General features: G+C 35.8%; 1 protein-coding gene and 1 pseudogene across 2 annotated transcripts; both read left to right on the plus strand.

The window, feature by feature from the left end:
- The first annotated feature begins 12015 nt into the window (after positions 1-12015).
- Positions 12016-12537, plus strand: LOC114106054 (M-phase phosphoprotein 6 pseudogene; annotated as a pseudogene).
- Positions 12538-25294: 12757 nt separating this feature from the next.
- Sdhaf3 (succinate dehydrogenase complex assembly factor 3) lies at positions 25295-97934 on the plus strand. Of its 2 annotated transcripts, XM_071612503.1 has the most exons (3): positions 25295-25518; positions 90491-90693; positions 97918-97934. In XM_071612503.1, coding segments are annotated over exons 1-3 (378 nt in total). In that variant the 5' UTR covers positions 25295-25344; the 3' UTR covers positions 97919-97934. The 2 variants fall into 2 exon arrangements, with proteins under 2 accessions (XP_071468604.1, XP_027808609.1); XM_027952808.2 differs by lacking the exon at positions 97918-97934 and having other exon boundaries at positions 90491-92723.
- The last annotated feature ends 46245 nt before the right edge of the window (positions 97935-144179 follow it).

Consider the following 144179-nt stretch of genomic DNA (forward strand, 5'->3'; position numbering starts at 1 on the left):
TGTAAACCAATGGTACAGAATAGAGGACCTAGCGACAAACCCAAATAAATACAGTTATCTTATACTAGATGAAGGTGCCAAAAACATATTTTGGAAAAAAGATAACCTCTTCAACAAATGGTGCTGGGAAAACTGGAAATCTATATTCAGCAAAATGAAATTAAGCCCTATCTCTCATTATGCACAAAACTCAGTTCAAAGTGGATCAAGGACCTAGGAATTAGACCAGAGACCCTGTGCCTAATAGAGGAAAAAGTAGGTCCAAATCTTCATCATGTGGGGTTAGGCCCTCTATTACCTTGACAAGATTCCTATAGCACAAGAATTAAAATCAATAAATGGGATGGATTCAAACTAAAAAGCTTCTTCTTAACAAAAGAAACAATCAGTGAGATGAATTGAGAGCCTACAGAATGGGAGCAAATTTTTGCCACATGCACACCGGATAGAGCACTAATCTCTAGGATATATAAAGTACCCCAAAAACTTAACACCAAAAAGACAAATAACCCCAACAATAAATGGGCCAAAGAACTGAATAGACACTTCTCAGAAGATGATATATAATCAATCAACAAATATACAAAAAAAGATCAACATCTCTAGCAATTAGAGAAATGCAAATCAAAACTACTCTAAGATTTCATCTCACTCCAGTCAGAATGGCAGCTATTAAGAACACAAACAACAATAAGTGTTGGCGATGAAGTGGGGGAAAAGGCACACTCATACATTGCTGGCGGGACTGCAAATTGGTGCAACCAATCTGGAAAGCAGTATGGATATTCTTTGGAAAACTTGGAATGGAACCACCACTTGACCCTGCTATCCCACTCTTTGGTTTATAACCAAAGGTATTAAAAACAGCATACTATAATGGATGTGTAACTGATGTGATTCTGCAATCTGTATATGGGGTAAAAATGGGAGCTCATAACCCACTTGAATCAAATTGTGAAATATGATATATCAAGAACTATGTAATGTTTTGAACAGCCAACAATAAAAAAAAAATAAATAAACAAATAAAATAAATGCATGCTCTCCAAAAAAAAAAAAAAAAAAAAAACAGCATACTATGGTGATGCAGCCACATCAATGTTTATAGCAGCACAATTCATAATAGCTAAATTGTGGAACCAACCTAGATGCCCTTCAACAGATGAATGGATAAAGAAACTGTGATATATATACACAATGAAATATTACTCAGCATTAAAAGAGAATAAAATCATGGCATTTGCAGGTAAATGAATGGAGTTGGAGAATATTGTGCTAAGCGAAGTAAGCCAATCCCAAAAACTAAAGGCCAAATGTTTTCTCTAATATGTGAATGCTGATCCATAATGGGGAGGGGGGAGCATGGGAAGAATGGAGGAACTTTAAATAGGGAAGATGGGAGAGAGGGGAAGGGAGGGGGCACGGGGATGAAAAGATGGTGGAATGAGATGGATATCATTACCCTAAGTATAGGTATGAAGACACAAATGGTGTGACTCTACTCTATGTACAACCAGAGACATGGAAAATTGTGCTTTATATGTGTACTATGAATTGAAATGCATTCTGATATTATGTATAACAAATTAGAATAAATAAATTTTAAAAAAAGAAAAAAGAAATACCCATTTTTTGATACACTTATACATTGCAGGTGGGACAGCAAATTGGTGCAAACACTCTGGAAAGAAGTGTGGAGCTTCCTCAAAAAGGTAGGAATAGAACTACCATTTGATTTGGTTTTATTGCTCCTTGGTATATATATCCAAAGGAGTTAAAAAGAGCATACTATACTGACACAGCCACATCAATGTTTATAGCAGCTTAATTCACAACAGTTAAGCTATAGAACCAACCTAGATACCCCTTCAAAAGATGAATGGATAAAGAAAATATGGCATATACACACAATGAAATATTACTCAGTCATAAAAAGAATAACTTTATGACATTTACCAGTAAATGGATGGAACTGGGAACTACCATGCTAAGTGAAATAAGCCAATCCCCCAAAACAAAGATTGAATATTCTCTTTGATATGTGGATACTGACACAAAACAAGGGGGAGAGGTAAGGGGAAGAACAGAAGTTCAGTGGATTAGACAAAGGGAAATAAAGGGAAAGGAATAAGAAGGACCGTGGAATGAATGGGACAAAACTTTCCTGTGCTCACATATGAATATACCACAATGAATCTTCACATCATGTAAAACCCAAAGACTGGGATCATAATTAGAATAAGATGTACTCCATATTTGTATAAAATGTCAAAATATACTCTACTGTCATGTATAACTAAAGAGAAAAAAAATTAAAAAGAAATATCCCTTTTCCTTCATGTTCCAGGAAAAAATTGGGTAGTGGGTTACTTACTTTTGATAACTCTTCTGGTTATCTGTGCTGTGTAACAAACTACTCCAAAACTTAGTAGCTTAAAATAATATAGATCTTTTTTAAGCTTTTATGGTTTTTATGGATATATATATATATATATATATATATATATATATATATATATATATATATTTTTTTTTTTTTCTTTCTTTTTGTATCACAGATTTTATTGTGGTAAAATGTACATTTTGTTCATTTGTTCATCTATCAATGTTTGAGTTGCCACCTTTTGGATCTTGTGAACAATGGATGCAATTTAAGAAGGGCTCAGCTAGGCTGTTCTGGCTCTGGCATTTCTCATCTGATTATAGTCAGTGGTTAGATCTAGAATAGGAGGAGGCTAGAAGCGCAGGGAGCTGACCCGACATCTCTCTCTTTATTCAGGTATGGACCTTTTTATGTGGACACTCTGTGGGACTTCCTTTGGGCTTTGTTACAGCAAGTCAGACTCAGGGTGAGAGTTCTTTTTAAGGTGGCATCCTTGGGTTGTGCAGAAATGTTTCAGCAAACAGGTGGAAGTGTGCTGAGGCTGGAACCTCAAATATATGCAGCTTTGGCTTCACTGATTGGAAAGATTCTCTGCAGAATCCAGATAATCCCCTTCTACTCCCATTTTAAAAGACTTTATTCTTCAGAGTAGTTCTAGGTTCATAATAAAATAGAGGAGGAAATGCAGACAGTTCTCATATATTCTTCACTCCTATGCATATTTACTCTTCTCCCACCCCCAATCAAAATCCTAAACCATAGTGACAAATTTGCTATAATCAATGAACCAATATTGATACAACATTATCATTTAAAGTCCATTGTTTATATTGGGGCTCTCTCTTGGTGTTGTACATTCTGTGGGTTTTAACAAATGAATAATGACACATTTTCATCACTATTGTACCACACAGAGAGTTTCACGGCCCTAAATATCCTCTGTACTCCATTTAGGTTTCCTTTCCTCCCCTCCAACTCCTAGAAACTGCTGAATTTTTTTTTACTATCTCTACAGTTTTGCCTTCTCCAGAATGTCTTATAGCTGGGATCATACAGAATTTAGGCATTTCAGATTAGTTTCTTCCACTTAGTAGTCTGCGTTCACTTTTCTTACATTTATTTCCATGGTTGCATAGCTCATGTATTTTTATTTAAGCATTAAAAACAAATGTATTTGACAAACAATATATAAGATGTCATAATTACTTTAAATTATGTTTCTAAGTGGAAAAATAAAGAAATGACAATTTTCAAAAATTGAGAATGGATAACAATGTATAGCAAACGTTGCTTGACCATATCAACCAAAACAATATAAATACACAGCAGTTGCAATTTTGTTCACCTGACCAGGGGATAGCTCATTTTCTTTTTAGCACTAATTGATATTCCATTGTTTGGATATACCATGGTTTACTTATTCATTTATCTACTGAAGTACACATTGGTTTCTTCCAAGTTTTGGCAATTATAAATAAAAGCTTCTATGAGCATGCATGTGCATATTTTTAAAATTTAATTTTATTTTTTCTTTTTAAATATATACATGTATATTTTTATATGGAAATGAGCATTGAATTAATTTGGGTAAATATTAAGTATGCAGTTGTTGGATTGTAGGAATATATTTAATTTTATAAGAAACTACCTTACTGTCTTCCAAAGTGGCTATACCATTTTGTATTCCCACTAACCATAAATGAGATTTTCTGTTATTCCATATTCTTTCCCACAGTAGGTGTTGACAGTGTTCTGGATTTTGGCCATTCTAAATGGGTATGAAGTGATATATATCATTGTTATTTTAATTTGCATGGTCCTTAATGACATATTATGTGGATCATCTTTTCATATGCGTATTTGACATCTCTGTGTGTCTAGCTCCTCTGGAAATTTTAAAATTTGTTTAAAATTTGTTTTTTGTTGTTTTAAGAGTTTTTAAAAAAATATTTTGGGTAAGTCCTTTATCACATATGTCTTTTGCAAAAAATTTTCCCCTCTCTTATGACTTGTCTTTTCATTCCCTTGATAGTGTCTTTTCCAGAGCAGATATTTTAAATTGTAATGAAGTTCAGTTTATCAATTGTGTCTTTCAAAGATCACACCTTTTATGTTGTGGCCCAGGTTTTAGACATGATATGTTTTTGGAGAACATATCATATGGTAGACCAGTAAACAAAAATTGATGTCATCAGCTATTGGATCATTGGTGAAAAGCATAGAATATATGCATTCATCTGGAAAAAAGTGCCATTTATATCTGTGTTTGACAAAAATAAACACAAAGTATGAAAGGACAAAGTTTTGCAGTCAGTGCTTATCTTGTAGCAACTACAACTTGTAACTCAAACACTAGTTGGTCAGGGTGGTATTCCATGTCCATATTGTTAGTATATCCTTAAGCATTTACTGAAATAAATCCGACAGAAACCATGTCTGTTGCATATGCTTCCTGAAGAGAAAAGAATGTGATATAATCTAAGGTCAGAAATTGTGCTTCAGGAGTCTTTTTATTTTTAATATATTTATTTATTTATTTTTATGCGGCGCTGAGAATGGAACTCAGTGCCTCACATGTGTGAGGCAAGCACTCTACCACTGGACTACAGCCCCAGCGCCAGGAGTCTTATTTATCTATAAAATATCTGTATTAATTACAGGCTAAGTTACTTTCATAAATAAAGCTGAAAATGTGAGGGTTCAAATGGAATAGAATTTTTATCTTCCTCCTATAATAGTCCAGAATTAATGAATGATACAGACCATAAAGGTGGTTCTGCTACACAAAGTAATTCAGGGATTTGGGTTCCTTCTGTCTTGTTGCCATGTCATTTTCTAGGGTATTTTCATTTTTGAAGTTTTGTGGTGTGCTAATTTTGTGCTGTGCATTTGAATTTGGAACAAGGAAGAGGGGCGGGTGGGCAGGGGAGAGGGATAGAGGAGGTATAGAAAAAAAGTGCAAGTAAATTTCCCTTAAAAGGATTTGACGAAGAACTTTCACACTTTTATTCCTACTCCATTAGGTGGAATTTAGTGATATGTTTCTGCCTAGATACAGGGAAGGCTGGAAAATGTAGCCTCTAGCTTGGCAGCCATATATTGGATCTATAAGTAGAAGAAGTGATGATAGTAACAGTGGACAATAAATAGTCTTTGTCACAAAGCTACCATGGAGTTTCAGGTTCTACTTAGAATTATCGGTAGAGGGATGAAGCTGATGAAGTTGCCATGATTTCCTTGCTCTCCCTCTTCTCACATGAGCCATTGCAACCGCATCCGGTGTGGGTATCACTGGAGAACACCCAGAATATAGAAAGGGTCTGGCTGAGTGTCCAAAAGGGTAAGGAGCTGAAAAGCTGACCAGCTCCAGATACATATATAAAATATATATATATATATATATATATATATATATATATATATATATATATAAAATTTTGTTTTCTTTTGCTTGGAGCTACTTCTATGAAAACACTTCATTATTGTTAGGGTTGAATAAATATGAATCAATAAACACACATTTATTGAGCACCTAACATGTGCAAATCTTTGCCTTGCAAACTCTGAGGCATTAAAAAAAAAGTATAAAATGATCCTTGTTTCCAAAAAGCACAAAGCCAACTTTGGTACACTCAGTTATGAGAAGTTAAAGAGCAATGAGATCACAAAGTAATGACTTAACATTTAATTACCCATTATGTGCTCTGCAACATAAGAGGGCCCTATGTCCAATTACTTATTGAAGCTCTTTATTATATGGGCTGTCTTATGCAAAAGACAGAAGAGCCAAAGCAACAGTACTGAATGGCAAGGAGTCCTAAGAGCATACAGACTAGAGATTGATAACCCCAGTCAGTCCAAACCATTTACCTCTGAATACCCCCATTCACGGCCCAATGAGTTCTATAGAGAGTACAGTGGAGTTCAAAGATGGAGGACATTCTGGGGGTTGAAATCATTTTAGGGAGTTTTTGATGAAGTGAATTCCACCTGTCACTAAAGGATGGATAAAGTGGAGAAAAGATAGTAGGGATTAGTAGCAAGAGGGAAAAAAAAAAGGTATTTCCTAGGACTGACTACTTATGCCACATGGCTGAACTAAAAGGTTATGCAGGAATAAAATAGGAGGAACAAGGGCTGGGATCGAATCATAAAGGACTCTGAATACCCATCAAGAGACCTTCTGAATGTGCTGCCTATTGTGGGAAAGGACAGGGTGAACCTGGCTGCAAATGTTTCTAAATAACACACTATACCTAGACAATGAAGAAACACCATTTTACAACGTTAGAATTTAAATGTTAAATGGAAGTTGCTAATCACAGTGGTTTCTTCTAAAACCTGGGGCATCCACAAAAGTTCCATTTGAAGATCTATAGTTAGCTAGCTAAGCATTTTTATAGACTTTGGTCTTTTGAGTGTTTGATCAGTTTTTGTTTATTCTGTCTGATGAGGCTGGTCTCACACAGCCCTCCTTGGTGTCTTCAGAAGGGAAAGAGCCATTACTCATTGCTGCCTCCCCAGTCCTGTCCCTGCCTCAGAGGAGTGTGGGAGCTGCTCTACTAGTGCCGGTACTGGGAACAAAGTTCTGAAAAGATGGGCACAAAGCTTATATATTTATGTTTTTATGGCTGAAGGCAGTTGCCCCTAAGTTATTAGGTGACATTTCTTTCACTGAAGATCATAGCAAACTGATAAAAGTGCCTATTTAGAGCCAAGTGCTTGCCTGTAATCCCAGTAACTTGGGAGGCTGAGGTAGAAGGATCACCAGGTTGAAGCTAGCCTGAGCAACTTAGTGAGACTGCCTCAAAATTAGTTGGGGGTTGGTGGGGAAAGGGCTGGGGGTGTAGCACATTTGCCTAGCTCGTGCCAGGCCATGGATTCAAACCCCGGTACCACGAGAAACCTGCATTACTAGCACCCTTCCTTAGGTCAATAGAAAGCATTTAGTGAGATATTTGTTTAATAAAAACATGTGATGCATGTTAGCAGAACATTCCCAAGACCAAGCACAGTACTTGGTACAGAGATGATTCTTACTAAATTATGTCAAATGATTGAACTAAGTAATCTATGCAAAGTAGTTCTGAAACAAATGCCAACAAGAATAATCTTTAATATACTTCTGCTTATAATCTAGTCTTTTCATTTGTTTGAAAAGACTCAGAAAAATTGTAAGGGCTGAGGGTAAAAAGAAAAGTATAAAGAAAACATGAAAAAAACCCACATCCAATTTTACTTTCCAGTGAACATTTAAGTGTATTTCTTCCAATCGTTCTTTCTATTTCTGTCTTAGTTCATGCATGAATTTTAATGTATTTATACCAAGTACATAACTGGGAGAGTAAAAGCATAAATTAAAGAATGCTACATGGGTTTTCTGAGTTTTCTTCTCTGCTATATAGAGAGATGCAAATATATAACTATATCTTATGTGATTATGAGTTTAATTACACACATTGGGAGCTGGTTGTACCAACTCACATGCTTCATATTATGCATATACTCCTTTTGCTCTCAATTGAGCAGCATACAATTAAGATCTCATTAATACTAAACTAAAACAAAACAAAATCCAAAAGGTAGATAAAAACACAAATTTCTGAAACCATTTGGCGTCCTCATTTACACAGATGTATTTGCCACTTGTCAACCCTAGCTTTCTTCTCTGAGGCTTTCACAAAAGGAAGAGAAAAATTTAGGATTTATATGTTGCCTCTTGTTGGTTATTTTGCTAGCACAGGATTTCAGCAGCCACTGAAATTGGCTTATAGAGGAGCCTCCAGTCCAGAGATCTATGGTAAAGATAGCACTTGAGCCAGAAAAATATTTTAATACACTGGCATTATATAATTGGACACTATCCTTGTTTTTCATAAGCCTTGGAAAGCTGTCCACACACTTGGAGAAGTTGTTTAGAGTAACCCTCCACAACCTGTCAATGTTAGGTAAAATAATGGGCTTTTCTTCAACATGATATTAGGGGATTTGTATGAAGGGCCTCTATTGTGCAGTTGAGATGTTTTCCTCTTCTGTTTATTCTACTTTCCTATCTAGCTGCACAGGAGGTACAGTTAGGAGGAAAGGGGGAGGCTGGTATGTGTTCTGTCAACCCTTCACCACAAACCCAGCTGCCAAAGCTGAAGCAGCCACACAGAGAGCTAAGGAAACTTAAAAAACTTAATTAAGGGGAAAAAAGCAAACAAAATAATACTATAGTGAATTTACTCAGTGCTGTAGCTTTGCCAGGGAAACCACAGAGTCTGCATTTATATGTTTCTTATATAAGACATATCTAATTAAAACAGGAGACGGGACAACAAGCTTTCTTCTAAGTTCATTTAAATACATGTTTATGTTGTGTTTAAATTCCCTGTGGGGTAATGTAATGACAATCCAAAGGCATAAAAGCAATTTGATTAGGCAGCTAGACCCTTCAAGAATACTTTTAGCCTTAAGTACTTAAGATTCAATCACCCTGCTATACCCAATACAAAAGTTATCTCTCCAGGTTGAGCAAGCCCCCAGACCTGAAGACCTAGTTCCCAAGCCTGGGCTGATTGACTTTCACCTTTGCAGTCTCTTTTCTCTACTGCCTTAGTGTTGTAATTAAAAGACTATTCTTGAGCTTTATTTTTGGTCCACTCTTCAATGATTTTAAATGAAGCTTCAATGGGCAAAATTTTGGTTACTTAAAAATCACCTAAAACCTCCACATTATATACATATAAATAATATGAAGGTAAAGTTGGGGGAAGCAACATGTCACTCTGTTAGTTTATCTATGGATTATGTTTTAGAACTATCCTTATTAAAAAGTGATCTACAGTTCTGAAGTATCAGCATCACCTAGGAGCTGGTTAGAAATGCAGGATCTCAGGCCCCCTCCTGGACTAATTGAAGCTGCACTTGTATTTTAACAAGATAATCAGATGACTAGTGAGCTTGTTAAAACATCAATTTAGGATAAAGGCCTTCTGGACAAATCATTCTTCCATCAGGCCCATCTTAAGATATTCTGATATATTAAGATATTCCAATAGGAGCACTATGGGAATCATTCCATGTGCTCAGGTTAGTTTTTTTTCCCCCTTGGAATTCTGATTTCCCTTTATGATCTGATAAATACCTTAGGAGATTGGTAAGTAGAATAAAAACAATCACAGCATAAATTTTTAAGCCTCTTCTTTATGTCTAAGTTTAACTTATAATGGTTATGGACTATGACTAGGTATATTTAAAAGTGAGTTAATTTTATACTATGTACATATTTTATGTATTTAAATGGATATAAATGAACAAAAACTTTCTTTAATAATGTGTACCTTTACATGGCAACATAGATAGATTCTCTACAGAAAGTTTCTTCTGCCAGAGTAATTGAAAGGGTTGTAATTCCATTCTATGTTCATAAAGGAAGAATGCACCTGTCTTCTTCCCCACTTTTTTTTTTTTTTAACATAGATCCTATTTGACCTAACTTTGAAATGTATTTTCCATCACTGGCTGCATATGTTATGACATTCTTACATTTTAAAACAGTCTCAAAAAGAACTTTATTGTACTACCCACAAGTTCATTTCAAATCCAGTTAAATAAAATTATTAAATTAAAATTATTTTGTGATATTTTTCCCTAAAATTCAAAGACCTTATGTGCTAATATGTTTGTGAAGAAATCCTATAACCATTCATTGCCAGAGTCTTATTTATAGAGGGAGAATAAATACTTATTTGTTACTTTTAGTGCAGCCCTACAAATAATTTTTAAGAAGTTACTCTTTCAGAATAATGTAGTTTCTAGGCCTATTCAGGCCCTACTCTTTATTTCATAAGTAAATAATCTCCTTTTCTTATCATCTTGTCTACAGAATAGTACAGAGAAACTAAATACCATTTTTTTTCACTTGTCAGTCATATTCAGTCTAATTCAGTAGGAGTACTAGTAATTTAAAGGCTTTCACAGGACAAGTCCAAGACAAAAAAAGTTACATGATTGATGCTGGGAGTCTATCAGATACTACAGGATGTATCTTGAATCAGTAAGCTCAGCATGGATTTACAAGAGATTATTATTTTAAGAACAACTCTTGCTGGGCACATTGCCGCAGTCTGGCTGGGCACAATTCAGGAGCCACTTGTCAAAAGAAACGAACTTTATTTTTAGAACACACACACCACACCACACACCTCCTCAGGAAAAACCCTCAGAGCCCAACTGCCACCACCCGCTTCCCACAAGCCTCTCAACCTCCCCCACTCCTCCTGCTCTTGAGGCCGATTGGCTGGGTTGCCTGGGCAGAGCCAAAAAAAGTCACCCAATGAACAGCTCCCTGGTCTGAAAGGGCAGGGAAACAGCCCAATGAGCATCACCGCAGAGGAGCCAATCAGTTGGCAGCTAGAAGTTTGCTGGGGCCGCTGTGAGCCAATCATCAGCTGGCAGCTGGAAGTTTGCTGGCAGCTGGAAGTTTGCTGGGGCCCCTTCAGCTGTGGCTCTCAACAGCACATGCCTGTAATACCAATGACTTGGGAGGCTGAAGCAGGAGGATTAAAAGTTTAAAGCTAGCCCCAGCAATTTAGTGAGGCCCTAAGCAACATAGTAAAAACTTGTCTCAAAATAAAAGGGCTAAGATGTGGCTCAGTGGTTAAGCATCCCTTGGTTTAATCCCTGGTACATAACAAAAACAACAACAATAACAACAAAAATCCCCAACCAACCAACCAAACAAGCAAATAAACAAAAAACCTTTTCTTGTTACTCAAAGGGAAACCTTCATGCTTTTGTATAGTAGGGGGCTTGGGTATAATCTCTGACTTAAGAATATAGATAGTTAAGTGACATCAGTAACATGGTAGAATAGGAGCTTTCCATAGTCATCTCCCTGGAGAAGCATTAAAATTTAACAACTACTCATGAATGAAATTATCTTTGTTGGAATCTGGAATAGCAGAGAAGTTCCAGAACATTATTGAGGCAAAAACAAAAACAACAAAACAAACAACCCCCCCCCCCAACAAAATAAAAACAAGAATAGGCATAAAGAAAGAGTTAAAAGAACAGTTTCACTTTATCTATGTCACTTTGCCACCAAGGTGCCAATGCCTTGGTCCATGATTCCTCCCATAGAAGAAAGGGAGAGTACAAGAAGTACCCAGCTTCCCCAGCCATGTGGGATGCTGTCAAGGACCCACTTTTTTCTCACCATACTCAGAAAATTGAAGTGATAGGCACTGCTGAGTGGTTGGACAAGGCTGGAAATAGAAAAGAAAGACTGTGGATTCTACTAACCACTCTGTGGACTCCATTGCAAAGACTGCCAGTGAGCCACTGGGATGTTTTGTTTGTGGAACTTCCTCCCTAATTGGCCCATGGGTACCCCCCAAATGATCAATGCACCTTACTTTCTTCCAGTCTGGCTGCTGAACACCCCTCATAGATAGTGAGTGCAAGTACCCTGTAAGATAGCTAGTTCCACTCTGTGTGACTGGGAGAAGACACATGAACTTGAGCAGTTTAGGACACTGCCCTCAGGAAAGCAAGCAGAAGACTCTAAACACCTGGCCTGTCTTTGCAAGATCAAGAGAAGGCATACAATCTTAAGAATTCTCCCCAGGCTTGCGGCTGGAGCCAGCATGGTGGCTGAGCGCAAGACCAAGTTGTCCAAGAACCTGCTGCACATGAAGTTCATGCAGAGGGGACTGTACTCGGAAACCAAGAAAAAACTAGAAGAAGAAGAAAAGAAGATCATTAGTGAAGAGCACTGGTACTTGGATTTGCCAAAGCTCAAAGAGAAAGAGAGTGCCATAATAGAGGAGCAGAGCTTCTTGTTATGTGAAGATCTTCTGTATGGAAGAATGTAATTCAGAGGATTTAATTCTGAAGTTGAGAAATTGATGCTTCAGATGAATGCTAAGAACAAAGCAGAAGATGAAGATGAAGATGAAATAGTAGAGTTTCATGTGTCAGATGAGGAAATGGCTAGAAGATATGAGACCTTGGTGGGAACAACTGGAAAAAAGTTTGCCAAGAAAAGAGACTGTGCCAATTATGGAGAAGATGAAAATGGAGACATAAAACCAGTTAAAGCAAAGAAGATGTTCTTAAAGCCCACGATTAAAAATGATGCCTTAAAATATGTCTTGGGGTGGCCATAAAAACAGACTTTGGAGCCCATCCTAGTGGCATCTTTTAGCTATTAATACTTGATATTTATTTGTAAAGAGATGTGTAATTTTAGAAATAGACTGTGTTTGAAACAGATGTGTAATGGATGTTATACATCCTTTTCCGAATCAGATTCATCAAAAGCAGAAGTTGAGCCTGAATCTTACAGATGTACATAGGCACAACATAGCTTCCTAAAGATTTTACCTCAGTTCTTTTTATATAGCTCTCCAGTCACTGACCTTGAATGGACTCCTATATATTAATGCAAGTGTTTAAATTGCCTTTAAGATTATATTTTACTTTAAATTATTAGTCATATAATCATGTCCAGCCAATTCATACATTCATTTTGGAGTCAAATGTCATAGGAATTTATTATATGTACATTCACCAAGAGCAAACACGCCTCTCCAACCTGAATTATTTTCATGCTACCAAGTCTATCAATTTATGGTATTGTTTTTTATTTAAGGCATTTAATTTTTAAAAAATATTCTGTAATAAGCATCTGTTTACACACACACACACACACACACACACAATAAATAAATAAAAGAATTCTCCCCAGAAGAGAACAAGAGGTGTGGAGCAAGTACATACATAAAAAAGGTCTTAGAGAGCCTTAGAATTCCTAGTCAGGCTGTTTGGTGAAGACATTTCTGTCCCAAAGCAAATCAATAAGAACTGGTGTGGGTGACTGTTTCTTCAAATGTAAAAATATTAGACTACAAGGAACATGAAATATTAGAAATATTAGACTACAAAGAACATGAAAAGCCTGAAACATGAAACCCTGAAAAAAACACAATGATATTCAAGAACTTGACTTCAAATAAACAGAGATAAATTCATTATCTAAAAAAGAATTCAAAATAATTGTTTAAAGGATTCTCAGGAAGCTACAAGAGAACACAGATAACACAATGAAATCAGAAAAAAACAATACATAAACAAATTGTGAAGTACAATAAAGAGATAGGATAAAAAAGAACCAAACAAAAGTTCTATAGCTAAAGAATATGATGAATGAAATGAAAATGAACTAGAGATCACCAACAGAGGTTTGATCAAGCAGAAGAATCTGAAATTAAAGACAAGTCATTTTAAAATACCCTGTAAGAAAAAAAAAGTATAATGAAGATGAAAGAAGAAAGCCCACAGGAGTTTTGAGACACTATCAAGAGAGCTAATATTTGTTTTATGGGAATTCCAGAAGAGAGAAGGGAAGGCAAGGGACAGAGAGCTGATTTAGAAAAATAATGGCTGAAAACTTGCCAAAATTAAAGAGAGATATAAGCATGTAGGTACATAAAATTAAAAAATCTCTAATCAGGTTCAATCCAAAGAAAACTTTACCAAGACATATTATAATTAAACTGTCAAAAATCAAAGACAAAGAATTTTGAAAGTAGCAAGAGCAAAGAGGTTTATTGCACACCAGGCAATAAGGCCATCAACATGATTTCTCAGCAAATGCTGCAGTTTAGAAGACTGGGTTGATGTATTCAAATACTGGGGAAAAAAATAAATTGCTAACCAGGAATATTTATCAAGAAAAACTGTCCTTCAGAAATTACTTATAGAAATAAAATCTTTCCCAAAAGAAAAATGGAGGGAGTTCATTATCACTAGACTTGCCTTGCAAGAAATGATAAAGGGAGTTATTTAAACTGAAATGAAAGAATGTTAGTTAAAAACATGAAACCATATGAAAGCATAAAATTTAATGGTAAAGGTAAGTATGTAGTCAAATTATTCAACACTGGAATAAAGGTATATAAATTATTTATAAATCTTATAAAGGTTACAAGACAAAAATATTAAAAATAAATATAACAGAGTAATTTATTCTTAGTTATACAGTATAAAAAAGATGTAAATTGTGACCTCAAAAACATAAATTATGGGAATATAAAATTGTAGTTTTTTATATACAACCAAGGTGAAGTTGCTATTGATTTAAAATAGACCATTGTTATGGTTTGGACATGAAGTGTCCCCTCAAAGCTCATGTGTGAGACAATGCATGAAGGTTTGGAGGACAAATGATTGGGTTATAGCCTTAACCTAATCAGTGAATTAATCCCTGATGGGATGACTGGAGGCAGGTAGGATGTGGTTGGAAGAAGTGGCTCATTGGGGGCATGGCTATGGGGTATATATTTTGTATCTGGAGAATGGAGTCTTTCTCTCTCTGCTTTCTGATCTTAATGTGAGCTGCTTTCCTCTGCCACACTCTTCCACCATGATGTTCTGCCTCACCTCCAGGCCCAAGGAATGGAGCCAGCCTTCTGTGGGCTAAGACCTCTGAAACCATGAGCCTTCAAATAAACTTTTCTTCCCTAAAATTATTCTGGCCAGATATTATAGTCACAGCAGCAAAAAAAAGCTAACTAAAACAACCATTATAATTATAACATGTTTTACATAACATTAGGGTAACTATAAAGCAAAAACTTATAGCAAATACACAAAGATAAGGAGAAAGGAAGAAAAGCATACTACCATAAAAAATCATCAAATCACAAAGGTAGATAGCAAAGGAGGAAAGAAAAAATAAATCTATATAACAGCTAGAAAATAACAAAATGGCAATAGTAAGCCTTTGTCTACCAATCATTACCTTGAATTAAATGAATTGAGTTATCCAATAAAAAGACAGAGAGTAAATGGGTGGATAAAACCATAAGAACCAACTAGCTGCCTAGAGGAGGCTCACTTCAGCTTTAAATATGCATATGGGCAGAGAGGTGAAGGGATGGCAAGACATTCTATACTAATAGAAACAAAAGCTAGAAGAGGCAGATACACATGTAATCAGATAAAACAGACTTCAAGACAAACACTATAACAATAATCAAAGAAGGTGACTATGTAATAATAAAAGTGACAATTCATCAAGAGGATATAACAATTATAAATATATATGCACCCAATAACAGAGCACCTAAGTATATAAAGCAAGTATTAACCAAAGGGAGAAAAATACAGTGATACAACAATAAAGGAGACATTAATATCTCACTTTCAATAATAAATAGATCATTCAATAAAGAATTTTTTTTGCAGTATCAAGGATTGAACCCAGGGGCACTCTACCACTGATCTACAAATCCCAGTCCCTTTTATTTTTTATTTTGAGATAGGGTCTCACTATGTTGCTAAGGCTGGCCTTGAATTTAAGATTCTCATGCTTCATTCTCACAAGTAGCTGGGATTATAGGCACACACCATTCCATGCTAACAAAATATTGGTCTTGAATAACACTGTAGGACATAACAGACATAATGGAACATTCTATTTAGCAACAAGAGAATACATATTATTTAGGCTGGGGTTGTGGCTCAGTGTAGAATGCTTTCCTAGCATGTGTGAATCATCGGGTTCGAGCCTCAGCACGAATATAAATAAATTAAATAAAGGTATTGTGCCCATCTACAACTAAAAATATTTTTTTAAAAAGAATACATATTATTTGCAAGTACACATAGAACATTGTACAAGATAGATTATATATTAGGCCACAAAACAAGACTAACAAATTTATGAAAATTGAAATCATACCAGGGATCTTTTCTAACCACAATTTTTGAAACTTAAAATCAATAACAGAAGGAAAATTGGAAAATTCACAAATGTGTAGAAATTAAAATCACACTTCTGAACAGCCAATGGGTAATATAAAAATTTTAAAGGAAAATTAAAAAACATCTTCATACAAATAAAATTGGAAACAACATATCAAAACTTATGAGATATAGGAAAAGTACTTCTAAGAGAAAACTTTATATGGAGAAATAATTACATAAGAAAAAAAGATACATCTCAAATAAACAATCTAACTTTAGCTCCTAAGACAGTGGGAAAAGCAGAAAAAAATATTACTAACCCAAAGTGAGTAGAAATAAAATAAAAAAATAAAATAGAGAATAGAAAAACAATAGAAAAGATAAGATCACATGTTGTTCTTTTTTCTTTTACTTTTTCCTTTATTTTTGCAGTGCTGAGGATCAAAACCAGGTCTTCATGCATGGTAGACCAGTTTTCTACTACTGAGCTATACCCCAATGCAGAAGTCAGTTTTTGAAAGAAATAAAATTGACAAACACTTAGCTAGACAAACTAGGAAAAGTAAAGAAGTCTGAAATCAATAAAATCAGAAATGAAAGAGAAGACATTAGAACTGATATCACTGAAATACAAAAGCTCATGAGTAGATATTATAAATAATTACATGCCAAATATGGATAAACTAGAAGAAAGAGATAAATTCTTAGAACAAACTACCATCACTGAATCATGAAAAAATGGAAATCTGAACAGACCAATAATGAGCAGGGAGATCAAATCAGAAATACAAAACTTCCCAAGAAAGAAAAGCCCAAGACCTGATGGTTTCACTAATAAATTTTACCATCTAATGAAGAACTAATACCAGTATCTCTAAAATTCTCCCCCAAAAGTTGTAGATGAAGGAATGCTTCCCAATGTGTTGTATGAGGCCAACATTGCCTTGTACCTCAGCCAAACAAGAGTACCACCACATGAAAAGGAAACTATAGGCTGATATACATTTTTTAATATTTATTTTTTAGTTGTAGTTGGACATAATACCTTTATTTTATTTATTTGTTTTTATGTGGTGCTGAGGATTGAACCCAGGGCCTTGTATGTGCTAGGTGAGTGCTCTACTGCTGAGCCACAACCCCAGCCCCTCAAGCTGATATCTTTTATGATTATCGATGCAATTTTCCTCAACAAATGGATAGCAAAGTGAATTGAACAGCACATTAAAAGGGTCATACACCATGGTCAGATGAGATTTATTTTTTATATATGAAATCAATAAATGTGATTAACCACATTAATAGAATGGAGGATAAAATCATATGATCATCTCAATAGATTTAAAAAAGCATTTGACACAATTCAATATCCTTTTATGAAAAACTCAACGAATTATATAAGGAATGTATTTCAACACCATGATCACATGTGACATGTCCATAGTTAATGCCATTCTCAAGGATGAAAACTTGAAAACTTTTCTAAGATCAAAAGTAAGACAATGATGCCCATTCTTGCCATTTTTTAAAAAATTAAATACTAGAAGTTCTAGAAAGGGCACTCAGGCAAGATAAAGAAACAGAAGGCATCCAAATAGGAATGGAAAAAATAAAATTGTATGCAGGAGACATAATCTTACATCTTATAAACCCTAAAGTCTCCACAAAACAATCATTAGAACTAACAAACAAATTGAAAAAAGTCAAGATATAAAAACTAGTTGTGTTTTATGCACTAACAACAAACCATTCAAAAAAGGAAAATAACAAATAAAATTCTTAGGAATAAACTTTTGAGGAAATAAATAAATCTTATCCACTGAAAACTATAGAACACTGATCAGAAAATTGAAGAAGGCACGAATAAATGGAAAGATAACCTATATTAATTGATTAGAAGAATCACTATTGTTCATACTACCGAAAGCAATCTACAGGATCAATGTAATCCCTATCAAAATTCCAATGGCACTTTCCAAAGAGATAGAAAAAAATTTCTAAAATTTGTATGAAACCATAAAATACCATAACACCTCAAACAATCTTGAACAAAAAGAACAAAGCTGGAGACATCACACCTCCTGATTCAGATTATATTACACAGCTATGGTAATCAAAACAGTGTAGAACTGGAGTAAAAACAGACATACAGATTGATGGAACAGAACAGAAACCCAGAAATTAATTGAAACATATGGTCAGCTGATTCTGGAATATTTGCACTGTGGACACCATGTGGGAAAATTGGACATTGACATGAAAAGAGAAAGGAAGAAAAAAGGAAGGAAGGAAGGAGGGAAGAAAAGAAGGAAGATGGGCGTCTTTTCTTATACCACACACAAAAGTCAACTTAAATAGGTTGAAGATTCAAGAATGAGACCTGGCAGCATAACTACTGTCATGTGAAACTAGAAAAAGCTTCATGACCTTGGTCTTGACAATGATTTTTTGGATATGATATCAAAAGCACAGAAAACAAAACCAAAAATAAACAAATAGGACTATAGAAAACTAAAATATTCCCACACAGCCAAGGGAACAACCAACAAAATAAAAAGGCAACCTTCAAAATGGGGGGAAATATTTGCAAATCTTGTATCACGTAAGGCGTTATTATATCCACACTACCTAAGGAACTCATACAATTCAGTAGTAAACCACAATAAAGGTGGGGAAGGGAAGAAGATAAGTTCAGTAGATTAGACAACATGGAACAAAAGGAATAGAGTGGGGATAGGAATAGGAAAGACACTAGAATAAGTCTAACATGATTTTCTTATGTATACATATGAAAATACCTAAGTGAATCCCACCATTGTGCCCATCCACAAGAATAGTGTCCTAATTAGAATAAATTTTACCATAGATTTACAATAGATTATATATTAGGCCACATGCTTGTATAATTTTATCAAAATGGATTCTACTATCATGTGTAACTAAGAAGAACCAATAAAAAAAAGTATGGTTAATTGTCTATTATAGTAACTTGCTTCTGGGGAAGAAAAAATTGTGTGGGAAAGAAAATAGTTTCTTGGGATGATGTAAATATTCTGTGCTTAAAAGCAGTGAAGGTTTTTATGAGTGTATTTGTCAAAACTGTACAGTCAATATTTGTGCCATTCAATACATGTACATATGACCATACCAAAAAATAAATATGTAAGGAGTGGGGCTGGTCTAGGTTGGGAAATAGGTAGAAGCACAGAAGAAATAAAATGGCATGTAATAAGCAGATGTTGAATGTAGATAACTGGTATATTGTAATATTCACTTTACATACATTTACAATTATGTAATAAAACATTTGTATAAAAAACCCAGCCAAGTAAAAAATAGGCAAATGATCTAACTATACATTTTCCAAAGAAAATAAGCTGTTCAAAATCAAAACCCTAATGTTCGGATGGCTGTTATTAATAAAAGGCAAATGTCAAAAATTGTTGACAAGGATGTGGAAAAAAGGGAACCTTTGTACATTGTTGGTAGGAACGTAAATTAATATACCCATTATAGAACAGGATGAAGATGCTTCAAAAATTTGAAAATAGAACTACCATATGCTCTAGAAATTTTACTTATGGGCATATGTCTTTTAGTGTCATGTTGCTGTGACAAAGTATCTAAGAAAATCAACTTAGAGGATAACACATATTTTGGCTCACAATTTTAGAGTCTTCCGTCCATGGTCACTTGGCCTGGTGGCTTTTGGACCTATTGTGAGGCGATCTATTGTGGTAGAAGAAAGCTGCTCAGCTCTTGGTAACCAGGAAATAAAAGAGAGAGGAAGGGCCCAGGGACCCAACATACCATCAAAGGTTTACCTGGGGGACCTTCCTCCCACCTCCTAATTGTACCACATGTTGGCAACCAAGCCTTTAACACATGATCTTTGAGGGACATTTCAGATCCAAGCCATACCAATATTCAAAAGATATAAATCACTAACTTGGAAATACAGCTCCACTCCACGTCCATTGCGGTATTATACACAATAGCCAAGATATAAAAATAACCTGTGGCCTTTAACAGATGAATGGATAAGGAAAGTATACCATATAATTTTATGCATATATCAATTGAGAAATATTATTCAGCCCTAAAATGGAAATTCCTGCCACTTGTGCTAATATGGATGAATCTGGAGGATGTTATGCTAGTGAAATAGGATAGGTGAGGAAAGACAAATCCTTCACCATCTCACTTATATGTGGATTCTTCAAGTCAAACTCACAGAAACAAATAGTAGAAGAATGGTAACCAAAAGTCAGGGTGTGGAGGCAATGGGGAAAATCAGTCCAAGGATGCAAACTTTCGGTTATAAGTTCTGAAATTATATGGAACATGGTGATTGCAGTTAATAATAATGTCGTGTGTACGTGAAATTTTCTGAGAGTAGATACTTACCATTCTTAACACACACAAGTAATTATGTAAAATGATAGATATTTTAGTTTTGTTAATACTTTCATAATGTACACACCTACCAAAACCTCACATTGTACACCTTGAATATATATAATTTTTATTTGTGAACTGTACCTCAATAGAATTGGAAAAATGACCCTTAAAAATAAAAAGGATTTAAATTGTCTGATTCTATTACTTAAGTATCATAGATCTATTATTATGTTTTAAAGTGAGAATTAAGTTAAAAATCATATTTCTTAGAACAGAGTGCAGTTTCTACTATCAACTTACATTCTCTCCCCCTCCTTCTCCTCCTCTTCATCATCATAACTAATTCTAATTGTCACTTCTTGTGTTCCAGGCATCAACTAGTGTAAATACTTTTTTACATATTAAATTACTAAGTTGTATAAGAAGCTTTTGAGGTACATAATATCATTCTTATTTTAAGAGGAAAAAATTAAGGTCTGGAGTTGTCAAATGAGAAGTCACAGAGTTTAAAAGGGGGTTAAATGAAGAAAAAAAAAGCTGTCAGAGATGCCACCCATTTTTAAAAAAATATTTAGTTTTTAGTTATAGGTGGACACAATATCTTTATTTTACACTTATGTGGTGCTAAGGATTCAACCCAGTGCCTCACACATGCCAGGCGAGTGCACTACCTCTGAGCCACAACCCCAGCCCCTTCCACTTTTAAAAAATTTGTTCTAATTAGTTTTGTTGTTGTTGTTGTTGTTCTAATCAGCTAACATGCTTTGAATCTAGGTAGGTTGAATAATGGTGGAGGAAAAAGTCTTTGAAAAAAATAATGAATTTAGTTTGGATCAGGGATTCTGAAGGAATGACAGACCCTGGGATTTAGACTAATCCAATGGTTACAAAGGAAAGCTGAAACTGTGGAGAGATCAGAGGTGTGAAAGATCTGGAGGTATTCAGGGTTCAGTGAAGGCCTATGAAGTGATTAGGGTGGGCTTGGCCAGGTGGGGGCAGCAGAGCATCACCAATTGCTGAAGATGGCAGAGCACTGAGAGTCTCTTTAGGAGATAGAGGAAGTGGGCCCCTGGAGGTGGGACTACCCGCACAGCAGCAATGTATCCATGATGCAAAGGTTTCTAGAAAACCTTTGAGTTGGTAGGCATGTGCGCAGATGCAAGTAACTAGTGATTTTGGAAAAAAGTGATTTTAGAAGAGTAGCAATATCAGCATCAGATTAAAAGGATTAAATGGGGGAATGGGTATGGAGATAGGAAAAGTAGGAATATGTATTTTTGAATCTGCCAATGAAAAGAAGCAGAGTAATAGGATGGTAGTTTAAGGTGAAGGCAGACTAGATGGGGAGATTTTTTTGTAACTTGAAGTATTCTTATGAAAAGTTTATGAGATCACTGGAATAATATCATGAAGAGAGTAATTGAAGATGACAAAGAGGGAAAGATGCTTCTCATAATAGTTAGGATATAATCAAGGGTACTAGTAGGTGAAGTTTTCTGTTTGAGGAGAGCAGGAAGAGAGAAGATACAGACGATAGAGATTTTATGGATCTTTACTAAGAGTGCCAACCTTATATAATTAGGCTGTTTTCTAATAGTCATCAGTTATTTGGAAATCTTAAATCATTTTTCCATTATCTACTTTCCCTTACTATTGCATTTTAATAAATAGAAATTTCAGGTACCATGTAAAGATGTTTAAAAAATTCTTTGTTTCTTACATTGGTCACTTCAGTGCAGTCATGTACCTAAATTTTACGGTGGGAAATGAGGGACCATTTCTGATGTCTACTGGGATGAGTATAAGCAGTTATCATGAATGGATCAGGCTTGTTCATCTCTGTAGACCTCTAAGCAAGTGAAGGTTATTTGGATCAAAGATGTATCTTGTCCTAGAGTTTTCATTATTCACCATGATTTAGAATTTGAAATTCGAATGGGCTTAATTCACAACTGAGCCACTTGTGTAATCAAATCCAAGTCTGTGAATGCATTGCTTCCTAATCCAGTGACATAAAGAAGTTTCCAAATCTTTGACCACCAGCCTCTCCTAGCCCCCAATGCTTTTCACTTCTGTTGTAAAGGAAAATGCTCCAAGGTTATTTGCAAGTGACTTACTTTCCACAGTGTAAGGTGAAAACTAGATATAACACAAAGTAGCAGAATGTCATGCAGATGTTCTCCTTCTCCTTTCAGTTTATTTTTTCTTGTTCAGCATTGCTCTCTAACACTTTTGATCTGAAAATCTCTCTCTGCTTGTTAAAAACCTTCTCTAGCTGCCTCTACCATCTCTATGGATATGTGTGGTTCTTCTATTTTGTGTATAGTGAAGGGCTCCTGCAATGTATTCCTCATGCAGTCTTGTTTCTTCTTCAACAGAGACATTTTCAAAGTAATTATTTCAGAGTGGGTATGCGTCCTTTTTTACTTTACCAAAAAAAAAAAAAAAGATTTGGAGGAAATATGGGAGAAGTCACGATTAGTAAAGCTGGAAGAGAATTAGTGAGAATTAGCCAATCTCACATGTGACAAAATCAAAGCACAGAGGGGTTAAATGATTTGCTTGATAACACACAGAAAAAGAAACAGATGGAGGAAGAACAAAAAACCTGCATAAAGTGTAGTAATATGGATTAGTTGCCAAGAATTCAAACTCAGTGTTTGTTTTTTCAGTTTATGGCTATTTTGACCATGAGAGGAAAACTAAATTGGAAGGTTAGGGAAACAGAAAGTTTTGTCTTCAAAAGTTAACTAACTGTCCAGCCCATCTTAAGAAAAAAATATGGTTCATCTGTCATTTCCCTCACTGTTATTGCTTGATTCCTTTTCACAAGGCCTAACCACTTCACCATGTCTTGGATTCTTTCCGGCCCATCAACTCCATTTCTTAGCATTGATTTTTTTCAATGCTTTGCAGACCTTTTCTGTTCCCTTTAGACTGAATTAATTCTTTCATTTATTTTTTTATTAATTCATTGGCAGAATGTTTTTTCCACATTTTTATGAGAGCTTTGGCTCTGAAAGAAGTATTTATTATACATGTACTTTAACCCCAAAGGAAACCAGAAAAGAAGGAAACTGGAACAAGAAATTAATATTCAATTTATGGGGATATTAACAGATGAAATATGGTTAGAAAAAATTTCCTGAAATAAAATAACCACACTGCCCTTCAATCCTTGCCATCAGTGTGGTTTGTCACAATACCAAATTAAATCCATTTTTAAAAAATGTTCTGTTATTTTAAACAAATATTTTCCTTAAATTTAAGCAAAAGGAAAAACTCCATTCAGGCAATAAATATTGGAGTGCTTACTATTTGTAAAGCACTGTGGTGGGCCCTCAAGAGCATAGTGAAATAAGTAAGTCTCTGTGGGATACTTACTTTTTTTGAATTTCAAAAGCCTTTGCATAGATAGAAATCTGGGGTCTGTTAAAGAATCATACAAGTTTTCACACTCTTGTCTTTTTCCCACCAAGTCTATGCAGCACTTGACACCGCTGAACTTTTCCCATTGATTCAACAAATATTTACGGCATTCTTAATTATTGGTCTGGTGTAGGTCACTGATATATGGCAACAACGGTGAAAAGAATCACAAAATTCTTGCTCCTGCAGAATTTGTACTCTAGTGAGGGGAGAAACAGAATATATAACTAGGTAAAATATCACGTATAAGTACTATAGAGGGGGCTAAAAAAGCAGAGTAAGAGCATTGGAAGTTTTTGGACTGGTGATGTTGCAATTTCAAAGGTTTCCAACAGGGTTTCCAGGGAGGGTCTCATTAGGACTTTAAGGGGTAGGGAGACTTTGGGTTTTATTCTGATGAAAAGTTACTGGAGTATTTTCTTGGACAGATGATCTGATTTGTAATTTTGGTGGACCATGAATGAAATTGGTCATGTCCTGAAGCAGGAATATAGATAAGGGAATTACTATAAAACCCAGTAGAGAGATAATTGTAGTAGAGTGCGTGGAGGAAACTGGTAGATTTCTGCATATATTTTGTTGGTGGAATCAACAGAATCTGCTGAAGAACTAAAGATGAGATGGGGTAGAATGAGGACAAGGAGCTACCAGCTTTGGAAACTCAGTATCACCTTTGTAAAAGGTGGAACTTTTTAAACCTCTTGATTCCAGTTTTCACCCCAGATTCTTTAGCCAGAATCACCAGGACGTTGGAAACACTACCTTTAAAACTCCTCCCAAGATTCTTCCACAGCCAACTTGGGCTAACAAAACTTGCGGACTTAATATGTAACCTGTTGGTTACATGACGAGCTCAAGCACAGCACTGTGCAGTGCGCGTGGGCCGTTGGGCTAGTGGAGGAAAAGATTAATCCTACTTTAATTCAGGAATACCCTTAAGAAACCTTATGTGGGTTGGGTTAACCACGGTACGGGAGGGCTTTTTGGAGTAGCCTGATTTTACAAAGTTTTTCTCAGACCTTTAAAAAGAAGGAGAGAACAAACATGAAAGAAAAAAATAGTGGGGTGGTACGGAGAGAGAGGTGACAATTGCACACTCCAGATTCTGGTTCCTCGCCTCTCTCCGCGCGACACAACGCGGGAGAACTAACCCCGAAGCGCAGACGCCACTACAAGAAAGTTACGCCTCTACCAGAAAGGGGCCGGCCCGTTTTCCGGACGCAGCAAAGCTCGAGTTTCCGGAAGGACCGGATTCGGGAGCGGACCAAACCGGATGGAGGTCGCGCGCGCCCGCCTTTTCCCGCCCTCTTTCTGGTTCACCCAGAGGCAATTTCTCAGGGGGGCGGGGTCGCGACGACCTTTTGCGCAGGCGCAGTCGGCGGTCCACGCGTGGTGAAATGCCTGGAACGCACGTTTCTCGTGTCCGTAGCTTATATAGGCGGATCTTGCAACTACACCGGGTTCTGCCCCCGGACCTTAAATCTCTGGGTGACCAGTACGTGAAGGACGAATTTAGGAGACATAAGACCGTTGGTTCTGACGAGGCCCAGCGTTTCTTGCAGGAATGGGAGGCAAGTGACGCCCCCTTTTCTTCGCCTCAGAGGTTTGGGGTTTCTTTCAGTGGTGTTCCCGGTTTGTCCCTTTCAGAGTTCGCCTGTCCCAGCTCGTGCCCAGTAACCCATACAGATTAAACAGGGGCATTCTACACTTGATAAAGCTGCATCCTGAGTCCCTCAGTTTCTCCCACCAGGTCCTGGCTGGAGCAGATCCAGTGTGTCTAACTCAGTTCAGCCTTTTGAGCTCTTGCAGATACTAGTCGTCCAAGAGGTGAGGGTGGGGGTCACAAAATTGACTAAATCACTGTCAAACGCTCAGAGGGCTTGCCGGCTTCGGTCCGCTCCACTGCCTTTGCAGGTAGCAAACGCCTGTTAATAAGTTAATGGTTATTTCATAACAGTCTCCACACCTAGAGGTTTGTTTTCCTGATCTATTACTTTTTAAATCTCAGGGTCTTAGTGAATTTCTTACTCGATACAGAAATCAGATAAAGGACTGTTAAGGATTACTAGTGGTGAAGGAGGAAAATGCTGGTCGGAGTTAAGCAAGGTGGAAGTTGGTTTCTTTAGGCTCTGCAGTCACGAGTCACGTGGCTTTGTTACTTTACCCTTCGCTCTTGTGCCCAGTCTTGAGCAGACAAATGCATTAGGGATTAGTGACTTTATTTTTTGAACGAAGGAAAAAAAAATATTTACAATTTTTCGTGGGTTGTGGGCCCTGCAGGATTTCCTCTTCTTATTGGTAAATATTAAGAAATGAATGGATTTGTAGATTAGAGTACGTCACAGGTATTTGAAAGCATGGTAGAGGTGAGTTTTAATGTCTAAAAAGTTGATGGCTGAAGAGATGACTGAATTGGGCTTAAAAAAAAAAATCATAGAGGTTATACTAGGGTAAACCTGGAACTTCTTCACTGAATTCCAGAATTGATTGTTGAACCATTGAAGTTTTAAAGACAGACATTTAGAATAATGGTGACATTTAGAAAGTTCATAAAAATCATGGTGTAGTCGATATAATTTGCTTGCCTGAAACCAGGGAAGTTTAATATTTTAAGTGCAGACCACTTTCTTTTAATAAGGTAATTTGGTCTTGGAGCCAGAACTAGATTCAGATTCAGGCTTGGATATTATTAAAGGTCAGAACACTTAATTTTTCTAGTCTTTTATCCCTCACCTGTAAAGTAATAGTATTTATAGTATGCACCTGAAAATTAGTGTATGTTCCACTAAGAATGTATTCCACTAAGCTACATCCTACCCTTGTTGCAGACTTTTAATTATTTAAAAAGTATTTAAAAGCGCATAGAATATTATTAATTACATGGAAATTATTATATATTTAAGGTGTTTGTTAAGTGACCTCTTTTAAGTGAGTTCTGTTTGTGGATAGACAGGAGAGTTTGGTTCTGTGCTGGGAAGAAATGAGGTTACTTTTAGAAGTCATAGTTGGAAATTTTTAGGGAAAATGTAGGAAAAAGTGGGGACTTAGAATAAATTGTTACAAGCTGAGGGAAGAGAGGGTGTAAGAAAAGAACTAAGTAAATTGTTGAACAACCTAGGAAGCTTGGTAGGAATTTAGCTTTTTTGTTTTCAACTCTTTTGGAATAATTTTAAACGAGTTACAGAGATAGTAAGGAGTTCCCATACATCTGTACCCTGTTTCCTTTTCTGGTAACATATCACCAAGGTACGTTTATCAAAACTAAGAAATTTAACAGTATTATAATATTATTAACTATACATATTTTGCCAAGATTTCCATGAATGTTTTTATTCTGTCCAGGGTTCACTCTGGATCCATGTTGCATTTAGTCATCTTTTCTCCTTAATCTCATCCAATCTGTGACAGTTGATCATTTTTTCCCTATCTTTCACTACCTCAACACTCTTTTGAAAAAAGTACTAGCTTTTTACTTTGTAGAATGTTTCTCATTTTGGGTTTTTTTTTTTTTTTTTTTGATGTTTATTCATGATCATGGGATTGATGTTATCCATTATTGAGAATACTATAGGAATGAAGTATCCTCAACACTTAAGAAGGTACATATCAACATGACATTATTGATAACAGTGATTAACTTGGTTAAGGTGGTATCTGCCAGGTGTTCCGCTGTTAATACTGTGGTTTGGATAAGGTTTGAGTGTGTCCTCTAAAGGTTTATATGCTTAATGCTTGGTCCCCACTGTGGTGATGTGTAGAGGTTCTAGAACCTTGAAGAGGTGGGGCCTAGTGGGAAGTAATTAGCTCACTAGGAGCATCACCCTTGAAAATGATTAATATAGTTTTTTTTTTTTTTTTTGGTACTTGGATTAAACTCAGGGGCATTCAACTGCTGAGCCACATCCCCAACCCTATTTTTGTATTTTATTTAGAGACATGGTCTCACTGAGTTGCTAAGCACCTCGCCATTGCTGAGACTGGCTTTGAACTTGGGATCTTACTGACTCAGCCTCCTGAGCTGCTGGTATTACAGGTGTGCACCACCTTGCCCAGCTTCATTCATATTAATACAGTTCTTGTTAGGACACTGGCTAGTTCCTGTAAGAGTGGGTTGTTATACAAAGAGTGAACCTGGCTCTTAAATCTTTCTTGTGTCCTGTCTGCTTGTGATCTCACACATTCTTCCACTATGATGCTATCTGCCATGTTGTGATATAGTCAGAAGACCCTCACGAGGGCCAAGCAGATACCAGTACCATATTCTTGGACTTCCAAAACACTGAGCTAAATAAATCTCTTTTTTCTTTATACATTACCCAGCATTAGGTATTTTATTATAGTAACAAAAAATGGATTAAGACTGTTTGTATTTTTTTTTGTAATTAACACATAGTTTACGGCAGAGACTCGGAGACTGAGTTCTCCTTAAACTTGGCCAGCTATTTTTAGTGTTCATTGAAGAATTTTGCCTGTGTGTTTCACTAAGCTATGTCCTATCCCTGTTGCAGACTTTTAACTATGCTGTGTGTAATTTGGCCTCTAGGATTCTTTCATATACTTCTAAAATTAATTTTGGACCTGAATGAATTCTGAATTTGTTTTGTATCATGAGCAAAGTTTGGGTATGACTACCACTGGATAAAAGAAAAGGGGAAGGATCAAGAGTGCTAGAGAAGTTTTCTAATTCCCCTCGTTTGGGATCATGGAAAACAGGCATATCTCAGAAAGAATTCAGCTGGAGAAGTTTCTGTTTCAGGACCACTGGGAGGAAAGTGAAAGTATTTTATTTCATATTAAGAGTAAACATGTAAATGTGTATTTACAGATAAAATTCTGAATTTATATAATTTCTTAAGAGAAAAAAATTGCAAATTTAGGAAGAGATGTTTGTGATTTGTTAAGATAATGTTTGATAACTGGTTTATAAAATGTTCATTATAATCTTATTCCCAAGTCTTTTAGGAGGCAAGAAGTAGAATTGTGTTGGTAGATCAGGGTGTTATGGCATTTTAAAGTTCTGACTCTGTTCATTTTATGAAAAATAGCTGGTTTAGATAATGCTTTTAATTTTTCTGTCTACCACTTATTTTCTAGGGACTCAGAATAAGAGTTAAGATTAAATAGTAAATAAAATATGTTGGTGAGAGAATGTGAGACAGCAAAAAGTAGTGTGCTTTCTATAGCTATTCGAGAGCCATATGTTTAATTTTCCTTTTTCTACCCCATTTATTTATGCAGATTGCCTTCTTGCCTGGCTTCTCTTGCTTTTCCTAAATATTTGCCTTGCACAGTGTCTGGTGGGGAATGTTTATAAGTAGAAATTCTGTTTCTGGAAAAAAGTAAAAAGGCTTAAGCATTCTGCAAAAGTGTTAATCACTTTCTATCGCCAGGAATGTGGTAGGCATATTATGGGGCACAAAAATAAACAGTTAATATATTTTACTTTCACAGTGTTCAAAGTTTTGTAGTGTAGAATAGGCAGTTATAACACAGTATCAAAGAATGTCTGTTAAATGCTATGGGGGCAAGGAGGAATGAAGATGAAGGCAACATAGATGATTGAGCTGAGCACTGAGTCAAGAATAGGACTTTAATATTAGAGCTGGCTGCCATGCCTGTAATTTCAGAAGTCTGGGAGGTGGAGGCAGGAGGATTACAAAGGTTGAGGCCAGCCTGGAGAAACTTGGCCAGAACTTCAGGAAAAAGAAAAAAACAACAGGACTTTCTAGAAAAAGGAATAACATGTGAAGCATTGAAGTAAGAAGCAATGTGACTTTTCACAGCATTGCTATGTTTGGAATTTAGTTTCTTATGAAAGATTAGGAAGAGATAAAGCTGAGAAGAGACAAGATATTCTTCTAAAGATTTTAGGGTTTTATTTTGAATAGAAAGATTGTAAGCAGTGGTGGAAATGATTTAAATTATATTTTAGAAAGATCATTTTAGCAGCAGTATAGAAAGAGCCAGATTGAAGGTAGAGAGAATTATAGACGATGATACAGTAATCTCAAATATATACATGCCTGAACCAAGACAGAGGTGTTGAAAACGGAGGGTACAGATTTATGAGTTATTCTTTCAAGGCAAAATGGGACTTGACTTATGGTTTAGGTATGAGGGTAAAAGCTCCTGTTAGTATGCGGAGGTGAGATGATTAGATTATGAGACCTGCAAACCAATCTGTCCATCCTAGTTTGAATGGAATGGGTGGTAACTGTAGTCAGGTGGGGTGTGGCTGGAGGAGGTGGGTCACTGGGACATGCCCTGGAAAGATGCATCTTCCCTGTGGCTCCTTCCTCTTTCTCTTTGTCTACTTTCTGACCCCACTCAGAGTGAAGAAAGGCCCAGAGCAATCAAGTTGGCAATCTGTGGACTGAGATCTCTGAAACTATGAGCCCTAGATAAACTTTTCCTCCTCTAAGTTGTTCTTGTCAGATATTTTGGTCACAGTGATACAAAATACTGACTAAAACGGTGACCAACATAGGCTTAGCATGGGAGGAAGAAATAGAATGGATAACCGTCAGGTTTTAGAATAGGGTACTAATAAACACAATAGGTACATAGGAGGAACAGGTGGGAGAATAAGTTGAATTTGGTACATTTTGTGTTAATAATTCCAGTGGAACAGTTAAGTACAGATATTCTAAGACATGTATTGGTCTGATACTGAGTAGACAGATTATGCCTGGAGATAGAAATTTGGAATTCATTATCTGTAGTTGATGGTCCAGAAGTGTGGATGAAAGTGCCCAGATTAGGTGATCAAAGATAGACGACTAACATTTAGGGGAAGGTAGCTAACATTTAGGAGTCAGGAGAATGAGTAGATGGTAGTGTAGTGCTAGAACCATTCTCTTTTGTTTAAAATTGTATTTAATTGTTCCTAGTCACTTTGCAAAGAAACATTCTTCCTTATTATATCTAATTCTTCAGACTTGTGTGATAGTTTAGATATTGTAATATGGCATTTGCTTTTTCATTTGGTGCGTTTGTTTTAGAGATAAGGAAATGCTGCTGAGTCATGTAGCCATACATTTGTAACTCATTTGGGATATATTTTCTTATTTATGACTTTGAAGTGCATCGTTAGATAAAACGTGTGATTAAGTTGCATGTCACATATATTTAGAGTTTCTTTAACTTAGTATAATTAGAGTTGGATGGGTACTTTGCTAATTTTTGTAATTGTATACCTCTTATACCTAATTTGGGGACCTCATTTTGTTGATTTTGAACATTCTGATTTAAAGTTTGTATTTTAGCTTGTGGGATAAAAGGAATGAATTACCTCTCTGTTTAGTAAATTGATTCTATGTTTGGAGAATATATTTACTTAGCATGAGTGGGTCACTTGAGTACCTCTTAGTTGTATTGTTTATTCTGTATGTTACTTGCAGCTTTTTGTTTGTTTGTTTTAGTTTATTGAATGGTGATGGTTTATTGGATGGATCTGTCACACACATATTTTCCATATCAAAGTATGTCTTTAAAAAGTTTTTTGACCTATTGTGGTGCTTAATTAATGGCCTAAAAAGGAATAAAATGATAATAGGGAAGATATGAAATAGTATATTCTTGCAACATAAATGTGTTTTAGTCTTTTTGTTGTTATAATGAAATACCTAGGGGTGGGTAACTTTATAAAGAAAAGAGGTTTATCTAGATCAATGTACTATGCCAGCATTGACCGGTGTCTGGTAAGGACTTCATGGTGGATGAAATTACAGTGGTGGGAACATGTTTGGGAGGGAGAGATCACATCGATACAGGAAGCCAGAGAAGTCAGGGTTTGGAGTTACTCTCGTAACAACTAGCTCTTACAAGAACCAACTCAACTTCCAAGGGCAGTGCCCCCCAGTGACCTGAGAACCTTCCAGTAGGACTCATCTCTTAAAGGTCCTGCCACCTCTTATAGAAACATCTACATTTGTGTATGTATATATACAACATGCAGTCTTACACATTTGAAGTTTTTCTTCAGAATTTGTACAGAAGAATAATATTAATTTTACTTGTTCAACTATTTTATGTAACATAGTTTATGGCTGCTTAATGCGAATGAGAAATACACCGGAAGTTTTATATCAGAAATATTAGAATTGATTGAAAGGTAGGTTCATTTTACTCTGTTAAACTCTTTTTCTTTTTTTTTTTTTGTTTTTCAGTTTATATACACTTCAAATTTTTTTCTCCCTAGTACTGGAGATTTAACACAGAGCCTCATGCATACTAGGCAAGTTTTCTAATACTGAACTATATATATTTCCATTCCCATCAACTTTTTGTAAAAAATCAATAATTTGTGCATATGGTTTAAAAATTAGTGTAGAAGAGCTTATAATACAGAGCAGTATATTCTTTTCTGAATTTTAATTTATCTCTTGTAGGGACATTCTTTATTTTAGTCTTGTTTCAGATGTCTTGTGAATTTTGGTTATCTGTTCATATTTATTTTTTATTATTTGTTTTAATTAGTTACACATGACAGTACAATGACCTTGACATATCATACATTTGAGTCAGATGGGATATAATATCTCATTTTTCTGAGTTTACAGGTTGCAGAATCACATTGCTCATGCATTCACATATATACACACAGTAATAATAATGTCTGTTTCATTCTACTATCTTTCCTATCTTTCCAATCCCTCCCCTCCTCTCCTATCACTTCTCTCTACTTAGTCTAGAGTAACGCTATTCTTTTTTTTTCTTACATCTTCATACATGTATTTTGTATAACAACAAGGGTCTTCTTTTACCATCCATGCAATTCCATTTCTCCCTCCCTTTCCCTCCCACCCCTCTTCCCTATGTAGAGGTAATCTTCTTCCCATGCTCTTTCTCTCTTCTCCATTTTGTGTCACCCCCCTTATATAAGAGAAGACATTCGGCATTTGTTTTTTTGGGATTGGCTAACTTCACTTAGCATAATCTGCCGTAATGCCATCCATTTCTCTGCAAATGTCATGATCTTATTATTTTTTAGTGCTGAGTAATATTCCATTGTGGATGTATGCCACATTTTTTTTTTATCCATTCATCCATTGAAGGGCATCTAGGTTGGCTCCACAGTCTAGCTATTGTGAATTGTGCTGCTATAAACATTGATGTGGCTGTGTCCCTGTAGTATGCTGTAACAAAATGAAATTGAATCCCTATCTCTCACCATGCACAAAAGTTAACTCAAAATGGATCAAGGATCTAGGAATTAAAACAGAGACTCTGCGTCTAATAGAAGAAAAAGTAAGCCCTAATCTCCATCACGTGGGGCTAGGCCCCAATTTCCTTAATAAGACACCTATAGCACAAGAATTAAAACCAAAAATCAACAAATGGGATGAATTCAAACTAAAAAGTTTTTTTCTCAGCAAGAGAAATAAAATGTGAGGTGAATTGCCGCAGTCCGGCTGGCTGGGCAAAATAACCAGGGGGTGACGAATGACTTGTGTAGATTGATACAGCAGGAGTGGGAGCCGTTTATTGCAGGACAGGAGCAGTATTTATACATTCCACACAGCTTATCTAATTAACATAAACTAGATACAGCTGAAAGAATTCCCCACGCAAAGACACTTCGCCGGGAGAATTCCAATTTTATTGCAAAAAGCAGTGTGCTTATATAGAACTAAGGGGGAGATGGTAGGGTTTAGATAAATGGCAGGCAACCCGTTTATTGGCAAGTTCTTTCAGATATCAGCTCTGGAGCCCAGGAATTAGTTCTCATTGGGGCTAAGGTTCCCCGCCAGCGAGATTTGAAATTGGCGCCGGCGGGAGAGTTCACACAGGCGGGAACTTTTCGCGCCACTGCAGAAAAGAAGAAGGTAGGAAGAAGAGGTGCTTAGGCGCCATGTTGGGGTTTTTTCTCTGGGGTATGGCTGCCGTTTATGCTTTTCCCAACAACAGCAGTCAACCAATCAGGAATCTCCACACTTAATGGCTCGCTTTTGTTACTTCTCAAACCACTCCCTCTGGCATTTTGCCAGGCACCATCCAGACTTGTTTAGGAACTCTAACATTCCCCTGGCAAAATGCCAGGTGTTATTTTGACTTGTTTACAGACTCTAACAGTGAATAGGGAGCCTACATCCTAGGAACAAATTTTTACTCCTCACACATCAGATAGAGTTCTAATCTCTCAGGTATACAAAGAACTCAAAAAGCTAAACACCAAAAAAAACAAATAACCCAATCAACAAATGGGCCAAGGACCTGAACAGACACTTCTCAGAAGAGGATATACAATCAATCAACAAATATACGAAAAAATGCTCATCATCTCTAGCAATCAGAGAAATGCATATTAAAACTACTCTAAGATACCATCTTACTCCAGTCAGAATGGCAGCCATGATGAAGACAAACAACAACAAGTGCTGGCGAGGATGTGGGAAAAAGGTATACTCATACACTGCTGGTGGGACTGCAAATTGGTTCAGCCAATTTGGAAAGCAGTTTGGAGATTCCTTGGAAAGCTGTGAATGGAACCACCATTTGACTAGCTATTCCTCTTCTCAGACTAAACCCAAAAGACCTAAAAACATCTGTTCATATTTATGAATGCAGCAATAGGAAATGAAAACTCCCCACATAGGTAGGCGTGGTTGATTAGAAAGCTACTTTTGGGTTACATAATTTCAATTAACCTAATTTCTGTTTGCTTTTCTCTTCAGAGTCCCTTATTTATCTGGTGTTCCTTCAGTTGGTTCTGGTGGTTTGTCTTTCTCTTCAGCTATATTTTCCTTTATATCCTTGTGCTGTAGCTTCCTGTGTCTACCTGCTTCATTACTTATATTCTTTTGCCTGCTTTTTATCTTCAGAAATTTTCTGAAGTCTCTTAGCTGCTAATGGCCCTGTTCTTGTTTTTTTAGTCATTATGGATTACTCCTTTTAAAAATTCCTTCCCACCAGTGTAGTGGAGTTTTAGAAGAGAGAGCTGATAAGAAATAGACTCAATCACAGAATTTCTCCAGTCTGCCATTCTTTACCTAAAAACTCTAAGTTCTTTTAAAGTTGAAAAGTTCTATTGAAAAGAAGATGACGGTGGCTTATAGAAGTAAAATGACAGATAGCTTCTTAGGACAAAAAAGCTTGTGTTTCTACTTCATGATAGGCTACTTAAGATTTTGGAAATTAATGTTTCAAACAAACAAACTTTTGCAGTGTAAAATGATTGCATACTTTGTTTTGAATCTTGCTTCTTTACCAATTTGTCTATTTGATTCTTCATTTTTATAATTGTTCCTGAGGGAAAGGGAAGCTTCTTAATGGTCTTTTTAATTTTCTTTACTTCTAGTGTAGTGTCTTACAAACAATGTTTAAAAATTATTTTATGTTTATTAGCATAAGGTGCTACTTGCCTTTCATTTCTATTTCAAAGTTCTTTTTTTTTTCTAGCAACAAAAGGAGAATGGAAATTGCTGGGATATAACTGTTAGACTTTCATATTAATTAGGTACATATTTATTTTCTGTGTAATTTTCTGAAAGATTTTCTTGGGCTTTAGTTGTCTTAGTAGAGAAAATAATATATTGCCCCTGAAATTACAGATGGATCAAAAAAGTTTTTACCCCTAAGATATGATTACATTGTGAGATTGTTTAACCTGTTGAATCAAATGGCTTAACCTACTTTACACTTTTTATTGACACCCTGAGTTTCCCCTTTAATCTTTTCTGTTAGTTGTATGGGTATGTTAGTATAGCAATAGAATTGGTAAAAAATAAAAACAGTGTATTTCATTTGTCTTTGAAATATAGTCTTACATAATATAGCATTTACTACCTCCTGAATTTAAAAATAGTTAAAATATAAAGGCAAATGGAATATATTTGTGGCTAGTAGAATATATGATTGATAGCCTTAATAATATAAAGAGAGCTCATTTAGCTTGGTAGGGAAACACTAATAGCTTAAAAGAATGGACAAAAGGGCATCTACTAGGACTTTCTGTGATTTAGGTACAAAAATGTTAATTGCTATGCTGTGTGGATATAGTAAAAGTAAGAAAGTTAAACCACTGTAGATATCCATTTATCGAAGAATGAAATTATAACAAAACCATATAATGGACAGGTTGTAGGCAGCTATTGGAAGTGCTATTTTAGAAGAATGAATGACACATAACACTGCTCATGATATAATTAAATGTAAACACTATAAATCTTTGGGTGATAAGTTGAAGAATGATTTTAATTTTCTTCATTATAATTCAAGGTTTTCAGATTCTCTACAAAGATTACATGTTACTTTAGTAATTATAAGAAAGCCAGTAGAGTTATTTTTAAAATGCAGTTGGGCTAGGTTCAGTGGTATATATCTGTAATCCCAGCTACTTGGGAGGCTAAGGTAGGAGGATTGCTGGTTCAAGGCCAGCCTGGTCAACTTAGCCAGACTCTATTGCAAAAACAATAACAACAATAGCAGAAAACCAAAAAAACACAGAAAGGGCTGGGGATATATATAGTTCAGTGGCAGAATAACTATCTGTTTATTCCTTGGTACTGAAAAAAAAAATCACAGTTTTGTACACTCAGTATTTTTGTTGCCAGTCTTGTTTCACATAGAACTTGAAGCAGATACATTCAGAGCTAAATACTAGCACCTTATTAATATATACCATGGGAGGCTGAAGCAGGAGGATTGCAAGTTCAAGGTCAGCCTGGGCAATTTAGCCAGATCCTGTCTCAAAATAAAAAAAAAAGTAGAAAGGGCTGGGATTGTAGCTCAGTAACAGAGCACCCTTCTGTTCAATCCTTGGGACTGAAAAAAAAAATTGCAGTCGGATATACTGAATATTTTTGTCACCAGTCTTATCTCACAAAGGACTTAAGGGAAACATATTTAGAATCACATACCAGCAACCTTATTCATTTATTTCCTAATTTTCCCTTTACGTTTTATATTTTAGACTTGGTCTTTTGCATGTTTCATGAATGTTAGTGTCAGTTATATATTTTGTGTGCTCTTACTTAATTTTTTAAGTGAAAGGAAAGAAAATGAAAACATGTATAGGATCAAAGTTAAACTTTACCTTACCATTAGTAGAAACATTTAGAATCCTAAGGATTCTAAACTAAGATTAGAAGAGAACTATGGTCATCTGGTGTCATCAAGGTCATTTTTCTGGTATAAGGTCTTTTTAAGTAGTATGGGGAATCTTCTCATGTTTAGTTTCTCAGAGGTCATACACATTCAGTGATTCTCCACTAAATCAGTTTGATAAAGACTTAATTTAAATGCTACTTTATAATTTTATTCTATTCTACTGTAATTTATTTATTTTTTTCATTTAGTTTTTTACCTTTTCTAAGTTATTTTAGATTGAATGAGGATGACTGGTAGAATTGGTAGGGAAGATAAATTAATTGTTGGTTTATCTTCTAATAGGTTAGTTAGGGAGAATGGAAGACAAGTAAACAGGCTCCTTTTGTGGCTTGGAAACCAGGAGATTTAGGAAAGATTTGAGGTAGATATTTGCCATCCTGGATTCTGGTTACAAGGCCTGGTAATCTTGATTTTGTAAGTCTGCACTTGGACTAACCAACATACCCAAATATGGTCAGATTCTTGCCATAGGACTTATGCTAATTAAATTTATGTAATACTGAAATATAAATCATAATACAAGTTTGTTTTTTTCTTGCTGCTAGGGGAGAGGGAACTGATGAATAGAGCTGGCTTTCCTTTTCTAGCAATCAGATATTTACATTCACTTCCAGGGGCCCTTTTTTCAGATGTGACTCAGAATTCAGTATTTTTTAGATTTTTCCAAAGGTAATGGGTATGTAGTGAATTTTAAGAAACACTCCAGTGGGATCTAAGGTAGTATTCTGTAATTGTTAATATACCTTCAGAAAATATTTGACCATTCACAAGTGAAGATTTCATGTCCATGTAGGTCATGCTTTACTGCCAAGTTTATCTTATTGTAAAAGAGATTTTGCTTTTGAGAACTTTGCAAAACTGCAAATAGTGGTGCACACCTGTAATCCCAGCATCTTGGGAGGCTGAGACAGGAGGATCACGACTTCAAAGCCAGCCTCAGCAATGGTGAGGCGGTAAGCAACTCAGTAAGACCCTGTCTCTTAAAAAAAAAAAGAGATTGTGGATCTCTGTGAAGCTTTCCAGGAGACGGAGGAGTTAGTGCTTAGAAGTTTGCCTGGTAAACATGAGTTAGTGCTTAGAAGTTTGCCTGGTAAACATGGAATTAAAATAATGACAAGTGGGTGGGCTTGAGAAAGTTTTCTTTAGGCCTCCCTGTGTCTGCAGAAGAAAACATCCCTTTAGTAATCATTTTTGTAAGTCCTCTATGTTATTTTTTTTCTGGACAGTGCTGAGCACATATTAGCAAGTTTCTCCCCAATCCTTTATTTATGTTAACCACCTTCTTTCTCTTGAGACATCATCATCATCATCATCATCATTATTCCTGTTAATAGATTAAGCTAAATCTTCTGGGCCTAAGAGATTTCAGATTCATCTTATTGTGTACAAATTTAATTACCTTAATTCCCAAGGTAGGACTGTAATGCTTAATTTATATTTTTTTGCTCTTCTTGTATTCTATACCACTATAACTTGAAGCATTTCTAAAGTATGTTTGTTTTCTAAGCTCTAAAACACAAAAATATTCACACTTTATTTGAATAATTCTTAATGGTATGACTTATTTCCCTAAAAAACACTTCATCGTTATAAACATACAGAACAAAACCAGAATATGATGTTTAAATACCAAATGTTTCTGAGCTTTGATACAGTGACTTCACTTTGCTGTTGCTGAACAGGTCTGTATTTAAAAACCCATCTCACTTAACTAAAAAAAAAAGAAGGGCTCCCTGGAAGTGAATGTAAATATCTGACTTCTAGAAAAGGAAAACCAGCCCTCTTCATCAGTTCCCTCTCCCCTTATCCCTTGCTGAGGTGCTCAGGCTGACCAAACTTGTGATTCTTCTGCCTAACTTGTGATTCTTTCTGCCTAATCAAAAAAAAAAAAATCATATACCTTTTCATATGACCTTTCCAAAGCTAAGATTGGTGGTAGGTGGCATAGCAGATACACATATACAAAAACAGCAGGAATCACATGAATGAGACAGATACTATGGTCACAGCAGACACTGTGGACTGTGACTCCTACAGAAGGCATCATACTTACTGCTTCACACTTCACACTTCCAAACTTGGTCCTTGCGGTTTGTCTATGTTGCTTAATTTACTTTATAATTTATAGATACAGATATAAAATTAATAACTTTAGCTGGGAATATGGCTCAATTGGTAGAGTGATTGCCTTGCATGCACAAGGCCTTGTGTTCAATCCCCAGCACCAAAAATAAATAAAGAAAATTAATAACTTTAGGATTTCTGGCCAATAACCATAGTTACACCACTTTAAAAGAAAAATCTGAGATCTTTAAATGCCTTTATAAGACTAAATGAAAGATATGGAGTGAGAACTTATTATTATAGGATATCTAGAGTTATAGAAAACATTAATATAGTTTCAAGATGCCAAAACACCCTGGAATACCTCATGCAAATACCTGATATTTCTAGAGCACTTTTAGAAACTGCAGTATGATCATTCTGATTTTGTAATTCACTCTTTTTATTTATTTAGGTACTGAGGACTGAACCCAAGGGTGCTTTACCACTGAGCTACATCACCAGTGCTTTTTATTTTTTATTTTTTATTTTGAGACAGGGTCTCCCTAAATTGCTCAGGCTAGTGTTGAACCTATGATCCTCCTGTCTCAGGGTCTTAAGTCTTCAGGATTACAGGCATGTAGCACTGCACCAGCTTTAAGGAAATCTAACACCATCTCCTCAGAGATGTATTGTGGTATTTTCTCTACTTTGTGGAATTCACATGGCAACAGATGCTCAGTTTTATTTCTTCATTATATCTTCTTTTCCAAACTCCTCTTTCTCCTTCCTTCCTCCCCCTCCCTCTCCCCTCCTCCTCCACCTCCTCCTCCTCTTCTTTTTTCAGGCAACTTTTGCTATCCCTTTTGCACCATCAAGTTTTTGTGAAGTGGCTACATCTTTGTCATATTTCTTTCAGTGTTACCATGTTATTATTGTAAGGCTGTTTTTTGCTATCACTCACGTTACTCCACATCTCACCCAGTTTGGGGGTCTTCAGTTGAAATGCCAGTGTTTGTGAATTTGTTCTTTAGATGGCACTCTAAACAGAACAAGAAGAAGTGAACCAGTATTGGTAGTTTAGGGCATTAGGATCCTTCTACCTGCTTCTTTTAGCTTGTCTAAAAGCTTCATTTCTGGATCATCATATATGTATTTTCTTTTCCTAGGCATTGTCTTCCTCCTCACAGGGTTTTCTTAGAAAATTGCAACAAATGGGGAATCTCTGGATTTTAATTTTTCCTGTACTTCTTGCTTGCATGTACAAAGAAGGCAAAGTAGCTTAGATTTCTTGGAGTCACTTTTATTCATATTAACTCTATTGTTTTCCAGTCACTGAAAAATATTTTTAGGACCAGGGATTGAACCCAGAGGCACTCTGCTACTGAGCTACATCCCCAACATTAGTATATTATATTATATATTATATTATACTATATTATATTATTTTTGAGACAGGATCTTACTGAGGTGCTCAGGCTGACTGAACTTGTGATTCTTCTGCCTAAGTATCTGAGTAACTGGGATTATAGAAGTGAGCCACCACACCTACCTCCTGAATATATTTTAAAATAATTTAGTCGGTTGGTGATTATGAGAATAGTTATATTAAATATACATTTCAATGCCATTTTCAGCTATTGTATTTAATCCATCAGTTTGATTTATTATATTTGTTAAGATTTTAGGACAAAGACTAATAATAGGAATTCTTGGAAGATTGGTATCCTTTTAACTAACTTTATACTTGAGTATCTTTCTGAAAATTTGTTTATAAACTGATTTTTTAAAAAATGTAATTATGTTTTAAGCATACTGGCAAACTTACTATTTAAAGGAATTCTCTTTTGGATCCTTTGTAAAGTGAATAATCAGCCCATAATTTGTTTCTTTGTGTAAAACTGCATTTGCATACCTCAAATTTGTTTTAAATAGGCTATGTCTACAAATGTTGATGCATGTGTCTAAAAAGAAGAAAATTTAATTTCTGTTTGATGTGAAGTACAAATTCACTTTTGATAAGTGAGACATACCAGATTATTTTATCTTCATTCTTTTCAACTAAATGCCATCAAAATGTATTTAACACCCTAAATTAAAGGAGTGGCAAGACTTCGTATATTTAGATTGAGCCATGGTATATTTTTGTAATTTATCTTCTTAAATAGTAGCAGGGTTAGTGTGAAGTTATGAAAAGTTTGAAAAGTTATTTAGTGGTTTTATCTTTTCTTTTTAAAAGCATAACTGGAATTCCAAATGTTAATTGCCTTATTTTCTTTAAAAGTTTTGCTTTATCCTAGCCTGTGTATGTATGTGGTGCTTTTAAATAGGTTTGTTGGCTTACTTTTTGCAGTAGTTTGATTATACCCATCAGTTTATTGCTCTGTTTAATATTTGGAAGATACTAATGATAATTCATCCTCCTCTTAGTTTTAATACTAAAATGCTAACTAGAATTAACCAAAAACAGCTATTTAGTTCTTAATATAGTAAAACATGGTAGTTTTATAATGAAAAGATGAGATAAAAAATGATTGCCATTCTGAAGATTGTACTGCACTGTTGGTTAAATAGAGTTTTTTTTTTGTGTGTGCGTGTATGTGTGTGTGTGTTGTTGTTGTTGTTGTTTTGCTTTTGCAAGACTCTGTGGAAGCCTTGAACAAAACTTGGGGTTAAGAGAGTTTAGGAGAGTTCACAAGTACAGTAAGAAATCTGCGTATAACTTTTCAATCCTCCAAAACTTAATTACTAATAGTCTATTATTGACTGTAAGCCTTATAATATCATAATTAACACATTTGAGTATTATATGTATTGTGTAAGTGAAAAATAGAGGAGAAATGCCAAAGAGCACTTTTTGCTACAAACATTTTTACTGTTTCTTTTTCATGTGAAGATGGATGCTATCAATATGATCTCACTGTGATAGCAATAGGAGGTGGGTGTGAAATTATTACAGTCGTATATGTGTATTACAGTTAATTTTATGGAGTTAGAGTTTAATACTGCATCTTTACATTTATTTGCATTTTTCTTCCCTGCAAATGGTGTCATATATGTTCTATAAGTGTTGGTGTGTAAGTTTTGATAAATTTAATTTTTAAAATTTGTGTATATTTTATGGGAATAAACTGTATATTATCTAAATATATTTTATGCATTCACAACATTCTTTTCAATTTTCGATATTTCTAGGTTATTCATTTAATTTGAGAGTTTTTTCAAATGGTTGCTGATCTCAAAAATAGTCTGCATATAGTGGACTTGTGCAGTCAAACCCATGTTATTCAAAGGTTGTACAGGTTAAAGCTAAGAGCATTGGGAACTTGTACACATCTCTCAGATTTTCTACACAGCCAACTAGATTGTTTATCAAAAGAGAAGCCTTCTCACTATCAAACATGGATTCTGTTAGATTCCATGGAAAGTCAATTTCTGTTAGTGGGTCACAAAACTCTTGGTAATTAATTTCCTGGGATTTAGGAGAAATACTTCTAAAATGAGGCCATTTATCTTTGTCTGCTGCTTTAACAAGTTGAATGTCAGGAATTATCCATAGGGCATTATTAAGTTCAAAACTGAGAAGGAGACAAAGGATCAGGAGCAAAGGTTTTGAGATTGAGATCAGGGTGGGACATGGAGAAATTACTCAAAATGTTTGAACAATGTGAGGGTGTTGGTCACACAGTGCCATGAAGTCTAGACAGAAGCAGTCCAACAGAGTTCATGTGTTTACTCATTCACTCATTTCCTACTGTTTTTTAGGGGAGAGGTATATTAATATATAGTTAGTGACTTCAAGGAATTTATGCATCTGTTTATAAATCTGTATATGATAGAATGAAACTCATTGTACCTTTAAGAGTAGTGGTTGAGAATATTGGTTTTTTGATAGCAGGACAAACAGATTTGGAGTATGAGTACAGGAGGAAAACCTTCTTTTTCTTTTAGCCAGTAGATTTATGATTAGGCAATTCCCTTCCCAATATGTCTGCCCTGTATCTTGCCATTCCTACATATGGCTCCATTCCATTGTATTTTGAAGATCTTTCTGTCTTTTGAGTTTCTATTAAAAATATACTTAACCTTTGAGAGATTCCATTTTAAATTTATTGTCGGCTAATACATGAATAAGTATCTAACCATTTTGCCACTTACTGAGTGACGTTGGCTTATTTGATTAACTATCCCAAGCCTCAGTTTCCTTATCGGTAAACTGGGTATACCAGCAGTACTTAATTCTAAGATTAAGGATTAAATAAGATAGTGTATGCATAGTAGTTGCCCAAGAATCTTGCACATAGTAACTGTTCAATAAACATTAGCTATTTTAGCTCTAGTGTGGGGTAGGAAGGAGCTTAATAATGAGAAGGTGAAAATTTTTGGTGTTTTTTGAGGGTGCTAAAAACAAATTATGTAATTTTCATTTTAAAAAATGAACTTCTCTCTTATCCTCCACATACAATTAGTTGCCAAATCCTACTGATTTGATTTCCTTTTAGAGTATTAGAACGTTGATCTATCACTTCCATTCCAATTGTCATTACAGGTGTTTGTAATAACTTCATAAGTAATTTTTACCTTTAGTCTATTAGTTGTTGTCTTACAAGACACAAATTTGATTGTTTTATTACTTTTATGAAAATTCATCTGTTTTTCCATTAACTTCTCTTTAACAGAGTAAAAAAGTGTGCAAAATCTAAGCCAGGCACGGTAGCACACACCTGTAATCCAGCTGAGGTGGGAGGATTATGAGTTCAAAGCCAGCCTCAGCAACTTAGCAAGGTGCAAAGCAACAACTCAGTGAGACCCTCTCTCTTAAAAAAGAAAGAAAGAAAGAGAGAGAGAGAGAGAGAAAGAAAGAAAAGAAAAGAAAGAGTGTCTCTGAAAGTAGCCATTCATTTGGATAAATCTTTTTATTTTCCCACAAGGCCAAACCCTAAAATGTCTTTCAAAACAACACCAATCCTTTTCTCTTTTTCTTTTTTTTTTAACTTATATATGACAGAAGAATGCATTACAATTCATATTACACATATAGAACACAAATTTTTCATATATCTCTGGTTGTATACAAAGTATATTCACACCAATTTGTGTCTTCATATGTGTACTTTGGATAATGATGTCCATCACATTCCACCATCGTTTCTAACCCCATGCCCCCTCCTTCCCCTTCCTACCCCCTCTTCCCTATCCAGAGTTTGTCTATTCCTCCCATGCTCCCCTTTCCTACCCCACTATGAATCAGCCTCCTTATATTAGAGAAAACATTTGGCATTTGTTTTTTTGGGATTGGCTAACTTCACTTAGCATGATCTTCTCTACCCCATCCCTTTACCTGCAAATGCCATGATTTTATTGCATCTAGGTTGGTTCCACAGTTTAGCTATTATGAATTGTACTGCTATAAACATTGATGTGGCTGTGTCCCTGTAGTATCCTGTTTTTAAGTCCTTTGGTGTAGACTGAGGAGAGGAATAGCTGGGTCAAATGGTGGTTCCATTCCCAGTTTTCCATGGAATCTCCATACTGCTTTCCATATTGGCTGCACCAATTTGCAGTCCCACTGGCAGTATATGAGTGTACCTTTTCCCCCACATCCTCACCAACACTTATTGTTGTTTGTCTTCATAATAGCTGCCATTCTGACTTGAGTGAGATGGTATCTTAGAGTGGTTTTGATTTGCATTTCTCTAATTGCTAGAGATGATGAACATTTTTTCACGTATTTGTTGATTGATTGAACATCCTCTTCTGAGAAGTGTCTGTTCAGGTCCTTGGCCCATTGTAGATTGGGTTATTTGTTTTTTTGGTGTTTAGCTTTTTGAGTTCTTTACCTTTTCTCTCTTTCTTAATTAAGTCTTCCAGTGAAAAGCAAATCTCAATGTTTTCTAATTTTCCAAGACATTATTTTTCTATTTTTGTTTTGGTTCTTACTACTTTATTCATCATGTTATGAGTACATGCACCTTTTTTCCACTGGTACATGTAAATTCATTGAGGATAAAAATGATGTTTTACTTATTTTGGTGCACTTTAAAATTACTAAGACAGTATTTTATGTATAAAAGATGCTCAGTAAATCATCTCCCCCAAAGAAAAATGAGTGATTATGTTAATGTTTATATCTCAATAAAGAGTTAAACAAATTTGTGAACAGTAGTTGTCATAAAGATTAGTACTTTAAGCAAAGGCTTAAATTCTTAAAATTGTATTTCATTAGTACAAGAGAATTCATTGTTATAGTTCACTGGACACTTGGCTTATTCCAAGCACTCTACTTCATATTTTGGTCTAGATGTGTAGTTAATGGGCATGTGACTGTATGGATAGTTGGTTCAGTTTTTAATTATGAAACTAGTATCAGACCTCTTTGGTTCCAATTTATTCAGAACAAGTTAATGTAGCTTGATTCTGTTTCTTTTTTCTATTCAGTACAGTATTTTAAGTGACTGAGGTAGGGGAGAGTAAAGGAGACAGTCGTTAAAGGATTTAGGATCATGAACTGGAAGAAACCTAGAAGAAGTATAACTGGTACAGATCTTAGTAACAAATGTAGTAGTGTCTTCTATTCAGTTCCTTTATGGTGCAAGCAAACACCATTTTTTCTCAGGAAGAAGTGGAGCCTTGTGCACAAACATTTTCACTAAATTTTAGTAATAGTTAACTTCAAAGTTACAATTGGATTCATCTTTTCAAATGTGGGAAACTAGGGGTAAACTAATACTCTAGTGATACACAGTAGTTTTTTAAATGCATGTGTAATTTCAAAAATTTCCACATGATGGCAGAAGATCCTTGTGTCTAGAAAGATGGATAAAATTAAGGAAACTTTATATTTCAATTTCAGTCTGCAATATTTGTCTTTTCATATTCCAACTAACAATTTTCATGTTTGTATTATATAATATAAATATGCTGTTTCCATTTTTAATGTTTTAATTCACTGATTTTACAATGAAGTAAATAATTTTTCTATTTCTTATATACATCCATTTTTGAAGATTTCATGTATTCTCCTGAATAGCATTTTAAATTGAGTAATTATCTTTTTTATTAGTCAGTTTAGGAGAAATCGAGGGCAGATATTTACTCTTTAAAGGTAAAAATATCAGACCTAATATGTGAAATTTTATTTAACTCTACTTTAGAAATTAAGGAATTGATTTAATCTGTATTCTTCTATGTTAACCAAGAATTTTGAATGACAACTCATGGTATCTTTACTGTTTTGTTTCTTGCCTCATTCTCTGTCACTGTTTCTCTTAATTTTTCTTTCTTTCTTTTTTAATGGTGCTGAGAATAAACTTAGGGTCTAATGCATGCTGGGCAAGAGCTCCAACACGGAGCCACCACATCCTCAGCCCTTCTGGTCTTAATTTAAGAAATTCACTGATTCAGTACATTTTTATTAAATGCCTACCATATTTCAGAAACTGCCCTACTGGTGATTCATAGGTTAAAAGAAGAAGAGGAAGAAAAAAAACTCACACAAAAAAACCTTTGTTTTGCAAGGTAGATAGCCACCAAATACGTGCTGTGTTTTAGCTAATGTTTGTGATTCATAAGACAATAGATTTTTCATGAAATTTTAAACAATATACAGCTTTTTTACATGGGTACAGATTAATTGCCAAAGTGTGATTTTTTAATTATATGCTGTATTTTAAGTCCTTTGGGTATAGACCTAAGGAGTGGGATAGCTGGGTCAAATGGTGGTTCTAATCCCAGTTTTCCAAGGAATTTCCATACTGCTTTCCAGATTGCTTGCACCAATTTGCAGTCCCAGCAGCAATGTATGAGTGTGCCCTTTTCCCCACATCCAACATTTTTTGTTGTTTGTATTCTTAATAGCTGCTATTTTGACTGGAGTGAGATGAAATCTTAGAGTAGTTTTTATTTGCATTTCTCTAATTGCTAGAGATGTTGAACATTTTTCTATATGTTGATTGATTGTATATCCTCTTCTGAGAAGTGTCTGTTCAGTTCCTTGGCCCATTTATTGATTGGGTTATTTATCTTTTTGGTGTTAAGTTTTTGAGTACTTTATATATCCTAGAGAGTAGTGATCTATCTGATGTGTTTGTGGTAAATCTTTGCTTCCATTCTGTAGGCTCTCTATTCGCCTCACTGATTGTTTCTTTTGCTGAGAAGCTTTCAGTTTGAATCCATCCCATTTATTGATTCTTGGTTTTAATTCTTGAGCTCTAGGAGTCTTATTAAGAAAGTTGGGGCCTAATCTGACATGATGGAGATTTGGGCCTATTTTTTGTCTATTAGGTGCAAGCTCTCTGGTTTAATTCCTAGGTCCTTGATGTTACTAGATTTAATTTTTTTTTTATATAGAGCTTTTGGTATCACTGATATGAAGCTAATATTTAACTTTTTGCCACGTGGTTCTTTTGCTAACAGTTTAGCAACTATTGATTTACTTACATGTGCACAAAATATTTAGGATAAAAATGAGTGAAATTGATTTAGGTAAATAGCTATTTGATCTCACTAGAAATAATCATGGTTCTCAGCGTAATATGTAAATATACTATCTGTAGCTATATGTGTAGTCTTGTACAGTTTTAAAATAATTCAGAATTTTAAAGTAAATACTGATGCTGAGTAGATTGTATCTTGGTTTTTATATGGTCAGTGTAAAGGTCTGTGTGTTTAATGTTTATTTTGAGAAGTGGAAATTCCACACTGGCTTTTTTATTCATGATAAACATTTTTGTTAGTTGACTGGTGCCAAAAAGAGTTAGCAAGTAAATAGTTGTAGATTTGTACCACATATTAAATGACAAAAACAGTATTGTTGGAACAAACTCTATTGTATTTGCTCTCTATATTCTCTATTTCCCTTATGTATTTTACCTAAACTTTTATTATGGTTTGGATGAGTGGTTCCCCCCAAAAGTTCATGTGTGAGATAAAACAAGAATTTTCAGAGGTGAAATGGTTAGATTATGAGAGGTGTAAACTAATGAGTGGATTAATCCACTGGTAGGGATTAACTAGGTGGTAACCATAGTCAGGGTGTGGCTGGAGGAAGGTAAATCACTGGGGGCATGACTTTGGGGTTTATATCTTTTCGCTGATGAGTGGAACTTAGAGTGGAACTCTCTCTGCTTCCTGGTGGCCATGTCCTGAGCTGTTTTCCTCTACCATGCTCTCCCACCATGGTGTTCTGCCTCACTTTGGACCCATACTATGGAGTTGGCCATCTATGGACTGAACCTCTGAAACTGTGAGCCAAAATAAACTTTTCTTCCTCTATGTTGTTCTTGTCAGTTCTTTAGGTTGCAGCATGAAAAAGCTGACTAAATTCCTATGATTTTCTTGTCCCTACTCAGCTTGCTTAATGGAAGTTTTGTGTACTAGTCTGAAATATGGCCTAGTCTAAGTAGTTGGTAGGGCAATAGGGTCAAATACTTATGTGACTACTCTGTGCTATACCAGAGGAGGCACTTGTGTTTGAGTACATTAACTTTATTAACCAGATCTTCTGCACTGTCCATAAAAGAAAGGTGTTGTCACATTGAGTCAGAAAAGAATTGGGAAAGAGATGGGTTCATTGGGTATCTTCCAGATTTAATCATTTATTAAATCAAGAATTTGTTAGTTGCATCTTAAACAATGCTAGACTAGTCTGTGGTAGAATGTAAAAGTACAAAGTAGAAGGTATACCAATTCTAATGAAACCATTAATACTTTAGTAAAAATGAAAAAAATTCAGGAGGCTGGAGGTGTGGCTCAGTGATGGAGTGAGCTCTAGCATGTGTGAGAACCTGGGTTTGAACTGCAGCACTACCAAAAAAAAAAAAAAAGAAAGAAGACAAATTTCGGGCACAGTTTAAACTGTGTTATAAAAAAAAAAGTTTTTAAAAAAATATTTACTTTTCAGTTGCAGTTGGATACGATACCTTTATTTTATTTATTTATTTTTATGTGGTGCTGAGGATCGAATCCAGGGCCTTGCACATACTAGGTGAGTGCTCTACTGCTGAGCCACAACACCAGCCTGGCATGCTTTAGTTTTATAAATAAAATATTGGATTTAGTCCAGTTTTTCATCTTTGCAGTACTGGGGATGGAACCCATGGCCTTGTACATGCTAGGCAAGTATTCCACCACCGAACAAGAATCTAAGTCACCTAGTGGCTTGGGAGGCTGAGGCAGGAGGATTGCAAATTCAAAGCCAGCCTCAGCAATGGTCAGGCACTAAGCAACTGAGTGAGACCCTGTCTCTAAAAAAAATACAAAATAGGGCTGAGAATGTGGCTTAGTGGTTGAGTGTCCTTGAGTTTAATTCCCAGTACCTCACCCCTTCCAAAAACAAAAAAACCAAACTCTAAGCCATAACTGGTCACAATATAAACTCAGATCCTACTGAAAGTTTGTTAAATTTTTGTTTTTGTTGTTGTTGGATGTGTAATTCAGATTTCAGGTGACTGATTTTATTTTTTTAAGACGGTTTTTTAAAGGGTAGTTTTAAGATCACAGCAACTTTAAGAGTAAGGTATAGAGATATCTTTTGTATCCCCTGCTCCTACACATGCATAGCTTCCTGCATTTTCACCATTCTCCACCACAGTGGTATGCTTGTTGCCATTGATGGATCTACATTGACACATCATAATCACCCAGAGCCCTGTATCTTACATTAGGGTTTCCTCTTGGTGTTAAATTCTGTGGATTTAGATAAATAATGGCCTATATCTCAATATGGTATCATATAGAGTATTTTCATTGTCTTAAAAAAATCCTCTGTTCTCTATTAATCTTTCTCACCAACCTTTTGTAACCACTGTTCTTTTTACTGTCTCCATAGTTTTTTTTCTTTTCTAACATGTCATATAATTGAAATCATACAGAATGTAGCCTTTCAAATTGGTTTCTTCCTTTTTCCCCCCCCCTTTCTACTTTAGCAGTTCTGAGGAGCAAACCCATGCTTTGTGCATGCTTGACAGTCGTTTTTTTTTTTTCTTTGTCTTATACGCTTCACAGTTTGGTTGTAATGTGTCATGGTAAAAGTCTCTGGTTATGTCTATTTGGGGTCTTACGGGGTTTCTTTATATGGGTGTTTATATCTTCTTTAAGAGTGTGGATGTTTTTTTGCTGTATTATATGTTTTCTATGCACTTAACCTTTTTTTCCCCCTTCTCTTTGGGTTCTCCAAAAATGTGAATGTTTGTTTAATGGTATCCCACAGATATTGAACACTGTCTTCACTCTTTCTTATTTTTGCCTCTGGCCACTCCCCTGAATATTTTGAAAGACCCGTCCTCAAGGTCACTATAGTATAGTTTCCCTATAGCTTCTTTGGCTATAATTAATGACTTTGGGCACGATGGAGTCAGAGATACTGCTCTGACTTCACAGCTCTGTTTTTGTTTTCTGTTTTTGTTACTGGGGATTGAATTCAGGGACACTTGACCGCTGAGCCACATCCCCAGCCCAATTTTGTATTTTATTTAGAGACAGGGTCTCACGAATTGTTGAGTGCCTCCCTAAATTGCTGAGGTTGACTTTGAACTTGCTGTCCTCCTGCCTATGCCTCCCAAGCTGCTGGGATTACAGGCATGCACCACTTTGTTTTTGTGTTTTAAAGCACCAATTGCTGGTCCATTCCCCATATGTTACACAGCTACTTATCTATTCACCTACTGAAGAAAATCTTGGTTTCTTCCAGGTTTGGGCAATTTTGACTAAAACTCTTGTAAATCTTTGGACATAGATTTTTGTGTGGACATAAGTTTGCTACCCTTTGGGGCAAATACCAAATCATATGATTGTTGGATCTTACCATAAGTATGTTTATTTCTGTAAAAAACCACCAAACTGTTTTCTAGGGTGGCTGTTCCATTTTGAATTTTCCATTTGAAATGAGAATTCTTTTTTAAAATATTTTGTTTTAGTTGTAGTTGGACACATACCTTTATTTTATTTTTCTGTGGTGTTGAACGCAGTGCCCTGCACGTGCTAGGTGAGCGCTCTACTGCTGAGCCGCACAACCCCAGCCCCAAGAAATGAGAATTCCTTTAGCACATGTTCTTGCCAGTTCTTGGTGGTTTCCATGCTCTGGATCATTCTAATAGGTTTGTAATTTTATCTTATTGTGTTTATATATTTTTATAGTTAACATAAGGAAGTTTAAAATTTCCCTTTGAATATTTGTCATTTGAGTCTGCTAAAATGAACTGACAGTACAAAGTTTAGCAGGATAAAAAAATACGAATTTACTAGTATGCATAAGCTAGGAGTCATCAAAAATATGAAAATACAAAGAAGGACCTAGATGATTGATACTTAAATACCCTTATCATGGGGGAGAGGTCAGTAGGCAATTTTAGAGGGGTACTAAATTATTTTTAAGGACAAATTTCCTCTAGACTCTAGGTATGGTGGTTGATTTAATGTTTGGTTAACAAAATTTTTAGGAAAATTGAAGACAGTCATGTTGCCCTTCCGTGGATCTATTTTTTGAATTTTGATTTTTAAACTTTGGAGACCAAGTTAGGGAGAATTGATGTTATTTACTATGCTAAATTACTTCAGTTTTAAAATTTAGAATTCAGTTCCTCAGTCATTCTCAGGAATCATTAGTTTAAGTGTTCAGTAGACATTTTGGCTTATGACTAACTACTATGTTGGACAAGGTAGCTCTCAACAACAATATATACTGGTCTCTGTGAAACTCTTCCTTTTATTTAACCGACCAACTTTTCCTTTTATAATCAGCATAGACGTCACCTCTTCCTGGAGACCTTTTCTGTTTCATTCCTCATTTCTCATCCCACCAATTGAACTCTACATTGATTTCTATTTATATCAATTATTATATTCTCATTCCTCTTCATTATTACACTGTGTTGTAATTGCCTTTTTACTTGTCTGCTTCATAACTGAAGTATAAGCTACTTTGAATCAGAAATTATGAGATCTTTGTATCCCTAACACTTGACATTTAGGGTGTATACAGTGAATAATTGGTTATGTATGAATAATAGTTTCACATTCATTTATTTTTATAGTGACTAACATTCTTTAGAATTATGTTCTCCAGACTTTTGAAGCATGTATCTTTCATGTGAATATAAATTTAATATAAATTCTAATATGCCTTGACATTAGTTAATATCTCTTAATATATGACACTTAGAAGGGAATGTTCATTAACAAAATGTATCATGAATGTAAATTTTCATTCTAAGTAGTCTTGATGTTTTTTAAAATTTTGGGCTGAGTTTTTTGGATCTTGTTGAGAGCCACAGTCGAAGGGGCCCCAGCAAACTTCCAGCTGCCAGCTGATGATTGGCTCACAGCGGCCCAGCAACTTCTAGCTGATTGGCTCCTCTGCAGTGATGCTCATTGGGCTGTTTCCCCGTCCCTTCAGACTACGGAGCTGCTCATTGGGGGACTTTTTTTTGGCTCTGCCCGTGCGAGCCAGCCAATCGGCCTCAAGAGCAGGAGGAGGGGGGGAGGTTGAGAGGCTTGTGGGAAGCCGGTTGTGGCAGTTGGGCTCTGAGGGTTTTCCTGAGGAGCTGTTTTGTTTGGCATGTGTAGTTCTAAAAATAAAGTTCGTTTCTTTTGACAAGTGGCTCCTGAATTGTGCCCAGCCAGACTGTGGCAGATCTGACTACATTGCCATTTTAAAATAGTACAGTATGTTTGTAGCAACTAATGAACCAATATTAAAACATCATTATGAGCTACAATTCATTTTTTATTTACATTTGCCTGGTTTTTACTTAGTGACCTTTTCCACTCCAGGATTCTGTCCAGGAAGCCACATTATATTTAGTCATCATGTCTCTTGAGCCTTCTCTAAACTGTGATAGTTTCTCACACATTCCTCATGTTTGATGACCTGGCAGTACTAATTAGGAATTTTGTAGTTTGTCCTTAAACTGGAGTTATGGATTTTTGAGAGGAAGACCACAGAGGGTATACTGTTGCCATCATTTTTACTTCATTAATTGTGGCTGATGAGCTTGCATTCATAGTTGGAGAAGTATCCATCATCTTATTGTCATCTTTTACTTGTGTTTGTATTAATCTTACTGTCTTCAGAAGATTCTTTAGAGACATCTTTTAAAGCATCTTGTCCATTTTATAGGTTTATTTAATTAGCTTAATTAAACTTGATAATATGAATTATAAATCCATTTAAATGGCATATCAAATTATGGCATATTCAAATAGCGTATTTCAATGGCAAATGCAATGGTGGTGAGGGGGTCCATTGGTGGCATTGGGAACACCTATTCTTCCCTTATATTGTTTATTGCTTGTATACTACATAGCTTAGACTGTATGTTGTAGTCATGAGGATGTTGGGGACAGTCTGTAATTTAGTGAATCTGGAGACTAATGGTCTAATAGAGTACTAAAATAATTTTAAAGATTATTTTACTAGCTTCCTAAATTAATTCTTTTCTATATTCTCCAGACTTCCTCAAATTTTTATTCCTTTGTATGATGTCCTCATTTTGAGAATTCTATTTTCTGACAAAAAAAGATGGGAGGGGGACTACTTCTGTTTTTTAAATTTTTTTTATTTTAATTTGTTATATATGAGCAGAATGCATTACAATTCATATTACACATATGGAGCACAATTTTTCATAACTCTGGTTGTATACAAAGTATATTCACATCATTCATGTCTTCATACATGTACTTTGGGTAAGGAGGTCCATCTCATTCCACTGTCATTTCTAACCCTATGCCCCCTCCTTTTCCCTAGTTCTGGTTTTTATTGGCAATTTATTGCTTTTACAGATTTAGCATTTAGTATTATTTAATGTGTGGTCAAATTTCTGAATGCTAAAGTAAGTCCATAAATGCTGAAATAAGTAATGGTAACATAAAAATGGAATGTATCATAGCCTAAATGCATATAGTATTTGTTTTCCTTGAAAAGATCATAGGTAACCATCTGCCTCCAACAACAACAAAATCCTGGACCTGAATTCATATAAATAAATAATCATTACATATCTGAAGAGTTTATTGTTCAGAGTATATTGCTTTATAATTACATGCTGAACCTGGGAATCCTTATTGAAATCCAGTCATTGCTAGATTACCTGTCTTAAAAATTTTCTTTTGGGGGTAGGTTAATTGGGAGGGCACTTACAGGAGGCTGGCATTTATATTCTCTAGCAATACAGAATATGAATGCTTTCACCCTTTTGTCTTTTGTTTGTTTTTAAATCTTCATTTCTTCTCAACTCATAAACACCTTCCCAGTATCTCTAGTTTATGACAATTTCTTTGGAATGGGAACATACACAAGCTGTATCATTGGAAAAAATAATTTACAAATAATATAGTCTAGGGTCACTTTAAAAAAACCCAGAATACAAAACATAAACTTATGACTGTGATTAATTAGGACTAATTATTTCCAAAGAAATTAACTTTTACAAATTCATAAAATAAAATGGTTATAAAACCATAAAAGTTTTATAAAACCATAAAAGTTTTAAACTATTTGTAGTTTTACTTCAACTTGTAGAAATCTGATTCATAGAATCTTCTCAAAATTGCAAATTGAGGGAGATATCTCTAAGCATTTTGACAGATTACTAATATGAACTTGTTATAATTAATAGATCTTCTATAAAGCATGTTTGAACAGTATACTATTCAGATATGTAATGATTACAATATGAATTCACTGTAGGATTTTGTCATTGGCAATGGGTGTGTAGCTATGAACTTTTCAAGGAAAACATGTAATATATGCATTTAGACTATAATGCATTCCATTTTTTGTGTTACCTTTACTTATTTCAGCATTGCTGGGCTTATTTTAAAATTTGGAAATCTGAACATACATTAAATAATACTAAATTGCTAAGAACAGTAAATTGCAAATGTAGTAACTGGCATTTTGATGCTACCATGAGATGAATAAATATGATATTTTATAGCATGGCATGTGGCAACATGTTCAAGGAAGTTCATATTTTGTGTTTGGCATATTGTGAGATGTTGCTTCCTGAATTCATATTTTTTGTGCTATATGTTTTAGCACATTTTGTGAAGCTATTGTTATTGTGATGTTTAAAATATATATTAAGAATGAATGCAGGCTCAAGGCTTTGATCTTTTCAGTTAAACTTTTTTTAAAAAAACACATATTTGTCTATTATTTTACCATTCTGTTGTTTTAAATGAATCTTTTTATTATTCAGGGCTGTTCTTTTGTCAGATATTCCTCATCTGAGGCATTATCCTTCAGAAGAATAACTGCATGGATCTGAATATAATTTGAATAGATTATCTTCATACATGTACTTTGTATTCATTTTTAGCTTAAAACTTGTCCATAATTATTCTTTCTATATTACTATTCCCAGATGTTAATACTAAAACTCTTTGACTCAGGTGAAATTTATTTTTTAAAATGAATGTATTCTAGCAGACTTAAATTTGAATATATATGATTCACTTTCTAAGTGAAATTTAAGATTTGATGGAGGTTGGCCAGTATGTACTGCTCAAAATAATTTATTGAAAAATGTGTCTACCTACATAAAGTTCATTTTTGTGTTTTCTTCTTTTTAAATGTTTTTATTAGTAATTCAGTATAAAGATAATGTACTTGCTGAGAGATCCTAATTAAACATCATATAAAGAAACCACTCATTTTTCTTTAAACAAGTTCTTATTTTCTAGCAAAGTAGAATGCATGTAGGTTTCCTAGATTCTTGGTCTCTATTGTTCATGCAATTAATGCCAGTTTGTAACAAATAATCCCAAAATTTGGGTGTCTTAATATGATAAAAATTTGTTAAACTCTTAGGAAATACATTGTAGATGTTCTTGTTCAGGCTGCTGAACAGGAGCACTTCTTAGAGGCAATCTCCTCTAAAAAGTGACACTGGAATCTAAACTTCAACATTTTAGATGTGTGGATATGGGTGTGATCTTTGAGATTCCCAGAAATATGTGGGTGCTTTTCAAAGCCCTTACTCCCCAAAGCTTCTCATTCAGCTGCCTTTCATGCCAAGACATTTAGTTAGTCTGCCCCCACTTCAATCCTGTAGGTAGCAGGAACTAGTAGTACATTCAGTTCCTTTGCCTCTCTTTCATAAATGGCCCCCTGGTGCTTCTTTCAGCTTTGGAAGAGTAAAGCAAGATAAAGGCAATTCCTTTGAGCCTGTCATCCAGGCAGTCACCAAACAAGTCACAAGAAACAACTCCAGTACTTTGAGAGTAAGTTCCATTCTAGTTTTCCTGGTACTGGCTGGGTATCTGTGCCTGGAATGTGGGCTGATTTTTTTTTTTTTTTTTTTTTTTGAGAGAGAGAGAGAGAGAGAAAGAGAGAAAAATGAATTTCAATATTTATTTTTCAGTTTTCGGCAGACACAACATCTTTGTTTGTATGTGGTGCTGAGGATCCAACCCGGGCTGCACGCATGCCAGGCGAGCGCGCTACTGCTTGAGCCACATCCCCAGCCCCTAGGGCTGATGTTTTAAAGGCCATTGCCTAGCTGGGGAGCATAGAAAGGGATCAGAGTGAGTTAAAATGCCACAAAGTTGTCTTACCAAGATTCAGCTTTTTTTGTCTTGACTAAATGCTTATGTGATTTCTGTAAGCTTTCCATTTTAGAGTTTGGAGAAAGTGTAGTCTGCCATTTTTTTGACAGTTTATTTGTTGCTTTGTGGAGGGATAGCTCACTGGAGATCCATACTCTGCCATTTTTGCTGACTTTTGTTTGAGAATTTGAGAATGGTTCTATCCTGATGACATTGGGAAAGGAAAGGTGATGACAAGGATGTGTTAAAAATAGGCTAATGGCAGCTGCAGTGGCACAAGCCTCTAATCCCGGAAGTTTGGAAGGCTGAGACAGGAGGATTGCAAGTTCAAAACTAGCCTCAGCAATTTAGTGAGGCCCTAATAAGCAACTTCATGAGAACTTATCTCAAAATGAAAAATAATAAAAAAAAAAAAAGACAGGGATGTGGCTCAATGGTTAAGCACCCCTGGGCTCAATCCCTGGTGCCCAAAACAAACAAAAAAATACAACAGCAGCAGCAAAACAAAGGCTAATGGAAAAATATAGCAGTTGTAAATATGGGATTGTAGTGAACGGTACAGCTGTCCGAGTTTGATATTAGGCTTTTGAATTTGGCAATGCTGAACTTTGGAACTTGAAAATGAATTTGTGGAAAGAATAGCAAAAGGTGGTGTGCAAAGTGTGGAGACCAAATATGGTCAATGTATAGAAACCTGTAAAAACAGTGAAATAGGACTTTCTTTTTTCTAAGTGGGAAAGCTATATGTGGAATTTAGTATGCATTAACATTAATTTATACTTGCTACTACTTATTCTGGTTTCTTTGTTGTTCTTTTTTTTTTTTTTTTTGCGGGGGGGGAGGGTGATATAGGGGTTGGAATGCTAGGCAATCATTCTACCACTGATCTATATTCCTAGCTGGAATTTGTCATTTCTTTTTAAAAAAACCCAAAAAAACGGTGTCATCTGTGAGACTTTACTTCACAGTTTGGATTGGTTGGGATTAAAGGGAAGAATAATTAAAACAGCAATGTTTCTCTGCTTAGACTTTATCAAAGAATCATTAACTTGTAATAAAAGAAATGAGAAAGACCGAAGTACATTCATGTAGCATATTACAACGTTTCGGTCAGCGAAGGACTACATATAATAATGATCCCATTAGATTATGTCACCTAGTGATGTTGTGCCATCTTAATTTGTGTGAGCATACTCTGTAGTCTTTGCGCTGGGCTCTTATTTAAATCTACTGAGAGTTGCCTGTGTATATGATTGACCATTATGTCCTCCACAGATAACAAATTTTGAGATATTTCTCATAATGTTCTATCACTGAATGATGCATGACTCTACTCAGTGTTGCCTTTATTTTTTGTTATGCTTTTCTTTCCCTTTGCCCAATCCTACCCTTCTCCAAATTCAGGCAGCTTAGTTTCTAGTCACTATAAGAGCAGAGCTTTTTAATCTCTGTTGAATTGACTTGAACAGCCATTTTAACAAGTATGTTCTATTATCTAATCTTCAAGTATATTCAAATTGATCTTATCCCATTCTCCATTTCTTCTTCTCCTTTCAGCCTTTGCTTTTTCATATTTAACACTGTATGTATCGGCCTACAGACATTCTAGGAAAAGCAATAAGATGAAATTAATAAAAAGTTACAATGTACCTCCACAGTGGAATTGTAGAGGCTTTAATTATTTGGAACTACAAAAAATACCACTAAATTTCAAAAGTGTGTTTTAAAATAGACGGAATCTCTATCCCCTGAGACTGTCAAAGTAACTTCTCTCTAGTGATTTGTAAATTATTCTTCTTTTAAAAAGTCAATCCATAATTAGACTGGAGAAGGAAGGATATGATCATGGTAGTTTTAATTGCTCCCTAAGTGTATTTTACCAAAGTAATACATTTTTTTTTTAATTGGAAAAGGAGGACAGTATGTTACAGACTATATTATTGAAAGTAGAGAAACCAAAAGCATTTCTTATGGCATATTGTTTTAAGTAATGTTAATAATTTGTATGTCTACTAATGAAGTATAGAGATTTTAAGGAAATTCTATTTAGAGTTGAATACTTGATTTTTTTGAATATGTATCTTTAGAAATATTCTTCCTCTATTTTCTGAATATCAGTGTACCAGGGAGACTATGATGATGACTATTAGGAGGATAATACAAAAAGAATAAGTCAAGGACCCCATGAACCAAATAAATGAAAATCAGAGAAATCAAAGATGAGCTGAAAAAGGAATGTTTTGTTTTAATCAAAGTGCCCATTTGTCAATTTCTTGTGATTTGAGTTTCTACAGTACTAAATTTGTTTATCTGTGCAGCAGGAGGTGTTAGCTATTGCACACTTCCCCCTGTTGAGCCAACATACTGTTAAGGGCAGTCATGTTATCCAAAACACTTATCCAAAGCAAGTTTAGAGAAGTTTGTTGGACAGCTATGGATAGCCTTTGCAGTCAAGTCAGCTGTAGGAGTTAATGTTTGAGAAATTTTTAATAATAACCTCATTTACATTTGTGCCATGCCAGGAAAGGAGTATGGTATGCCAAGATGTACATTTAAAGGAATTTGTTCCTGCAGCCAATTTTCTGTTTATTCTGTAGGTCAGAAATAATAGGTGTAGACAAGTGTTCATGTTTCACTTGGTTATGGAGTGACAATGGTGGTGTTGTAAAATCCCTAATTCACACTGGGCTCTTATTTCAATCTGTTGAGAGTTGTCTGTGTATATGATTGACCATTATTATGTCCTCCACAGATAACAAATTTTGATGGGGGACAGCACCAGTTTCCTGTGAGTCACCTTATAGAGTAGGAGTCATAAGCAGAGAAGCAGTGGTAGAATTTCTTCAAGCTCTACTACTGCATTATTGCATGATTGAAAGGCTACTAACAGAACTAGAACTACTGAATTTTTTTTTTTTTTGCTTTGGTTTTCTTAGTCAGTTTCTAGCATAAGTTAACTTGAAAACCTTCACTATATGTTTTGACTACTGGTGTTTTAAAGCAAGGAATCCAAATACTAAGATCTAAAAGCCTAATCCTTTAGAAAGAGTCAGATTATAATTTGAACAGTGGTTCATACCTTGAATGTCCATGAAATTGAAATTTGTTTATAGTGTCAAATAGAGGTTATAGATAAGATTATGTAGGGATTTAGGTTTAACATGATGTATCCAGTATTCATTTAAACTATCTGTTGAAGATATCAACTGTGAAAATCTGATTATAGCTTTTTCTTGTTGTGCATCCATAGAAGGTACAGGAAAGGAAGGACAGAGGTTTCATGACAGAAGAAATCTTGATTTATTACCTTGAGAAAGCTGCTTATGTCTAGCATGTCATCTGCTTCTGGGGAGAAACCTCCCTTGTGAATTTTACTTTGATGTCCTCTATGTTGTAGAGTCCCAAGAATCTTAAATCCACAGCTTCCAACTTAAGAAGGACCCCTTAAGTCTCAAGATGTGAAGTTTTGCTGCAGTGTAGGGAGTGAGAAGGGTGTGGTCCCTTCTAATAGGGCTCACAGGTAGCCTTTCTCTAGTTTTATTTCCAACAGACCCAAGTCTTTGGGTTCTAGATTGGTGAAAAGTCAGGTAGTCATTAGTTGGTGGATCATGGAAGGTTTATTTTATTTGGTGAGAATACTCTTTGGGATAATATGGTTAAAGCCTGTAATACTGAGTTACTTTAGAGTTTATATGAGCAAGAGATATGAGACTTTTATTAGTAGCATGAGTTACTCAGTTGCTATTTCATAAGAGGTTAATTTGTGTTATCCAGTAGGGGTGGATCTAATTGTCATCATAGCCAATGGCAATACCTTTGGCCAAGCAGTTTAGTTAATCCAGTTAACTTTGCCAATTTCACTTTTAAAATGCAATTCATCCTTTTAACATTCCTAGAAGATTGAGGATGATAGGGACAATGGTAGTGTCATTCTATTTGTAATACTTGGGTTCATTACTTATCTAGTGAAATGAGTACTTCTATTCCTGGAAGTTTCTTCAGGAATGCTCTATAAAGGAAACACATTTCTAGTAACTTTTTAGCTACTGCAGCATTGACCTACCTGCATAAGAAAGCTTTTCAACTGGAGAACGTACAATTACAAGAGAATTTTGCTATCTATGGCAGATGGCAATGAAATCTGTAAATGGTCCTGTGATCCAGCAGGTGATAGAAATGTACCCTAAGGTTTTTATTGTCCTCCTAGGGTTATAGGTTTGACAAATCAAGCATTAATTATAAAACCTTTTCTGAAGTTCTAAAAGTCATTATACTATTTTTTTCATAATTTATATAATTTTCTCTACTTCATGATAAGTTTTTAAAATAAAAACTACAAGGACCAAGTAGCCATCCATGAGTCTTTGCTTAAAATTAAATGTTTATTTTTTCAGATACCAATTTTGTTTTCCCAAATCAGGCATATAGCACTGTTTATTAAATAGGTTATTGTTGGTGATTAGACTTGGATCATAGGTATTTTTTTGAAACTATATATACTGACAGGTTTATTAGTAGCTGACTGAACATGAAAATCTGTCTGAGGATTTCCTTTTTATATTTAAACACTTCTTGTTTTGCTTAAAGTTGGTTTAGCAGTGTTTTAGTCAGCTTTTTCACTGCTGTGACTAAAAGACCCGATCAGAACAACTGTAGAGGAGAAAAGTTTTATTTGAGGGCTCATGCTTTCAGAGGTCTTAGTCCATAGAAGGCCAGCTCCATTCCTTGGGGCTGAAGGTGAGGCCGAACTTCATGGTGGGAGAGTGTGACATGATCAGAAGGCAGAGAGAGAGACTCGCTCTCTAGAGGCTAAATATATATCCCATGGTCATGCCTCCAATAAACCACTTCTTCCAGCCACACTCCACCTATTTCCTGCTACTACTCAGTTAATTCCTTCAGAGATCAACCCGATGATTAGGTTAAGACTATAATCCAATCATTTCTCCTCCAAACCTTCTTGCATTGTCTCGTATGTGAGCTTTTGGGGGATACCACATCTAAACTGTAACAAGAAATTTTATGAACCAGTTTCTTTTTTCTTTTCTTTCTTTCTTTTTAACAGCTTGTAAACTTTCTTTATTATAGGTTCATCTAAGTCTCCTTCATCTACACTGGACTAGTTGGTGACCTAGAGATGTTACGAAAGGGAAAAAATAAATCCTTCAGTAACTGGAAAAAACACAAGTCTAACCCATATCATTTAAAAAGATGAAATTAAGTATAAGTCTGTTTTAGAAAAATTAAAACCAATTTTAAAATTAATTTTAAATAATAATTTTTAAGAGTTACTCAAAATTCAGTAGGCAACTCCATTTCCTGAATTTCCAGTCAACCTAGAGTTGACTAGAGTTCTAGGAATTCTTACCAGTCCAATTGCATGAGCTTAATCTTATCAGGAACCTGTACCTATCAGAGTTATTTCCATGAATCCCTTTAAAGGTAAAATTCTTCCAGTTTATAGTTGCTCCCAATACTTTTAGCATAGTGCCTGTTTACTAGAGTAGAGCAATTGTCTGCCATGACAAAACTTAAAATAGACTTTCTTAAAGATCTGAGGAGAAATAAATAGATCTTAATGTCTCTAAGCCATAATTGGGCACCTTTCTGTGGAACAAAGGAAGGAGCACTAGATTTGTAGAGACGAGAGAGTAACTGTATATCCCTGTGATTAGAAATGAATGAAGCAATAGACAGAGTTGAAAGGTCCAAAAGTCAAAAATAAACTCAAATTTGAAAATGTTGATTGAAAAGTAATTATGCAACAAAAAATATTTTTTAAAACCTTAGGTCTATTTCTCTTGCTATCATGATATGCACTGCCCTATGTTTTCAAATTCTTTAAAATATTAATATAATAAAACTGTTTCCTTACTATCATTAATATCCATTATTAGAGCTCTTTATGAATACTTATAATGGATTTTGTGTGAGATTTTTCTGCCATACAATGTATGTGAGTAGGGCTGGGGCTGAAGCTCAGTGGGAGAGTACTTGCCTCGCGCATGTGAGGCACTGGGTTCAAGCGTTGGCACCACATTAAAAAAAAATGTGAGTGATTGACAGTCTTTTGGGGTATGCTGTCACAAGTGGAAATTGTAGTTATATAAAGTGGTTTGTAAAATAATATAGCCATGATTATAAAGAATTTTTTTGGTGAAATTTCTTTTTTCCTTTTCTGTCTCATTTTGTTATTGATTTCTTTTTAAACGTATTTGTTCTTTCTAGATATACATGGCAGTAGAGTGTATTTTGACATATTATACATACATAAAATAGGTATAATTTGTTTCAATTAGGATCCCATTATTATGGTTGTGTGTGATGTGGAGTTACATTAGTTGTATATTCATATATAAGAATAGGAAAGATATGTCAGATTCATTCTACTGTCTTTCCTCTTCCCATCCTCCCTCTCTTCCCTTCATTTCCCTTTTTCTGCTAATCTTCTCCTCCCTTATGGATTAGCATCCACATATCAGAGAGAACATTCTTCCTTTGTTTTTTGGGGACTGGCTTCTTTCACTTAGCATGATAATCTCCAATTTCATCCATTTACTGGCAAATGCCATAATTTCATTCTTCTTTATGGATGAGTAATATTCCACTGTGTATATATACCACATTTTCTTTATCCATTCATCTGTTGAAGGGCACCTAGGTTGGTTCCATATCTTGGCTTTTGTGAATTGAACTGCTATAAATATTGATGTGGCTCCATCACTATAGTACGCTGATTTTAAGTCCTTTGGGTGTGAACTGAGGAGTTAGGATAGGTAGGTCAAATGGTGGTTCCATTCCAAGTTTTCTGGGGAATCTCCATACTGCTTTCCAGAGTGTTTGCACCAATATCCAGCCTCACCAGCAATATATAAATGAACCTTTCCCCCCACATCCTTGCCACATTTATTGTTACTTTATGTTTGATAATTGCCATTATGACTGGAGTGAGATGGAATCTCAGTGTAGTTTTGATTTGCATTTCTCTAACTTCCAGAGATGTTAAACATTTTTTCATATAATTTTGGCCATTAATATTTTTTCTGTGTAGTGCCTGTTCAGTTTCTTAGCCCATTTATTGATTGGGTTTTTTGTTTTGTTTTGTTTTTGGTGTTAAAAAAAAAAAACAAAACTTTTTTTTTCCAGAATAACAACAGGCTTTTATTTTTTTATTTTTATGTTTTTCCTTTCTTCCTTTACTTTTCTTTCTTTATTTTTTTTAATTTTTATTGTTGGTTATTCAAAACATTACATAGTTCTTGATATATCATATTTCACACTTTGATTCAAGTGGGTTATGAACTCCCATTTTTACCCCATATACAGATTGCAGAATCACATCAGTTACATATCCATTGATTTACATATTGCCATACTAGTGTCTGTTGTATTCTGCTGCCTTTCCTATCCTCTACTATCCCCCCTCCCCTCCCCTCCCCTCCCCTCTTCTCTCTCTACCCCCTCTACTGTCATTCATTTCTCCCCCTTGTATTTTTTTCCCTTTCCCCTCACTTCCTCTTGTATGTAATTTTGTATAACCCTGAGGGTCTCCTTCCATTTACATGCAATTTCCCTTCTCTCTCCCTTTCCCCCACACCTCTCATCCCTGTTTAATGTTAATCTTCTTCTCATGCTCTTCCTCCCTACTCTGTTCTTAGTTACTCTCCTTATATCAAAGAAGACATTTGGCATTTGTTTTTTAGGGATTGGCTAGCTTCACTTAGCATAATCTGCTCTAATGCCATCCATTTGCCTGCAAATTCTATGATTTTGTCATTTTTTAATGCAGAGTAATACTCCATTGTGTATAAATGCCACATGTTTTTTATCCATTCGTCTATTGAAGGGCATCTAGGTTGGTTCCACAGCCTTGCTATTGTGAATTGTGCTGCTATGAACATCGATGTAGCAGTGTCCCTGTAGCATGCTCTTTTTAGGTCTTTAGGAAATAGACCGAGAAGGGGAATAGCTGGGTCAAATGGTGGTTCCATTCCCAGCTTTCCAAGAAATCTCCATACTGCTTTCCAAATTGGCTGCACCAATTTGCAGTCCCACCAGCAATGTACAAGTGTACCCTTTTCCCCACATCCTCGCCAGCACTTGTTGTTGTTTGACTTCATAATGGCTGCCAATCTTACTGGAGTGAGATGGTATCTTAAGGTGGTTTTGATTTGCATTTCTCTGACTGCTAGAGATGGTGAGCATTTTTTCATGTACTTGTTGATTGATTGTATGTCCTCCTCTGAGAAGTGTCTGTTCAGGTCCTTGGCCCATTTGTTGATTGGGTTGTTTGTTATCTTATTGTCTAATTTTTTGAGTTCTTTGTATACTCTGGATATTAGGGCTCTATCTGAAGTGTGAGGAGTAAAGATTTGTTCCCAGGATGTAGGCTCCCTATTTACTTCTCTTATTGTTTCTTTTGCTGAGAAAAAACTTTTTAGTTTGAGTAAGTCCAATTTGTTGATTCTAATTATTAACTCTTGTGCTATGGGTGTCCTATTGAGGAATTTGGAGCCCGACCCCACAGTATGTTGATCGTAGCCAACTTTTTCTTCTATCAGACGCAGTGTCTCTGATTTGATATCAAGCTCCTTGATCCATTTTGAGTTAACTTTTGTGCATGGCGAGAGAAAGGGATTCAGTTTCATTTTGTTGCATATGGATTTCCAGTTTTCCCAGCACCATTTGTTGAAGATGCTATCCTTCCTCCATTGCATGCTTTTAGCCCCTTTATCAAATATAAGATAGTTGTAGTTTTGTGGATTGGTTTCTGTGTCCTCTATTCTGTACCATTGTGCACCCGCCTGTTTTGGTACCAGTACCATGCTGTTTTTGTTACTATTGCTCTGTAGTATAGTTTGAAGTCTGGTATCGCTATACCGCCTGATTCACACTTCCTGCTTAGCATTGTTTTTGCTATTCTGGGTCTTTTATTTTTCCATATGAATTTCATGATTGCTTTCTCTATTTCTACAAGAAATGCCGTTGGGATTTTGATTGGCATTGCATTAAACCTATAGAGAACTTTTGGTAATATCGCCATTTTGATGATGTTAGTTCTGCCTATCCATGAACAGGGTATATTTTTCCATCTTCTAAGATCTTCTTCTATTTCTCTCTTTAGGGTTCTGTAGTTTTCATTGTATAAGTCTTTCACCTCTTTTGTTAGGTTGATTCTCAAGTATTTTATTTTTTTTTTGAGGATATTGTGAATGGAGTGGTTGTCCTCATTTCCATTTCAGAGGATTTGTCGCTGATATACAGGAATGCCTTTGATTTATGCGTATTGATTTTATATCCTGCCACTTTGCTGAATTCATTTATTAGCTCTAATAGTTTCTTTGTAGACCCTTTTGGGTCTGCTAGGTATAGAATCATGTCAACTGAAAATAGTGATAATTTAAGTTCTTCTTTTCCTATTTTGATGCCTTTAATTTCTTTCGTCTGTTTAATTGCTCTGGCCAGTGTTTCGAGAACTATGTTGAACAGAAGTGGTGAGAGAGGGCATCCCTGTCTTGTTCCAGATTTGAGAGGGAATGCCTTCAATTTTTCTCCATTCAGAATGATGCTAGCCTGAGGCTTAGCATAGATTGCTTTTACAATATTGAGGTATGTTCCTGTTATCCCTAGTTTTTCTAGAGTTTTGAACATAAAGGGATGCTGTACTTTGTCGAATGCTTTTTCCGCATCTATCGAGATGATCATATGGTTCTTATTTTTAAGTCTGTTGATGTGGTGAATAACATTTATTGATTTCCGTATATTGAACCAGCCTTGCATCCCAGGGATGAATCCTACTTGATCATGGTGCACAATTTTTTTGATATGTTTTTGTATCCGATTCGCCAGAATTTTATTGAGGATTTTTGCATCTAGGTTCATTAGAGATATTGGTCTGTAGTTTTCTTTCTTTGAAGTGTCTTTGTCTGATTTAGGAATCAGGGTGATGTTGGCCTCGTAGAATGAATTTGGAAGTTCTCCCTCTTTTTCGATTTCCTGAAATAGCTTGAAAAGTATTGGTATTAGTTCCTCTTTAAAGGTTTTGTAAAACTCTGCTGTATACCCATCCGGTCCTGGGCTTTTCTTAGTTGGTAGTCTTTTGATGGTTTCTTCTATTTCCTGAATTGATATTGGTCTGTTTAGGTTGTCTATATCCTCCTGTCTCAATCTGGGCAGATCCCATGACTTAAGAAATTTATCGATGCCTTCACTATCTTCTATTTTATTGGAGTATAAGGATTCAAAATAATTTCTGATTATCTTCTGTATTTCTGAAGTGTCTGTTGTGATATTGCCTTTTTCATCCCGTATGCTAGTAATTTGAGTTCTCTCTCTTCTTCTCTTCGTTAGCATGGCTAAGGGTCTGTCGATTTTATTTATTTTTTCAAAGAACCAACTTTTAGTTTTGTCAATTTTTTCAATTGTTTCTTTTGTTTCGATTTCATTAATTTCAGCTCTGATTTTAATTATTTCTTGCCTTCTACTTCTTTTGCTGTTGTTTTGCTCTTCTTTTTCTAGGATTTTGAGATGAAGTATGAGATCATTTATTTGTTGGTTTTTTTCTTTTTTTAACGAATGAACTCCAAGCAATGAATTTTCCTCTTAGAACTGCTTTCAATGTGTCCCATAGATTCCGATATGTTGTGTCTGTGTTTTCATTTATCTCTAAGAATTTTTTAATTTCCTCCTTGATGTCTTCTATAACCCATTGATCATTCAGTAACCTATTGTTCATTCTCCAAGTGATGCATGATTTTTCCTTCCTTCTTTTATCGTTGATTTTCAGTTTCATTCCATTATGATCAGATAAGATGCATGGTATTATCTCTACTCCTTTATATTGTCTAAAAGTTGCCCTGTGACATAATATATGATGTATTTTTGAGAAGGATCCATGTGCTGCTGAGAAAAAAGTGTAACTGCTTGATGTTGGGTGGTATATTCTATATATGTCAATTAAGTCTAGGTTATTAATTGTGTTATTGAGTTCTATAGTTTCCTTATTCAACTTTGTTTGGAAGATCTGTCCAGTGGCGAGAGAGGTGTGTTGAAGTCTCCCATGATTATTGTATGGTGGTCTATTAGACTCTTGAACTTGAGAAGAGTTTGTTTGATGAACATAGCTGCACCATTGTTTGGGGCATATATATTTATGATTGTTATGTCTTGTTGGTGTATGGTTCCCTTGAGCAGTATGTAATGTCCCTCTTTATCCCTTTTGATTAACTTTGGCTTGAAATCTATTTTATTTGATATGAGTATGGACACTCCTGCTTGTTTCCGAAGTCCATATGAGTGATATGATTTTTCCCAACCTTTCACCTTCAGTCTATGTATGCCTTTTCCTATCAAATGCGTCTCCTGTAGGCAGCATATTGTTGGGTCTTGTTTTGTGATCCATTCTACTAGCCTGTGTGTCTTAATTGGTGAGTTTAAGCCATTAACATTTAGGGTTATTATTGATATATGGGTTGTTCTTCCAGCCATATTTGTTTATTTATGTTACTAAACATGGTTTGTTTTCCTCTTTGATTATTTTCCCCCCTTTACTGTCCTACCTCCCACTGTTGGTTTTCATTGTTATTTTCCATTTCCTCTTCCTGTAATGTTTTGCCGCGGATGTTTTGAAGAGATGGTTTTCTGGCTGCAAATTCTTTTACCTTTTGTTTATCGTGGAAGGTTTTAATTTCCTCTTCCATCCTGAAGCTTAATTTCACTGGATATACAATTCTTGGTTGGAACCCATTTTCTTTCAGTGTTTGAAATATGTTATTCCAGGATCTTCTAGCTTTCAGAGTCTGTGTTGAAAGATCAGCTGTTATCCTGATTGGCTTACCCCTAAATGTAATCTGCTTCCTTTCTCTGGTAGCTTTTAAAATTCTCTCCTTATTCTGTATGTTGGGCATCTTAATTATAATGTGTCTAGGTGTGGATCTCTTATGATTTTGCACATTTGGCGTCCTGTAGGCTTCTAGGATTTGGGATTCTGTCTCATTCTTCAAGTCTGGGAAGTTTTCTCGTATTATTTCATTGAATAGATTGCTCATTCCTTTGTTTTGGACCTCTATACCTTCCTGTATCCCAATGACTCTTAAGTTTGGTCTCTTTATGTTATCCCATATTTCTTGGATGTTCTGCTCATGGTTTCTTAAGAGTCTCACTGAGCTGTCTATTTTCTTTTCAAGTTGAAATACTTTGTCTTCATTGTCTGATGTTCTATCTTCTAAGTGTTTTCTACTCTGCTGGTAGTATTCTCAATTGAGTTTTTAAGATGGTTTATTGCTTCCTGCATTTCTAGGATTTCTGATTGTTTGTTTTTTATAACCTCTATCTCCCTGTATAGTTGATCTTTTGCTTCTTGGATTTGTTTATGTAATTCATTGTCGAAGTGATCTTTCATTGTCTGATTTTGCTGTCTAATGTCTTCCTTGAGACTCCAGATCATCTGAAGCATGTATATCCTGAATTCTTTATCTGACATTCCATCTGCTGCAGCTATTACCTCTTCTAAAGTTGAGTTGACCTGCATTGCTTGTGGTCCTTTCTTTCCTTGTCTTTTCATACTGCTCGCGTTTCTTTCTGCTTGGTGAAACTGTTGTGTTATTGAAATTTTCCCCCTATATATTTATATTGCTCTTATATAGTTGAAAAGTCTCCCTTGCAGGGGCGGGCAGCGGCTGTGCTCCTCCTCCAATTGGGGTGATCTGTGTACCACGCTGACGGGCCGCTGGGCCTTTTCTGCCGGTTGGTCGCAGGTCTGCCTACCTTGCAGGCGCGGGTGGTGGCTCTACTCTGCCCCTCCTCCAATTGGTGTGACGTGTCTACCATGCCTGCGGTGCGCTGGGCCTGTTCTTCCAGTCGGTCGCAAATCTGCCTACCTTGCAGGCGCGGGCGGCGGCTCTGCTCTGCCCCTACTCCAATTGGGGTGATGTGACTACCACGCCTGCAGGTCGCTGGGCCTGTTCTGGGTGCGGGCGGCGGCTCTGCTCTGCCCCTACTCCAATTGGGGTGACATGACTACCACGCTGGCGTGTCGATGGGCCTCTTCAGGGCGCGAGCAGCGGCTCTGCCCTGCCCCTACTCCAATTGGGGTGACGTGTCTGCCACGCCGGCAGGCCGCTCGTGTTAAGTTTTTTGAATCTTTGTATATCCTGGAGATTAATGCTCTATCTGAGGTGCTAGTGGTAAAGATTTTCTGCCATTCTGTAGGCACTCTGTTCACATTCTTGATTGTTTCCTTTGCTGTGAAGAAGTTTTTTAGTTTGATACCACCCCATTTATTGATTTTTTAATTTTACGTCTTGAACTTAGGAGTCTTATTGAGGAAGTTGGTTCCTAAGCCAACATGATGGAGAATTGGGCCTACATGTTCTTCTAGTCAGCACAGGGTCTGTGGTCTAATGCCTAGGTCCTTGATCCACTTTGAGTTGAGTTTTGCACAGGGTGAGTGATAGACATTCAATTTCATTCTACCACATATGGATTTCTAGTTTTCCCAGCACCTGTTTGGAAGGAAGGAAGGAAGGAAGGAAATCAAAGTACCATAAAAAAAAGACAATGGAATAAAATGCCTTCAAAACTCACTTGAAGAGCCTATACGACCAACAAACTTTCACTGAGACAACTATAAAGGAACATGATTAACAAAGTATAGCACAAACCATAAAGGCAACACTGAGCTTAAGAAGGAATCATAGGCAGAGAAGGTTATAGACATTGGAAATCTAAACACATATTTACTCTAAAACAGTGTGAGCAATCATGTATAATTATTGGGTTTAAAACACAAAGAAGGAGCTGAAAACCCTAAACAACAATAGGAAATAAGATGGGCTGAGCACAATGATGAGAATTAAAAAAAAAAAAAAAAAAAAAAAAAGAACAAACTATAAGGAACAAGTGCAAATTTATTTAACATATATTCTGTAATTGCACTTTATTATGATAAGTCCTAGCAGCAATTACTGTTAAATCTTTGAATTTAGTAGGAGAGCTTCTTGCTTGTCTCAGCAAATAAAGTAGCCAAGAATTCAAATTAATGATGATGAGATGCAGATTAAACATAAACAAATATGACTTTAACAACATCTAATAAATGCTTTTATACCCATATAGTAATTGGTATATTAATATTTGCTATTCATCTTCCCTTTCCTCATCACAAAGAATAATGACTTCATCAGAAGCACCCATACAAATGTTATTTTTTTCAAAATTTCTGTATTGTTACAACAGGCTCTTAACTGATATCATTGCATTTGCCCTTGCTCCTTATTATGGTCAGAATGTTTGTGCCTCCCACAAATTCATATCTTGAAACCCAATCCCCAAGGTGATTAATCCCCAAGGTAATTACCTTCGGAAGGTAATTAGGGCATGAGAACAGGGTCCCCTGAATGGTTTAGCTCCAGAGAGTTGCATTAACCCTTCTTCTAACATTGAAGGTGCAACCAGAAGATGCTATGTGAACCAGGAAGGCAACTCTCACCAGATAAAGAATTTGCCTACTCCTTGATCTTCCCAGCCTCTAGAACTATAAAAAATAAATTTCTATTTATAAACTTAAATTAAAAAGGCGTGAGGAGAGTTCATTATAATACAGTTGATATTGGAGTTTTATATCTGTGACATACAGAAATATTTCTGTATTTTAAGATAATGACCAACTATTTTAAGATAATGACCAACTATTTTAAGATAATGACCAACATTATACCAGGATTATCAGATTTCTAGGAATTTCATTCCACTTCTGAAACATATTAATACCACATTTATACAATATGACTTGAAGAAGGTTCAGCATTACTCACTATTTGAAAATGCTTTCTATGCAATTTATCACATCAAATAACCCTAATTAGCTTAACATTTCTCTTTTTATAAGGATTAAAACAAATTCTTTTGAGATATTCCAGGGGCCCATCCAGGTCAAAAGGACTTATTTTAGAATTTGATTTTTGGAAGTTCTCAAAAGTATCAAAAGGTTAAAACAGTTGGTTAAATAGGATCACAGCTTTGGAGAATACTTGCTTATTTAACAAGAGTGATAATTAAAAGACTTCAGAGGCATGTGGGGAAAGTTACATGGCAAACTAGTACTCCTAAGAGAACCTTATTTTTAACAGAATTCTAGTTTTGCTACTTTGTTATATCCATTGAATTTTTGTCCTGTACTTTTCCTATTTTTCACTGTAGAAAAAACAGTAATTTTTACTTTAGAACAAAAATTACTGTGCATTTTAACAAAACATACTCATATTCCTTATAGTTTTATTTGTCAAAAATCATCTTTATAATAAACTTGCATGTATTGCTGTTTCTCTTATAATTTCTAGTTATTTTTAGTGATAATATTAATTTGAATTTTTTTTTACCCTGAGTAATCTTAATATCTAGAGAGAACTAGGATGTAAGCAGTTGTGACTATTCTGTCACACTAGTGTTCTATAGATTGGTAAATCTATGAATCATGATTTATAGAATGTTTTCTCAAGAATGTTAAAATCATCTAGTATATAGTGAGACCATCTTTCACATGAAAATTTTATTTACCTATATTTGTTTAACTCATTTTTTAAAGAACAATTATTTTTGGATTGCTCACATGAGATACTAAACAGCTACCCATTATCCCAAGTAATTTTTTTTGCTGACAGATTTTGTAATATAGGGAGAACCTACACATATTTACTAATAAATGTAGGTAGGAAAAGTTGTGCTTCTATATTATATTTAATACTGACAATTCTGAATACATGCATATTGTAATAAAACCAGGGAACTTTAACTAGCTTATATTTACTGAAGATTTTTCTCCCAAATCACATGAACTTGAATAAAATTTACCGTTAGTTTCCACCTAAGAGTTTAAGGAATGTATACTTCATGTATAAGCACTAATTTTTCTTTAAGCCAATTAAATCATAAATTAGCTTTGTCAATATCATCTTGATGTAGAAAAGTATGTATGTAGATATGTATACACACATACAGATAGAAGTGAGTTATTTTTTAATGGTCAGGTTTAAAGTTATTTTAATTGTACATATTTATGGTGTATGATAATTTGATACATAAGTATAATGCATAATTATCAAATCAGGGTAGTTCCTTAAGTACCATGTCCTTAAACATTTTAAAAAAACTTTTTGATTAATATGCAATAATTGTACATAATATGTGTGAAGTGTGTGTGTGTGTGTATGAAGTATATACTGACCAAATCAATGTCATTAACATTTCCATCTCCTTATAAGTTTGTATATGAAGTCTTTGAACTCCTTTATTTTACTTATTTGTAAAATACATAATAGACTGTTGTGAACTATAGATACTCACTATGCCCTAGAATATTAGGACTTATCCACTCTCTCTCAAGTTTCCTTTGCCTGTTCCCAACCTCTAAATAATCACTATTCTAAACTCAGATTGGCTTTTCTTAGTATCCGTATATGAGAAATGTGATATTTGTCTTTCTCTGTCTGACTTATTTGAGTTAACACAATGTTCTCCAGTTCTTCCATTTTTTTTTGTGGCTAATTTTCATTCCACTGTATAGATATTACACATTTGCTTTATCCGTTCATCTGTTGATGGCCATCTCTGTTGATTCCATATCTTAGCTACTGTGAATAGTGAATAGTGTTGGAATAAACATAGGTGTAGGTATTTTTTTATATGGTATCATTTCCTTTGTATGTATAACCAGAAGTGATATAGATAGATCATCTGATAGATCTTTTAGTTTTTAGCAGCCTATATACTATCCTTCGTTGTGATTGTACCAATTTACATTCCTACCAACAATGTATAATAATTCCCTTCCTCTACATCCTTACCTGCATTTACTTTTTTTGTCCTTTTGATAATAGCTGTTCTATTTGGGGTGAGTTATTTTCTCACTGTGGTTCTAATTTGCATTTCCCTGATGGTTGGTGGTGTTGGATATTTTTTCAAAAATATTTTGGCTATTTGAATTTAATATTTTGAGAAGTGTCTATTCATATCCTTTGCCCATGCTTTTAGTTATATTATTTTTGTTGGTGAATTTTTGAGAGTTCCTTTTTTTTTTTTTCCTGGATAGTAATCATTTATCTGATGAATAGTTTGCAGGGTTTTTTTTCCCCCCTTTATTATGTAGGTTGTTTCTGTACTATTTGATTGTTTCCTTAACCTGTGCAGAACTTTTTAGTTTACTATAATACCATCTATTTTTTTTTCCTAAGCTTTTGGGATCTTATTAAAAAAAATTGTTTCCTTTTCCAGTTTTTTCAACCCATTTTCTTCTAGTAGTTTCAGATCTTACACTTAGGTCTTTGATCCATTTTGTGTTAGGGTCTGTAAACAAGTCAAGATGGTGCCTGGCATTTTGCCAGAGGGAGTGGTTTGTGAAGTAACCCCAGCGAGCCATTAAGTGTGGAGATTCCTTATTGGTTGACTGCTGTATCTAGTTTATGTTAATTAAGATAAACTGTATATATACCCCTCCTGTCCTACAATAAACGGCTCCCATTCCTGCTGTATCAATGTACACAAGGTCCTCGTCACCCCCCGGTTAGTTTGCTGCAGCCGACCGCAGCAATTTTGAATTGATTTTTTTTTAATAGGGAGAGAGATAGGAGTCAAGTTTCAGTCTTCTGCATCTCCTCAATATCTGATTTCCCCAGTACTATTTACTGAAGAAGCTATCTGCCTGTGATTGGCTGAAGTTTGGCTGTTTCTGATTGGCTGCCCTTGACTCTTACAAAATATATACTGTTTTGGTTAGGTAGAAAGTCAAAATGTGAAGAAAGCCTCAGGCTGAAAGCCTCCAGTTTATTTAGTTTAGCAGAATATATACTGGCAAGATAATTATTATCTCAGAAAAAAAAAAACAAAGAAGTGTTGATTCATGGTACTGTCTTTCATATATCTATGACATTTTTTGCCACTAGTCACCTTGGTGAATTGTTGGTTAGTTCACAGTGAATAACTAGAAGTGACAATTTGAAATGAAATCATTCTACAAATTTGGGGGATAGTGGGAGAATAGGACAAACTAACATTTCTCATAATTTTCTAGGCATTAAAACAACATTATCATGTAATTACATAGTGTGTTGAAACTAGGAAAGATGTATAAATATATTTGAGCACATAGTTTGAAACAATGTGTCATGGCTATAAGGAGACTAATGGAAAATAGTATAGCTTAGAGTTTTTTGATCATAACTCACTTATAAGATTAAATCATAGATACTTAGAAAACTGTTAAGCAATCTTTAGATTTAGTATCATTTGAGAAAATTTTTATGTATATAAAATAGTTGCATTTTATACTTTTAATCAAAATAAAAGTTAAAGAAAATTGATGTGATTTACTCTAAAGATTATTGATTTTAGTAATATAGGTTTTACATTATATAGGAGAAAGAATAGAAGAAGGTATGGAAATTCTTAGAACTCCTTTTTAATTGAATTTTTTATTTGTGTGTTTTGGAGATTGGACCCAGGATTGCTTAACTACAGAGCCATATCCCCAGCCCTTTTATTTTTAATTTTGAGACAGGGTCTCCCTTAGTTGTTTAGGGCCTCATTGAATTGCTGAGGCTGGCTTTGTACTTTGGATCCTCCTGCCTCAGCCTCCTGAGCTGCTGGTATTACAGGCATGCACCACCAAACCTGGCTTTGATTTAGTTTTTTAAGAGACCAGATTGCACTTGTTTTAATGTAGCAAAATAAGTTTGACTTAAAATTAGGGTATCTGAAAGTGATTTTCCTTGTTTCATTTGTTGCTTATTTGGCTACCAGTTAGCATTCCGTTTAGTTCTCTTTAATCCCATTTTTGGAAGTCGACTTTCAAAGATGCGATTAAGAAGGACTTTGTTGCCTTTTTATATTATGTTTTTCTGATTAAAATATTAAAATGACTTTAGGGAAGATTTTGTACAACAGTATAAAGGAGAAGTAAATATCATCTCCAAATCATGTTTTAGTAGTCTTTACTATCTTCATTTACTAGGATGAATCAGGGTCTGAATTCTGGTAGATCTCAAATTCACTCATTGAAATGGTCAAGTTATCTGTTTTTGTAAAATTGAAGAGATTAATATACAGATTGCAGTCCTAAATTGATAGTTTCTTTTGTGAAACAATGTTAGGTGAACTGAAACATGGATCCTGATTGTTCACACATTTTATATATTTGATTCTCTTTCCTGATAACATGTTCACACCTGGTATTGCCAGACATTGAAGGCATTGTGAATGTCTTGGCATGATCTTTTGCTTTCAGAACTTTGTTTTTGAAGTCTAATGTAAGTAATTTCTACAATAAGAAGTATGCTTATAAAGAATATATGCACTGATTGCCAGAGTCCCATGAAACCCTATTATGGCAAAAGTGATGCTTGAGATAAGTCTTAAAGTCTGATTCTATGAAGTAAATAAGTATATTCCAAATAGAAGGAATATATGTTGACTGATGCACAGACAAGCATGGAATATTTGGGAACTATTGGCGGTTTGTAATGAGGCTGTTGAAATAAGGAGCCAGATGGTGAAGGATCTTGTAGTAAAAATAATAATCACTCTGTTTTTGCAATTTGAAGAATCACATGCATATCTGGAAGTTATTAAACATAGCCAATGATATATAAGGAATTTTATGACTATGTACCTTTCTCCACTACAGTGTCTTATTTAAGGGGATCCAAATTCTCATTTGCCTGATTGCTCTCACTTGGAAATACTTAGTAACAGTTTATAACATTCAGTACTTTTTTTCTTGCCAAGGTGATTAAAGAGGGGTATACTGAGGAGGATATACCCATTAGCTTTGTGCTTTTCTTGTATCCTTTTTTAAACCTTTTTAAAATGCCACTCAATAAACTAATTTTTTGTTCCCCGTGTTTCCCATTTGTTCTATTTTTAAATTATGAGTAAATGTCCAAAATTAGGTTAAAATATGTTTAATCATAGTCGTTAGTGAATGAGTTATTATTTTTTTTTAGCTTGATCATACTTATATGGTTTCTGGGTAATTTGAAATATGATTGTGATAATGCTAATGTGTCTCTTTTGGTTCATTAGATTAAAATCTGAATATAGAGAATAACTTTTAACAAATTTTGTTAAAATTTGTCTTTCAAAACAAAGTATCAGAATGTAATAATAATTTGCTTTGGATCATGGCATGTAATCCCAAATTGGAGGGTAACATGTCAACTTCATGTGTGATTTTTTTCCCCCTTTTTTTGTAATACTGGGAATTGAGTTTAGGCCCTCCTGCAGGATAGGCAGGTGCTCTACCACTGAGCCATATCCCCAGCCTCTCACCAGTTCTTTTTATTTTGAGATAGGGTCTTTTGCCTGTGTTGGCCTCAAACTTGTGATCTTATTCCCTGAGCCTCCCAAGTAGCTGGGATTATACACATGTGCCACTGTACCCAGTGTCTGTGGGATTTTTAAAAGATACTTAGTTTTATGTAGTAACTCACTTGGTCTTTTAATAGATTGCTTTAGAGAATGTCTGAGAATTATGTAGATTGCTGTGGATTTTTTTGATGACAGCCAGAATATAAATTAATAATTTGTTAGAAAATATACTGCTCATTTTATTTTCTTGATAATCCTTTGAAGATTTTCTAAACTCATTGTATCAAAGCATAATTTGAATGTATCTTTTTTGTTTTATATAATTTGTTTTTTCCTTTTTTAAAATTTGGAATTATCCTGCATTTAGATAAATGGGCAGAAAAACCTGTTTATCAGTGATTTTAGCTTTTTTAAAGGAAGTATTTGTAATCTGTATATATGGAGTATTTACTTTTTGCTATTTGTAGTAGCTATATTCTCCAGCATTGCTGTTTCTTTCCTTTTTCCTTCTAGAATGACAACATTTTCTCCTTGTCTCTATCTGTCTACAACCTTTCTTAGAAAGTCTCACAAGCTCTGCTAAATAATAGTGGGCATGTTATTTCCTTCCTGGTCAGAGATAGTGGAATGTGGAACACATGCGTAGTATAAGCTTCAACTATGAGAATTTGGAAGTGGGAATGGAGGACCTGGTTTGTTAGCCCTAACTCTTTGACTTGTTAGGTGTTATAAATAGGGGTGGAGGTCAATAATTTGGAGACAGGTAAACAATGAGCAACTAAAGTAAACTCTAATACCAGAAGTAATCCCTATCTCACACTTAATCTTTCATTTTTTTTCATTGTAATTGCATTGAAACCCTTATTAAGAATTTAATCTCTATATATAGATATATAGTGTTTCTATCTAACTCTTCATTCTATTGAATAGATTCTAAAATTTGTCAACATTTTCAATTTTTTTTCATGTAGTGCAATTAATTTTGGTACTAATTTTACTGAACAGCTCCCTTATTTTAACATTTTTAGTGAATCTTTAGGTTTTCTTGATTAATTTTATACAAATAATCATTATTCTTCTTTTCAATAGTTTGATCTCATTAATTTGATATCTTACTCATTTGCTTCATTGTTTCATGTTAACCACCTCTTTTCACACTTTGAAAGAAATCACATAAATAATGGTTTTGCTCTTAGAGTTTTTGTTCAATTCTTATAGAAGTTAGATGATTGGTGTTGAGAGTAAGCATTTGAAAATGCAGAGTCAATGAATTGACTCTTCAGTGATGTAAATTGAAATCTTCTAAAAGTGAAATTTCTAAAGTGTTTTCTCAATTGTATGCTTTGAAAAATTTCTTCCTTAATGTCAAGGATGAAATATAGTATATAGTATTTTCCACACACACCTAAATAAAAAGGTTATATTTTCATAAGGAAGAACACTTATTGATATTAGAGCTCCCTAAAAAATACTTTGGAAAAGTTGTGTTCTAGAATTGCAACTGATATGCAAACCCAGCAGTGGATAAAACTGCTGATACCTGTGCCTAAGTTGAGGCTATGTGTTAGAGGTATAGTCAGTAGTAGAGTGCTTGTTGCTTATCATACGTTAGACCCTGGGTTTGAGCTCCAGCCCCCAAAATAAACACAAAAAAACCCCAAAAGTACAATAAATGGACTGTAGCAGCAGTTATTGTATTCATCATTGCTTTGCACTTACAGTTTTAAAAAGGACAATATTGTTTAAGAGCATCCTTCATGAAGTAATACACATCAATTTTATTAAACATGGACCTTTGAGTATGTGTCTAAAATTCTATGAGAAGTGGGAAGTACTAAAAAAGTACTTCTGCCTTTTACCGATATGTGATGCTTATTTCAGTAAAAACACTCATGCAAATATTTAAGTAGCAAGCTAAATTAGACACTTTTTTTTTCATTTTACACCCTTTTAACCTGAGAGAAAAAAACTGTCAATTGTTATTCAGATTTGGGTATTTGCAGACTTTTTCTCTAAAATTAATGGAGTGATTCTGTCACTTCAAGTAAAACAACTATTTCTGGGCAGAGGTAAAATTTTCACTTGAAAGCTCAGATTAGAGCTTTGTAAAATTTCTATCTACCACTGTAAAATCTATTAAATTGTGGATCCTTATAAAAATCTAGACGATTAACCATTTTACACGATAGCTTTCAGGTTAACATTATGCCTTTACCTCCTTAGGAGTGGTTTTTGGTAAATGTTTCATAATATTAATTTATTAACCATTAGAATTATAATTACTGAGCACTGTCTTTGTTTCCAACTACTATGCTAGATAAAGGAAATTTGGTAATGAAGAAAATGTATGTTTATTTTTCATGGACTTTCTAGTGGGGAAACAAAATGATGTCTGATTAAAGTAAGTACTAGGCAGGAAATCTAAATACTGAGAAAGAGTAGTAGGACTAAATAGATGAATTAGGAAGGCCTCTCCAGGGAAGAGACATTTAACCTGAGAACTGAGAGGTAAACAGCAGCCAACCATGAGAAGAACATTCCAGGCAAGGGGAAGAGTATTCATAACGACATTATAAATGCAAGGAGAATTAGAACTCCATGGTATTATGGCATGGATTCAAGTACCTTTTAAAATTACCAACAGTTTATACTTTAATTCTAACCTTAACCCTAGGTAGGCAGTACAGAGCTCATTGTTGTACTGTAAATGTTTGGTAGTTTTAATAAAGATGTCCTGATAATTAGAATGCTGGATAACAGCTTTTATCATTTTTTAATACCTGTGTGAATGCATCATTGTATTATAGGCTTAATATTTATAGTATAACGAATTTTATGAAACTTACGCAAATCATATCTTTAGAGAAAAATTGAAGGTACTATATAAAGCATCAGTGTATGGTTCGTTTATCTCAATGGTTTTTGAAATGAGCAGGAAAATGTATTTTTTTTTTTTTAAATGTGTGCCACAATGCTGGCTAGAACAGTGGTTCTTTTTTTTTTTTTTTAAGAGAGAGAGAGAATTTTTTTTTAAATTTTTTTTATTGGTTGTTCAAAACATTACAAAGCTCATGACATATCATCTTTCATACATTTGATTCAAGTGAGTTATGAACTCCCCTTTTTACCCCAAATACAAATTGCAGAATCACATCAGTTACGCATTCACAATTTTTACATAATGCCATATTAGTGATTGTTGTATTCTGCTGCCTTTCCTATCCCCTACTATCCCCCCACCCCTCCCCTCCCATCTTCCCTCTCTACCTCATCTGCTGTTGTTCAATTCTCTCCCTTGTTCCCCCCCCTTCCCCTCACAACCTCTTATATGTAATTTTGTGTTACATTGAGGGTCTCCTACCATTTCCATATGCTTTCCCTTCTCTCTCCCTTTCTCTCCCCCCACTCGTCTCTGTTTAATGTTAATATTTTCCTCATGCTCTTCCTCCCTGTTCTGATCTTAGTTGCTCTCTTTATATCAAAGAAGACATTTGGCATTTGTTTTTTAAGGATTGGCTAGCTTCGCTTAGCATAATCTGTTCTAATGCCATCCATTTCCCTGCAAATTCTATGATTTTGTCATTTTTTAGTGCTGCGTAATACTCCATTGTGTATAGATGCCACATTTTTTTTTTATCCATTCATCTATTGAAGGGCATCTGGGTTGATTCCACAGTCTAGCTATTGTGAATTGTGCTGCTATGAACATCGATGTGGCAGTATCCCTGTAGTATGCTCTTTTAAGGTCTTCAGGGAATAGTCCGAGAAGGGCAATAGCTGGGTCAAATGGTGGTTCCATTCCCAGCTTTCCCAGGAATCTCCATACTGCTTTCCAAATTGGCCTCACCAATTTGCAGTCCCACCAGCAGTGTACAAGTGTACCCTTTTCCCCACATCCTCGCCAACACTTATTGTTGTTTGACTTCATAATGGCTGCCAATCTTACTGGAGTGAGATGGTATCTTAGGGTGGTTTTAATTTGCATTTCTCTGACTGCTAGAGATGGTGAGCATTTTTTCATGTACTTATTGATTGATTGTATGTCCTCCTCTGTGAAGTGTCTGTTCAGTTCCTTGGCCCATTTGTTGATTGGGTTGTTATCTTATTGTTTAATTTTTTGAGTTCTTTGTATATTCTGGATATTAGGGCTCTATCTGAAGTGTGAGGGGTAAAAATTTGTTCCCAGGATGTAGGCTCTCTATTTACCTCTCTTATTGTTTCTCTTGCTGAGGAAAAACTTTTAGTTTAAGTAAGTCCCATTTGTTTATTCTTGTATTTAACTCTTGGGCTATGGGTATCCTATTAAGGAATTTGGAGCCCGACCCCACAGTATGTAGATCGTAGCCAACTTTTTCTTCTATCAGACGCAGTGTCTCTGATTTGATATCTAGGTCCTTGATCCATTTTGAGTTAACTTTTGTGCATGGCGAGAGAAAGGGATTCAGTTTCATTTTGTTGCATATGGATTTCCAATTTTCCCAGCACCATTTGTTGAAGATGCTATCCTTCCTCCATTGCATGCTTTTAGCCCCTTTATCAAATATAAGAAAGTTGTACTTTTGTGGATTGGTTTCAGTGTCCTCTATTCTGTACCATTGGTCCACCTGCCTGTTTTGGTACCAGTACCATGCTGTTTTTGTTACTATTGCTTTGTAGTACAGTTTGAACTCTGGTATCGCTATACCTCCAGATTCACACTTCCTGCTTAGAATTGCTTTTGCTATTCTGGGTCTTTTGTTTTTCCATATGAATTTCATGATTGCTTTCTCTATTTCTACAAGAAATGCCGTTGGGATTTTGATTGGCATCACATTAAACCTGTAGAGAACTTTTGGTAATATCGCCATTTTGATGATGTTAGTTCTGCCTATCCATGAACAGGGTACATTTTTCCATCTTCTAAGATCTTCTTCTATCCGAGAGAGAGAATTTTAATATTTATTTATTAGTTTTCGGCGGACACAACATCTTTGTATGTGGTGCTGAGGATCGAACCTGGGCCGCACGCATGTCAGGCAAGCGCACTACCGCTTGAGCCACATCCCCAGCCCCAAGGAAAATGTATTTTTAAAATCACTTTTATGCCAGGCAGCAGTGGTACACTCTTGTAATCCCAGCAACTCAGGAGGCTGAGGCAGGAGCATTGCATATTCAAAGCCAGCCTCAACAACTTAGGGAGACCCTATAATAAAATAAAAAGGGCTGTAGATGTGACTCAGTGGTTAAGTTACTGTGGATTCAATTTCTGGTACCATAAAAATAAAATAAATTTACAATTATATATAATATTTATACATTATATATAATATGTAATATTAAGCTTCTAGGAATTTCTAGATGAATTTCATAAATAAGAATGTACTTATTTGCACTGACTTCTTATTTTTGACATTAAGGCATATTTCATTTGTATATGTCTAGTGACAAAGACATACAGAAATCATAATAGACAAGGAAAGAATATTTGAGAGTCATTCTTCTCTAACATTTACTTACTCTGTTTCCTTAGCCAAGAGCTTTCCAAGTTCTTGGTTTTATTCTTTTTTTTCCCCCCTTATGCTTTAAGTAGCTACTAGCACCTTTCTTGCTCAACGCTAGAGTCACAGATGAAGCCTGAGTTTGGTTTTACTGCAGTGGGCAGAGAAACCACGGGAACTTGACTACAGAGAAGCCCAGCTTCATGGTCACCCGAGAAATACACGTAATGGTAGCACCTGTATTATTTTCTATCCTGTTTGTATTTTATGGATCAATGTGATTTAAGTGTCTAGGGGTTGAGAAATAACATTTATTTTGCTATCTGTGCTGTAAAAATGGAGAATCTATCCTTACTGACTTGAAAATCATAAAACCTAGTCAAAAAAGAGCCAAGAAGTCAAATTTATTTCATCGCAACAATTCATTTTTTTCTAGAATATGAGTATTCTGTATTAACGACTTGAGAAGATGTATTTCAAATACCCAAAGTGTCTTTGACATTAGTTATTGTAATTTAGGTAACCTTTGGCTTTCTTGTGGAGGAGGGTGTTTTTGTTGTTTTTGCTCTGCAAGGAGGCCTGACATTTTAAATCAGTTCTCTAGGGAAAGTTTGATTAAATGCTGCAAATTTAAATTTATTGGTTCAGGGTTGCTAAGTAGAATCTTACAATAATTGAATAAAATTGGGAAAAAGGTATTTGTTTCTTTCTAGATCTAATAGTTGTCCATCTGTTTGGGAGTTTACATTCAAGGGCTTCAAATAATTCATCAAATCTATGAAAACAATTACTACTATTATAGCTTTCTAGTGAATTGTGAGAAGGGCAACACATGCTTTAATCTTTTTTATTCTTTTAGGAAAATTGGCAATGAAATTATGTAATTTAAAAGAAAGATAGGTTTCTTTAGACAAATTCCGATTATATGTAGAAAATTTGGGGTAGCATTTTTAATGACCTAATCCGAAATGTAACAAAATGTCAGGTTTTTAAATGGAACAGGTGGTACATAGGACTTGTCTTGAATTATATTCTCTACAGTTGATATTTTTAAAATGCCTTGTTTATAAAAGATTTAAAACCATTGGTTTTGTTGGGTTAGATACCTTTCCATGGTATTAAAAAATATCTGGAATAAATAACTTAAAGGAGGAAAGATTTATCTTGACTCATAGTTTCAGAGGTTTTTATCCTTGGTCAGCTGGCTTTATTGTTTGAGGGTCTGTGGTGAGGCAAAACACCATGGCACAAGGGCATGGCAGAGCAGAACAGCTCATATATGGCAGCTGGGTAACAGAGAGAGAGGAAGGATCTAGGGACAAGGTAAAGTTCCCAAGGGCATGCCCCCAGTGATCCATTTCCTTCAACTAGGTCCCCTTTCCTATAGTTTCTACTACCTTCTACAAGTCCATTCCAACTCTGAATCCATCAATGGACTAATCCATGGATGAGGTCAGAACCCTTATGATCTAGTCACTTCTCAAAAGCTCCACCTCTCAATATAAGCTACATTGGGAATCAGACATTCAACACATGTACCTTTGGGGGACATTCCAGATCCAAACCATAACAACTATTAAAAGGAGGTCTGTGAAAAAATGTTTTTCTAAATATGAATTTGTGTGTGAAGCAACTATCCAAAACTTTTATTTACCCAGTTTGTCAGTTCGTATGTTGTGATTTCACAATTAAAATGTTTATTTTGGGGTGATTGCATTGCAGTTCTGTTTTCAAGAAACCAAGAAAAGCAAATATGAGATGTGATTTAAAAAATTGAAACTTGAGTTTTGTTGTTTCTTATGGTTAAATTAATTAATTTTACTTAGACAAATTAATTTGATCTCTGTTATTAGGACAAATCATGAAAAACCAGAGCTTCAACTTATTCATTTCAAAGTTTCTCCTATAGTTTCTCTTCTTCCAGCTTTCTCTTCCATTTAATTATGTTAGTCTTTATTATTTAAAAATTTAGAATAGCACAAAGGTAAAGGTGTTCAGGACAAAATGTGAAAGATCACCTACCCAAATTTTGTAGACATTCTTACAGCCTACTTTCACATAAGTATGCTATTACATATATAAATTTGCACATATTTTAAAACCCAAAAACGCATTGTATTTACGTAATATCCTGTAAGTTGATTTTCTAATTTGTTTTGGGAGCTTCTATCAATATATTCTTGATTTTACTCTTTTTAACTGTCACATACTATTCCATAATATAGATGTAAAAAAAATTGATCAAATTAACTATGATACATCTTTCTATATGGATAACTTTAAGATATGAATGGAGCCAGTAGCTTTTCTTTCCTGATATTCCTTTTATTTATACCTGGAAGCTCAATTTTCTGAAATACATGAATTTATTTTCTATGACATTTTTGTTTTCTATGTCTCTATCACTATCCCACATTCAAATCCTATTCTCTTTTTGCCATCTCTCTTCCTTATTGGCAACTGGAGAATTCATGGCACAGATTAGTTCTTTAAAAACAGTCTCAATTTGTGTGTGAAGTTGTATAAGGAATTTTATGCCTCTTTGATTCTAGCCTGTGAGGAAAATAGCACAAATCTAGCAACTTATATTATGAATACAAATGCTAATTTTATGGCACACAAACTGAACTAAATCGAGGTTTATTATGTGATAGAGTGATAATTCTGAAATCTTATTCTTTTACTGAGGAAATTCCCACAAAACCTATTTAAAATTATTTGGCTATGTCTTATATACATAAGGGAAAATGCTAGGGAATATAAGAAGAACTGCTGGTAAATTTCGACTTTCTTTATTAAAGAACCTTAATCTTAATATGTTTTCTAATGAACACTTTAAAAGTGGCAGAAGAAACAGTGAAATGGTTAATTGGAAATAGGAGAGAATGAAAATCAAAGAGGATTAATTAAGAACAAGATTAATTAAGAACCTGCTTATAGTGGAAAAAGCAGGTGATCATTATAACTTCATTATTCTATAATAGTATCACGATTGAGCAAAGATAATCTCAAAACTAACTGGTTTATTCTTTGAACCCTGATGAATCCACACACACAAAATTTTTAGTTGTATTTTAGAAGTTGAGATTATAAAGAATAGAACATATTTGAATCTGAAGAAACAGTTTGCTTTTTTCCTTTGCTAATTCACAAGAATAAAATTTTACTTTGAAGATGCTTTGTATTCCTTACTGAAACAAATAATTAAAAATTGTGATTTTAAGGTTGATAAAGCAATATCATTAAAGAGTTACATGCATGTGGTTAGACAGGTGAAGGTTAGCTCTTCAGGACATAGTAAGTTTTTTAGATGAGAAATTTCAGACCCATAGTTGGGATTTAGAAGTGATTGAAATAGTTTTAGATTAGTATTTATACATAGTTAATTCTATTGATTTTTTTTATTTTTTATTTTAATGTTCAGGTATGTGTGTGTGTGTGTGTATATATATATATATATATATATATACACATACACACACACACACATACATACATACATACATACTTTTAAAAAACTAATGGGAAAAATTTCAAACATATACACATGTTCAGTGAACACAATGAACCATTCATACATCACTTGACTTGAGTATTTATCGGTTCATGGCCAGTCTTCTTGTATCTGTACCCCTGTACCTTTTCTCTAGATTATCTATCTATCTATTCTAATCAGTTATACATGACAGCAGAATGCTCTTTGGTTCATTGTACACAAATGGAGTACAATTTTTCACTTCTCTGGTTGTACACAAAGTAGGGACACACCATTCATGCAATCATAAATGTACCTAGTGTAATGATGACCATCTCATTTCACCATCTTTCCTATCTCCATGTCCCATTCCCTCCCTCCCCTTCCCTCTCCTTTGCTCTATCCAAAGTACCTCCATTTATATACCCCCTCCACCCTGCACAAATTATGGATTAACATCCACTTATCAAACATTTGGACTTTGGTTTTTTGGGATTGGCTTACTTTGCTTAGCATGATGGTCTTAATTCATCCATTTACCTGCAAATGCCATAATTTTATTCTCTTATTGCTGAGTAATATTCCATTGTGTATATATACCACTCCAGATTATTTTAAAGCAAATCAGAAACATAATTTTATTTACAGATGCTTCAGTATCTATCCCTAACAAGAGACTCTTTTAAAAAGTTAACTATAATACCATTACAAGTCAAATATCCCTTATGTGAAATACTTGAGCCCAGAAGTGTTTTAATTTTTTTTTCTCATGTTTGGTTTGCATAGACTTTGCTGGTTGAGCATCCCTAACTTGAATTTTAAAATGCTCTAAGACCTGAAACTTTTGAGCATTTTGGGTTTTCAGGTTGGGGATGCTTAGTATGTATTAGGACTTCAAAATTAATTTCTTTTGTTTTTGGCAGTACTGGGGATTGAACCCAGAATCTTGCCACCTCTAAGGCAAGTTCTCTTCCATTGAGCTGCAAACTTAGCCTAATAATAATTCTTAAAGTTTTTGATTGAATAAAAATTAAATTGATACATTGTAATTCATTGAACTCTCGAAATTAACATTGATACATTACTTTAAACTAGAAAATATATTTAGTTTCGACAGTTTTGCACTATGCTCTTTTGCTGTTCCAAGTTAATTCAATATCCCATATCATGTTTAGTAGTCAAATTGCCTGTTTGCTCTAAACTGAGAAAGTTACTTAAACCACAAAGGTGATACACCCTCTTCATTGCCTAATGATCAGGGGCTTATGATGGCAATAAAACTTACTAATGGTGATATTTACCTTGATCATCTGATTGAGGTGTATCCTTTAGGTTTTTTCATTGTAATATTGCTATTTTTCCTTTATTACTTATATAGTTTTAAAAATTTCCTTTGAAACTTAGTTTTCCATAATCTGAATTTTGCTGGTTGCACTCCCACAGTTATGTATAGTACTTTAATAGGAAATACAGAAGGCAGAATAATTAACGGAGTAGATGCTCACTAGGTGCAGGTTTATTTTTGGTATAGGTAAAATATACTTCACTCAGGAGTCACATAATATCTGGTTGTTTCTCCTTTTATGTTATTCATTGAAACGGTTTAGTTTTATTAATTACAAATGCTAAAAAACAACTTTTATTCTTAAAATCTATACAACAGAAATTAGTTTGCTAATGATTTTTCCAAATAAAATTTAAATTGATAATTTAAGTAATCATTTTCCTAAATAATTTAACTATTAAACTGACAGTTTTTGTCTTTTATGTACGTTAAATCACATTCTGATAGATTTAAGCAGTTTGACTCCATCTGGAGCATGCGTAGTTTAGGAGATAACCAGAGATTTTTGCAGAGTTTATTTGCAGAATTTAAGGCTCCCTTTAAGTAGCTTTCTTCCCTGGCACCCCCCCTCCCTTTTATTGGTTCTTTTTAGTTATACAGGACAGTAGAATCCATTTTGATGTAATCATAAAAGCATGGAATATATCATATTCTAGTTCACACTCCAATACCTCTCCTTCACCTTCTCTTTCCCTACCTCCTGCTCCCTTTCCTCTATTGATCTTTCTGCCATTTACCCATAGTTGCATTTTCCGTTTTCATTTTCCAACTGCTGTGGGTATTTCTTTTCTTTTTTTTTTTTTTATTTTTTTAATTTTTTATTGTTGGCTGTTCAAAACATTACATAGTTCTTGATATATCATATTTCACAATTTGATTCAAGTGGGTTATGAGCTCCCATTTTGCTGTGGGTATTTCAAACTGTCCTCTGATTGCTCCTTAGTGACACTGCAGGCCACTATCCAAGTTCTAGTCTCCTCTCAGCACCAAATGGGATCTTTCTTCAGACAAAAACACAAAAATGAGAATCTAACCTAATGTCCTCTGCTGTCCTTCAAAGAGTTGATTCCTTTCTAATTTCTGTTCAACTTGTGTCTTTGTATTATTGGTTTATTGGTTTTTTAATTATTGGTTTTGATTTGTGTTTCCTTGATTACAAATAATGTTGGATATCTGAAAAAATATTTATGGTAGTTCTTTGCCATTTGTAATTGGGTTATCTTGTTGATAAGTTTTATATTCAGAATACATAAACAATTGTAACTTAAGAAATATACAATTTGAAAATTACATTTTCATTCTTTGTTGTTTTACATTGATATCTTTGCACAAAATTTTTTAATTTTGATGACAAACACTTTATTTATTGTTATGTTGCTCAGACTTTGTCATTTGTTAGAATCAGTTGCCAAATCAAACATCACAAATATTTACCAGTACTATTTTTCCTAGAAGTTTTATAATTTTACCTCATATTTAGGCCTTTGATCCATTTTGACTTAATTTTTTATATGGGGGAAAGAATTCAACTTTATTCACCCTTTTGCATGAGGAAATGCAATTTTTCTGTTACCACTTGTTAAAGAGACTGCATTTCCCCTGTTAAGTAGCCTTGACACCCTTGTTAAAAATTAATGGAGCTATATATTTTATAGGTTTATTTCTGGATTCTTGGCTCAATTCTCTTGCTGTTTGTTGTATGTCTATCCTAATGCCCATTCCACACTGTTTTGAAATTGCGAAGTGTGACTCTTCCAATTTTGTTTTTGTTAAAGATTGTTTTGTCTAGCCCTTTTATATTTGTGAATTTGAGAATTGACCTTATTTCTATAAATGAATAACTTAAGTTTGCTTTTCTAAGATTCATCCATGTTGATATGAAGATATTTATTTCAGTTGCTGTTACTTCTTGGTAGTCCATTATTTGAGTAAACTTCAGGGTATGTGTCCTTTGTCCTCTTGAAGTGTGGATAGATTATTAAAGCAAAATACTAAAAACAAACAATGCTCCATTGAACATTTTTATGCATGGCACTTGTTCACAAATTTGAAAACCGCTTTAGTATAGTTCTCAAATCAGGGGTGATTTTGCCTGCCAAGGAACATTGGCAATGTTTGGGGCCTTTCTCATGATAAAGATAAGGGGAGGGATGCTACTGTCATCTAGTGGTTAGAGAACAAGAGATCCTGTGAAATACAGTATGAAAGAAAAAGCTCCCACCCACTCCACAACAAAGAATATCCAAATTATCCAAAAATCTTAGTAGTGCCAAGATTAAGACATGCTGCTCTGAAGCATATACTTGGAAGAGGAAATGGTAAACCTTATGGTATATACAATATTGTTATTTTATGAAGTGGATTTCTGGAAAGCATGAAGAAATTATGACTTTCCATACAAGCAAAAGTTTGGAATTAGAATTAAAACTGCTTCAGTGACACTAGCAATCTAGTGTTTGTAAACAATTTAGATGTCTTAAACCAGACTGGGTAGTAGCATTATTCAGAATAAACTCAGCATATGCATATAATCTTTAACCTAATGAAATACATGGGTACTTCCTGCTCGATTAAAAGGTTAATTTTGAGCGAGTGTCTGTTTCAAACGAGTTACTGAAAACAATGGTAGTTGGAATATTAGGTTGAATATGTTAAGACCAAAATGACAACATGAAAAATACAGATTTCTTTTCCTGACATAGATGATTGTTAAATATTGAAGGCTGAAAGGATAAAAAGTTTCTTTCTCTAACGTTTTAAATCTTTAATTGAAGGTAGGTAAATAGACAATTTGGGGACCTACTTTTAAGCCTATAAGATTCATGGACCCTGTTTGAAATTCTCATGAAAGCTATGGTCCCAGAAGTATGTGCATACTTGTGTATCTACAGTTTACGGTTTTGGCTGGTACATGCATGCTTCTAATGCCCCTCCATGGGATCTCATCCAACACACATGCACCATTAATTTATAACTGAAGAATTTTTCTAAAAGCCTGTGCTGAAAATAAGCTATATTTGAAATTATCACTGAATAATAAAGCTATGACTATATTGTTTATATCTTCTTAGGCAAATGCAGAAAATTTAGTGATGGAGAAAAATAGGTAACTTGGAATTGGAATTCATTAAGTCCTCCATGATTAAATAAGTGAACATCAATCATTTTTCTTTTTTTCTTCTTAGGTGTATGCATCAGTGTTATGGGAACAAGCTAATGAATACAGACAAAATTCAACTGAAAGAGCATGTTTTGGCACCTCCCTCCCAGAAGAAAAACTTAATGACTTTCGTGATGAGCAAATTGGACAATTACAGGAACTGATGCGAGAAACTACTAAACCCAACAGGCAATTTAGTATCACGGAGTCTACAAAACCAAAATTTTAGTAAATACAGTAAAGTTTGACAAAATATAAAATTTAGAACCTTTTAACTATCATTGGTTTTTTAAAGTTATTATTTCATCCTTACGTATTATTTTGTTTTTGGTTTTTATGAATGCAGTATGTGGACCAGGATCACCAGAAGACAACTGGAAAACTTTAGGACATTGTTGGAATAGCAGTATTTACTGAATGGAATTTGATTTTGTGCATTAAATAAGGAAGCCTCCAAAATGAAATATTGAGAATTTTTTGTATACAAGTTTGTTTTAAATGCTGATGTTCAAGCATTAGAGATTTTCTTTTGCTACATCAGTTAAGTATATCATAATGACAAATGTAGAATTTCAACAAGTTTATTAGATTGTCATTCTGAAAGTATCATTTCCACTTTAATAATTGCATACATGATTATTCTGCATGTCTCCTTCTGACTCATTGTTTATTCACAATGAAATGTTAAAGAGAAGCTTTAATATTCAGTATTATCGTTTGCATAGTAGATTGTACAAAGTATAATAATGTTTCTACAGTATTTATAACAAATGACCCTTCAAATAATTTTTAGTTACTTTGAGAGTCTCATTTATTGCCTAATGTTTGGGGAGTATAAAAACACAAATTTTTCTCATAGTTAGATTGATTTATAAATTTTTTAAAAGACACATTAAAATCTTGCATATGCCAAGATCATTTGATATACAGGGGATCAGTAATTATCAAAGACAAAAAGTCTACTCCCATGCCATGGATTTGCTCAAAAGAATGGTGTGGTGATATTATGCAAATTTAGCTTCTAGGCCTCAGAGCCTGGCATAGCTCCACTGGAACTATTGGAAACCTGTCCAACTGCCATGTTAAGCCTGAGCTGACCCTCCAGAGTATCAGATTAGGTTTTGGGAAGCATTGTAAACTACATTACCCAAAGCAATCCTGGATCAGCTGGCTTTCAGCCAACAGCAAACACATGAGTGAACCCAGATAAACAGGTTTATAAGGAATTTTAAAGGACATTGGAAATTTTCTAATATTGATAATTGAGAATATGTAGAAATTTTACAAAATGCTAGATTTCTTTTTTAGTAAGGTGGCAGACTATGTTCATCTGAGCAGTGCTAAAACTAAAAACTTTCAGGTAAAATAGAAAAAGCATTTTTAGATGCATCTGGGAGTTGGCAGTGTTCTAAAAGATTAAGTAATCCCAAGGCTAGTATTACTAAATGAAACTGCTGCAACCCTTTTGCCCTGAGGTTGAATTTCAGATTTGGTTTTGATTGTCCTTAGGAAAACTGTGGGCAGAAAAACAGAACTTAGAGTCCAGTTGAAGTAGATTCATAAAATACATTTTTCCCACAAAGCCAGGACCCTAAGGAATACCATCAGAGAACGCCAAAAACAAACCTGCTCTAGTACTTGTGCAGAGTTTCAGAGCATCCCAAATCAAGTCATCTATGTACTCAAACAACAAGTTATGAATCCATATAAAATGGTCCCAGAATAAGTACCTGAAAGATTTAAACAAATTTTTGGAGGATACTGAGATCACAGTTTCCTCAAGTTTAAATAAACTCCACAAGGAAAATTAGCACAGCAACTAAGGCAATAGAGATAGGCCACCAGAAAACTCAGAAATTAGAACATGTTTTATAATTGTTACGGTTTAAATATTAGGTGTCCCTCAAAAGCTCTGTGAAATGATGCAAAAAAGCTTAGAGGTAAAATGATTGGGTTATGAGAATCTTAACCTAATCTGTGCATTAATCCCCTGATAAGGATTAACTGGATGGTAACTGTAAACAGGTACGGTGTGGCTCAAGGAGGTGAGTCCCTAGGGGCGTATCTTTGAGTACATATTTTGTCTGTGGTGAGGAGAGTCTCTGTCTGCTTCCTGGTGATGTTCCCAGCTGCATTCCTCTACCATACCCTTCTTTCATGATGTTCTGCCTCACCTTACACCCCAAAGAATGGAGTCAGCTGTTAATGGACTAGGACTTCTGAAACCCTGAGCCCCCAAATAAACTTTCTTCCTCTAATTGTTCTTGTCCAGTCTTTTGGTCACAGCTGCAAAAAAAGCTGACTAAAACAATATTACACATGTGCTAAGAAGAAAGATTGTTTAGAAGGTCTCCAGGAAACAGGGCATTTACTATAAAAGATGACTATCATATTTGAGAAAAGAAAAAACAACTTTTCCAAGTGGAAAATAGAATAACTAAAAAAATAAACTTCAATGAACAGGTTTAACAGATTAAATGGAATTGAAAAGAGAATTAGTGACTGTAATGGACAGAAGAAATTGTGCAGGATGCTGAGTAGAAAAGCAGCTTGAAAATGTGAGAATACAGGAAAAAGAATAAAAGTCAAATGTATAACTAATAGTCTCAAATAAGTAATGGGGACAGAAGCAATATTTGAAGAATTAATTGCTGAGAAACTTTCAAATAAAAAACACCAGTCCACAGATTTATCCTCAGCAGAATAGATATGAAGTCCTCACTTACACACATCATAGTAAAAGATAGAATGCCAAAGACAAAAACTGGTTAAAGTAGCCAAAATAGAAGTCACAATTAACCTTCAAAGGAAATCACCTAGAGCAGGACAAATCCCTAGTAGTCTTGGTAACCCAGCTCTTCCCAGCTTTCTTGTTGGTAGTTCCTTAGGAAAAAAAAAATGTGCTCAGAATATGCTGGTAATGCAAGATCATGAGATAAAGAGGGAATGTCTAGAACACCGTGATTTGTGTTTCTATCCCTCTTAAACTGGCATGACCTTCAACACTATAACTCGGCATATGAGGTTACCACCAGGATGTAAAACCCAAGTGGAGTGCCTTCCAGGGACCCTCAGTTACAGTGTAGTTGGGGCATATGCAGATGAGACTCCTGGCCTGGACAGCTTTCCTGACCCTTGGAGGAAAGGCTTGTCATGAATCCTAGGCTATTGTTGTCCTTGCTGCCTATCTCTAAGTAACAGACATACTTCATGTGATGTGTGAATGTTCTGTCTCATCACTTTTAGAAATAGAAATTGTGGACTGGGGTTGTGGCTCAGTGGTAGAGTGCTTGCCTAGCACGTGCGGGGCCCTGGGTTCGATCCTCAGCACCACATACAATAAATAAAATAAAGGTATTGTGCCCGACTACAACTAAAAAATAAATATTGAAAAAAAAAAGAAATAATAGAAATTGTAGTGCAAGATGCAGAGGGCTGAAGTGGTAACCAGTACACAATGAATCTTCCGTACAGTTAGATCTTTAACTGACTTCTAAGGATCAATAATGGAAACCAGAAACCAGTTGTATGACTAAGAGAAAAATAACTTCCAACTTAAAATTCTATACCTCAAAAATATATTTCAGGAACGATGGTTGAATAAAGTCAGTTTTGGACAACAAAATGAGCAAGTTTGCCACCTAAGTATTCTTAAATTCTAAAAGATATGCTTTATATAGTAGGAAGGTGATTGAAGATGGACTAAAAGACCGAAGGTTGTGAATAATGGATGAATCTTAAAAAAGCATTTGCTATATGAAACAATAATGCTGTTTCATGGAGTTCAAATTATATTTAAAATACCTTTCAACTGAAATATATAAGTTGATAGGGTAGTGACTGGAATAAGTCCTCTAAATTTGTATGGTCTGAGAGAATAAAGGTATTGGTTAGCTTTAACCTTAAGTATAAATATGATTTCCAGTATAACCACTTAAAATGATGGTTACACAGAAATTAGTATATCGTTTCTGAGGTAATAGAAGGTAAAAATAGGAAAATAATCATAAAATAGAAAAAGAAGCATAGAAGGGGCAGGAATAGGGGAAAAAAACAGGTGGTAGATAGTGGTTTGCCTCTTCTGAAACTGTTGGGACTTTCATCCCTGCTCTGAGTTATTAAGAGAGAGTGGAAAACAATCTGACTATAGTGTTTAAAGGAGAGGTCTTTGGGAGGTGACTTGGACTTTTCTGGCTTGAGACTGTTCTCACAAGGCCATCACTGTATGCAGCCCCATCCTTTGACCAGAATTGAGCCAAAGTAAACCTCTATAACTTAACCAATCTGTGATATATTATTATAGTAGTACTAAATAGTCTTAGGGATGTAACCCAGTAATTACAAGAAATGTAAATGGACTAAGTTATTTTGTTAAACACAAATTGTTACGTAGTTAAAACATGAAATCAATTATATGCCATTATAAAAGATGACACCTAAAGAACAATACATAGAAAGTTTTAAAGTAAAATGATGATTAAAGTTATACAAACCAAAAGAAAGTCAATATAGATAATATTAGCATCTGAAAAAAATGTTAAAGCAGAAACATTGCTAGGGATAAAAAGAATCAGTTCATATAATGAAAGGTTCAATTTATTAGGAAGAGAATGCTAAATTGGCATTTACCTGTAAGTAAATGGTTAAGCAGTCCCATATTTGGAGAAATTAACATGATTCTAAATAACGCATGAATGAAAGAAGAATCTCTAGTGGACTCTGGAATATAAGTACAACTAGACAGTGATGAAAATGCATAATGAAATTATGGGTTGCATCGAAAAGAGCCCTTGAATGAAGTTGATAGACTTCAGTGAGTCTAGCAGAAGCAAAGAAAGGTTGAATATTACTGAGAAGAGCTATCTTAATAAAAGAATACCACAATATGTTCAAAGAAAATAGAAGGAAATAAAAATTAGAGCAGAAAAGTTTTAAAAATCAAAGTTTATTATTTGAAAAAGATTCAGAGACCTCACAGCAAAGTTAATCAAGAAAAACCAGGCACACATAACCTCTAAAGAACCAAATAGGACAAAAATTTCTGTTGTATCATTAAATAGATATATGAACAACTTAAAGCCAATAAATGTATAACCTGTGGAAGAAATGGACAACTTTTTTTAATTTTTTTTTTGGTACCAGGGATTGAACTTGGGGACACTCGACTACTGAGCCACATCCCTCACCCTATTTTGTATTTTATTTAGAGACAGGGTCTCACTGAGTTGCTTAGCTCCTCGGCATTGCTGAGGCTGGATGTGAACTCTCATCCTTCTATTACCTCGGTTCTCCTGCCTCAGCCTCCTAAATCACTGGGATTACAGGCGTGTACTACTGAGCCTGGCAAAATGGACAAATTTTTTGGAAGAGGAAGCTGACAAAAATAATCAAAAGAATGTTTCAGTAGCCATGAAATTATTGAATCAATGGTTTAAAATATTCCCAGAAAGAAAATTTCAAGCCTAAATAACACCTTTGATGAGTACTGCCAAATAGTATGAAGTACATAATTCCAAACTTAAGCCTTTCCAGATAGAAAAAGAGGGATACTCCCTAATCCATTTTTATGAGACCAACAAATACCTATAAAATGAAGTGGAAAAGGAAAATTACTGACCAATTTTACTTAGGAACATAGATATAAAATCCTAAACTTAATATTAGTAAGGCAAATCCAGCAAATGATGATTCATTGTGATCTGGTCATGTTTATGCCAGGAATCCAAAGTTCTTTTACTTTAGAAAATAAATTACTATCGTCTACCACATAATCAAATTAAAGGAGATTTAGTAGTGATCATCTCAAGAGGTGAAGAAAAAGTGTTTGCTAAACATTCAATATCTATTCATGATAAAAATGCTCTTGAACTAGGTATGAAGGGTACTTCAGTCTAATTAGAGGATTTCTACCAAACATGTGCAGCAAACATGAATTGTTGAAAGCTTTCTCTTTGAGACTGGGAAAAAGGAAAGGATGTCTGTCAGTACTTCTTTGAGTCAAAACTGATATTCTAAAATAATATTATTGTATATGTGGAAGATATAAAAGAGCCTACAAATTATGAGAATAAGAATTTAATAGTTTTCTAGATGCAAACATTGCTACACAAAATTAAAATCAGTTGTGCGCCTGCATAATGGTAACAGCATGAAAATTTTCAAAGATATTTTGTCAACAAATATTAAATACTTACAAACCAGTTTACTAAAAGATGTTCAAAATTCTCAGAAGGAAGTTGTAAAATTTTACTTTCAGAATGCTAAAGAAACTTAAAGGCACTTTATGTTCAAAGATTGAAAGACTTAATATTGTAAAGGTCTGTCATTGCAATACAATGTTCATCAAAATTCCAAATATTTTTTTTAATTGACAAGCATTTTTTAGTATGCAGTGCCAAGAGTCAAGAATAACCAAGGCATTTTTAAGAACAACATTTTGAAAGATCTTACCATACCAGACATCCAAATAGTATCGCTTTAGTTAGTAAAATAGTGTGGCATTTCATCACACAGGGACTTGATTTCTGGCAGTCATGTGTTACACTCCATGGAGCAAGGACTGCTTGTCAGTAAATGGTTCTGGTTCCTTGACAGTTGACTTTTTTTTAAGGGAAAAAAAAAGAAAGAAAACTTTGGTGTTTAGAATTGTTTGGTTTCTGTTTTTATTTTTAATTTTTTAGATGTTGATATGCCTTTATTTTATTCATTTATTTTTATGTGGTGCTGAGAATTGAACCCAGTGCCTCACACATGCTAGGCAAGCACTCTACCACTGAGCCACAACCCCAGACCCATAGAATTGTGGTTTCTTAAAGATAAAAATATGAAAGGCAAATTTTTTTATATCATTATTTTATTTATTTGTTTTTTAGTTAGTGCTGAGGATCAAACCCAGGTCCTTGCACATTCAAGGCAAGCACTCTACCGCTGAGCCACAACCCCAGCACCCCCGAAAGGCAAAATTATAACCCTTCAAGAAAATAAGATAAGGAATATCTTCAAAATATTGGAGTAGGAAGGGACTTTAGACAAATTAAAACTACATATATAGAAAAAAAAAGGTATGAATACAGTAACATGGTACTTCTTTCATCAAAAGCAGTTAAGTTTGCAAAAGAATACAAACATAAGCCTCTGAGTATAAAGAGTTGCAATACATACAATGGCCCATGGGCATAGTATACAGAATGTCTGAGGAACTTCTATCTACCATTAAAATTCAATAGAAAATTAGCAAAAATCTTGAATAAAAAATTTGCAAATAAGGAAATTCATGTGTTCAGTAAATAGAAAAAGTATCTTTGGCCTCAATTGAAATAAACGTATGCAAATATAAATCATAACTTTTTTTGGAAAAGTTTGACATTCCTTAGTAAATTTAAAGATGCTTATACTGAATATTATTATGGTATTAATGCATTAATACTATTTCATTATTGTGTTTGAGTACAGATACTGCTGTCAAGTTCATGGATTTGAGTTCTGACCTTTCACGTGGGACTTGATATATAAAAAGTGAAGTTTTATCTTGGTTTTCCTCTCCCTCAAGAACCAGTTTTTGCCCTTCTAGTGTTGGTAAGATTAATTAATTAATCCATGTGAAATATTCAGAACAGTACTTAGAACATAATAAATACTATAAAGCGTTCAGTATCATTGTTATTAATATTACTTTGCAACCCACAAAACCAGTCCTACACAATCTTGTGCAGGTGTGGAGAACATTCTGTACAAGAAGGTTCATATAAGAATTATTTTAGCAACTCTACACCATAAGCAATACTAATATTTCTCAACAGGAGATAAAGTTATGGTATGGTCATATAGCAATGAGTCTTAATGAACTATTAGTTTCATAAATACAATACTGACTGGAAGATGCTAAATATAAATACAGTAAATGAATTCATTTGTACCAAGTAGGACATCAGGCAAAAAAAAAAATAAAAAAACTTGTGAGCAATGCAGATATTAGTGGTAAAACTATAAAGAAAGGTAAATGACAGTCACAAAAATCAGAAGAGTGGTTAACTCCAGAGGGGTGAGCAAGGTTGTGACTGGAAATGGGTGCATGGAATCTTCTGGGGTCCTGGGTGGGAATGTTTTATATTTGGGTGATATTTATGTGTGTCATTCTTCAAATTATATGTGCAACTAACTCGTTTGACCTACATTTTAAGCTAGTAAAAATTTGTGGAGTGGGAAAGAATTTGTTTAAAATAAGGGCATGGACAGAGAGAGTGTAATCTCTAAATGGACTATGCACAGGGCTTTTGGGAGACCATCAGAATGGGTCTGATAGGGAACTACTGCTACCACCCAGTGTGAGGTACTCTGCAGTTTATTAAAGAGGAGTGGTCCAACATTGGATACATTAGATTTAAGTACCAGGCACCGAATCTTAAAGATTCTATATAGCCTAGGGCCTAGGCATTTTTAGTTTAAAAAAGCTTTCTAGGAAATTCTGAGGAGTTTTTAGGCTTGAATTCTACTGTTGTATTAAAAAATAAAACAAAACAAAAAAACACTAACCAAAACCTTGACTGAATAAAACTAATAAAGTAGAAATTATTTTATTTCAAGTAAGGAGAAACTACAAGATTTTGTTTTTCATTTACCATAATTAATTATCTTCTTTAAAAACATAATCCAACACCCCAATTTTGAAATTATTCATAAGCTTGTTTAATATACAATTTGTAAAAATTTGTCTATTTTAAGAGGGAAAACAATTATGTTTACTTTTATTTTTAAAAATAAGATAAACAAGCACAAAACTATTTTCTAGCGTTTGGCACTGTTTTATGTTGTTGTGTTTCGAAAACCTTTCTTCAGTGAACAACTCTTAAGGATTGTTTGCATTTTCCCTTTGGTACCTAATTGATTCTTTTGGTGGAAGACCTGATAAAGGAAATACTCAAAGACCTTTTTAATATAATTAGATTCTCATAAAAGTATTGAATTAAAGAGGCTGATAAGTTCATCTAGGCTAACCACATTTTTCACCTACCCCCTCATCTGTCTCAAGATCGGTGAATTTGGAACTCAGATTCACTTACTCCAACTGATTTTATGTTTGGACATCTCTAAAACTGACCTATAGAAACATGGAGAAATACTGAGACGAATTGGCAGTTATGGGCTTTAGGAAGTGTTTTAATTTTATATAAATTATAACATTAACTTGTGCTGTTTTAGCAAAGAAACAATAGCATTCAACCTGAAATAGTATACCCGTTTCAGGTTTTTCAATTAGTGCAAAAGCTGAAAGGGGCTGAATGTTGAATAATTGTTGCTAAGCAACTTTAAGAAAATAACTATCTGCAGAGTAATGGCATATCCAGTGGATGCTGACACTCAAATTACATAACTGGAAGGAGAATTAAGCACTAGGCCACAAGAATAGTAAAACTTTACAAGTTCATTATGATATACATTTTACATGTAAGATAAGCTCATGCAAAAGCAATTTGATTTAAAAAGTATGACTAAAAAGATTATGGGTAAAAATGTCTGAACTGGTTTTGAACTAATTGATATTTTATTTTTAATATATTTTTTGTTAGTTGTAGTTGGACACAATACCTTTATTTTATTTATATATTTTTATGTGTTGCTGAGGATCGAACCCAGCGCCTTGCATGTGCTAGGCAAGCACTCTACCGCTAAGCCATGACCCCAGCCCCAAATTAATTGATATTTTAAACCTACTTTTCTAGAACGGAAAAAAAAAAAAAATGTTTGATCGATCTCAAAGCTTAGCCTTCTGACATGTGAGGGGGTACCTTCTGTCTTCTGTAGTCCAAAGAGACATCTCACATTATTTTAACTGCTTCCCAATCTTAGTTTTCTTATCAAAAATACATGCTCCATCAGGGCAGGAATTTTTGTTCACTATTGTTTCATCATTATTTGTAATAGTGCCAAGCACATCATAGGAACTCAATAAATATTTGAATAAAATAATGTCTGAAAACAGTGTATCAGGGTTCATTCTAGAGACAAAACTGATTAATTGGAATGAGAAAAGTTTAATATAAAAGTAGTACTTAATATGGGGAGTAACTATAAAGATGTAAAGAGATATTTTTGGGGCGGGGGGGGGCGGGGATTACTGGGGATTGAACCCAGAGGTGCTTTACCCTTTATATTTTTTGAGTCCCACCCATTGCTGAGGCTGGCCTTGAACTTGCGATTCCCTGCCTCAACCTCCCAAAGCCCTGAGGTTATAGATGTGTGCCACCATATCCAGATAAAGGATATACAAGGAGATAGTTCTGAGAGAGTACCTAAGGATGAACAAAGTTGGAAGGAAAGGTGCTTCTCAAGGCTGAGATTCAGAGCTCTGGAGGAGGTTGGTGTGGTAGCTGTAGCCTATTGGATAGCAGAGACATTTGTCCTGTTGTCCAGGCTGCTGCTCTTCTCCCTGCTGAGAAGGCAGGAAGCTGCTCTCTGGTAGATACAGTGATACTAGCAGATAGGCTTACAGAGGAAGTTGGGCTCTTGGTATCCTGCTTACTGGTAAGCAGACAAGTGTTTGCAGTGTGCACATCTGGAGTGCCTAAAGAAACAGTCTTGTGTAGTATAGCCAGGCTGAGACTGGTGGCAAAGTATTTGAACCATGGTCTCTATAGTATTGAACCTCAGGAAATGAGTGGTTTCAGTATATGGTATCCATATCTGGAGGGACACAAGAAGTGTCTTGGGGGTGCAGACAAAGAAGTGAGCATTGGGACATGGGTAGGGTACTATGAAACTTGGGATGATCAGTGTCCATATCATGAGGGACATATGAGGTGGTCCTAGTTCAGGCCAGGCTACAAGCATATCAAGAGATTATATATCCTGGGCTGGGATGTGGCTCAGGTGGTAGCGCGTTCGCCTGGCATATGCGGGACACTGGGTTCAATCCTCAACACCACATAAAAATAAAATAAAGATATTGTGTCCACCTAAAACTAAAAATAAATAAATAAGATTTTAAAAATCCTAATTGTGTGACTAGGGCAGAGTATCACTGAATGTTCCCACACAGGTACTGCTGCCCACTGGGCAGCAAGAGCAAAGAATAAATCAAGATGGCAGTATACTGGAATCAGAGAAATACTTGTTTTTACAATGATCCTCCAGCACTTCATGGACAGAGGTTAATCTTGTGCTCACTGCAAAAGTGAAACATTGAAATCTCCATAATAATAGCTAGTGATGGAGAATGAGTGTAGAGAAGAGGCAACAAACTGATATCTAGCACATATAGCTAATAGAACACTTACATACACCAGGCACCAGGATTCCTATAGATTATTACAAAGATTATATATAATAGTTACCAATTCACTACATAGATTATTTTAAATAGGTATTTAAACTTCCCAGAGTTGGGTTGCTATTACTTCATCTTATAAATGAATGATATGAAGCTTAGAACAATGAAATAACTGGTTAGAGGTCCAGGAGTTAGGATTTCAACCCTTTTAGTTGGTGTGGCTTCAACCCTGATACCATTATACTTTCTCTCAAAGGAAAATATAATAGAATTGGTAAAGATGATCTGCTGGATTAGCACCTATTGGTTGTGTTCTCATCAAGTGGCCCTTTAGATTTTTGCTTTCCAGTGGTCTTATCCACTCAGAGGTGCTGATGTTGTTCATGGCCTCCTCACCATTCCTTTCAGTACATCTGTACCAAATCTTCATAGGGTACCTCTTGCCTGCCACCTAGTAATGATCCAACAAATAGGGTAGTCTGCGCTAGAGTTCTTTGGGCAGGGAGACATGGCAAACTTGATAGTGAACATTAGGTAATGGCAAGTCTTCCTAAAGAAGATTATGAGGTTAGTTTCCTAAGGTCCTGATATCACATAGGCTCTAAATCTGGAAAGAGATGATATCAGCATTCCATGTAGGAATGAAGAGAAATATATCTGTTTACTCAAGGAATTACACCAAATACCCCCACATTGTGTTCTTAGGATTTTGTTCATAGACCTCTTGTCACTCTATTCCCTTTCTGGGTACTCCATCAGCAACTTTGGCTCCCTGTACTATGTAGTTTGATGATCCCCAGGTCTCCTCCTTGTGAGCTCCATAACCTATGAAACTAACCATCCACTAGAACCCAAGACCACAGCTCAAACCTCAGTTCAATCGGTTGCCCTAAAACTGATCACCCTCCAGAGTATGTCTGCTCTTTATGAATTGAATCACCAAGCTATAATTACCAGAGACTGTCATCCTTGATATGTACCTCTTCCTCACTTCCACATGAAATAAGGCCTTTTCCCTCCTTCATTTAACATCACCAAATCCTTAAGAATAATTGCATTCCATTTTTAAATTTTTTTTTGCAGTACTGGAGATTGAACCCAGGGTGTTGTGCCACTAATCTATATCTCCAGCATCTCTGACTACTTTGTTTTTGTTTTTGAGACAGTGTCTCGCTTAGTTGTCGAGGCTGGCCTCAAGCTTACAGTCCTCCTGTCAGCTTCCTGAGTAGCTGTACTTGTAGCACATACCTGAGGAGACATGTGCTTGGGTATCTGTCTTCATTCAGTTTTTTTCTATCCATACTTTCATCTCTTTAGTTCAAGCCACTGTTTCATCTGGATTTCTACAAGACTTTATTAATTGCCTCTTTGTATTGACCCTGCTAGTCTATTCTCCAAAGGCAGTAAAGGTAACTTTCCCACAAATCCAAACCTGGTTATGTCACTTTCTTGCTTTAAAAATCCTTTAATCTTATCTTATTTGGGATAATTCCAAACTCCTTAATTGCTTACTTGCAGGCTTTATATCACCTTCTTATATCACCAGGAGTCTAGTCAGGAGATGGAACTATACCAATTATTTCATTGAGAGAATTTAAGATGAAAAATTGAAGAACAAATGATGCAAAAAAAGAACCCTGATATTATACAGGATCAGCAATTGCAGGAAGAAGCTTAGGAAATTAGGGGAAGAGGTTGCAATTTTTACACTTTAGAAGATTAAAGGTTGTTCCCTGTACAGCCGAAACTTGGACTTCTGAAGAGGAGAGCAGTGGACAGTTTGCACTGGTCTCTAAGATGGAGCATGATGAGGCTGGGTGATTTTTGCAGGTATTGGAAATGGCAAGCTTGCTTCAACTGCTACCACTGAAATGGGCTGTTGTTTCTAGAATGAAGAAATGAGGCTGGGTAATGCTGAGGGAAAAAGGAATAAGGAGCAAACAAAGTGACAGGAAGGAGCAAGCTCTTCCTCCTCCAATGTAAAAGTTTTTCTCTAGCATCCCCTGTTAGCAGAGCAGAAATGTGATCTATAGAGTCCCACCCCCAGCATCAAAAAGAGGAGCATAGAAGTGTGGGTGAAGTTGAGAGAAAACTGGCAAAATTCATCTCCTTTTGTTCCTTAGCGCACACACAGGCTTCTACATATAGTTGTCTTCAAAACAATGAAAACAATTCTGTATGCTCAACTAGAAACACAACTGCCCTGGTACAAATAAGGATGTAGTTAGCTTTTTCTCAAAGTCCCGATCATAAATGCAGTTTATAAGTAGTCACACTGTTTTTCTCTGAGTATATTATTTCCCAAATTCCATACAGTTTTATCTCAATACTTAAACACCTAAACACCAAATTGCAAACCTCACTGATAACAAATTTGTATAATAAAGGAAAGGATGTGAGAGAAAAATTTATATTTACATACAAGAAATTCATATCCATTTACATAAGCAGAAAAGAAAATATATTTAGGTGCTTTGTCATCATTTTCATAACTATTTCCATAACTAGTCATGAGGTCAGTTTATAATTTCCTTCTTCCATAACTAATGATGTGTTCCCTTTGTTCCCAGCCATGGCTTAAGCAAGTCAAAGAATTATACCTGGTTGGACATTCTAAACCTTTGTTCATTAGGGGTCTGCGTTTTCAGTGGATCTGCCTTTTTTGGGCAGAGAAATTCCTGGGTTCTGAACCTCTACTCCTGAGTGAACTTTTTTTCCTGTTTTCCAGAGTCCTCATTGCCCTGAATTTGACAATAATCCAATTTTCTCCTGATAATCAGGATCAGTTATCACAGCCATTTCCTCTATTCTTTGTTCAGCCCATTTTCCAGCAGTTTAGAGGGCCTTTTCCTCACCCTCGTTTTTGAAATCCCTCCTCCTCCTCCTCCTCCCCCTCCCCCTCCCCCTCCCCCTCCTCCCCCTCCCCTCCCCCTCCCCCTCCCCCTCCTCCCCCCTCCCCTCCCCCTCCTCCCCCTCCCCCTCCCCCCTCCCCTCCCCCTCCCCCTCCCCCTCCTCCTCCTCCCCCCTCCCCTCCTCCCCCTCCCCCTCCCCCCTCCCCCTCCCCCTCTTCTTCTTCTTCTTCTTCTTCTTCTTCTTCTTCTTCTTCTTCTTCTTCTTCTTCTCCTTCTTCTTCTTCTTCTTCTTCTTCTTCTTCTTCTTCTTCTTTCTTCTTGCAGTGTTTCAATACATAGATATATGTGTTGGCCCACAAGCATACCTTGGCCAATTGTATGATTGAAACGTGAAGGCCAGGCCTTGCTCATATGATAAGTGATGGCCAGCAAGAGTCAAAGCGAAGCATTTTCACCTTGGTCAGGTGGAGAGGGACTGCTTCATTGAACTGGTTTCCCTGCCTTCTCTGTTGTGTGAACAAGGTGGGCTTTTGGTGAAACATTTTATACCAAAGATTCCTTATTTTGGGTTTTTGTTTTAATGTTAATGAGTCCAGAGAAGCCTCCCAAATTATTTAAAATTCAGGGTCATGGGGGCCTAAACAGAAGTTAACCATGGGTCTCAGTTTCATTTCCTTTCAAGTGATTGTCTAACTCTCAGACTCAAAACCACAAGTGGGTGGTTAAGAAATCATAAACAAGTTGTAGGCACTTCTGCAGAACTTGTGATTTCAGGAAAAAACAAATCCTATGCTGTATAGCATGTGGGTGGGATGACTTTAATTCAGATCAGGGTTTCCATAGGCATTAAGACCAAGCTAAAGTAAATTGCTCAGAATAATCACTTCAAAGCAAAAGAGAAAAGCTCTAACTCTATTGATTAAAGTTCTTAATTGCAAAAGAATCTCCCCCTACATAAAACAAAGGCGTAAATAAAGGGGTTGATTGGCTCACAGAATGTACTTAGCCAGAAGCAAAGAGTTGGGATGCATCCCACCAGGCCTGTGTTGGTTATAATGGGAAAAATTTCCCTGCTGCTGTAGCTTGTATAAGCTACATCTATGATGCTTACATCTATGATGCTAGAGGTTGGACACTAGAGTCTAGAGTTACCCCCAGAAAATCCAAAACACTTCTGCCAAGGATTCAATGACTTTGCCCATGAGCATGCAACCAGGTGCTCACTTCTGTCTCATGCAGGTGGATATATTGGTAAAGCTAGGTTGTAAGGTCACTAGAGTGGGCTTCCAGTTTGGATTATCAATCCAACTTTCAAAGCACAACAAGTTTACTCAGCACAATGTGGACCTAGCTTCTAAGAAAGGATAAAGAAGAGACAGCATCTATAATAACAGCATCACTGAGACCTTGGATGAAAGTTCTGATGTCCCCTATCATGTGCTGGGGTATATTTTGGTGCAAGAAATGACAGGAAGCTGAAGCAAGCATAGATCACTCAGCATAGGAAAGTCATAGGGTTTGGGATTTCTGGACTTAAACACTCTGCCAATCACTGAAAATACCAAAGGTGGGGTATCAAGTTCCCATTCTTCAGTAAAGCTATAACCATACGTTATATGTTACAATAAATGATCGTGACAACTAAGTACAACATACCTAGCAACATCTTTGAATTTTTCCTTTCACTAAAGTGGACATTTCAAGAAGTCTGACAAGCACCCCGGAGGCTGGAGTAAGACTGACAGTTTGGCAGCCAATTTTTTCCTTTCATATATAGAAACCTGGCTGAAAGGGAGCCTGGGAACTGTAGCAGTGAGCTTTTCTTGGCATCCATAATCCAGGAAACTAAAGAGGTGATTATAATGATGTTGTATGGGCCAGAATGGAGTATGTCTGGCTAGTTAAAAGCACAAATGAGTTAATCTTAAAAAATCCCTGGCCTAGGAATCTAGAGAAAGGCCTCTAATGCTATCTGCTGTAGATTGTGACTTTGGACAAATTACATGTTCACTTTGGCTTTCAGCTTCCTCAGCTTCCGCAAGAGAGATCTGTATTGTGATAGCCGTTACTCTAGCTGTAACATTATATAATTCCATAATTTGGGGTGAATCTATTCCAAATCACTGAGCTTCAGCACCACAGGGGACACATGACTAGATAGGTTGAAAGTAATGGATGTCTTTGAATTAAAAACCCATCCTACGTCAAAACCTGAGCTCCTATACGTCTTTGTGCTATTTTCAGATTTAGGAAGTATTTTTCCTGCTCTTAGGATACTGTGACTTGTATAAAAGTCAGTTGGCTTTAACTCACAATCATAACATTTCATTTTAGAAGATTAAAATCACTAAGCATATTTTAAATTATTTTGGACACAATTTAATTTCCAAAATATATATTTCATCAAGAAAGTAGTACTACATAGATAAAAAAAAAAGATAGGCGTTTCATGAATTTTTGAGGCAAAAGTGAAACTACATTAGTTTGCCATAACAGAGTACCTGTTAACAGAGTAAAAGTTGTTTTCTAAAACAACAAATTTATTTTCTTGGTTCTAGAAGCTAGAAGTTTAAAAAAAAAAAGGTTCTAAAGGCTAGAAGTTGCCAGCACCTTTATGTCATTTAACTTTAATTATGTATCCAAAGGTGAAGATACATCTCCACCTGGAAAGGATTCAAACAGCCACCTTGGGGATTAGGACTTGACATGAATTTTGGAAGGGGCACAATTCATTACTCAGCACTGCCTCAGTGGATATTAAAGTCCTGGTGAAGAGAAGAGTCAGTTATCAATCTCTGAGTCAAAAATCCCTAAAGAAACTTTGGTACGTAAAGAAAAATAATAAAATGATTGATTGAATGAATAATATATACATGTGACCATTTACTTGCTACTTTGAGATTTTTCTGTCTGACTTAGAAAACAAATTTGTGAGAAAGCTAAGTCCTCAAAATGGTAAAGGATTAATTTCATTACCTCTTTATAATGACAAAATCTTTAGAAAGACAACGAAGGGGTGAATACAGAAGGAGAATTGAGAAAGATGCTTTGATAAATTTAGAAATAAAAAAATTCGCTTACTGACAGGTACTATTCAACTCACTACAATAATTACCAAGTAACTCCAGTCAGTTAAGCACATTTTAACAAATTTAATGGACCAAAACTTAATTGTGACAAGTAATTTAGTCCTGGTTACAGGGATAACTAAGAGAAGATTAAAAATTTATATATTCAAAAGAATCTGCCAAGTATATTTATCAGGGGTAGTTTAGATTTTTTTGGGGGGGTGGGTTTAATATTCAAAAACAATCATGTCTGGCAAATATAGTAGATGATTAATCTGATAGAGTACATAGCTTATTATGTGAAATGCTAATGATGAATGCCTGACTTCCTGTGCAGTTGAAAACCAGTTCTATTGAAGACGACACTCAGTTGATAAAACTACCTTCTTCAAGTTTTGTGGCAGAGCACTTGCCTCGCATGTATGAGGCACAGGGTTTGATCCTCAGCACCACATAAAAAAATAAACAAAATAAAGATATTGTGTCCATCTACAACTAAAAAAGAAATTCTTAAAAAAAGTTTTGTGTTTGGAAAAGTTCTTTTCAAAGTTCTTCATGTGCCACATTAGTTACCCGCTCTGTTTTGAGACTTATAAACTAGTTATAGATCTTGAATTATTTTGTTCTCAAAGATGACCCTTAGCTTCTTTGGCTCTTTCCTATTAATTTTGTGGAAGTGCTACAAACCAAAACATACTCTTACCTGAAAACATTTGAGAGCCTTTATTGACCGGGGAATGGAGAGAGTGTGGGGAGGTCAGAAGAACCAGGGCTCAGGAGAGCAATTTGAAAGCTTACTGACTTCTGGGAAAATAATTATAAAATAAAGCTCTTTATTTGTTGACTTCAGTGACATGAAGACATATCACCAAGCCTTTCTGAGGTCCACAGGTCTGTTCCTTTTACACTTAGTACTCAAAGATCCAGTCAGGTGTGGTGGCACATGCCTGTAATTCCAGTGACTCAGGAAGCTAAGGCAGGAGATTTCAAGTTTGAGGCCAGTATGGCAATTTATTGAGACCCTCAGCAACTCAGCAAGACCCTGTCTCAAAATAAAAAGGCTGGGGCTGTAGTTCAGTGGCAAAGTGCCCCTAGGTTCAACTCCTGGTACAAGGAAGGAAGGAAAAACTCAATGATCCACCACTGATGACTTCCTAAAGTCCAGGACTGAGCAAATATCTCACATTTTATGATTTTGGCTCAAAAATGTTTTAATGCAAAATGACTGCAGGTATAAAAGATGGCAGGTTTATAACCATGTAGCATCTTCTTCCTAAGGAAGTAAAGACTGAAAGAGGCAGTTTTGGGATTGGATAAAATAAAAACACTAGGATGAGCAACATAAAACTCAAATGACAAAATAAAAAAAGATGGGGAAAGACTTTAAGGTACAGACTAAAACCTCGAGATGGTACGTGGGAGAATGGTAGTATGAAGAAACCATGCATGGAAAGAATATACCTTTGCTAATTCATTTCTGTTTAAGAATTGTCCTGATATTTTTCTTGCTAAGGGAGAAAAACAGAGGAATGAAAACTAGTAGAGAGGTCTGTTATTGCTAATATGTCAGGAAAAAGTAATCAAAATTAACTCAAGATCATGGGCTCATTTGGGAAGAACACTGAGCAGGTCCTAACAAAAGATGAAATAGTTTTGGGGGTGATATTTGAGCAGATAAGAAGATATCTTAGAGATGGAGTTTCCAGATCTAGTAAAAAACAGTAAAAACTAAGACACTCAGTTAAATTTGAATTGTAGTTAAACAAAAAATTATGTGTGTATAGTAATTTTAGTATGTCCTATTGGAACCATTGGGATTTAAGTGAGTGCACACTTATATACACCCCCCAATAAATGTGCTAAATCCAGTGACCATATCTATTACTATATGGGTGACTTTGAGCAATTAGCTTTTTTCCATTTCATCTCTAAAATGGAATGGAAACAATATTACTTCCCTCATTTTGGTTATTTTGAAATTTAAATAAAATAATGCCTATAAAGCACTTAGCAGAATACCTAACACATAGTAAATGCTCATTATGGGGGATAAGGAAGAATTGGATCATGGGCAAATTTGCTTCAATTACAACAGTTCAGTTCATAAATATTTTACACATTATAATCGTATTATATTTCCCATGGAATATGAGCTTATCAAGCAGCTTTATTCATAATTCATAAATCTTGAAAAAAAAAGATTTTCATCCACAGATGAATATGTAAACAAACTATGGTATGTTTATTTTTCTATGAGAAAAAGAGCTATCAAGCTATGTAAAGAAGTGCAGAAAATGTGCTTGTAGGTTGCAAGTAAAAGAAGTCAGTCTTTCAGGCTGTCTACTGTATAATTCTAACTATATGACATATTTTAAATGACAAGTTATAGAATCAAGAAAAAGAGTGGCTAGCAGGGATGCAGGGGATCCCTGGGAGTTGGGTGGGTAGAGGTAGGCAGTGAGACATGAAATGGCAGAGTAAAGAGGAATAGAAACTATTCTAAAATTTAAATCAAACAGGCAATTCTGCCATTAATCTTAAATCTTAGTATTTGAAAACTGGGATTCTTTTTCTCTTGCAAGAAGAGATCATTTTGCCAGTAAATAGCCTAGACTTTCTACTCAAAAGGACACCACTGCCTGGCATTAACTGGAGCCTGTTGGAGATGCAGACTCTCAGGCCCCCACTGAGGCATACTGAATCAACATTTGCATTTTAGCCAGACTTCAGGTGGTTCTCATGAACATCAAGTTTAAGGCACACTATTCTAATAGTCAGGAATGTGGATTTTGAAGTCAGATTTTTTTTTTCAGTCCCATCATACTCCTTCTCCTAACTGTGCCATTGTAGGTAAAGTTACATTAATATCACTAAGTCACAATTTTCCTATTTGCAATACAACACAAGTGAGAATACCTACCTCAAAGAGTTATTAGGAGTACTTATTGAGATAAGGCTTGTAAAAGTTGTTAGCATGGCACTTGGCAAATAAAAAGTAGTCAATAAGTGTTACAGATTGATGTCCCTAACAATATCAATGATATCAGAGACCCAGGAATAATTTGAACTTCTTGTGTTAGAGTTTTATCTTTTTAACTTGCAAAATACTTCTCTCTAAGGAATGAGGGAAGGGAAAGAGGGAGGAACAAAGGCAGGGGAAAGAAATAGGCATGCTAAAGTTACTCCTGGATGGATTGTTCCTTTCTATTTGTGGAAATAATTGGTATTCTTTCTCGGAGCTCTGCATAAGAACCAAATGAATCAGTCTGTTACAAATTGACACCACATAAATGAACTAATTTTGTTCTTATTTAGCCCAAATTACTGTTTCTAGTCAGAAACTCCTTCTGACAGAAAGAAATGTGAGGGTCCTCTTCCAGTTCTATTATTCATAAGAATGTCAGCGTGCCACAGCCCTGGAACTGGGTGCCTGGCACTGGTGTCTGTTTTGAATCTCTCTGTTTTCAGAAGATATTTAATGCTAAAATCACTCTTTAAGGTAAGGACTTTAGCAAATAGAATTGCACCTTATCTAAACTGGACTTGATCAGAAAGGCATTTTTGATGTAATTATCAATATATTGAGAATCTTTTAACTTAGTTGTCTTTAGATTTTTCCTTTATAGGATTAATTATTGATACCAAAATAAAATCACTTAATTTTAATTCAGGCTAACAACAACAAAAAAAAAAGGGCATTTTTAAAGGTTTCTTTCATTTTACCACAGAGTTACCTATCCTGAGAAATCAAGCCAATGGATACTTCAGGGTGACTCCTGTAATAGCAGAAGTCCGAGTCTATATGGCTTGTTTTCACAATGCCAGTATAGAAAGTAATATCTGAGAATCTGCATGTAGATAATCATCCAACTGGCCATGCCAGCAAAATATTGTGGTCAGTTCCTTTCCTAATGCTATTCCCCTTGTCTTAATAGCCCTTGTCCCTTCTACTTCTACAGAATTCCTACTTGTCCTTAAGATCCATCTTAAATGTCACCTCTGTGAAGCTTTCTCAATTATCTAAGACATAGTTCATGTGTTTGCTCTTATAATGTTTGGTTCTTACCTAGGTTTTACATCAGGCATCTTTCTGGTTAGTGTTGGCTGTTGATGTGTCTGTCTCCTATTCCCCTCCCCTGGTGTTTTTAGTCAGCTCTTTTACTGCCATGACCAAGAGACCTGACAAGAACAATTTTACAGGAAGAAAAGTTTATTTGGGGGCTCACAGTTTCAGAAGTCTCAGTCCATAGGTGGCGGATTCCATTCTTTAGAGCCCAAGGTGAAACAGAATATCATGGTGGGAGGATGCAACAGAGGAAGGTGGCTCCGGAAATGGTATCAGGAATCAGAAAGAACTCTGTTCAACAGGACAAAATATATACCCCAAATGCACACCCTCAGGAACCTACCTCCACTAGTCAAATCCTGCCTGCCTGCAGTTACCACTCAATTAAACCCTATCAGGGGATTAATGCACTGGTTAGGTTAATTTCTCATAATCTAATCATTTCAACTCTAAACTTTCTTGCATTGTCTCATACATGAGCTTTTAGGGGTACCTAGCATCTAAACCATAGTATCTGGTAATGTGATTTCCTGGGAACAGTGGGACCATGGAATTCATTTCTGTGTTCCTAGTACTCAGCCTTAAGAGCCAGCAGTAGGTCATAATTTTGGGTGCACTCTACCTAATAAGTCTTGTTGACTACTTCAACCACTGAATTACTGGTAGAGTTCTTTCTTGGATTATGTATAGTTCCCTAGGGTTGCCATAACTGAGTACTATAAACTGAGTGGCTTAATCAATAGGAATATATTCTCTTATAGTTCTAAAGGCCAGAAGTCTGAAATGCTATTAGGGCTGTGCTTCATCCAAAGTCTCTAGGGAAAGAGCCATCCTTTCCTTTTTCAACTTCCAGTAGTGCCAGGTGTTCTTGTGGCAGCAAAACTCTGATTTTTACCTCAGTCTTTACATAGCCCTCTTTGCTTTCTCTGTCCAAATTTTCCTCTTCACATATTGACACAAGTCATGTTGTTAAATGGCAAAGGTCTGTCAGGGAGCCAAAGCAGTCCTTTCTTACTGGTTCTTGTGATCACAATCATGCCAGAAAGATTTCAGACATGTCGCTCAGAGTAGAAGACATGAGTTTATTAGAAAGGACAGGGAAAGGGAGAAGGGGACACTCAAGGGAGACAGTGGATCCTTCTCAGAGAGAAGGAGGATGGTATGTCCCTCATTGCTCGTTTTAAAATTTTACTTTTTTTAAAAGAAAATTTTGTTAAGTATTTCATATGTGATTGAGCTGATAAATTTATGTGTCTTTGTGGAGGCTAAATATATATCAGAGATACATTAGGATTATTATAGAAATCATGTTTTTTGGTTGATAGCTATTATATGAACTGAATATGTTTTTGTTCTTGTTAATTCTCTTTTGTATTTTCCTTGCAGAATTTTATAACTGCTGCCTGTACTTTAGTGTTTTGCAAAGTTACTACTTCTAACAAAACAACCCAAATTAATTTAAAATAATGAGCCATCATCACTTATGGGACAGATAAGATAAATGTTGAATTTTAGTACCAATACTGACTCTAATTATGGAAAGGGTAACTGTAAAATTATAGGCATTAAGATAAAACCATTACTCCCACTTCAAGACTGGTGAAAATGTTCTGGTGTATGTTTAAAATTGAAACTTGGCAATCAAGGCTAAGGAAGTCAAAGGTCTAAGGAAAAAGCAGCCAATATTTTGGCCCTCTAAAGTCATCCAGGACCCAGGGGATGATGGAACCCCTCTAAGGCCCTGCAACTCCAGTGAGTGAGCAACCTCCCAATCCAGGTGATCATGAGGACCCTAAAGAACAGGAAACCAATCAGATACGATATGAAAAGAGAAGGATCCTTAAGAGGGAAATGCTTCCAAGGGAAGTCACATGTGACCAGCACAACCTTGACACATCCTGGTAGAGGAAAAGCTAACGGAGCCAACAAGCTTCTCACAAGTTCTCAAAAGTGACTCCTGAGGAATCTTAGCTGATCTTAAGAGTAGATAGGAGCAAGGTCCATTTTGACCCACTTGGTCTTAAACACCTAATAGAAAAGTGTAACCAAAGGCAGACATACTATTATTTGAATGGAATTTGAGATATACATGTGATCAGCTGTGCCAAAATTAAGTAAAGCCAAGAGGCTATAAAGGAAGAGCTCTTATATAGGAGTTCCTGATAATAACTATCAAGAAAGACTCTGAGAGTGTTGCAAACTTGAGCTTGATCTTACAGACCTACAAATCTTCCTAATCCCTATGTAGGCTGACTTGATCTGGGATGTGGGTGTTTTTTTTTTTTTTTTTTTTTTGGTGGTATGATTATATGAATTATATAATCCTGATGTTTATCCCTCAAATTGGTCTAAAAGATATAATGTGGCACATGAAAGCCTTAACTAACCCTACAAAAGAGAGCTCTAAATGACACAATAAAAGGGATTCCCTATCAGAGATACCACTATTGAAAAAGCCATTTTACAGAAATTAGATGACATTAGATATCTTAACTATAGCTTAAAGGGGTGCCTGCATATATGTATGTAGACCATATATACATACATTTTTTTTTACGACAACTCTACTAATGTTTCTAAAGCCTTAAATAGCCTCCACTCATAAATCAAATGCCATGTTGAACCCCACCTTAAGCTTTAATGAGTTACAATGTTCATGCTTTTCAAAGACTACCTGATAATGCTTATTACTTTTGTGAGTTTATGAAAAATAATACTTTGCTGTCTTGTTTATTGTTATGCTAGCATGATCCTATGTATGCCTGCCTCATCTATCCACCCACCAACTGCCATCAAGGACCTCTAAATTGCCTTTATGCTAAATTCCCTTAACTGTCCATGTCCCACTTATTAGAGAACCGGACTTTGGGTCACTCTCCCTAACTTTTTCCTCTCTCAACAGGAAACTGCCAGATAGAATCAACACCCAGATACCCTAAAAGAATTTAGGGACATAAAGTCCTTGAAGGGGGAAATGATAGGTAATAGATGGATGTAAGTGGTTGGGAACACGAGGTTAAGGGATTAATTCTATAAACTGGGCCCACTGTACTGACTCTCATATGCTTTCTTTTAAAAAGCAATTCACCTAAAGTCATACCAGGTTTAAGTCAATAGGATATGTTACATTCCTCAGCAAATGACCTGTTATCTGCAGGAGAAATGCAGGCCGGAAATGCCAAGAAGAAGAACCCTGAAGGGGATCTTTCATGATCTTTACACAGACCAGGTTCCAGAACTCAGGGAGATGAGGACAATTCCCCCTTAATCACAAAGTTGGTAATAATGAGTTCCAATTAGAACTGATAGGCAAGGCCCAAAGTGACCTATAGTTGTCCTTAACTTTTACCATGCACAGTGAGGACTTAAAAGTGATGTTATCCTGCTGTCACTCAAAAGTTAAGAGGTGGACTTGAGCAGGACTCTCTGGAAATTTATCTATGAGCCCCCCCCCCCCCCCCAGTAAAACTAGAGGGCTGAAGAAGGGCACCATCCTCCTGCTCTTGGAGTAGATCCACTCTCTCCTTTGAGAGTGTCTTCTTTTCCAATTTCCTGTCCCTTCTAATAAACTCATGCCTAGTACTCTGACTGACATATCTGAAATATTTTTAAAAATATATATTTTAGTTAATGAATCTTTAATTAATTAATTAATTAATTTAATTAGTTAACTAATATGTAGTACTGAGAATCGAACCCAGTGCCTCACATATGCTAGGCAAGCTCTACCACTGAGCTGCCCCATGTCTGAAATTTTTAACTCCTGTTTGCAAAAAACATTGAGGAAGGACTACCATGCCTGCCTCAATTCCCCAGCAGGCTCTTGCCCTATAACAATATTTGACTAAGGGCTCACTCTATTTTACAGTGACCCAATTCCCAAATTAGGTCCCATTTGAAATACTAGGAGTCAGGCCTTTAATATCTTTCTGGAGGGCACAATTCAAATCATGTCAGACAGTAAGAATCACAGGGGAAATATGATGGTGGGCATGGTCTCTATCTTTGTACAAATGAATCCAAATTTAGAAATTAAAATCACAGGCAGTTTTGATAAATAGCAGCCAGAACTGAACATTAAAGGTGAAATTATTGTAGCTGAAAATACATTAATCTGTTAAATTGTGTGAAACACTACTCACCTAGAGCTTGCTAATATTTAAGTGAATGAAAATTATTAAATAGAAGTCTTCGAAACTGTCAGTGGAATGAAATACTATTTATTCCTTATATAGGTCTAAACCTGATATTAGAATCATCAATATTTACCATTATTTCACATTACCCAAACTTTCTTTGATAAATTACAAAACTATTGGCAGCTTACATTCGAATAAACTTTAGTCATTAATAAGAGAAAAGCAAGTTAATTAACTCTTGAGGAAAGCCATGGGGATATATTGAAGAGGATGATGAGATGTTGAAAGCCTAAGATGTTAACAGCATGGGTGTTGGCATCAATGGCAGATGAGGCCCCTTGGGCAGACATCAGCCTCTTTGATGTTTGTCATTGGCAGCCTAGTCTTGTGTAGGAGAAATGGAGGCTCTTGCAGACCCTGGTAATACACCTGCCACTGGGCTTCCAGCAGTGGTAGAAAGCAACACTATTGTAAACTGGGACAGCAGAGAAAGAAATTGCAGATACCAACAGTTAGCAAAGAGGCTTTGCAATAACACCAAATGGATTCAGGTTACAGAATCCATTTGGGAGGAATTAGATGAAAGAGGCATTCTGGAATTTTGCCAGAATACTGTGAGGCTGAGGCGGACTGTTAAGGGGTGGTGACATTCATGAAGACCTTATATTACCTCCAGACTTGAGTAGCTCCAAGTTCATGATTCTACAAAGAAAGCAAGTAACAAAGATCACCAGAAGCCTGAGGGAGGCAAAACTAATGAACAGTACAAGGGCAAGAGGGAGAAGTCGAGGGAAGATGACAGAAGAAGAAAAGGAAAGAGAAGTTCTCAGGGAAATCGGGAAGACCAAATGACTAATCAGGGATGAGCTGAATAGCAGTTTAGACAGGGTGACCCTGAGAAGTGCGAGGGGAAGACATTTTAAGGCCGCCTGTCTAAAAAGCATGATAGAGAGATGGTGAAAATATACTTTTTGTCTAGAAAATGAGAAGGGGAATATCTAGTGTGGCTTTAAGAGGCTAGGGAGCTAGGAGAGGGCCTGGGGGACTAGGGTAGCTGGGTAGAGAAGGGAATGACCAGTGAAGCTTACAAAGATGTGGCAGGAGGACGGCTGGCACACTGACCCAAATGTCCATGTGGCCCAGAGGCAGAACATTACGTAGAAGGGGCTGCACTAGGACAGTTGGCTGAGCAGGTGCATTGGGGGATCTGGACCTAGTCTTTATGACTCACACTAAGCTTTGGACCCTGGCTCAAGATAGAGGCTTTTAAAAATCCACAAAGCACCACATGGGTTAGAATAGCCTTGGCCAAGAGCATTTCTTCTGATCTTTTTTTTTTTTTTTTGAACCTGAACCATTAACACTTTCTTCACCTCTCATATTTGAAAATGGCTGTCTTCTCCCTTGCCCACTCTATAAAATCTAGAGCCTATCTTTATTTTCACAAGCAGTTCTGATGGAGGTATGTCACACAAACTTAGGAAATCTTTTATATTGTGTCTTTGTCTCAAGCTTATCAGTTACTTCCGGAAACTTTTCCTACCTAACACCCAGACCATGTCTTCTCCATTAACTAGAATCTTCACAGTGTAAACTCAGATGTGCATCGCTTGGTCCTTGTTCTCAGCAAGCCCTGCAGAACATTCCCCCACAGCTGGCTTCCATGATGCTTGAAATCCTTCTCTTTGCCTTAGGCTAAGGCTTTCTCTTTTGGGTCTTGGAGTATTTGTGAAGGTACAAATCTATTTCTCCATAAAAATGCACACAACTTAAAGTGTATGTTCAGTAGTTTATAGGGTCTGTAAAACTTGTTCATAACACTCAGAAGTTAAGTCCCAGCTCTAGAGACCATTGAAAGCAGCTATATACTCCTGTATATTGTAATTAATTTTCATTTTGTAGAACTCATGACCTCAAATGCAAACACACATGTGATGTAACCACATGTCTGATACCCAGCGTGCTTTTTGTCAGTGCTTTGAGAATCCTAATCTATGATTTCTATCTTCTGGTCACCACTACTCCCTGAATTCAGGACACAGTTGTTCTTATTTTGTAGCTGTTTATTGAACCTAGGGGCTAGTGCATGCTAAGCATGCCCTCTACCATTGAGTTACACCTCCAACTTGGCCTTAATTATTTTAATTTGTTTGTTACAAATGGCCTCTTCATTTTTTATCCTGATTCACATGTTCCACTCTGAGTTTCAGAATGATCTTGGTAAAATAAAATTAAAATGTCTTCCCTTTGCTCACAGCTATTCAAGGACTCCCTACTGCTTATAGTTGTTGAGAATATATACTTGTGACTACTAATTCTTAATAGGTCAATAATGTATTAGAACTTTGATCCACAGTAAAATATATTTTTTGTTGTAATTAAGACTGGGTGATGGGGTCTACCAGAGAGAACATGGGGCTGAGTGGGTCATGGAATAAGGGTAATTTGGGACAATAACAATAAACTTGGACTAAAGCAAGATTGTATGTTTTCTGAACTGTAGAGCCATCATCTCTCTAGAGTGGAAGAACACTCTAGAGAGAAAGTGGCAAGTAATTCTACCCAAAGAGCAACACAGTACTGATGGATGACCATATTTATGCTCTGATAATTTTATAGGGTTCTTTTTTTTCCATATCTCTGAAAGTTTGGGATTCTTAAATCTTATAATCTATAATCTTAGAATATACGAAACAAAGAAATATTTATTTCATTGAACATAAAATGAGATGAAGATTTTTTTCCTAACATTTCTAAAGAATCCAGAGTAGATTAACGTGCTAGATTTTGAGATAAGGATTTGGGCACAAGAACATATGTGGCAGGTGATCAGCAGAAGCATGGTGAGAGGATGGAGAATGGAGACAGGAAAGGAAGGAAAAGAGCAGCCAAAAGGTGTATTGATGAGAGTTTTGTGCCGCTGAACTCTCTTCTGGGACCTCCAAAAGAAGGTGAAGAGAAAATCCCTAGAATTGTCTTCTATAGGCTTAGGAAGCAGAAATGTTTTCTTACTGCTTCCCTTTGTTGTCTGAGGGGCACCTCCAGGTGCTGCTAGATATTTCTACCCTGTTCCTTATGCAGGCTGAAAAAATGTTTTTGCTACCAGAAGGTCCTCAGAGGAACAAAAAGAAGACATTGGGGGCATAAGGGAGCTGTCTAAAGGTAGCCTTCTGAATGGGTGGAGGCATAAGAGCCAACAGAGGCATACTCACTTTAAATTAAACTTATAATTGTGGATTTTGAGTAATTATGGTACTTCATTTTACTTCTACAAAATGCATACTTAAGTGCACAATGTTGTACATTATATATGTATTTTCTAGCTTTATTGAGGTGTGGTTGGCAAATAAAAACATTACATACTTACAGAATGTATCTTGATATTTTGACATATGTATGTTATTAAATGGTTACAACAATCAAGATGACTATCACCACCTCAGGTACCCATCACTCTTTTTTTGAGGGGATAAGAACATTTTAAGAATCTACTCTCTTAGCAATTATCAAGCATAAAATATAACATTAACTATAGCCATCCTGCTGTACCATAGATCTCCAGAACTTTCTAAATAAATATGCTTTCAAATATGATTCCTTTTCTACTTTTATGACTTCATCCTTCAAAGCCCTTCCTATTATGTCTTCTGTATAGTCTTCCTTAGCTGTTTAATTCCCCAAATGTTTATTCCATACTTTGTCCCACCACTCAATCTTTTTTGAATTATAAATATTAACTCATTAATTGCACAAATTAATAGGTTTCACTGTGACATTTCCATACATTCACATATCTTGCCTTAATTGCATCCACCCTCTCTACTCCCCTCTCTTGCTCTTCTCTCCTCCACCTCTCCATCTGGAATGTACTTTTGTTGCATGTATCTATTCTATAGCTATTGATATATATCTACCAACAAACTACATGATTGTCCATGTTTTATCTAAGTTGATATCCCCATTATCTGCCATAAGCCAGACAAGATAGGTATTTAGCAAATATTTTATTTGAATAGAACTATATTTCCTACATCTTTGTAACAAGTATATTGTTGCAGAGTTGAGTACGTAAATTAACCAGGTTTATAAAGTCAAAGTCAATAGAAATAAAACAAATATTAATAGATCTGAAGGGAAAGATAAAGTATAATACAAGGTTAGGAGACTTCAGTACTTGACTCTCCATAATGGATGAATTATCCAGACAGAAAATTAATAAGGAAACCTTAGGCATCAACTATACTTTAGATCAAATGGACCTAATAGATGTATGCAGAACATTCTATGTAATAGTAACAATGCATATTCTCAAGTGCACTAAAAAATTATCCAGGATAGGTCATATATTACACAAAACAAGTCTTTTTGACAGTGAGTCAAAAAAAATCAAAAGAGAAATCAAAAGACACACTAAGATGAAAATGGAAACAACATATCAAAAACCTCTGAGATGTAGAAAAAGCAGTTTTGAGAGGAAAATTTATAGCAACAATTATATCAAAAAAGAAAAAAATCTCAAACAACCAAATATTATACCTCAAAGAAATCAAAAAAGAGGAACCATCTAAGCTCAGAGTTATTAGAGGGGAAGAAATAAAGATTAGTAAGAAATAAATGAAATGGAGTCTAGAAAAATGGGGGAGGGGAAATCAATGACTGCAAGAGTTGATTTGTTGGACAGATAAACAAAATTGACAAACTTTAAAGCTAAACTTGCTAAGAAAAAAAGAGAGAAGACTCAGAATCTTAAATGAAAAAGGAGAAATTACAACTAACAATACAGAAATACAAAGGATCATAAGAAATTGCTATGAACAATTATGACAACAAATTGAATAACCTAGAATAAATGGAAAAATTCCTAGACACATATAACTTACCAACACTTAAAAATAAAATCTGAAAAGACCAATAATGAATAAAGGTATTGAATCAGTAATAAAAAGAATTTCATCAAAGAAAGATCCAAGACTTGATTACTTCATTGCTGAATTCTACCAAACATTTAAAGATAAAATAATGTGAATCCTTTAAACTCTCCCAAAAAGTTGAAGAGGAAGGAACAATTTCCAGCATTACCTTGATATCAAAGCCAGCAAGGATAATACAAGAAAAGAAAATTATAGGCCAATATTCCTAATGAAACAAAAATGGAAATATCCTCAACAAAATACTAGCAAACTGAAATCAACAACACAAGAAGATAATTTATCATGATCAATGAAATTTATCCCAAAGCTACTTTAACATATATATATTAGTAAAAATGTCTTATTCATATGTAAATGATATGTAAATTATACATTCATTCGAGGTACTGGGGATTGAACCCAGAGCTATGCACACACAAAATCTAAATGTTCACCTCATTAAATGCAAAAAGAATTACTTGACAGAATTCAACATCTTCATGATAAAAACACTTGATAAATCAGGAATGAGGGGATGTGTATCAACAAAATAAAGGCCATATATGACTAGCCCACAGCTAACATTATACTCAAACATGAAAAGTTGAATAGTTATGAATGAGTGTCCCTCATAGGTCTGTATGTAAAACTGTGGTCCTCCAGCTTGTGGGGTAGTTTGGAGATGCTGTGGACTTTTAAGAGATGGGGCCTAGTGAGACGTTCTTCGTTTATTGGGAGTGTGCCCTCAAATGGGATTGTGTGACCTAGGACTTTCAGTTTTTCTATTTCCTGGCTCATAATGTGAACAGTATGCTCTAATTCATGCCCCCCACCATTGTCATCTGGCATCCTCACCAGAGGCTCAAAGCAGTGGAGATGCCCGTCTTGGACTGAAAGTTCCAAAACCACCCGGTCACGAGCTAAACAAACCTTTTTCATAAATTAATTGCTTTAGGTATTTTGCTGTAGTAATGCAAAGCTAACTAAAACAATCATGCATGATATAAAAGATGCCCACTCTTGCCACTTCTGTTCAATAAGGGACTGGGAGTTCTTCCCAGATCAATTACCTAAGACAATAGAGAAGATCGCTTCTCCACCACATGAGTGGAACCAAGGAAAAGATCCCTGGGCTGCAGGTTTCCAGAGTGAACTGGAATTGCTGGGCCCTGGAGGTGCACTGATTTAAAATCTCCAGACCAACTGGCATTCAGTGACTCCACCTCCAGGAATTCTGCCTATGGGATTACTTCTCATTCCATCAATTCCACCCTGAAGGTGGAGCAAGAGTCAACCTACCTCACCCTGGTGAGAAGAGAAGCTGAGAATCTTTTGAACTCTAATAGAAATAATTCTTTCACTTTTCATCAAGTCTTTTTTCTTTTCTCTGTGACATTAATGATTCATGGGCATTTATACATATTTATATTCTCATTTCTAGTATTTTTGAAGCCATTTTTTCATAGATCAGTATATTGAGGACTAGGATGTTTGATTAGTATAGTTCAGATTTCTTTTTATATTTTTAAGTTTTACTATCCTCCCCCCTACTTATCTGTTTCCCTTGGTTCTTTTTCTCTTTTCATCTACTAACAGTCAATCCCTATTATTCTTTTACTCTTTTCTTTTTTTACTTCTACCTATCTTCTCTCATCCTCCCTCATAATCATCACATCTCACAAACTTTAAAGCTAAACTTGCTATTCTCTCCCTGTCCACTATGTGAAATTGTAAACACTTTTGAAAACTTATTGTTTTTGTTGTAGGCAATAACTGATCAGAACATTTCTGTTTATTGTGACAATTAACATTGTAGATGTCATAACAGGAACTATTTGGTTTAATGCTGTATATTGTCTACATTGGTGGTTGTTATTATTTGTCTCACTCTAAATGGTGAGTGTTTTAGTCAGCTATTTCACTTCTGTGAATAAAATATGGTTAGAACAATTTTAGAAGAGGAAAAGTTTATTTGAGCGTTCAGAGTTTCCAGAGGTCTTTGTCCATAGAAAACTGGCTCCATTCCTCAGGGCTCAAGGTGAGGCTGAACATCATGACAGAAGAGTGTGCCAGAGGGAAGCAGCTCACATCATGATCAGAAAGGAGAGAGAGAGAGAGAGAGAGAAAGAGAGAGATATTAAGTTTCTAGATACAAATATATACCCTAAACCATGCCCCCAATGACCCACCTGCCTCCAGCCACATCCCACCTGCCTCCAGTTCTCACCCAGTTAATCCCATCAGGAATTAACTTGCTGATTAGGTTAAGGCTATAACCCAATAATTTCTCCTTCAAACCTTGTATTTTCTCACATGTGAACTTTTGGGGGACACCTCACATTCAAACCATAACATTCTACCCCCAATCCCCAAAAGCTCACACTCATCTGACAATGTAAAATACATTTAGTCCATTCCCAAGAGTCCCCATAGTCTCAATAGTTCTGAGATTTCTCAAAGTTCAAGTCCAGAAACTATGAGCCCTCAAATAGGACTCAAGGCAATCTTACATTTGAGATCCTGTAAAATTAAAAGAAATTTCCAAGTATCAAATATATAAAGCTACAGAGTAAACATTTCCATTCACAAAATTAGGGATATAGAAAGAAGGGATAGTATCAAAACAAGACCAAATCCAGCTGGGAAAATAAGTCCTGTTGCTCCATGTTTGGCGTCTGGGACACATGGCATTATGATGTTCTCTCCGAAGGATTTGTGTATCTCTACCCCTGTGGCCTTCTTTATCGCAGCTCAAGTGGCCTTTCTGTTGGCTTGTCTCTGCTCAATTCCTGAGGCTTTCCTGGAGCAGTGTCCCACATTACTAGCATTTCTTAATCTCTGGGGTCTCCACTGTAGCTTTGGCTTCCTTCTCAAATCTCTGTATCGTGTGTTTTCAGGGAGTGCCCACAGGGACTCTGACCCTGCTGTACTTTGTCTGGCCTCCCTGGCTTTCCTTTAAAATCTTGGTGGAAGTATCCACTATGAACCCCTAACTCCAGCACCCTGATTCCTGCAGAACCAGCACCATATCACTGAAGCCAAGGTCTGCCACCATCTTGAGCAGTGGTAACCCAACCTCCAAAGACCATGGCTGTAGCAGCCTCTAAGTGTCTGGGTGGCTGAGAATGTTGAAAAAACTGTCTAGGCTTCTTTGTGCAAGAAGGGTGCCCCACTGGTCTCTTCTCAAGAGAGGTTTCACTTTTACTTCCTTGAGTTTGAGATGGATGTGGCCTTGCCAGCTCCTGAGATGCCTTCAAGCCATCTTTCTTATTGTCTCTGGGCAAAGCCTTTAGCATTTCTGTAGTGGTGGTAATGTCTTTAACAACTGCAACTTCCTTAGCCCTAGTTTTACTCTTGCCTTTCAAGCTCATGGTTTCCAAATCTTTATGCTCCTGATTATCATAATAAATCTGGCTAAAATCTGCCAACAATATCCATGCCACTGTCTGAATGCTATGCCACCTAGAAATTGCTTCCACCAGATTAAGAAGTCTGTTGCTTTGCTTTTAAAAATCAGCCTCACAGAAAGTCTCAGGACACAGACAAAATGCAGATAACTTCTCAGCCAGAACATGAATGGCCTCTAGTCCAATTATCAATTGTGTCTTTTTTCTCCTTTAAACCCTCTCGATTCCTGTTTTCACTGTCCATGATCTTATTGGCATTCTGGTCTTCTGAGCTCCCAGAAGGATCGGCCCGTAAGCCACACACAACAACCTTAAGTATTTCATGCTTGCACTGCTAAACATCTCAAAATTCCTCCCACCAATTCCAAAAAACTCATAAAGCTTCTGAACCACATGGTCAGGTTAGTCACAGCAATGACCCCACTTCACAGTACTAATTTCTGTTTTAGTCAGATTTTTCACTGCTCTGACTAAAGGACCTGACCAGAACAATTTTAAAGGGGAAAAATTTATTTGAGGGCTCACAGTTTCAGACGTCATAGTCCATAGAAGGCTGGCTCCATTCCTTGGGGCTCATGGTAAAGCAAAACATCATGGCAGAAGAGTGTGCCAGAGGGAAACAGCTCACCTCATGATCAGGAGGAGAGAGAGAGAGAGAGAGAGAGAGAGAGAGAGAGAGAGAGAGAGAGAGAGAGAGAGAGAGGAGGTGTTTTCACTTGCCAAATACAAATATATACCCCAAACCATGGCCCCAATGAACCACTTACTCCAGACACACCCCACTTGCATCCAGCTACCACTCAGTTAATCTCATCAGTGATTAATTCACTGATTAGGTTAAGGCTGTAACCCAATAATTTCTCCTCCAAACCTTCATGCATTGTCTCACAAGTGAGCTTTGGGAGGACACGTCACATCCAAACCATAACAGTGAGGTACTGGAAACCTTCAGGGACACTATGATCCACAGGGTAGAAATTCCACTGCTTTAGATCCATGCTATTATATGGGTAGACACACAAACAACATGAAAAATCAACAACATGAAAAATCACCCCAAACAATCAAAGCTACTTTAATAACAGAATCCATCAATACCACAGTGGAAGAAATGTCAGGATTTTAGAAGATCCATAGTTAAACTAATCTATGAAGTAGAGGATGATGTAAGGAGTGAAATCAGAGAGAAAATATGGAAGTGAAAGATCACTTCAACAAAGAGATTCTGAAAAAATCAATCAGAAATCCTCAAAATGGAGGAATCACTAAACCAAATTAAAAATTCAATGGATAGCATCACCAACAGACTAGCCCTTGAAAGACAGAGTTTTGGTAATAAAGACAAAATATATAATATTGAAAATAAAGTTGACCATGGAGAACTGATGTTAAGACATTATGAACAGAATTTCCAAGAAATATGAAATAACATAAAAAAAGACAAAATATAAGATTTATCAGGATAGATGAAGGCTCATAGCTACAATGAAAGGAATGCACAATCTTATCAATGAAATAATGTCAGAAAATTTCCCAAATGTAAAGAATGAAATTGAAAATAAAATACAGGAGGCTTACAGGACCACAAATATACAAAATTACAATAGACCCACACCAAGCACATTATTATGAAAATGCCTAATATATAAAATAAGAATAGAATTTTAAAGGCTGCCAGAGGAAAACAACAGGTCCCATTTAGAGGGAAACCAATCTGGATCTAAACAGATTTCTCAACCCAGACCCTCAAAGCCAGGAGATCGTGGAATAGTATATACCAAGTTCTAGAAGAAAATGGAATACTATACTCAGCAAAATTAAGCTTCAGAATTGATGGTGAAATAAAAACCTTCCATGATAAACAAAAGTTAAAAGAATTTACAACTAGAAAACCTGCACTACAAAACATACTCAATAAAATATTTCTTGAAGAAGAAATGAAAAATAAAAGTAAAAACCAGCAAAGGGAGGAACTACATTAGAAGAATAGTCAATCAAAAGGAAATTATTCAAATTAAAAATCAGAAATAAATCAAAATGTCAGGGAATAATGGTTATTTCTTAATAATAACATTGAATGACATAAATGACATAAACAGTAAATGACAAACTTGTCAAGCAAAAGACACAGACTGGCAGATTGGATTAAAAAAACAAGATCCAGTGATATGCTGTCTCCAAGAGATTCACATCATGGGCAAAGACATCCACATACTAAAGGTAAAAATACAGGAGAAAAAACATATCATTCACATGAATCTTGTAAACAAGCAGGGATTTCCATCAACAAGACATAACAGTTATAAATATTTATGCCTCTATGGAGCATCTATGTGAATCAAACAAGCCCTTCTCAATTTCAAGAATCAATAGAACATAGCACATTAATACTGGGTGACTTTAACACACCTCTCTCACCACTGGATAGCTTCTCCTAACAAAAAGTTAATAAAGAAGATCTAGAACTAAAATATACAATTAATAATTGATTTAACAGACGTATATAGAATATTTCATACATCAATGTCTTAATACACTTTCTTCTCAGCAGCATATGTATCCTTCTCTATAATAGATCATATCTTAGGCCACAAAGCAACTCTTAGCAAATACAAAATATGCAAATAATACCTTGCATACTATCAGTTCATAATAGAATGAATTAGAAATCAATGATAAAATTAAAAATAGAAGCTACTCCAACACTTGGAGACTAAATAATATGCTATTTAATGACCAATGGATAGCAGACGAAATTAGGGATGAAATAAAAAAAATACTTAGAGGTAAATCAGAACACTGATATAACTTTACAAAATCACTGGAACACTATAAATGTAGTTCTAAAAGGAAAGTTTATTGCACTGAGCTCATTCATTGAAAGGATAGAAAGTCACCAAACAAATAACCTAACACTACATCTCAAAGATCTAGAAAAGGAAGCACAAAACAACACAAAAGCATAAGACTGGAAATAATTAAAACCAGAGTTGAAGTCAATGAAATTGAAACAACAACAAAAAGAAACAATAAAAAATATTGATGAAACAAAAGTTGGTTCTTTGAAAAATAAATAAAATTGATAAACCTTTAGCCACGTTAACAAAGAGAAAGAGAAAGAAAACTCAAATGACTAAAATTTGTGATGAAAAAGGAAAGACTATGATGGACACTAATGAAATACAGATGATAATCAGAAACTATTGTGAAAATTTATATTCTTATAAAACAGAAAATCTTGAAGACATTAACACATAATTAAAGATGCTATCAAAAGCCTACCAACAAAGAAAAGTTCAGGACCAGACAGATTCTCAGCCGAGTTCTACCACACATTCAAAGAAGAACTAATAGGAATCTTCCTTAAATTATACCATGATATAGAAGAGGAGGAAGCCCTTCCAAATGTATTCTATGAAGCTAGTATCACCCTGATACCCAAACCAGACAAAGATATTGGACTAGACAAAGGGGAATGAAGGAAAGAGAAAGGGTATGAGAATAAGAAAGACAGTAGAATGAACTGGACATAACTGTCCTACATTCATATATGAATACACGACCAGTGTAACTCCACGTTGTACCACCACAAGAATGGGAAGCTATGCTCCATGTATGCATGATATGTCAAAGTATACTCTACTGTCATGTGTATCTAAAAAGAACAAATTTATAAAAATAGGAAAGGAAGTAGTGAAATTGTTGCTGTTGCATCAGTATTCAGTATTGATACATTATCCTTTGTTGTAATAGCTACTATTTAAGTTAATATATTTTAGGCCATTTGTGAGCATTATCTCCAATTGTTACAGCAACATTTTAAAGTAAGTAGTATGACATTTTATAGATACACACACACACAAAAAAAAAAAAAAAAAAAAAAAGGGATTAAAGAAGAAATGCCCCAAATCATGAAGACAGTAAGTTAGAGTCAGATTTCAGAGCCAGTTTGACCCAAAGCCTATCTTCTTTTTGTTACCCCAGATGTACCCTGAAAGGCCACTGGTCTTACTTTGTGTTGGAAACATTTGTCCTAGACTCTGAAAAGACAAGCCTGATGACTGATGCTCATTTGAATTACCCCTAATTATATGTGAACATATTTTTTTTAGATCAGTCTAAACATTTGTATTAACCACACCATATTTTTCAAAGAAAAAAAATCTAACATGTTTAATACATGCTAATACAAATTGCATTAGTATTGCAAAGTTCTACCCTTGTAATTTTTCCTATACATTTTCTTAGCCTCATGTGAATGTCATTTTTTCCTTCCTTACCAGATTTCAGTTAAGTGCTTACTATTAGTATTTGAAATGTCCTATGTTCCTATTTTGTCAATAGTTACAAAGGGTTTTCCACCCTCCTAGGAAAACCCATCAACTCTATGATATGCTTGTGTGGGATTTGAATAAATTCAGAGTTCATTTTAAATTTTCACTTTGCTTTAGATAAAGCAAAAGATTACCCCTCACCAACCCAGTCTCTTCCTGTTCTTCCCAGAGTCAGAAACATAAAGTAAGCCCTTTACTCAAAGGCATAGCAACCTATTTCTGGGGTAAGAAAGTAGACCTCCAGCAGAGGTATTCTGAGTATGAGGTGGGTTACAGTCATTAGTAAGTGCTAGACATCAGGCACCATGCGGAGGTAATGGTGGGATGAGACCAGTACCACATCAGACAATGAGAACTGTACGTTCTCACATTTAAAACAGATTTAAATAAACCTAAGCAAGGAGGGCTAGCAGAGAAAAACTCGCTTTTGTGAATTTCTAAGGAGATATCAATTATATTAACTCCCACCCACTGCATTTTAAGATGAGAAAACTGCAGTGTGATGATGTTAGGTAGCAATATTAATAACAGCAGCAGCAACAGCTACCATTTATTAAGAGGTTTTTAGGTGGCAGGTATTGCATTAAACACAAGAATACTATATCATTTACTCCTCACATTAATCTTGAGATGGGAATAATTACAGATATCCTCTGTAAATTGAGGATTAAAGTTTGCAGAGATTAAGTAAGTTCACCAAGGGTATATAATTGCTAAATGATGGAACCAGGATTTGGTCAAGGAAGCCTTTAACCATGAGGTACTATTTCTGATCAGGTATGCTTAGCCAATTTTGGAACCATAAGAAGTCTAAATCTTTCCATTTTTACAACTTGAAGAAAACCAACATGCTCTTACATCTCATTGTTATTTATCCCATTATTACACGGGGAACAGCTATGTTGGGACAACTAGTAATCTTTGTAGAGTCTTATTATGGACCAGTGAAAAGAAAGTACTTTTTCCAGGCTCTTCAGACAAACTTTCCATCTTCTGCCATTTGTCTTCTGTCTATCTTGTGACCTCAGGAATATTAACAGATTTCTAGACTAAAAGATTGTCAGTTTTTCTATGCAAATAAATATTCTTGGACCGATTTCCCTTTCCCTCTCTCCCTTTCTTTCCTCTACTTCAAAACCCTAGATGGATTCTGGTTCAGATTCAGCAAGTGTAACAAAGGAGTTAGGAGTATGAAGCAAGTTGGTCAAGAAACTAATTTGCCACTAAAAATATCTTCCTCTCTAATCATATATCCAAACTACCAAATTATAGACAAAAGAAAACATTCCTAGGCTGGAAATCTGAGAGGCCTACTCTAAAGACATTAAATGAATGATCTAAGAAATCTTAAGTTTATAGTTTATGTGTTCATATGTCACATAAAATAACTTTCTGCATAAAAGGCATTCTGGCCCTAGCAATGGGCTCCCCACATGAGTAGTTATAATACTATCAGGAAAAGTAGCATCACCACTTCTATTCAGTGAAGTACTAGAAGTCCTAGCCAAACCTGTTAGACAATAAAGAGAAACAAGGCACACCAATCAGAAAGAAAGAAATTCAATTTTCTCTATTTACAGATGATGTGATCTTATTGATGGGAAACCCTAAAGACTCCCCCCAAAACCAAAAATAATTTTGTATTTTTATCGTGAAATTTTACTTTAACAAAAAGTAGTATTTTTCTATACTAACAACCTACCAAAAAAGAAATAAAAAATCCATTTTATAATAGCTACAAAAATAAAACAAAATACTGAAGAATATATTTAACCAAGGAATTAAAATATCTGTATGCTGAAAAATATAAATCATCAATGAAGGGACTTTAAGAAGATACAAATAAAGAGAAATATACCCTTATTTGCAGACTGGAATTAATATGGTTAAAATGATTGTACTATCCAAAGGAATCCACAGAGTCAATGCAATCCCTGTCAAAATTCCAAGGATATTTCACAGAAATAGAAAAGGCAATCTGAAAATTGATATAAAACCAAAAATCCTTGAACAACCAAAGCAATCTTGATCAAAATGAGCAGACATAAGCATTCTACTACCTGATTCAAATCATACTCTGAAGCTATAGTAATTAAAAGGCAGTTTGAACAACTTAGCGAGACCCTAAGCAACGTGGGTTCAGCATGTATTATGGTTTTGTCCCACAAAAGCTCCTGTTAATGCAGCAGTAGTCAGAGTTAAAGTGATTGGTTTGCAAGAGCTATAACCTAATCAGTTCATCCTAGTTTGAATGGACTGACTGGCTAGTAACTGTAGGCAGGTGCTGGAGGTGGTAGGTCATTGGGGATGTACCCTGCATCTTCCCTGTGGCCACTTCCCCTACCCTCTCTGCTTTCTGGCTGCCATGAGGGGAGCAGTTTTATTCCTCTAGCCCCACTCATATTCTGCCTCATCTTGGACCTAGAGGAGTGGAATCAGCAATCTATGGACTGAGACCTCTGAAACTGTGAGCCCCAAATAAAGTATTCCTTTTCTAAGTTGTTCTTGTTGGGTGTTTTGGTCATAGCAGTGCAAACGCTGAATAAAACAGCATGGGTCTATGCCACAATGAAAGCTATTATTCTGATTAATTAGTATGTATTAGTTTAAAAAATATGGTACTAGCTAAAAACAGCCATAGAGACCAATGAAACAGAAAGAGTCAAGGAACAAATTTACTCATTTACTGTCAATTGATCTTTCACGAAAGTAGTTAAGAACATAAAGTAGGAGAAGGATAGTCTCTTAATCAAAGTTGTTGGGAAAAGTGGATATCCACATGCATATGAATGCAATTAGACCCTCATCTCACATCATATAAAAATCAACCCCCCCCAAAATTTAAGACTTAAACATAACACTGTAAATCTGCTAGAAGAAAATATAAGGAAAAAGCTCTACGGCATTCATAAGAGGAGCAATTTTTTTCTTTTTCCTTTTGGTACCAGGGATTGAACCTAAGGGTGCTTAACCACTGAGATATATCCTTAACCCTTTTTATTTTATTTTATTTTTTTTTAAATTTTTTATTGTGGGTTGTTCAAAATATTACAAATTTCTTAACATATCATATTCCACACTTTGATTCAAATGGGTTATGAACTCCCACCTTCACCCCATACACAGATTGCAGAATCACATCAGTTACACATCCATTGATTTACATATTGCCATACTAGTGTCTGTTGTGCTTCGCTGCCTTTCTCATCCTCCACCCTCCCCCCTCCCCACCTTTCCCCTCCCCTCCCCTCCTCTCTCTCTACCCCCTCCACTGTATAACCCTGAGGGTCTCCTTCCATTACCATGCAATTTCCCTTCTCTCTCCCTTTCCCTCCCACCTCTCATCCCTGTTAAATGTTAATCTTCTTCTCCTGCTCTTCGTCCTACTCTGTTCTTAGTTACTCTCCTTATATCAAAGAAGACATTTGGCATTTGTTTTTTAGGTATTGGCTAGCTTCACTTAGCATAATCTGCTCTAATGCCATCCATTTCCCAGCAAATTCTATGATTTTGTCATTTTTTAATGCAGAGTAATACTCCATTGTGTATAAATGCCACATTTTTTTTTATCCATTCGTCTATTGAAGGGCATCTAGGTTGGTTCCACAGCCTTGCTATTGTGAATTGTGCTGCTATGAACATCGATGTAGCAGTGTCCCTGTAGCATGCTCTTTTTAGGTCTTTAGGGAATAGACCGAGAAGGGGAATAGCTGGGTCAAATGGTGGCTCCATTCCCAGCTTTCCAAGAAATCTCCATACTGCTTTCCAAATTGGCTGCACCAATCTGCAGTCCCACCAGCAGTGTACAAGTGTACCCTTTTCCCCACATCCTCGCCAGCACTTGTTGTCGTTTGACTTCATAATGGCTGCCAATCTTACTGGAGTGAGATGGTATCTTAGGGTGGTTTTGATTTGCATTTCTCTGACAGCTAGAGATGGTGAGCATTTTTTCATGTACTTGTTGATTGACTGTATGTCCTCCTCTGAGAAGGGTCTGTTCAGGTCCTTGGCCCATTTGTTGATTGGGTTGTTTGCTCTCTTATTGTCTAATTTTTTGAGTTCTTTGTATACTCTGGATATTAGGGCTCTATCTGAAGTGTGAGGAGTAAAGATTTGTTCCCAGGATGTAGGCTCCCTATTTACCTCTCTGATTGTTTCTTTTGCTGAGAAAAAACTTTTTAGTTTGAGTAAGTCCCATTTGTTGATTCTAGTTATTAACTTTTGTGCTATGGGTGTCCTATTGAGGAATTTGGAGCCCGACCCCACCAAATGTAGATCGTAGCCAACTTTTTCTTCTATCAGACGGCGTGTCTCTGATTTGATATCAAGCTCCTTGATCCATTTTGAATTCACTTTTGTGCATGGCGAGAGAAAGGGATTCAGTTTCATTTTGTTGCATATGGATTTCCAGTTTTCCCAGCACCATTTGTTGAAGATGCTATCCTTCCTCCATTGCATGCTTTTAGCCCCTTTATCAAATATAAGATAGTTGTAGTTTTGTGGATTGGTCTCTGTGTCCTCTATTCTGTACCATTGGTCCACCCGCCTGTTTTGGTACCAGTACCATGCTGTTTTTGTTACTGTTGCTCTGTAGTATAGTTTGAAGTCTGGTATCGCTATACCGCCTGATTCACACTTCCTGCTTAGCATTGTTTTTGCTATTCTGGGTCTTTTATTTTTCCATATGAATTTCATGATTGCTTTCTCTATTTCTACCAGAAATGCCGTTGGGATTTTGATTGGCATTGCATTAAACCTATAGAGAACTTTTGGTAATATCGCCATTTTGATGATGTTAGTTCTGCCTATCCATGAACAGGGTATATTTTTCCATCTTCTAAGATCTTCTTCTATTTCTCTCTTTAGGGTTCTGTAGTTTTCATTGTATAAGTCTTTCACCTCTTTTGTTAGGTTGATTCCCAAATATTTTTTTTTTTTGAAGACATTGTGAATGGAGTGGTTGTCCTCATTTCCATTTCAGAGGATTTGTCGCTGATATACAGGAATGCCTTTGATTTATGCGTGTTGATTTTATATCCTGCCACTTTGCTGAATTCGTTTATTAGCTCTAATAGTTTCTTTGTAGACCCTTTTGGGTCTGCTAGGTATAGAATCATGTCATCTGCAAATAGTGATAATTTAAGTTCTTCTTTTCCTATTTTGATGCCTTTAATTTCTTTCGTCTGTCTAATTGCTCTGGCCAGTGTTTCGAGAACTGTGTTGAACAGAAGTGGAGAGAGAGGGCATCCCTGTCTTGTTCCAGATTTTAGAGGGAATGCCTTCAGTTTTTCTCCATTCAGAATGATGCTAGCCTGAGGCTTAGCATAGATTGCTTTTACAATATTGAGGTATGTTCCTGTTATCCCTAGTTTTTCTAGAGTTTTGAACATAAAGGGATGCTGTACTTTGTCGAATGCTTTTTCCGCATCTATAGAGATGATCATATGGTTCTTGTTTTTAAGTCTATTGATGTGGTGAATAACATTTATTGATTTCCGTATATTGAACCAGCCTTGCATCCCAGGGATGAATCCTACTTGATCATGGTGTACAATCTTTTTGATATGTTTTTGTATCCGATTCGCCAGAATTTTATTGAGGATTTTTGCATCTAGGTTCATTAGAGATATTGGTCTGTAGTTTTCTTTCTTTGAAGTGTCTTTGTCTGGTTTAGGTATCAGGGTGATGTTGGCCTCATAGAATGAATTTGGAAGTTCTCCCTCTTTTTCTATTTCCTGAAGTAGCTTGAAAAGTATTGGTATTAGTTCTTCTTTAAAGGTTTTGTAAAATTCTGCTGTATACCCATCCGGTCCTGGGCTTTTCTTAGTTGGTAGTCTTTTTATGGTTTCTTCTATTTCCTCAATTGATATTGGTCTGTTTAGGTTTTCTATATCCTCCTGACTCAATCTGGGCAGATCATATGACTTTAGAAATTTATCTATGCCTTCACTATCTTCTAATTTATTGGAGTATAAGGATTCAAAATAGTTTTTGATTATTTTCTGTATTTCTGAAGTGTCTGTTGTGATATTGCCTTTTTCATCCCGTATGCTAGTAATTTGAGTTCTCTCTCTTCTTCTCTTCGCTAGCATCGCTAAGGGTCTGTCGATTTTGTTTATTTTTTCAAAGAACCAACTTTTAGTTTTGTCAATTTTTTCAATTGTTTCTTTTGTTTCGATTTCATTAATTTCAGCTCTGATTTTAATTATTTCTTGCCTTCTACTTCTTTTGCTGTTGTTTTGCTCTTCTTTTTCAAGGATTTTGAGATGAAGTATGAGATCATTTATTTGTTGGTTTTTTCTTTTTTTAAGGAATGAACTCCAAGCAATGAATTCTCCTCTTAGAACTGCTTTCAATGTGTCCCATAGATTCCGATATGTTGTGTCTGTGTTTTCATTAATCTCTACGAATTTTTTAATTTCCTCCTTGATGTCTTCTATAACCCATTGATCATTCAGTAACCTATTGTTCATTCTCCAAGTGATGTATGCTTTTTCCTTCCTTCTTTTATCGTTGATTTTCAGTTTCATTCCATTATGATCAGATAAGATGCATGGTATTATCTCTACTCCTTTATATTGTCTAAGAGTTGCCCTGTGACTTAATATATGATCTATTTTTGAGAAGGATCCATGTGCTGCTGAGAAAAAAGTGTAACTGCTTGATGTTGGGTGGTATACTCTATATATGTCAATTAGGTCTAGGTTATTAATTGTGTTATTGAGTTCTATAGTTTCCTTATTCAACTTGTGTTTGGAAGATCTGTCCAGTGGCGAGAGAGGTGTGTTGAAGTCTCCCATGATTATGGTATGGTGGTCTATTAGACATCTTGAACTTGAGAAGAGTTTGTTTGACGAACATAGCTGCACCATTGTTTGGGGCATAAATATTTATGATTGTTATGTCTTGTTGGTGTATGGTTCCCTTAAGCAGTATGTAGTGTCCCTCTTTATCCCTTTTGATTAACTTTGGCTTGAAATCTATTTTATTTGATATGAGTATGGACACTCCTGCTTGTTTCCGAAGTCCATATGAGTGATATGATTTTTCCCAACCTTTCACCTTCAGCCTATGTATGTCTTTTCCTATCAAATGCGTCTCCTGTAGGCAGCATATTGTTGGGTCTTGTTTTGTGATCCATTCTACTAGCCTGTGTCTCTTAATTGGTGAGTTTAAGCCATTAACATTTAGGGTTATTATTGAGATATGGGTTGTTCTTCCAGCCATATTTGTTTATTTCTGTTACTAAACATAGTTTGTTTTCCTCTTTGATTATTTTCCCCCCCTTTACTGTCCTACCTCCCACTGTTGGTTTTCATTGTTATTTTCCATTTCCTCTTCCTGTAAGGTTTTGCCGAGGATGTTTTGAAGAGATGGTTTTCTAGCTGCGAATTCTTTAAACTTTTGTTTATCGTGGAAGGTTTTAATTTTATCTTCCATCCTGAAGCTTAATTTCGCTGGATACACAATTCTTGGTTGGAACCCATTTTCTTTCAGTGTTTGAAATATGTTATTCCAGGATCTTCTAGCTTTCAGAGTCTGTGTTGAAAGATCAGCTGTTATCCTGATTGGCTTACCCCTAAATGTAATCTATTTACTTTCTCTTGTAGCTTTTAAAATTCTCTCCTTATTCTGTATGTTGGGCATCTTCATTATAATGTGTCTAGGTGTGGATCTCTTATGATTTTGCACATTTGGCGTCCTGTAGGCTTCTAGGATTTGGGGTTCTGTCTCATTCTTCAAGTCTGGGAAGTTTTCTCGTATTATTTCATTGAATAGACTAGTCATTTTTTTGATTTGGAGCTCTGTACCTTCCTGTATCCCAATGACTCTTAAGTTTGGTCTCTTGATGTTATCCCATATTTCTTTGATGTTCTGCTCATGGTTTCTTAACAGTCTTGCTGAGCTGTCTATGTTCTTTTCCAGTTGAAATACTTTGTCTTCATTGTCTGATGTTCTATCTTCTAAGTGTTCTACTCTGCTGGTAGTATTCTCCATTGAGTTTTTAAGTTGGTTTATTGCTTCCTGCATTTCTAGGATTTCTGTTTGTTTGTTTTTTATAACCTCTATCTCCCTGTATAGTTGATCCTTTGCTTCCTGGATTTGTTTGCGTAATTCATTGTCGAGGTGATCTTTCATTGTCTGATTTTGCTGTTTAATGTCTTCCTTGATACTCCAGATCATCTGAAGCATGTATATCCTGAATTCTTTATCTGACATTCCATCTGCTGCAGCTGTTACCTCTTCTAAAGTTGCATTGACCTGCATTGCTTGTGGTCCTTTCTTTCCTTGTCTTTTCATACTGTTTGCGTATCTTTCCTGCAGGCGCGGGCGGCAGCTCTGCTCTCTCCTTATTCCAATTGGGGTGTCGTGGCTACCACGCCGGAAGGTCACTGGGCCTGTTCTGGGCGCTGGCGGCGGCTCTGTTCTGCCCCTACTCCAATTGGGGTGAGGAGTGTACCACGCCGGCAGGCCACCGGGCCTGATCCGCCGGTCGGTTGCAGGTTTGCTTACCCTGCAGGCGTGGGCGGTGGCTCTACTCTGCCCCTACTCCAAATGGGGTGACGTGTCTGTCGTACCGGCAGGCCACTGGGCCTCTCCCGCTGGTCGGTTGCAGATCTGCCCACCTTTCGGGCACGGGTGGTGGCTCTGCTCTGCCCCTACTCCAATTGGGTTGTCGTGACTACCCCGCCTGCAGGTCGCTGGACCTCTTCCTGGCACGGGCGGCGACTCTGCTCTGCCCCTACTCCAATTAGGGTGGTGTGTGTACCATGCCGGCAGGCTCCTGGGCCTGATCTGCCGGTCTGTCGCAGGTCTGCCTACCTTGGAGGTACGGGCGGCGGATCTGCCCTGCCCCTCCTACCACGCCTGCGGACCCCTAGGCCTGATCTGCAGGTTGGTCACAGGTCTGCTCACCCTGCGGGCACAGGTGGCGGTTCCGCTCCGCCCCCACTCCAATTGGGGTCACGTGGCCACCACTCTGGCAGGGCCTGATCCGGGCGTGGGAGAAGGATCTGCTCTGCCCCTTCTCCAGTTGGGGTGACGTGTGTACCACACTGGCAGGCCACTGGGCCTGACCCGCCAGGTTGTCACAGGTCTGTTTACCTTGCAAGCGCAGGCGGCGGCTCTGCCCTGCCCCTCCTACCACGCCCAAGTACCACTGGGTCGCGGGTCTGCCCACCTTGCGGGTGTGGGTGGCGGCTCTGCTCCGCCCCCTCTCCAATTGGGGTCACGCGGTCACCACGCTGGCGAGCCGCTGGGCCTGCTCCGGGCGCTGGCGGCGGCCCGGCTCCTCCCCTCTGGCTCGACGACAAATTGAGGAGACTCGGGTGTCTGTGCCTCACCCCCCCTACCAGGAGACCAACTGTTTCTGTCGCCGCTGGTATTGATGAAGTTCTCTCCTCCGCCGCTTTCTGATGACATCAGATCTCTGCCATGTTGGTATCCTATGCGAATGGCAGCATTTCGTTCCCCTTGCCGGGCAACCAAAGCAACGGGTGAGTACTGACCGGCCCTCAGCAGGACCCGGACCGAGAAGCAGTTTCCGTGGGCTCCTAGCCCTGGGACAGGGCAGTTCCGGGAGCCGGAACTCGGCCGCTCCGTGCTCGGTGTAAGCTCCTATAAGTGTAGGCTCCAAGAAGCAGTCCCCGCGGGCTCAGTTCCGGGAGCCGGAATTCGGCCGCTTAGTGCTTGGTGTATGCTCTGATAGGAGCAGGGTCCAAGAAGCAGCCTCCGCAGGCTCCCCAGCCATGGGCCAGGGCGGTTCCGGGAGCCGGAACTCGGCCGCCCCACGCTCGGTGTTCGCTCCGATAAGATCAGGTTCTAAGAAGCACCCAGGCACTGAACCCTAGCAATCTGTCTGCCAGCCGCAGGCAAATGGCAGCCTGAAATTACCTGTTCTATGGCTGAATGAGCTGCGGTCAGTCGAAAACAGGTATGGTGACGTCAGCTTTCCAACATGGTGGCTGCTGGCCTCCTCTGTGGTCTGACCGGTGTGGAGAACCGAGATGGACCGCTTCCTTCCCCCGTCTCTAACCCAGAATTCAGCCCTGAGTACGGTGCTTGCACGGCTGGCAGAAACTGCAGCGCTGTATCCCTGCGTCGCTATCTCTTCGATTCCCAGCGCGCGCTGCAGACTCTAGCCGCTGGGCGATTTGCTGAATAAGCAGTGTTACCCTTCGTGCGACCCTTTTTATTTTATTTTGATACAGTACTTTACCAGGTTGCTTAGGGTCATGCTAAGTTGTTCAGGCTGGCTTTTTAAAAACATTTTTTAAAAATTTTTAATTTGTTATATATGAAAATAGAATGTATTACAGTTCACATTTACATATATAGAGCACGTTTTTTCATATCTCTGGTTATACAGCAGGCTGGCTTTGAACTTGTAATCCTCCTGCCTCAGCTTCTCAAAATGCTGGGATTACAGGCATGCACCATCATGCCCAGCTGGGCAGTAATTTCTTTGGATATGGTCCCAAAAGCACAGGCAGCAAAAAGAAAAGTAGACAAATAGTATTACATAAAACTAAAAGCTTTTGTACAAAAAAGGAAACGATCAGCAGAGTGAAGAACAATTTATCAATCAGATAAAATGTTTGCAAACTACATATTTGATAATGGGTTAATGGTCAAAACATATAAGGAACTAAAACAACTCCAAAGGAAAACAAATAACTCCATGAAAAAAAAATAGAAAAAGAACTTTAATAGACATTTCTTTAGATATAGAAATAGCCAACAGGTATGTGAAAAAAACTCTTTCACATCACTAGTCAGTAAGGAAATGAAAATTAAGACCACAATGAGATATCATTTCACATCTATGAGATCAAACTCAGGGCCTCTTGCTCTCTAGACAGATGCTCTACCTCTGAACTGTTGAAATCAGTATCATAAGGAGACATCTATACAACCATGTTCATTGTAGCACTCTTCACAATAGCCAAGAAAAGTAAACAACCTAAGGGTCTGTCAATGGATAAAAAAGAAAGTGACATTATATATATATAAACAGAGTATTATTTAGCCTAAAAAAGAAAATCCTATCATTTATGATAACATTGATGAACCTGGAGGACAGAAGTAGAGAATAGAATGAAGGCAACCAAGGGTTTGGGCACAGGTACATTGGGAAAATGTTGTTCAAAGTATGCAAAATTTTAGTTACATAGAAAGAATATGTTCAAGAGATTTATTATACATCATGGTGAATATAGTTAATAATGTCTAATCGAAAATTGGTTAGAGTAGATTTTAAGTTTTCTCATGACAAAAAATAAGAATATGAGACAATGCATATGTGAATTAGCTCAATGTATCCATTCAAATATATACATATGAAATTGTGTCATAACAGATATGTAAAACTTTTGTCAATAAAAATAAACTTAAAAAGAAGTGACATTACAAGTAAAGTTTATGAAGATGATTTAATAGTAAAATCATACATATCCAATGACAAAGCAGCTAATTTATAAAGAAACAACTATTAGATAAGTAAGAATAAGATGATGAAAAAGAATAGTAGAGATTTTATTTTATTTTTTTCAGAATACAAAAGATCTACTGGACAATAATAAGCAGGAATATAGATAAATTTATATTTTAATATAGAATTTTTAATCCTACACATAGATCATGAAATTCTTTGTAATAAATTATGCATTTGATGAAAAGAAAGCTACCACTTTTTCATAAAGTCGAGATTTCTCTACACTATGTACTCTGACCCTTCTTTGGTGAAATTTGGTAAAATCAAAAAGAATGAACAATAAAAACAATTGCTTAAAATTAATGAACCCTCCAAATAATGTCTAGAAACTGAAGTGACAAAGTATTTAGAAAAAAAAAAGAAATGGAAAATACCTCATATGAAACCATTTCAGAGGGAAGTTTATAACTTTAAAAAAATTAGTTTTAAAGACAAAAGACAAGGAAAAATTGTATCCATATTTAAAAAACAAGAAACAGCAACAAAAATTATTGTCAAGAGTCTGATAGGAAAAATAACAGAGAACAAACTATACGAGGTTGTGAATAAGAAAATAGCCCAGAAATAAAAAGACTAAAATAATATTGCACTATCTACAACTATGTGACAGTATATTTGAAAACCTACAGGAAAAGGATAATTTACTAAAAACTTTAAATTAGCATAACTATTCCAAGAATGAGTTAAAAATGTGAGTGGAGTAATCATAGCAGAAAAAATTGGAGAGAATAAAGATTTCTGATTACAAAAGGAATGAGAATCAGATGCTTTCACAAACAGCCAGTTGTAATGCTGTTTAAGTTATTCCAGGCAGCTATGAAAATTTCAAGAGATAAACATTTAATAGTTATAGCTGATGAAAATAGTGTCAAAAACCTGTAGACTAATATTCATAAGTGAAAGATTCTATATAATATACTTGCAAATTAAATCTAGCATTGTAACAAAATCATAGCACAGTAATACCAATTAGGATTTGTTCTAACGATGCAAATATCATCTAAAATAAAAATATGTGTTAATAAATACAGGAGAAGAATTACATAATCATACTGACAGATGGCAAAAATAAATAAGATTTTGTGATTCCCACAAAAATAAGAAAATAATCTATCACCATGATAATTTAGGATTTTACTGGTTATGGAGAATACAATGAAAAAAATGAAATTATTGGCATAATTTTTGAAAAAGAGATAAAAATTGATGAATATCAAAAAGAGGTTATCTCTACAAAGTCCTATAGCTGTTGTGGTCACATATTTGTGTATGCACACAATACACAATATAACAGTATAATTTGGCCAATATCACTCCCCAGCACATTTCCCCTCCCTTCACACCTTCCATCCCCTGGTCTCTTTCTTCTACTGATCTCCCTTTGATTTTCATGAGATCTGCCCCCACCTTTCTTTTCCTTTTCCTGTTTAGCCTCCACATATGAGAGAAAACCTAAGACCCTTAACCTTCTGACTTTGATTTATTTTATTTGACATAATGGTCTCTAGTGAATGTGAAGAATATGGAAAATGACAACCCTCCAAAACTATCTGACCTAGAGGAAGAGAGAGGAGGAAGGCAATCATTAATCCTCTCCCAGTAAATCCTTTCCCAGTAACAAAAATGGGCCCCAAAGGAAAAGAGCAAACTTTCATCTCTTCTGGGGTTTATCCCCAGCATCTCCACCAAAATCTAACATCCATCCCTTCCCAACCACAATGGGTCCTGAAGGAAGGAGGCCAATACTGAAACACTGGGCCAGGACTTTGACTCTTTCCCATTGCCTATGAGTTCTGGAAGGAGAAAAATCACATAGTAAAGCTCCGGGTAACAGTGGGTCCCAGAGGAAGAAGATAAGCAGTGAACACTGAGTTCTGAGCTTTTTCCAGTGACAATGCATTTTGAAATTTTTACAACTTTTTTCCTGAATGCCCAAACCAACACATTCTGCCTCAGTCTCCAATGATTAATTCACCCTTATTGTAAACTATGAAACTCAAACCCCTTCTGTAACCAGTGGCCATTTTTCTCCCCAGAAAATAAGCTCCCCCTGTGCCTGAATGATTGACTCCACTGTGGAAAGAGGAAAGCTTGTGGTGCCCCAAACCATGTCGGTTATTTTTGCTTACAGAATGACATTTAAAATATATATATATATATATAGTTGTTGATAGAACTTTATTTTTATTCATTTATATGTTGCTGAGAATCAAACCCAGGGCCTCACATGCTAGGCAAGTGCTCCATTACTGAGCTACAGCCCCAGTCTCTTATAGGTTGACATTTTTATTATTAGAAAATACAAGACTCAACATTCTTTGGGAAGAAGGAGATATCTGATTGTTTGTGTGTGTGTGTGCTAGGGGAGGAAAATGGATCAGTTGCTGGTAGATAAGGATTTCAAAATAGCTTACAGCTCTTTATATTCTATGAAATATAGAATGGGTACCGATTTCATGCTAATAAGAACTAATCTTTGAAAAAGAAGTATTATTCATTTGAAGACTAAGTTTATTTTCAAGACTAAGTCCCTTGCTTCTCTACTTATACTTGATAATTCACCTGTTTATTAAATTTATCCAGACATTTCCTATCAGAACTACTAACACTCATGTTGCCAACAAAAAGCGAGTTAAAACATTCATCATATTCCAAAATATTACTGCAGGGGCCCATGAGAAATCTCATGGCTACATTTATATAAAACCTTTTCCAGACTTCAAAGGGCTTGGTAGCTGTATTTCCACAGAGTCTCCAGAGCTTCCGAGTTAGCTTTCAGGCAATGTGAGATGGTTTTCAAATAAAGGGCAAAGGAAGAGAAGGGAATAATGCATCAAAAGAAATACAGTGAGCTAAAGTCCAGAGGCTGAGACCAATAGGAATCTCTACAAATAAAAGGGTCCTAGCAGGGAGTCATGAGGGGAAGTTCTTCAAAATCCAAGAGGATCTAGAGAAAGAATCTGTCACTGTTTCTAGGCTGCACTTATTTTTCTTTGCATAGCCCCGGGCTACTCCTGCCAACAAAAATCCTGAAGTTGGAGGGCTGACCTGTGGATTTGGAAAGTAGACAGAGGTGAAAAAGATAGCGAGAAGGGAGACACCCCCCCTGGAAAGAATGATTTGGGGCAGATGCCACCTTTCTAAGGGCCGTGAGTGGACAAACCTTTTAAAGCTCCTGAATATAACCTAGGATTTACAATTGACATGTCATGGTGGTGTCCTTTGGGAGGGTCTCTTTCCTGCAATAACTAACAAGAAAAAATAACTACTAGTAAAGTATTTAGCCATTCCACAGTGTGTGAATACATGCACTCAATTTATACTCCATAAATATATAATTTTTTATTTGTCAACTAATAAATTGAGGGCTATATATGCAATAAAAATGAACAAATTACCAGCACATGCAGCAGCACAGATACAATGACATGGATGAATTTCTAAAATGATATGGAAATTGTATCAGCAATTAATGGAAGCAGCCAGACACAAAGGATATGAAGTCCACTTTCTTTGTGTAAAGTGCAAAAACCTGGGAAGCCAAGCTGTAATATTTAATAGTTCATACCTGGGCAAATTTAGGGCATAGTTCTTTCATTTAATCACTTTTTTAGTGCATCTCTTTGAATAGCTGTTTTAGTGGCTAAAGACATAACATCAGTCTACTGATGTCATTATTTCATTAGTGCAATTATAGAAACTTTACCTCCTTTAAATGACTTCCTGCTCCCTATTGTAATTTTTTTTTGTACTGTGAATTAAACCCAGGGAAAGTCTGTCACTGAGCTACACCCCCCAACCCTTTTAAAAATTTTTTTGTTGTTGCTGTTTTAAGACAGGGCTTTACCAAGTTGTTGAGGTTGGCCTCAAACTTAATCCTCCCATCTCAGCCTCCTGAGTTCCTGGGATTACAGATGTATACCATCTTGCCCCACTAATGTAAGTATCTTAAATATTTCCTTTACATTCGTTTAGAACCACAGATAGTATTATGTTTTGATTCCAGTATCAAACTGATAGTCAAGCCAAAGTGACTCAATTTTGTTTAGTAACTCTATTTTGTAAAACAACCATGCCAAATAGAAAAGTCATGACTGAGGCAAGTTGTTCTTTTCCTTTTGCTATACAAACCCTTAAGAACATGGAACTATCTAATGGGGAATTGTTTCTGTAACTAG

This window comes from Marmota flaviventris, chromosome 1 (assembly GCF_047511675.1).
Source record: "Marmota flaviventris isolate mMarFla1 chromosome 1, mMarFla1.hap1, whole genome shotgun sequence".
Lineage (NCBI taxonomy): Eukaryota > Metazoa > Chordata > Mammalia > Rodentia > Sciuridae > Marmota > Marmota flaviventris.

Excerpts from the sequence above, each read along its gene's own strand:
- Sdhaf3 (XM_071612503.1), top strand. The coding sequence starts at position 25,345 with ATGCCTGGAACGCACGTTTCTCGTGTCCGTAGCTTATATAGGCGGATC. Across the intron at positions 25,519-90,490 it reads GTTTCTTGCAGGAATGGGAG|GTGTATGCATCAGTGTTATG; the intron begins GCAAGTGACGCC and ends TTTTCTTCTTAG.